A 144,179-nucleotide genomic window follows, 5' to 3' on the forward strand; every position below is an offset into this window, starting at 1 on the left:
TCCCTAAGCCACCCGTGGGTGTACCTGAAAGAGCATCACCCCCCTGATTGCGGCTTGAACTGTGGTGGCTCTGTTGTCAGCTTTGGCTTAGTGTGGCAGAGGGGGTGGGGGAGAATTAGCATGTGTTGTTTTGTGTGACAGAAAAGTAACAACAAACTTCATTCAAAATTCTGTCACTTTAATACTGCCTTGTTATATTAAAGCCCTTTTCAGACATAGATTATGTAACAATCCTTGCTTCCTTTATTTGTTGAAGTGATGGGTTTTGTCCTTCAGAAACAGATGTCTTTTAAGTTAATGTTCAGACATGACAGGACATTTATGGAAAAGGCCACAATGCTTGTGCACCTGTTTTCATTTTGCACTTGCAAATTACTTGGAAAAATTATGATATGAAGGAAAAGAGATGTCTACTGTTCTATTAGCCACTAAAAAAAAGTTAATCTAAATATAAAAGTGGTTTCTTGTTGGAAAAGGAGGTCTGAAGTCAAAGTTAAGCATTGAAATACAGTATACAAGTACATACATACAAATACAATCTGTATGTTGCTGTGGTTTATTAATCTGATAAGGTAGAAACAATTTATTTTAATTTCTTTGTTTTTATTTAACTTTCTGCTGCTGTGGCCTCTATGTTAACATGAGGACATTCAATTCAGGCTTGTGCCAAACTGAAAGTGTTACAGAAATGTAAATAAGTCCGACCTAGTAACATTTCTGTTGTGACATTTTCTGTAAATGTGACTCATTCATTTAATCAGACATGAGGCTGTTATATTGCCATCACATTTACTTAACAAGGTGAATGTTTGAAAGAGGCTTATGATACAGAATAAGACTACTTTCTCATGATAATCTATCAAATCTAACTTTTTGGTCTTTTCACTTTCAGTTTTGAGACTCACATTACTCCCCACTGAACATAGTTTATAGTGTTGGAGTAAGATGGTGCAAACAACACTAAAAAGTTTTCCCTTTGGATAAGAAGTAGGGTACATTACATCAGAGTATCCTTGCCAAATTAAAGCATCAATCCCAGTGATTACATTATGTGCTACCTTCTTTGCCAGTAACTAAATTTCAAATGGAGTTGGGCAATATATTCACTCACTTCAAGAGAGAACAGTGTATACTGGGGAACACAGGTGAAAAATAAACAACAGGTAATAGCAGGTTTTTTTTTTTTTGCCAAAGTTATATTGGAAAATATTGGGAAGTGTTCCAAATTCAGCATTTTTTCATATGCTGTTTGTTGTTTGTTTCATATGCTGAATGATTAATTACTTCATGCTGATTGATCACAACAGTGAGGGAGGAGGGAGGAGCTGCAGAGAGGAGGGAGGGAGGGGAGCGAGAAGTACCGACTGATATAAAAACTTTATTGATCATGAATCCTGATGTTACTGTAAAGTATGGCTTCAACTCTACAGATTAAAATATCTGTCGCTGCAAAGACCAAACTGATAGACGCTCGTCTCTGCCACAAAATATTTGTCACTGTACTCTATTATTATAAATAATCATGAAGAGTCCAGACTCTGTCTCTCCTCCTCATCTCCTTGGTGTGTGTCGATGTGCAGTTTGCTGTCAGCTGTGGTCTAAAACATCATCACAAATGTAAACTGTCAGAGTGACACTGATGTAAATGATCCTGCTGCCTTAATATAACAACATGAATATCGTGCACCACTTCATCATTATATAGACTGAGCTGAATAAAGGTGAGGATTTTTCTCCTCATAGGACAATATTTTATTAAAGGAATAAACTATTATTAACAATAATATTACTAAGTAGATAAATAAATAAATGCATATCAATAGCGACCTTGTCCTAAATTACTGCTGGTTTTGTTTGAATTTTAAATCTGAAGCCTGCAGTTCACCATAGAAGCTTCAATTGACTTTTCCATTGAAGTTTTTAGTGTGTTTTGGCCTTAATCTTAAAGCAGCAGCAGGTCAATATGCTCATCTGTGCCTGATGGACTTGGGTTTGTCGATTGACAGCACTAATATATATATATATATATATATATATATATGTTGTTGTGTGTGTGTGTGTGTGTGTGTGTGTGTGTGTGTGTGTGTGTGTGTGTGTGTGTGTAGGTATACATATATGGCTTCATACTGTAGATTTGGATTGTTTGTATCCTCGACATTTGTGAACACAGTTGAACAGAACATTTATGAGTTGAGGAGTTACATGTGGGCATGGAACCTGGAGTAATTTGGAACAAATTGGTTGATAAATGGGAAAGGAGACACTTTGCTCCCTCTTTCTTTGTTTCTTTTTCCCCTCTCTCGCACTCTCATACACAACCCCACACACACCCTGGCTGACCTCTGTGTTTTGTCATCATCCATTAGTAATTAGGAGCTGTTTCCTGAGTGTGTATCCAGAGGCTTGCTGAATAAAGGCTTTAGAGGAAATAATAATAAATAATAATCAGGCTGAACCAATTAAGACTGATTACCCTCTGCATGATGTTGGGTGCTTACACACTGCACTGCTCTTATACACATTTACAGGTTTGTGCTGATATGTGAGTATCTATGCATACTTGCATATGCACAGATACACACACGCTGCTAGGTTTCTTCTTAAATGAAGCAAATTCCATGCTCTGATTCATAATGTTGCAGTAATTGGGAATCCCCTGAACATTTGACTCCTCAGAGGGGCTCAGACTGACTCACGCAGACCTGGTCTCTGCCTCTCAGGAAGGCTCTAAGCCCCTTTAAGCTCAAGTCTTAGCAGAAGACAAAAGCTGTGTGGCTTGGGGAGGATTAGTAATATTGGTGGAGAGGGTTGACATCCCAAAACGTGATTAAGTGTTTGGTAAGTGACTGAGGAGGACTCCTGAGACTCAAAGTAACGCACTGAAGACGTTGGGTCCTTTCTGATGTTAAATAAGGCTGGGAGATGCAGCTCAGTAGGGGAGGTGGGCTGACAGTAGGGAGGAAGAGGCAGAAGATGTCAATAAGGAAAGCTTGGCCTCTGACAAGGAAGATTTGGCTGCTTTTGTTTCTCTGTTGTCCTAAGGGTGGACACATGTTCACGCACATTTTTCGCATTTCACATTTTGTCCCGTCTTTGCAATAAATACATGCATTATTGATCAGAAAATGAGAATGCTCTGTCTGCCAAAGCAAGCCCTCATGATGGTATAACATATTTACAACAAACCTTTAAGGTGCTGGAAAGAATAATTTGTCAGATTTTTGTCAGATGGTATGCATCCCAAACAATGTTGTCCTGTAAGCCAACAAACCTCTTTCTTTTAGTGCACTTTCATTCATTTTAGTGGTTCCATTTAAACTGACATTTCCACTACTGAAATTCTGGCTGAGGCTTAACTTTTAAAATGGCTGCCTTTTTGAGAGCGAAATGCTAAACTTCCTCACAAAGGGATAATGTCCGATTAGGTATCAATTATAAGGACACTCTGGCCTCCATCATCAGGAATTAATGGACACCCTGCAGCCAATCAGAATCCAGTATTCACACAGACCATGGTATAAAGAAACTTAAGGGATATACTCAACCTAGTTGAATTTTATTATGTGTTTCATCTTTACTGCTAACTAGGCTAATTAACTAGCTATAAGCTAGTAATAATATAATATATATATATATAATATATAATATATATATATAATATAATAATATTTAGTTAACTTTTTAGGTAGTAAACAAACAATGTAACATTTTGTTAACTTTTTAGCTGGCTAGCAAAAAATGTAACATTTTGTTTTCGCATCCAATTTTAGGGAAACTGTCATTGTATAAAAAACAAACCACTGTATGTATAATATTTGAGATAAAGTTTACTCTCATGACAGGGATGATAGGTAACAGCACAGTACAACACAAAATAAACCACTGCACCTAATCTTTGCATGTATCACAATATCACAATGCAGTATTTTGAGAATCGATACCAATATCACAAAAATGTGATTTAGCAATATTCAAAATTTTGTTGTTTTTTTCACACCCCTAATTGTTACATGGTAACTCTTACATGGTACATATCCCATTGCCCTAAACATAAAAGCCATAAGTCTCCTATTTTAACTCTTATTTTCCTTATGTATGAACACAATCTTAACACATGTACACTGTCTTTTCCTATACCACAATGCACATATTTCTCCATATCTTCCCTGGCTCATTAAAGATTCATTCTGCTACCACCTCTATCGCTCTCTGTCTGTCTCTGTCAATGGGTTTTAATGGCGGGTAATTGTCATCTGTCAGTGGCCCGTGGGCCCGTCCCCAACGGCTGGTTTGTGACTGACACCCACAGCCACTCTTCTAAGAAGTGCCATATGGCTCCAGTTAACGCTGACATACAGGACTGTAACGCAGCCTCCTGGGAAGAAAGTGACAGGACTTGTGGATACTGTGTAATGTGTGTGAAAGAGAGTGAGAGCAAACACACAGTAACAGATTGGCTTTGAGAGATATCACTATCTGCATTAGATGAGGGGAGTGGCTCTGATTCGTTAACATGAAACGCTGATGAATCAGTGTTATTTTTTAATATTTTGGTAATAACTTACTGTGTTGGTGGAGTGAGGCTGGATATAATAATGATCTGATAACAGCAGGAATGACCCAGTACTGATGAAGAAATAATGGATAGAGCAGCATAGATGAAAGAAGTTGGAAAATTCTCTGATAAGGATCTTAAACTCCATACTTACTTCCAGATGGCAAGTAGCTGTAGATGAATTTGATAAAAAAGGATCTCTTCTCTTTGAGATTAATGTTTTTATACATGGTCCCTGACAAATAAATAAATGGAATGATTAAAAAAAATAAATGAAGATTTGCTCACTGCACAGATTTTTGTGCATCTTAGAACTCACCATATAAGCAAATAAGGTTGAGTCACAGAGATCAGAACTAGTTGTGTTTTCAGAAATCAAGAGTGCTGGCCACAATCAAACACAAACTGAAAAGCTGACCATCAGACAGTCTCTCCTGGAAGCTCTCCATTAGCACCTGGTGGCATGAAAACACTGCAGACCACTGACTGGTCATGTAACATGGGATGGCCAGCACAAACAGCATTTTTAAATAGACCACAAATTTTTATTCACTTAAAAAATGGCAGTCCACAACCACACTGTGATCTATTAACAAAGTATCAAGACTACCATCCCTTCATATCCTCTCTTGTAAGAGCAGAGTAGCTCCTTTCTGTGTGTAAAGAGAGTGATAGTGAGTGCAGCGGAGCAGAAGAAAAGCTGAGCGATTTAAGCTGCCAATCTGGCAGTAAATGTACAGTGCAGGTCACAGAGTTGGTGAATAAAAACTGTAGCTTCCAAAGACCAAAGCACCTTTTATGTATGTTGTTTCCCAACTGCTGTAATAGTGTTGCTATGATGATCAGCTCGACCAATGTTGAGGGAGTACTAGTGCAGGAAACTAGATATAAGTACCAAGCTGTATCATGTAGGGGAAATACAGCTATAGTGTTGCACTTGGTTGCTTATACGAAAAGTGAATTTGTTGTGTAAAGAATTAACAATGAGAGCTGGATTTTAAAAAAACCTGGCTCCCTTCTGTCCTCCCCACAGTTTACAGTACTGGTCACCATGTTAAGTAAGTGTGAATACTGGATTGTTGGTCACAGAACGTTATAGAAATGGTCAGACACAAACAGGAAAGGTGTCGGGGGAGGTGGGCTCTAAAGCTATTTGACCACCTGACAAGAAGTTTTGATGGAGCATAGTGGTCCCTCCAGTGCTTATGCTCCATGCAATGCTTACATGCTAATGTTTAGTTGGTGAAATATTAACTCTGTTCACCAGCTTAGTTTAGTGTGTTAGCATGCTAATTAGCCCCAAACAGAGAGTACAGCTGAGGCTGATGGAAATGTAAATTTAATTTTGCAGTATTGGTAAAAAAATTGGAAAAATTAAAATGTTGACCTCATAATAGCACTAGAAGAAAAGTCAGAGGCTCAACAAAGGTATTACAATTTATGCTGTGGGTAACATAAATGTTTGTACCAAATTACATGGCAATCCATCCATAGTTATTGAGATATTTCAGTCTGGACCAAATGACAGAGCAAGATTTCCCTCCCTAGCATGGCTAAAAATGTAAGGTCAGTGTTTGGGGCATAGACATTGGCTAGGATGAGTTAAGCAATAAACATTTCAGCAAGTCTTATGGTCCATTTTATGGTATTCGGGACAAACATGTAGTAGGGCCTAGTTTTTATTGCCCCTTTTTTAGTTGGAGCAGATGGAGGTACACAAGTAGAATGAATGACGGTTTATTCAGTTTATGTTAGCCTGAAGAGAGATGTTATTTTATTTATTTTTACATCCATTTCACTCAAAACCTATTTTTTGCAGAAGAGCTCAACCATTGCTGTATTTCTTCCTGTTGTGTGTCTCAGTAGAAGCTGAAGTCATATTACAATGAGGGGGTATGCCAAAATATCCAACTATAAGGTTAGTAATATCATATTATATATTATATTTTCCAAGTAAATGTAATGTATGTTAAACAAACCATTGACAGTTTGTTTGCCATCTTATCCACTTTGTTTAGCCTAGTTTAGCAGAAAAATGCAAGCAAGCTAGTCAATTTCTGACCCATCAGACATGTGTATGTTAAAATAACATTAATATTGGCTGCCTTCAATTAAGGTATTGCCAGTGAGTCAGTATTGTTCTAGCTCACTGAGTTAATGGCACATGGAATTGGAACTGAGCCATTATTAATAATGTTTTTACTTTTGACAGAGCTAGGAAAACCATTTCCCTCCGTCTTCCAGTCTTTGTGCGTAGCTAGACTAAACACACATTGAATTATCTCTATACTGGGTGCAAAAAGATTAAATTGATATCAAAACTAAATTAATCTGTTTGACTGATGGGTAATACAGCAAAAATATGTTTTCATGTTCATTTAAAGGTGTCCTCTTCAAAATGTAAGATTAGCTTATCCAAATACAAAATAGTATTTAGGTAAGCTAAAAACTACAAATGCGTGTGACTGTACAAAAAAACAATGCCATATAAAGTAACAGACATGAACATGGTTGATCGTGATTTATTCCACTCAAAGTATCTGAAGCTTTTAGTCACAGAAACTACTTTCTAAAGAACTAAGACATTTCCATTATGGTCTAAAGACCCACAGAAATTAGGCAAAACAGTCTGCTGACGTTTGAAAAAGTGAAAAGTTGTTTGAACACGTCATTTTTGTGCACAATTATTCCTGTGTTGAAGCACTGCAAACAAAAAACTATTTCACAGCTGCAGATTTTTAAAAATGATGACTGAAATAAAATTTTGTGAGTACTTGACCAGTCAAAGATGTTCGGCACAGCATGTTCCACAAGCACATTTCATGTTCTTTTGGAAAACACTTTACCCTGAGCAGGAGTTTTTGGAGGGTGAAATCATGTCCCTGGAACGTGGTCCCTGTGGTGAAAATGCTCCGGGGTCCTCCAAAGTTAAACTAGTCCCTGAGTGGGGAAAGTTCCTGCGGTGGAAACATAGCGAATGATATATAGCTAATTACATGAAGTACAATGATACAAATAAATTACACACTTAAAGTATTCTTTACTTGATTGGTAGGGGTTTGCTTACAATGTATGATTCACTGCATGCTGTTGTTACTCTTTCAGCAATAAAATTAGCAGCTCTTCACAGGCCTAAATTATTGCAATTGTATTACAGAAGAAACTCCAGTAAGAAGGACTGCAGACAGTGTCAGCCATTCCCATGGTTTACATTTTACAAGTGCTACTCCTGCACTCACTGATCATGTACTGGAAAAGTGTATATGAACTGTATATGTGAGAGAGAGTTCTGGCCGGAGTCATTTACCATTGGCTTTGTGTGATAAATACGACCTGTCTCTGCTACTCTGGGTTATGTGCCATTGAGGGATAGCGGCTGTGTTTTGTTACTGAGGAATGAGGCGGGAGAGCAGGCCTAGTAAATGACTTTAACCCTGGGAGAGAGTTGGGTTATCATTAACAGAGGAGCAACACCGTCGCGCTGCTGTCAGAGCTCTAACCCGTGACACAGACGAGACAAGGACATGAAATGTTGTGCTACAGTTACGACCTTGTGTCATTTTAGAGGGGCTGCGTCTTTGGCAGCTCACCTGTTTGGTTGGCTGGTTTTCTTATTTTTGTACGTTTTAGATTTATGTTCCTCGTATGTTCCATGAGTTTCAGAATGTCCATGACTGTGAGTGCAAGGAAACATGCTGACACACACACATGCACACAAACACGCTTCCCTAGTGGCTGTCAGTTTTAGTTTGTGAGTTCTTTTCCACTTCTATTTTTTTTTATTTAACTATCCTTTACTTGCTCCCTCATATCAGAGAATTTGTTCTGTAGCCGTTTGCCAAAGCTTTGTTTGATGCCATGAAAATCCTTTAAGTAAATCGTTCCTTATACAGTGAGGCTCAAATGATCCTGCAAAGTCCCGTCATTATTCCTTAAATCCACTCACAGTTAATAGATCTGGGTGACATGGACAAAATCAAATATCAAACTACTTTTGACCAAATACCTGAATATTGATATTTATGAATATTTTGACAATATTGTCAGGATGACCATTGGAAATATTATACATATTTTTTAATAAATAAGCATCGATAATGTTTATAGAATGACTAACTGGGTAAAGGAAAATAATAATCCAATCTTAACAAATACTGGTTGGATTGTCATTACATTTTATACAGGCAAGGGATGCACCCGGGCCTGAATATGTTATTTGAAAAATCACAAATAATTCTATGGAAACAGATATTTCTTATATCTGAATTTGCTTGTTATTATTAGGAAAAAGTCAGCTCCATGGTTACCTCAGCAGAGTTAAAATGGTTTCATCTGCCTTAATCAATCACTGATCTAATACACCAAGATTATTCTATTATATTTTATCTTCTACTTGTATATTATTGATATAGAGTTTCTATTTCCAATGCAAAACTGAATCTTCTGATTTATAAAACATTTTTTCAGTTTCTGATTTTTCAATATCCCTCAGTTAAAAGGGAGGTGCTGGTGGGCTTCAGGTAGTTCATAAAACTTAGTTTAGTCGAAAATTAAAAAAGAGACAGAGAGAGAGATGAAAAGTACAGTATGAAGACGTGGACATTTCATGATTAATTATATGCCAGTATTAATTCAGTTTGATACTTTGTATGCACAACAGTTCCATTGCCAATGAATATTAGGTTAGAAAATAAAACATTTGGCCGATTTGACTACCACCGTCAGATCAAAACTGTAATTTCTTTATGTAATAATGAAATGAGCCTCAGCTGTACTTTAGTTTTTATAATAATCGCTAGTGTAAATTAGATAATTATACCATAATAACATGCTAAATGAAGATGGTTAATGTGCTAAACATTATACCTGCAAAACATCAGCATGTTAGCATTTTCACTGTGAGCATATTAGCATGATAAATTTTGCATTTAGCTGTTTAGTGTCGCTGTCCCTACACGACTAAACAGCCACTATGGTTGCAGCCTTTTAGACTTGTTGAAACAAATTATGCATTTCTTTCTGCCACTGCATTGCAGAACTCCTGTCACCGTCAAAGAAGCCCTGCAGAACCTTCCTTTATCTCTGTATAACCCACCTGTCTTCATTTCACATAAACCTCTGTCATCGCAGCCGTCTTCTCTCCCTCCCATTGCTGTCTCTCTGTCCCCTTCCCCAATCAGTTTGTCAGTCCATCACTTTCTAAATAGGCCAAGGCAGCGCAGCATTGTTGTTGATTTCATACATGTCATACGACACAATTACGTTAATAGCTCCATGAATGGATTTCATGGAGAGCCGGTCGGATTTGTTTGGGAGGCAGTTTAGAGACACAAAGAGGCTGTCATCTCTGTTTGGCCATCAGCACTAAAGCTCTTATTAGCAGATGAGAGATTTGACAGTCCTGCTGCAAATGAAGTGATGATTTCTTTATAATGAGCACATTATAAAATTGTAAAAGATTAGTTCATAATCTTTCTTTGTTTCTTATTCTTGGTTCTTTTTTCTGCTAAAAATGTTCATTTACAAACTATATTTACAGTAAAAGATGGTAGATGGGTATATTAGACATTATTTTGGATTTAACACTCACAGCACCTGAGCGATTAGAGGAAAGCCAAGCCAACTCTCTGGAAAATAAGGGCTTCTGGCCGGCAGAAAATACAGAAAACACAGACAGCTGGTTTTGGGGTGTGGCCAGACTGGTGTGACATTTGAGTCCTCTGTGTAAGAACTGGAGTGACCCAGGACACTCTCTTCATCAGCCAACACATCCTTTGCAATTAGTGATTCTTTTATGATGCTGATGGTGTGGAAGCTCACTTTTTGCTTCACTGGTTTTGCCTCTGCTTCGCTGTGACCATCATAGCAATCATCAGTGCTGCTCTTCATTTGGCATTTAAATCACCATCATCTCAACCCTAGCTTCCACCTGTGCATTTTTTTTCATTGTCGCTCTCCAAGCATATGCTGTGGGGAGTGACAAGGTCGCTAGACGCCAAACATTATATCAGCCCCTTTTGGATGCTTAAATGCAGATTGTCTGTATGTGCAGATTTCTTATATTAAGGCAGGTGGATGTCAAACAAGACAAAGGCTAAAGTACTTTCAAGAATTTTGAAAGTATGACATAGACCTTTTTACAGTTTGTAAATAATGAGCAAACTTGGCAACAGAAGTATGGTGGACCGCAACAGCTTTGTCAGTGGGCGCTGCAAACACAAGCAGTCTTGATTGCGTCCTCAGTCCAGTCAACATAATTAATGGCTTGCAGGCATAGACACTGCAGTTTGTTCTGAAATACTTGTGATCCTGTTGGAATCCCGTACAGCTTGAGTTGACAAGTGGAATATTGATTCTGTCAACTGTACGAGCAACTACCAGACATTTTGGTGAGTTTGGTGCTGGTAAAATGTATAAATCAATGTTTTCACCCTGATAACTCTGGATGACCATTACTTCTATTGCTGAAATGCACACACCCCTTTTTGATGAGGTCAGCTGTAAAATTATCTACAAGAAAAGGATGATGGAAATGGCAAAATTCAACGAACCTTCCCTAATTCTGCAAAAAAAATTGTTGCATGTTCTGGTAGTGAACATTTAACTTGCATGACTGATCAGCTGTTTTTGCTCTGTGAGAAGAAAAACAAGACGCTTATTCTGCGGTTGGTGTTGACTGTCCCATGAAAGAATAACTTGACCATTTGCAAAACAATTCCTGAAGCCCTTTCTCCATTTTTCTCTCATAGATGGTCAAGGCAAGTGGATTTATTTCTTCTTATTATTTTTCTCGGTCTTGTTCTTGGTGGCAGAGGTAGCAATAGTATGCACATTTTTTACCCAAGTAGAAGTACAGATACATGTGTAGAAAAGACTCCAGCAAAAGCAGAAGTACTGATTCAACTTCTTTACTCGAGTAAAAGTGAAAAGTACAGACTCTGAAATGTAGCCCTCTGAAGAACATTTCTACTGCCTGTATGTGTGCATAGCTAACTGAATCTCATCTTTTTTCCACGGTCTACTCTCAATCTCTTGTTTGTTTCATCTTGTTAAGTTTTTTAAGTCATTTTTGTCTTGTCACATCTGTCGTGCGCGATATGCACTGGGAGTAGAAAGTACGATATTTGAAAAAAGATAGATAAAAAGATAGTTGTGTTAAAATGTTGTAAGGGGTAAAAGTGAAAAGTTGTAGGAAAAGTATGTTTTTCCATACCAGGTCCAGATCTGCTTTATATGAAAAATGTCCTGAGATAACTTTTGATATTATCTCTGTCTATTACTGATATGATTTGGTGCTATACAAATAAAACTAACATGACTTGACTGATGTTAGAAGAACGACAGGTAGAGTTTCATCTAAGATTAGTTTTATTCTTGTCTGTCAGTCTGGAGATGTCACTACTGCTCAGCCTGCTATCAGAGCTAAGAATTGCATTTCCAATCAACTTCCCAATAAACATGCAAAGTCAACAGGAGAGATTCTTCTTTATTTTACTTTATCAAAGTCAGAGCAGCACTGAATGTAGCTGAGACAGAGGCAGAGCCTCTTTGTGCTGTTGCCTGGCTAGCAGCCACCTCAGCAGCAGGCCTGCGAGTCAGGATGTTGCACACAGGGAGCCTGGAGTATTTGTGCTTTCATTGCCCAGCATGCCAACCAAAACTGAGTCACTGTGCTGCAGGGAGTTTCACCGCGGACTGTTAGTTTTTGTTGGATACTGTTGCTGACGCCGGTGCAGAGGAACTTCTGGTGTGTGCGACAGCGCAGGACTTGAAACTACATTTGTCAAAGATAAAGAAACAAGCTCTGCCAACAGGAAGAGGGCAGCTGACTTATGTAATGCTATTACTGTGTCTGAAATCTCTCCCTCATTCACTTACTAGTTCCTAAATGATAAGCACTCAACACATTATCAAGAGTATAATGTTATGAATTGTTAGTCTTTTGTGTAATGTCAAAAAATCTAATTTATAAAAGAGTATGTGAACCACATCTGGAATGGAGCCAGTACATATACAATAGGGATTTAACAGAACACATGCTTTTTGATTTTTCTTGTGTATAGGGTACATTTTCATCTGTTTCTTTTCAAAGAGTCAGAATAGGTACTGCAGGCAGCGGAAGTTCTCTTTCAGTGCTTAAGTGGTCACTGAAGTGGGGATATATTTAATGTATTATATAGACTACCAGTGGAGACATCTACATAATTAGCAATAAAATGTTCTTTTAATGGCTCTGAGCCTGAGGTTATATGTGAAAGTTCTTTCTCTTCCCTTCTCTCTCCGACCATAGCCCCTTTTTGCATTGGGCAAAAAAACACTAACACCCACAAACATCTGGCTTTTGTCTTCAATGGGAAAAGGTAAAATTGGCATTCATTTCTGGGTCAAATGACTCTGCAGTGGTCACAGGTATTTATCAGCTCCAGCTCCAGCCCTTTAATTCGAAGACAGCGAATACTTGCCGTCTATGTTGGTAATTTCTGTGACTCCTTTGCCCTTTTTCCAAAAAATTCTTGTCTTGACTTGACATTTTGCTTCAGTCTAGCACAGTGATTCCACTGGGTACAGCACACCTGCACCATCGTTTTGATCTGGCCTCCACACAGCTGCATGTCTCACTAGCACCGTTTCAGATGCATAAACAGCTGAACATTTTACCTGCTTGATTATGTTGACTTGCTCAGATTTTGTTAATTTGGTCCTCTTCCCTTGGTATTTGTACTTGTGCTTCTACGGGTTATGTACTTAAATAGTTTCTTTTCTGTTTGTCTTTATAATACAAGTGTGCACAAGGTCTTTTATGTTGAAAATTGATCAAATTCTCTATGGTTTTTCTGTGTCTGACTTCCGGCCCACTGGATCTGCTCTGTGCAGACTGACAAATGACAATTCATTGAAAAAAAAAGATTCAGTTAGAAGCTATAAAAGGATGAACACACAGAGACTTCTAAAAACACCTTCCTCTCTGCTCTCCTGCACAGAGACTTTCTGGCACACATCAGAAAAAATACAAGCGGCAAACTTGTCTACTGGCAGTGGGAAATGAGTCAATCACCTATTTTTAGCAAGTTTAGCCGTGTTTAAAAAAACCTGTATTTGCACGCTAATTTTGGTGTAAAACGGTTTCTCTCTCTCTGTCTAAAAATATATCTCCTATATGTCTACAAAAATGTTTCTGTACTTTCCTATATGTTTTTATAGTACAGTAAGTTCAAAGAGAAAGTTTTGAATCTGACGCACGTGTCTGTTTCATGTGGTTTAGTTACATTCCTCATATGTACAAACTTACCAGCCGCAAAAGCCAGTTCTGGTTCTGTGGTGGTGACTGTTGTGGTTTACAAGTGTGTGTGTGTGTGTGTGTGTGTGTGTGTGTGTGTCTGCAGCTGACAGGGTTTAGGGTCCTTCCTCCTTTGAGATCCTCTGTAATTACTCTATTGTCTCAAAGGCCAGATGCCCAAAGAGCCTTTCACCTCTCAGCATTAGCTCTGCTGGACCCAGCCGGGACCATGAACAGGAGAGCACCGCATTAAATTAGCGTGCCTGCATGTGTGTTAACCTTCAGCATGGTGATGTAGGGGATGTAGTGGAGAGCAAAACCATCTTTTCATGCTGTCAGATGCCTTCTCACACTGTGTACAGTACATACAGTGTAATGCAGAGTAGATGCAGATATACACAGTGCACCTCTTCTTTTTCAGTGAGCACTGGATATAGTCTCTTACCAGTGCATGTCATAAAAGTAAGCTGTACAGAGAGACAGAATATTTTGGAAAGGGAAGCACAGCTTAAGTATCACTGAATTTTGCTTCCTTAATGCTAAATCCCCACTGAAGGTCATGCTAAAAAAACTTGAGTATTTTTCAGTCCCGCTGTGTGTCTCAATGAAGCTCATGACAAAATGATCTTTTAATCATTTGTCTCTCCTTTTCTGAGCATCTGACTTTAATGACTGGCCATGTTGGAAGATGATGATGGGGCTATCCAGATTATAAAGGAGAAATCTGTAATATATCTACTGTAATAAATGATAAAATGACCATGATAAGTTACCAGAGATCAAGAAACATGTTAAACTGAAATACTTGCTTCTCTGAGATCAACGCTGATCAGCTTACAGTGCAACACGTCTTCATACCTGCACAACAGAGTAGAACGATTCACAGTCACTTAACCGACACATGCGACACTGGTGATGAGTACCAGCAGTGACAGGTCTACCAGACCTTACGTGACATTATACAAATGGATTACATTGTAAAACGATGGTTAGGTTTAGGCACAAAAAATACTAAGGTAGGTTTTAGAAAAGATCATACTCAGGGTTAAAATAACAAAGTTGCATATGTCACGTTACAGAAGTGATGTCCATAACAACTTACTCAACTTTAAATAACTCTCTGTTTACTTTATGCTCCATACAGGACTTGAGCCCTGATCTCCTGGGTGAAAAGTCCTGTGCTTGTTTGAGGCTGAATAGGATTTCTGCAAATTAATATACAGCCTACGCCTCCAACACAGTATTTGGACTGCTGTTCTCATTTTTGCATCCGCAGTTGCTGCAACATATTGTTCCTTTAAACTTTTGACCTTAGAGTACGGACCAACCAATTTTCTTCATAATAGGGAGGAGAAGGAAAATTGTTTTCAATCACTGTGTCAAGAAAAATTAGGGAGATAAAAAAATAACAAGCTTTTATTTGACTCACAAATACAGCTGTACTATATAAAGTTTTCACAAATATGTCTTTATGACAAATTGTTCCAGCAAATCATTTAAAGGTTAGAGGGCCCTTGACTCAGGGCACAGACAATACGCTGTCAGTAGCCCTGATATTTACCACTACGTCACATGTGATAATTTGATGATAATTAGCACTCTTATTTTACATTTTCCATGTAATGAACAGTTGGAAAACTATATCTCATGCAGAGCCCTACTTAACTCAAGTAGCTACAAGAAATATCTCTATATCAACAATGGACCAGATGACTATCTTTATGTGAAAGGGGTTTCTTATAGTGATGAATCCACACAGAATTATCGCCCAACTCTGCAGTTTCCCACAGCTCTATAGAACTTTACAGCTTTTCACAACTTCAAGATGTTTCATTCTTGAATCAAGTATCAGAACCAGTGTGTAGTGTTTTGCAAGAAGTGTGTTGCAGAATGGCAAACAAAGTGTAAGGCAGAAACAGTGTACTTTTGATGCCTTTGTGTAAGGTATGGTTACAGTTTGATGGTTTTGTCTTAGCATTCAGTTTCAGCGTGTAAGCAATGGGCAAAAACTGCATTACTTTCAAAATGAGTGATGACCGAAGAGAAATATGACTTCTCTCTGAAAAAATACTCAAGACTAACCATCAGTCTTTGAAACTGAGCTGCATTAAATTGAGAGAGAAAATAAAGTGGATGAATGAGTAGAAAGGGGAAACTATAAATGAATTAGATTGGCTTACAATTTGAGTAAAACCTGAACACAAAGAGACAGTGCAGAAGGATGAAGACTCTCTCTGTCTGTGCGTGTGTGTGTGTGTGTGTGTGCGTGTGTGCGTGCGTGCGTGCGTGCGTGCGTGTGTGTGTGTGTGTGTGTGGTGGTCAGAGGTGGCGTTAGATGAAATGCTTGCCTCTCTGGTGACCCCACTCCCATCCGTCATGGTAGGTAAACAGACCTCTGTCACCAGCTGACACTCCACCAGGACCCTGATCGCCTCAATGTGCCAAGTTACGGGTGGGCTTCTGTGGATAGGAAGATCAAGGACACACACACACACATGCACACACATACAGACAACTAGCATTAATAACTTTATTTCTGTTACTACTTTGATTTTTCACACATGCAGAAATTCAGGTGGAGAAATAAAACAAACCTTCAATTCCCTGTATCACACACACACACACACACACACACACACACACACACACACACACACACACACACACACAATGAGAGATAAACATACACATTTCCTCCTTATTGTGGGGTCAATGTGGGGTGTGAGGTGCCTGGCAGTTTGTTGTCACCCAACAGTGATGGGGTCTTCTACCACCTGGCTTAGATTAGCACCAAAGCCAGATGTGTCTTTTCTGCAACACACACACACACTCACACAGAGCAGACATGCATGAGAGTGCATGCTGCAGAAAAAGGGGTGGCAGTAATGAAGTTGAGCTCAGCAGCCAGAGAGCAGTCCGGGGCGTGACATGCATGATTGAATGAGCGAAGCATCTGCTCTCCTTCCTGGCCTCCTGCAATAACAAAACCTGATTTGAAAATCCACTGCCTAAGGCCCCGGTTCATGCTTCATATGTAGCTCAATGTACAGGGGTGCAATACCTCGTTCATGCTTCCAGTGCTTGGCTGCAAACTTCCAACACATCAGTGATAAATGTAGGGACATTACTAGATGGTACATTGAGAAAAAAATCCCTTGTTCCAGCTCCTTTCTGGGTTTATTTATCCAACATGGATAAAACAATCGCACCTCAAGGTCCATTTAGTTGCTGTTTTTAAACTTTCAGTCATACCCATGGGCTCCAGCAACAGACCTATGGCAGGTTCACATCTAAAGGTCTGGTTCCTGAATCAAACCAGTGCGATATGATATGATACATGGTTTTAGTTTTCCAACTGATTCACTTTTTGTTCACAAAGGCAAAACTCAAACAGGCCATTCATTGTAAGCGGGTAAAAAAAAACAACAACAACAAACAGGCCAAAATCTAACTGAATATTGTACATCATGTAGCACCATCAGGTTCTGTTCATGTTGCTGTTGATCTGGAGCACAAATCAACAGACTTTGGAGGACTGTGGATATGAATGCCTCGTAACATAGCTGGTATTAAATAATAAATAATAATAATAAAATGTATTTTTCACAGTTTACTTGCCAGTGATCTGAGACCATCCCTTCAAAGTGGACCCGGGACTTGTTGTTTGGTCGGGATCAGAGTTCAGGTCTGACTTTGACACCAATCCAAATGAACTGCACCAACAGGGTAAAAGTTTGGTTCAAGTGGACTAAATAATGATGGTTTGAACCAGCCCTGAATTTGATCAGTTGTCACTGAAATATAAATGTTCAAATTTCTTTCCTTTTTTCTTGAGGACTTTCCATCCAAAGTGTTTTTCATATAATGTAAAAATCTGCTGACAAAGACAGTCTAACATAAGTGAAAGTTCCAGAGCAGCATTTAAATGGGATGAGCAATGCAAATACAATCCCAAAGAGCTATTTTCTGGTGCTCAAAATTATTTTTGTTTTTGCTGTACTGCTATGAAGAAAAAAATGGTGGATGAAAAGCAATCAATTATAGCTGCCAGGGAAAAGTGCGGAAGAGGTCACTTGTATGTAAACCTACAAAAGTTTTAACATCGCTCTCTGACAGTTTCTTGGCAAGGACAGGTTGATTCCACCAAGCATGGCAGGTCCGCACCATGGTTCTGATCAGTCCTCCGCACGGCTGCAAGCCCCACCAGTGGGGTTGATTTGGTTGATTACGGCCTCCTTCCTTGCTCTTTGTGCTTGTACTGGAGGATAAGCAGGCTACGTGGTTAAAGTCTGCACCGGGTCTTTTATTTTGAAAATTAACCAGATTCTCCATGCCTTTTCTCTGCCTTCCTGGCCATTCGATCTGCTCTGTGCTAATTGACGCAGCATCTGTCAAAAATAGACTCGGCGCATATTTGAAGTGGCGCGGACATGCCAGGGCGCTGCTGTAGGGAATCACAAGCGTTGTGTAGAATGGCAGCGATTAGCTATGACTGACATGGTGCAACAGTAATGTGACACAGTCGTGCCTGGTGGAATTTAAGGGTAAGTCTCCACTAGTTGGCTGGCAACTGGTCTCAACTAAGAAATCGTCCAACAAATAAACCACTCCTATAAAAGTGTTCACTGTCATTTTTATACTTCTGTTTTTTGTACAGATTCAATAGATTCAGAGTCAATAGGTGTGTTTCCCAAATGTCAAACCATAGAATACACAGGTAGCTAAATGGTTACAGTGCCACATAAATCAAGTAATAAAGGTAAAAAATGTTCAAAAAACATAATCCTTAAAAAACAGTCGAATTATGCCCTTAAATGTGAATGCAGTCTTTGTTGTCAGTTTGTGAGAGGAAGGGATTTCTCCATATTTAAAGCAGCGTATCACACAGACCAAACAAAGGGAAATCAGGTTCCATGCATATTTTCAGTATTTGCATTTGATGTTGCATGTGGTCACATAGTCAAATGATGAAGAAGAAAGAAAGATTTATGTGTGTGTGTGTCTCTGTGTGTGTGTGTGTGTGTGTGTGTGTGTTCCAACCCCCATCCTGCCACCTTTCAGTCAGCCTGCATGTGTTTATTTACACCAAAGTGAGGACACCACCTTCCAATGAGTGACTTGGACCTGACAAATGCTTGAATAAATATACGGACAATAAGAGAAGGAAGTGCAGTGGTGAATGGTGCAGAGAGGAAACACACCAAATCCAACAAACTGTGAAATAAAGGTTACTGTGGTGCTTGCAGTTCATCTATAATCATATTTTTACTGGAATGCTCATGTAGTTTGTAAAAGTCAAACTGTTAATCTGCTTTATGTGTTTCCTGATACACGTTTACTCATTCCAAAGTAAAGACAAATGGCTATGATGTCATGCTGCTTAATATTTTCATAGTGGAAATAGAAATATAAATGGCTGACATACCTCTTGTGTAACAGTCACTTGGCTGTACATTACTCACAAGAAAAAGCTGATTTCATATTCTATTCTCCACAGAAATGATAGTGTAATCTCATGTATTTTCTTTTTAAATTAATGAGCTATATATTATGCTTTCAAAGCAACTTTTCCAACAGTTAAGATGAGATAAAATTTTAATGACCCCTCTGGGGAAAGTGGGTCACTGCAGCAACAAAGAGAAGGTTATACCGTCTACCAGGGGAGAACAAATACATATTTCCATTGTTCCTACAACGCTTTGGTAGGATAAGCACTACTTTACTTTTTGCTTTTGCATGTGCATCTTCTCGGGGGTGGATCGTACCAGGCTCACGCACCAGCCCAACTTTACCCCAGATACAATCTCGCGTCAGCTGGTTACCCGGTGGTTCAACAGCCCCACCTCTGCTCTCACACCAGCTTCAATGCTTGACTCGTTATCAGGCCATTAGTCCTCACTGATCTCCAAGAGCTTCTGTCTAAACCCCCCCACTGCCTCAATTCACCCTCCAATAAACATCCCACTGAGAGCAAGTGGAAGTCTGAGCAGGAGCTGGCCAGCTTTAGTTTTAGTTTTGTCTGTCTGTTTTGGGTTTTCAAAGGCTGAGTTTCAAAATATTTTTACATGATCATACAAGAGATGTATTCAGATCCTTTAATCCAGTAAAAGTATGAGCACAATGATGTAAAAAAAAATACTTCATTAGAAGAGAACTCAAAATCCCTCTTAATTTAATGTACAGAAACATTATCAACAACATGTATTAAAAAAAAAAATACAGTTATTAGTTTTGTCCAGTGGTTTGCAACCTTGGGTTCAGGCCCCTTGGGGGTCTTAAAGCAATTCATGAGAGATGGAAGAGGAAAAACAAAGTTACATTCTATAATTTTTGACCTGCATGTGTTGCATACTGCAATTAATTTTTTTGCTGTCCATTTTTTTATGCAAATGAAATGATCTTTAGTATAATTTTTCCCAACTGGAGCTCAGTAATGTAATGTTAGTTTTTCATGTTTCTCTCCTGCGACTGGATGATTGGATCAAACAAAGTGTATCTGGGAAATTAAATGTTAACTCACTGAGAATGAAAGAGTGTTAGTTGATTTAGGAATTGAAGGGAAAATAATGGATTCATGGACCACTTTTAAATAAAATACTTTTAAATCTTTGGAGTCTTTGGTCCGAGTTGAGATGCAAGTCTTTTTTGATTTTGTCAAGTCGAGTCATATATCATCACATTTGTGACCTGAGTCTGACTCGAGCCCAAGTCACATGACTCAAGCCTCATACCTCTGTAATCCTAGGTTGGGAACCACTGGTTTAATTGGTAACAGTCTGTTATGTTTTATGAGTTTATCAAATGTTTTTAATGTAAAACTTTAATCTATAAAGTAACTAGTAGCTATAGCTGTCAGATAGTTTAAAAGTAAAATTAAAATATTTGAATATAGTGGAGCAAAATTATTAAGTAGCATACAACAGAAATACTCAAGTAAAGTATTAGTATACTAAAAATCACATTCAGTCAGTCTGTGGTTCAGTAAAGTGTCAGTTTAATAGCCTAATTTCACTCAATAAACATCCTCCAATTAGTCAAGTGTAGTTGTTGGGATCGTAACCCTGGGAGATGCAAATTAAACCTCATGTGTAGCACAGGAAGACAAAGAAACAACTAACAGTGCCTGTCTAAGACAAGAAGGACCGTCAAAGAGTAGTGAAGAGTAGCAGGATGGACCAACAGGCTCCATCTCACCTATCCACCCCCATACGAACACACTGCACTGCTGTCATTATCAGCACATGAAGAGGGGATGGGAGGTCTGGGAAAGGGAGGACAGGGTGATAAAGTACTGAGATCTTGTTGACAGGTAGTTGCCCAATGGGCCAGACTGTGTCCAACAGCCCTGCCAGAGAACTCATGTTGACGTGCCTTGTTCTTTGAAGAGACAGCCAGGTTCCTGAGTCATGGTCGTTGGTGTAGGAAGTAAATGAGCATTTCTTATGATACCATGGTTGTGTTAAAGGAAGTTCTTGACATGTTGTGATGTACCGCATTGTCTTCTTTTCGACGATTCAGCAATACAGCACTCAGAGCAAGGAAATTACATGACATGCAATTTCCCAATTGTCAAAAGTAGACAAAACTGGGATAAATGTCATAGGAAAACATAACCATATGGAGCTATAACTCTCATCTGTGACGCAAGCTCCAAACATCTGCTGTGAAACCTTTGATGTTGTAATGATTCAAGCCAGTGAGGAGACTAGTAGAATTAGCACATGTGCTAAAACCTTAACATAGGTATAGGTATTATTTCTTCAACAAGGCTGCCGCTTGGCTGAAACATTGCTTCATCATTCAGTAATTTCTGCACTGCTGCACACAATCGCACATTTTTAAAAACGAACTGACTCGTTTATTTGCTGTGTCTCAGTGCTGAGCGACCTTGAGGGTACGGTTGGTTGGTTTCTGCCCTGGCGATGACGGTTGGAGGCGCTCTGTGGGCCGCGGTGCTGAAACCCAATAGGGGCTCCATATTAGTGGGCACTGAGTGAAACAGTCAACAGCAGTGTTTCAGGGAAGCAGTGGAGCTTTAACACCTACTGTAACGCCCTGCCCTGCTTCCTGCTCTGGATTACATCTAGGCTTACAGTATATAGGACATGCACACATACACACTCACACACACACACACACACACATACATACAGGCACATACGTAAATGCTGAGACTGTCTCTTAGTTTTGCTCCCCCATTTCACCTCTTCTTGCACCTTTCCCTCCCATTTGCATTCACATTGGGGATATTTCAAACCGCTGTATTTCACCTACTCATGTACACACACACACAAACTTGGGTTACTATATTCATGAGGACCAGTCACTGATATAATGCATTCCATATCCCCTTACTCTAACCCAGTGGCTTACAAACTGTGGAATGACATGTCAAGATTATTCAAATAAAATAATTATTCAAATTTCTCACTCAGTTTCACTGAGTTGTTGTTATATTCAGGGGTTTATAATAAATAAATTGGCTGAGAAATGTAAATGTTATAGTACATTTTATACAAAAAAAATGCTGCTCCCCCATTTACATGGATTGGTTCACAGGCCCATCTTGACCTAACAACATATTGTAGCAATAGCCCAAAGCCGCCAATGCTGCATCTACATATATACATATACACACACACACACATATATATATATATATATATATATATATACATATATATATACATACATATATATGTATCTGTGCTTGCTGACTGAAATGCAACTCTGGAGTAGTAGTAGTGTGGACACTAGGTGTAAAAGTAGCTAAATTTATGCACTTTAAAATGAAAACATATGTAGTACATATGTAGCAGTGAGGTTGTAGACTTAACCCTCAAACAGCTCTGTAAATTTGTGGGGTGCCCACATAGTTGGTCGGACCTCACAAGTATATTGGGCTCCCACACACACACAAATATGCCACGACATCCAAGCTATTTCCTATCTCACTTTATGTGTACTTGTTATAATCTGTTATAAGTGTCATGTTAATGGATAAACAGCAAAACACCTAAAGCACTGAGTATTAATGATACAAAGCACACCATTCAGAACAGCTGTGATAGGCCTTCACACAGACACACACACACACACACACACACACACACACACACACACACACACACACACACACACACACACACACACACACATCACATGCATCCTTTTGTTACATATTAGGGAACTGGTAATGGAAACACCCCCTCCTATGAGTGCTGGCCTCATTTTAGTAATTACCGTGTGGAAGGTGTAATGGAAGCTTACCCCCCTGAGCAACACACACACACTTTCAAACAGTCATATCCAACCACTGTCTGTATTTCCCCTGTTCATCTCCAATGTTACATGTACAATGTTGGTGAAATTCCTCCTCTAGCTGCTAACCCTATCATGCAAACCCTTATTTTCACTAATATTCAGCTTGAATTTATCAGTTGCTCATCCTATCATTGTCATCAGTCATTATATCATTGTCATTGTGATGGGGGGTGGGAGGCCATGAATTTTTCTCTACTTCTGAGGGGGAGCACGCCAGAAAAAGTTTGGGAACCACTGTCCTACCCCTTAAAAACAAGTCTTAACCCTCATACAGCCCTTTGAACATGTGGGGTTGAACATTTTGGCCCCCACAAAGCTGGTCAGACCCCACTGGCATGGTGACCTTACAGATTTTGGACCCTACAGTTATGGGTAAACCAGCCAACAAACACTCACTCACACACACACACACACACACACACACACACACACACACACACACACACACACACACACACACACACACACACAGACACATATACCATCTGTCTAATAGCCAGTCCTATCTGTTATCAGCATGTTGTGGCCTGTCATACCTGCCTGTCGTCTGCAGCCTGTGTCCCAGAATGCTGCCAGATAAGCCTGAGTGCATCTGTACCCCAGTCAAGCAGCAGTGTGTGCTTTTTGGATCTCACACTCATCCACTTTCAAGGGGTTCCCACGTTTTGCTGGGTTAATCTCGCTCCCATAAGTTGTAACTCAACCAACTGGTCAGCTATTAGACCGACTGATCACACTCGTCGTATGGATGAGAACATGGCCACATGCCTCTAAATACAAGCACAAACACACACTATAAGCAGTCACAGTGTAGAAATAGTTGTAGCAGTGAGACAAGATGCTCACTAAACCATGACATCAATTCAGTGCAGTGTTTGATGGCATAACTGAGCATGAAATAAGGCCTGACAATTCAAACAGCTACTTGTTATAGGGCATGATGCACACTGATTTTTTGTAGCATGGTTTTTGATGTCGGGTCTGTTTTACTGAAGCACAGCAAGGAGTCAGTTTTAAACAAGGAGACAGCATGCAAGGTCATATAGCAATGACAGACTGATACAACAATGTACTGAGGTTGACTAAACAGTGCCAGGAACGCAGGAGCCCAACAAAGTTAAAAAAAAATAACAGAAGCTTAAAGGGGCAGTTCACCCCTAAATCAAAAATACATAATATATACATAATACATACAATAATTATCCCCATGGCCTGTAGTGCTATTTGTCTATTGGGGGGGGCGGGTTATGGTGAGTTGCAGAGTTTTTGAGATACTGGCCATAGATTTGACTAGATTTGTAATTCAAAATATTGACACTAGAGCCATCCCATGTTTGCTTATAGTTTGAATAAATGTTGGACGTTAGTTCTAACAATGTTGTAACAGATTGCATGTTCCAGTGTGATCCTTCACAGTGTACCTACTCAGGAACAAGGACTGGCAGTAACTTGAGCCCAGGAACCAAAACTTGATGTAGATTCCTACTGTGAAATTTCTCAAGAAAGTTCTGCAAAAGTTCCTGTTTTGGAAAAAGGCTAGAGGCAGTAGCTGAATCCTGACCTTTCCACTCTGAAGTCTGAAATCATTTAGCCTGTTGTTACCACAGAATTGTTACCATGAGTCCAAGAGCCATTTGAGGAGTCAGGACCCTTACCTTTGTCTTTATCAAAGGCTCAAGGGTCATTATTTGGTCCCTCTGCCATACTTGGTTGCCCCAAAAGGTCCCTGCGCTGGAGGTAGTCTGGTGACCTATGAGCTATTGGGGTACAACTGAAGGGGCCAGTGTATTCTGTCAGAAATGCTTGTTGACTGATCAAAATGCCTCAAAAACTCCCTTGTTCATCCTTTTCCGGCATCTGTTTGGGTGAACTGTGTTCAGTCATTTCCAAACCCAAAATCCAATATTCACACCTACTTCATGCTGCGATTGGCCAGCAACCATGGCGTGTTGCATTTGCATTACCAGGTATAATGTGCCAAGCTGCATAGAGTCTCGCCTGGGATGGACCCTCTCCAGAATAGGGCCACAGTGAACTGTGATGACCCCTTCTGTCAAAGAGCAACATGATAAGTGTTTCTTTCATGTCTGAAAATAGACAGAAAATAAACAGAAATGAACGAAAGAGACTTTTGCAACTTTGTCACTAAGTTTAGTTCCTGAGCCTCCTTCCAGTTGTTCTCTATACCTGGAATTATTTGGTCCAAAAAGGATAATCGTGTACTAGGGTGTCACATTATCCAGCAGTGCAACATGAAAAGTAGCCTCTCTTTAACCCAAACCATAATGCATACAGACACACACACACACACACACACACACACACACACACACACACACACACACACACACACAAATCTAGAGCAAACAAGAGGGGGACTGGAAGACATAGTGGTGCTTGGAGGTGGGTGGCACTCCTCAGCGACTCTCAGTAATAAAAGTCGAGCACGATTTGAAAAGGCCCTATTGTGGCTTCATTCTGTTTTTCCACGAGGGTAGCATTCCTCCCAAATTGGACAAAAGAATTTTAATGGGGCGGCTAATGGACTGTGATTAGATAGGAGGAGAGGGAGAGAGAGAAGGAGAGAGAGAGAGAGAGAAATAGGTGGGATGTGTTGGGAGTGGGCAGGATGGGGGGCTAAATGCTGCGATGGGGGGGGATTTGAGTTTCATCCATCCAGAGAGAGGGGGCGATGGGCCAGGAGATTACCCCATTTACCTGCAACCTTTGAGGGGGAACTGGAGAGGTGGACAGGGGGTTTTATTGCGGAGGTAAGGTTGCGAAGGGGACACAGGGGACTCCACTCCAAAGGTATATCTGTACATATAGTGGTGGGATGGATGGAAGCCCACCTGCTTTTAGCTGTAAGTGGATTCAGCGTGGCTCAAGTGGCTTAATGCAGGCTTACTCACTGTTGTACAAAGAGACACTGCAGGACCAGGCGGCAAGGATGCTAAAAATAGGACTGGGGTGATGATATACCTTTTTGCCAAAATCTGAAGATAAATTATAAAATGATGAACAGATTGCCAAAATGAACTTTAATGTAAAATGCTGCTACTTCTACTTTCACCGCAACTTAGTACAACACTGAAATTTTGAGGTTTGTGGTGAAGAAAATGTCATTTTTGGAAAAAAAAAAAACAAACACCAATCTGTGTTAGTATCAACTCAGAATTAAGTAGCTACTTGACCAATTAAATGTCATTATAAAAATATGTTTGGTTTTCTCAGTGATGTAAGTCTCATGAGTTGTTAATGCAGTGCTCTGTGACTGTGGTCCTGAGAAAGGTCAAGGGTCTCTTCTGAGGTGAAAGGAGAAGGCTGGTATCTCTTTATCATCCACCTGTCTGAGCTGAGACAAACAGGAGCTTGTCAATTATTAGCCAGCTACTGTTGACTCTTTATCCATTCAGAGTAAGTGTAGAAGGTGCTGGAAATCAGATTATATTGTGAGTTTTTGCTGCTTGCAGTTAATGCTAATGCAACGTTAGTGGCGTGACTCCAGGGATGGCAATGTCAGGAGGTTGGACAGTCCACCACTTTGGTGCAAACCGAAATGTCTGAGTACCTGTGGGATCAGTCCATTCTCTTTAATGTGCATACAAATAACACAACTTGACACTGAAGTTGCTTGCAATGCTAAAGTCCAGTGTTAAACTATGAATCTGCTCTCCATAGCGGGAAGAACTGGTACAGCACCTGCATGCAAAATTGGACTTTGGCTTATACGTGTTCATCTGGTTGGATGGATTGTCAGATGTTGATGATAAACAACAATGAATGCTGACCCACCATGATTTTCACCTTTGTAGTTTTGAGTGGAATATTTCAACAACTATTGGATGAATTGCTATGAAATTTGGTACAAACAGTACCATTTGTAATAATTTAGGTGATCCCACAAGTTTCATCAGCTCAAAATTTAATTTTTGTCTAATTCTTTGGTTTATGACTAAATACCTGAAAACCTAAACAAATTACCATCAGTCTGTGTTTTATGTCAAGTGCTATTTTGTAAATGTTAGTATGTTGTGCTAACATTTATTGTTTCCAAAATGTTCTACATTGAATTACGGTTATATCCTAAAAAGATGGACTCCGTAAAAACAAGTGGAAACCTCTGTGGCTAACATGTTAACAACCTGGTTGTGGTCTCTCTCATGACAGCTGTACAGGGTAAGAATTTTTATTTAAGTCAGCACTTAAAATTATATTAAGGATTATATCTGCATTAATTACAGGTGTGTCAGCTTTGAATAATAGTTAGGTACAGATGGCATTCAGCCACCTCATCTCAACTTACGCTTCACCTCTTTGCCTATTTTTGCATTAGCTGGGAGTTGGCAGATTCAGGCAGTGCCAAAATGGAGCCACACACACTATGAACTACAAAACGGCTCTTCAGAAACCTGTGGATGATGTCATGGAGTCTCCATTTCTGTTGCTTTAATCAAGCACTTTCTATCATTTCACAGCCACAGCTGCAACTTGTTTTACACACCTGAAATTCTGATGCATTAGATTACAACTTCTGACTGCAAAAGAACAAAAACATCCTATGCTGTGTGTGGTCACTGTGTGTTTGTTGCTAATAACAAGAGAAGACCAAAACGTTGTTAACAAATAGACTACCAGTGATTGTCAGTGTGTGGGATTTTTTGGTTCTTTCACACAACAAATACACCAGTCAACAAATGTTAGCGATCATCTTGAAATAAAATCTCTCCTCACTTCCTCTTTATTTCTTCAAGCCAGTCATACCAGATAGTGTGAGCACCGTTTCAAAGTATTTTTCTTTCAATAACCCATTTCTGTTCCAAATGTATGGATCTCTCCTCCATGATCTACTTCATCACATCTTGGCAGTCTCTCTTTCTCAAGACTGAAATGCCTTGAAATACGTTCTGACTTCACAAGTGCACACACAGCACAGACAAATGTACAAACACACACACTACTCTTAGCTTCATTCCTATGCAGATAAGCCTTCTTGCCACACACACACATACATATACATGCTGTCATTCTTTTCCAAATTGGATAGAGACACTGCCATTCGATATTTACATAAGTAATAACAGGCGGCTGCTCCAGGGGCCAGTAGCTCCTATCTCACCGCACAGGATGGGTAATTGCTATTTTGGCACTGAGGTGCTACCTGTGTATGTGCTTAAGTGTGACTGTGTGTGTATGTGTGCCAGGAGGGATCATCTGAATAAGAATCAAAGTAAAAGTGATGAATTTATTAGGGATTTGTGCATGCATGTGTGTAAGTGTGCACTTTCTGACAGAATAAACCTCTACTTCTTCTTCTTTCTCCCTTTTTAGTTGCAGCACATGTCTTGCTGAAGGTTTGTGTTAGTGCGGGTCCAGTGGGAGACAGCAAGCTGCATTTGTAGCCCACAGCTCCTCAGCTTGATATTTGGTGTTGGGCTGGCGCAGTTTGTTATCAGCACATATTGTCCCATGCTGCAAGTGTGCTGCTGTGTGTTTTAGATGGTTGGTGTGACTCCCTCCCTCACTTGTTCATTCTCCTTCTCTCCCCATCTGTGTGTGTTTGAATATGCTTATTTCAGGCAAATATGTGGGCAGCTGTCAGTTTCTCTGGATGACTGTTTCTCTGTGAATATGTTTATTTTGAATGAGTTTGTTTTTGTCTTTGCATGTGTTTTTGAGCATGGACTGTGCTTCACCGTGTGTCCATGCTTATTGTGTGTATGTGTGTGCTCTTGTACTTCTATCCTGAGACAACCTTTTTTATTTGAACACTAACAGGCATTTTTAAGAAAATTTCATTTCATTTCTTCTCATCTCCCCTCTCTACTTTTTTCAAGGAATTAACTTAAGATTTATATTTAGGGTTAAAAGCCATGTCAGATGATTAATGCAGCTAATAGAAGGTCTTCACAGGTATACCAAATCAAACTGTGTTGTGTGTATGTGTGTGACTGCGTGTGTGTGTGTGTAATCCTCAGTGCTCTCGACAGCTCGACAGCTCTCTCCTCCTCTGTGCAACTCAATAAGCTCTCGCTGCTGTCACTGTGCAGCGGTGGGACGCCATAGCAACCAGCCCACCTTTAGGTGATTACCATGCTCAGCCCTACCTCACCCACCTCCTCCATCAACAACACCCATGGTGAAAATACAGCCTGCCCCCGGAGAGAAGGAGAAGAAAGAGGAGGAGGAAAGGGAGGGGAGAAGGATAGGAAAAGAATAGCTGGTCGAAACAAAATATTTTACCTTAGCATCTCTGCATCTCTGTACAAGATTAGATAGGTTCCTGCACTGTGGGCTGTGCTGATATCTTGTCAGATTGTCAGATTTAGTGATTCTTCCACTTCCACTGGATAATAGGGAGCATAAATGGTGTTCAATTGTGTGAGTTAGACACCCTCGCTGAACTTGGGTAAAGTATGTTGATAAGTGGAAGTGGAATTTCATTTAGCTATCCCTAAAGATTAATACTGTTTTTACACCAAAACTAGCAAATATATGCAGGTTTTTTAAGCATGCCTAAACCTGCAAATAGGCAAACAGAAGAAGGAGAAAATGAAACAAAAACAACATACAACTAGATCTAAAAGTGTGGGGTATAAATTATACTATCCCTGTAAAAAATTAGGCCCCTTTGTCCAGGGAACAAGAGACGCTCTGACTTGGGATCTCATTGGGATCAATTTGATGCATGGTAACATGAGACTGGCAGCGCAGCATGACAAAATGAATGTCATGGAGCAGAAACGCAAAGTTTTACATCAGACTGATGAAGAAACTGTATTTAATGTGGGTGATTCACATCTGGCTGATACACAATAAACTAAGTAAAGTCACTTTCAGAGGATCGTATTGGTGCAGGGACTGTACTGCCAAATACAACCACCTCTGGCCGGTCATAAGCAGCTTGGGTGCAGCTTTTGTCTTTAATAAACATAAAAAAGCTGAAATGTGTAACTGTTTTACACTGTACTGCCCTTTGCAACAGGTTGATAGCAAAGATGTGTTTGAAAGATGGTTCTACATCTGAATTGTCCAATCTTACTGCTGTGACATGGCTATTTTGTACCAGTGCAGTCGTCATTTTCCGTATGTTTATAAGATAGCAAATAAACTTGTGCCTGTCTGTGCACACATGGGTCTAAAAATGAAGGTGTGGCCAGGCATGTTTGGTAACTTTTGCATGGCTCATTGTAGTCAAAACCATGCATTTAGCTGAGACGCACACACGTTTTGAACATGTTTTTACTAATAAAGAACAAGAAATTATTATTGTAATCATAAAGTCCAATAAATCTCATTAGTGCTCATGGGATTGGATCACAGCTGTCAGACCATCTTTAACAGTTTTAACAATTGGTGCGTTTGTGTGTGTTTACTGGGATCCAGGAAACAAAAATTAAATAATTATGATCTATAAAATTCAAACTGAACCAGACATTATATCTGACCACAAGACTGGCCCTACATGAGGAGAAAAAGGTATGTTCTGTCAGAGCCTGATGCTGGTTTTATTTACCTGTTGGATAATCTGTGCATGAGAACATCTGTCTCCTTGCTTGAAAATCTTTTCTCTGTTTCCTCCTGGTAATTCTGCCATTAGGCTGCCAACACTTAGCAAGGCTCCGGGTGCACCTGGTTTTTAAAGGTAATGAGAGCTGACTATCTGATTTTTATTTATTTTATGTTACATCCAAAACACACCCAGGAATTAATCAAAGCACTTGCGGGCCCCCATGGCACACGATGGCAAAGGTGGATTTGGACACGCCTTGAATAAATTAAAACCCTTGCTCACTGAACCATGTGCTTTAGATTGCCAAAGATAGGGCCCACGGTGTGAAATGCATCTTGTATTTGTGCTAGCTCTTAACAGTCTTTACTGCCAACCAGGACAGAGAGCACCCCAAAAAACTTTGGTCCACCTCAAATGGATGGTCTTGGACTGCTGTTAAATCAACTCTGGAGAGGTACAAGTTGAACTTATCACAGAAGCGTACCAATGCATGTGTCATTTCATTGGTTAAAAGACATCATGACGAGTGACAAATGCCTGCATTATTAAATGATTTACACGCACAATATGCAAACACTGTTGCTAGGGATCTTGCTCACACTAAAACAATAACAAAAGATGTAGTGTGATGACATTGTAAAATGGCATGGGATCATGGGAATTTTCTTCACTTTGAAACAACCACCATAACTAAAGCAGAAATCATGTTCTTGGATGAGGCAGTATCAACGTTTTATTCACATAACGTTTAGTCACGTATACTGACTTCCTTCCTCACTCTCTGACATATCCAACATATCCCATGTTTTCCTGGAAGTTGCAACCACTTGCATGGAATGCATTGTTACCTTGAAAAAATTATGTATCTCTGTGTTTGAAGATTGTCAGAATCATTTAGGATTATGTAAGTACACAGCTCATAAAATATATAGCTCATGTCTCATGTTTTTAGACATTTTAATCTGAAGAGGCCAGATATTGTAGCGTTAATATCCACTGTACACTGTCTTCTAATGTCTGCTCATATGGACTCCTGATCACCATCATCATGAAGAAAATCTGTCAGTGCTCCATGATGTATGATATACTGGGAGAGATTGGGTTGTTTTTACTTGCCAATTGTATGACCAATAATCAAATGACATTTCCACCACATGGCATGTGTTTACAATTTGTGGATCGTTTGAGTTTTGCCTTTGTGAATGCAAACTGTAACATCCCCTGATTGGTTCAGTTCAGTAACTGGATCACAACAATTATATTAAGGAAACGCAGTTCTTCACATAGCACCTTTCATTTGTACTTCTTTGTCTAAGAGTAGCAGCTGAAGGGCCAAATGCTCATTGTGTGCTGATAAACTCCCACTACCTTCTGTGCCTTGGCTTGATTCTCACTAAGTAAGGAGATGACATCAGTCGGAACACAAACTCCATCACCAACTCACACCGTCAAGTTCGATGGTTCAGCCAAGTGTCAGTTTGTGTGTGACTGTGATGCTTGTGTCTACATCTGTGCTTTGTGAGTTGTAAACTCCCAATTAGAACAATATCTCACACTGACAGAGGGACTGTCTGTACATGACTTTAACTAATGCAATATGACTGAAATGTATGCATGTTTAAGTGCATAAATAATCCATGTGCACTCTTAGATATAAGGGGTCTAAAAAGGTTCTTCCTGAGGGGCTTAGTTTCTACCTGAAATATTTTGCTTCTGAAGAACCCTTTTCTGAAGAAACAGTTCATCAAGGATACTTTGTAAGACTAAAGGTTCCACTAAGAACCCTTTTCATCAAAGAACCCTTTAGGGCATAAAGAGTTCTTCAAGAATTGTTGAAATTGTTGGAGAACTCTTTCGTTAAGGGTTATTTTTACCTTAATGAAAAAGGGTTTTTGGAAGAAAACCCTGGGTAGGTTCTAGACAAATCCCATGCAATATTAAAGGGTTCTTAGGTAGAAATCTTTGGGTAGTTGCTAGTTAAATCCCTTGGGATATAAAAGGGTTTTCAGTAGAACCCCTGGATGGGTTCTAGATAAAAACACCCTTGGACAGTTACAGGGTTCTTGGAAAGAAAAACCTATGGTTTTGATAGAACCCCCCAGGAGGGTTCTGGGTGGAACCAGTACACCATAGATGGGCTCTCTATAGAACCTCTTATAGGGAGTTTTGTGTGAAACCTTTTTCAGATGGTTCTAGGTATGACCCTTTGTGTTGGATTCTAAGTAGAACTCTCTGAAAGGGTTCCAAGTGAAACCTTTATAAAAGGGTCCACCAACGACCAAAAAGGTTTTGTCTATGGAGAAAATCCAAAGAACTCTATGGTTCTATTTGGTACCTTTATTTTTAAGAGTGTACATTCACATATGCATTTGTACACATGCACACACACCATTACTAACATACCATACGGCTTAAGGTAATGTCCCTCATAGAGGTATATATGCCCCCTATATCCTGTACATGTATACAGTTGCTGTCACTGCACCACCTCCTTTCTTTCACTAAGTATGATGATTAGGCGGTGCTCCGAAGCGCCTGACACCACGCCATAAAATAACTTAGAGACACCTTAAATCATCTCCCCTGGAGTGCTTATTCCCTTTTGCGGCTGCCAAATGTCTTTCGCGTGTAATCTTTTACATAAAAATTCTAAAGCTGCCTAGAGTTGGAGCTGATTTGTAGCTTGTGTTGATGCTTTAAGCGTTGAGTGACTGTGCCGACACAGACATCTAAATGCATCTAACGGCAGCAGCCTAATCTGGCAGCCAGATGAGAGTTTGCTGGATCGTTACCCAGCCCCCTAACAACCAAAAATGATGCTTCTACAGCAAAACAATAGGATAAGTGGGTTTTCATGGGGTTACAAAGAATAATTTGTGACTTTGATGCAACTTTGCTACCTTTACGCCTCATAAAACAAGACATGGCAACTTGTAAATCATACACCTTAGTCACAGTCGAAGAAATAAAGGTTTCCATTAAATGCAGAGTTCAGTTGCACTTTCTTTTCATTTCTATCAGACTTGCCAGAGAAAGGCATGTAACCTCAATATGTCTTGATCAGGGAAGTTATATTACAGTGTGGCATTAGAGAACCTCTCTGTGTGAGTGCATACCTCCTGCTGTCAAGTCTCAAACCAGTGGCATTTCCCAGAACAACAACTCACGACTGGAAAATGAAGGGTGGTAAACAACAGGGTAGACACAACAACGGTCCGCTTTGAAACCCTCAGGTAATTCTGAAATGACACAAAGGGTCTCTTGCCGCTCGGTTGCTTTTCCACAACCACAGAGAGAGCTTGTGCCCGCTGAGCTCGACTGCCGGACCTGCCGTGATTCTTATTGACTAACACACTGCCATCAGGAGGTAGAGCCGGGTGGCAGGGGCATCAATAGGTCAGATAACAGCCAGCGACGTGGCATGGGGCATTGGGCCTGAGGATGGATGCTACATCATGGACGGATGGAGGAGGCCTTCAAAGTTAACACGGCTATGCTGCAGAATGTTACTTTTGTGAGTGGTGGTGATCTTTTTTACTTTTTATTCAGTTGTATCACACTGGCAGAAATTTGCTTTGTGGTGTCAAATCATAGCCTTAATTATAACCATAAGACACAGCAGGCCTGTCAAGCTTTGCATACTCAGAATGTAAAGAGTTTGGAGGGTAATGTATTATTTAATAGGTTACATACAGTGTTGTGCATGAATGTGCTAAAAGAGAACATGCTCATGTTTTTGGTGAGCAGCGAATTTAACATATGTGTTTTATGAGAGCTGGCATGCCTGCCTAGCATGGCTGGAGCAAATGGCAATTCAGCAGCTACTGGCACTGCTGAAGCCAGTTCAAATGAATATTAGGAGTTTTAAACACAAATGAGAAGACATCCTCTCATTTTAATGCATATTGTGCCCTGAAAAAAGCCAGCCACATTGGTTACAAATCTGAAACAGGTCAAACTACAGGTCAAGTTGAAGCATCTGATAAATCTTGGGAAATAACTGATTGAATGATGATCTCAAGAAAACATTAACAAAGAGTAGGAGCATGAGCCAACAGCTGCAAAAGTTCCTTCACGTTTTCTCCTGTAAAAGTAAAGCATATTGTTTGAAAATATGAATATTAAAGTATGAATCTAACTGTGTTGCCTGTTTTTCTATGCCAAGCATCCAACCCAGTATTATACCTGTAGTGTAACACTAGGGCTGACACCCTTTACGGTGCAACACCTCAACAATGCTGCTTCTTTATTCTCATATCCTCTCCATGGATCATCAGCTGGTGAGAATAACTGCATGCAGCTTTAGTCATTAAGTCTTTTAGCATGGTGTGTAACCATCAAGTCCATATGTAAGGCCCCCTCACAATCTTTTGATTTTTAAAACATCTGAATCAGTTAAATCAGTTGAAAACAGTAAAGATTCAGTTGGAGTTTGCAACCAACTCACTGAGTTTTAGCTTCAGCATTAGCTTATTGCAGCTAGTGACTAATCTGCTAGTGATAGCCTCCAGTTCACTGGTAAATTTGCCACCATTATTATCACATCATTATCTGCTACGTGAGAACGGAAAGGTTGAGGTGTCGCAGCAGTAAGTAAGAGGGGTGTGGCCAAGTGAGATGTCAGCTGTGGTCTACCTGCTCAGATAACCATGCCTACATCAGTTTGTTCAGACATGTAACAGAAAGAGACTTTGGGCTGGAATCTGTAGTGTAAAATATATATTTTTTAACCTCTTTAAGTCCAAAAACCACAGGAAACCTGTGCATCTGATTGCCACCAAATGTGTACCCTCAGTCGAACTGATGGTGTTGCCTTGTCTTAATCCTGAAGACTGAGCAGGTTTGTAAATTGCTCTGGATGACAGCCCCTGCCAAGTACCTTACATTTAAATGTAAATGTAAATAGAAAAGTAAAGTCAGTGGTCAAGCAGTGGTTTGGTAGATAAACACAGACATGCATCAGTGAGTCAGAAATGATGTTTCATAAACGTTTCCAAAGGCCCTCCCGAGGAGATAAAGACCAAAACAATTAACAGACATTATGAGAGAAGTAACTGAAATAGTTGAGAAAAGAAATGCTGAAAAAAGATATAGAGTGTGTATTGAACAGGAGACTTAAATAAAGGATATAGAAATAAATTAATGCAATTGATAAAGAGTTTTGGAGATAATAATAGACACTGACTGACAGATTTATATATTTGAAACAGATCATAAGCAATAATGTTAAAATAATGGACTTTAAGTGAGTTGGCAGAAATATTGGGAGATTTATGTGACTGTGAAATGTCCTCAGGAGATTTGGATGATCACAGGCAAAGATAAAAATAAGTGCCTTTGTGTTGTAATACACAGAATAAGTGTGTATCGTGTGTGTGTTGGTGTGAGCAATATTTCCAGTCCAGTGGATTTTATCTCATCTCTGACATTCTGGGTGAGAGCTGCTCCCCTGCTGCTGCTTTGATCTCCTCTTTCCTTTCTGCTCTGGTCTCCTCCGACTCCCACTCGCTCTGACCTCCGGGGACTGTCTTCCTGAATGTGGGACCGAGGAACACCGCATGATGCTGGGGATCCGAAGGTGGTGGGCAGGGCCCCTAGCCTGGGGGGTCACAGGCCACCAGGAGGGACTTTAGGGGCTTTGGTTGAAACAATGGCCTAAATTGTATAAAGGAGGGGGAGAGTTGGAGGGTTGGAGGTTTTTTGCTTTGTTGACAATATATGTGTGGTGTACATGCTGAGGATATGTGAGAGATGAAGCATAGTGGTGATAATATGTGCTGATATTCAACTGGCAACTTTTATCTCCCAACTTGCTATGTTGCAGCGTTATCCAGCTAGTCTACACAGGCCTGATGTTTCTGTAATCAAGAGCACTGACAACTAACTTATCAGCATGCTGAAAGACCATAGATATAGACCCTTTTTGGGCCGACGTCATGATTACCTCACAGTGTTAGCTGGAATCAAAATAGTGAAAAAACTGGAGGCAAACATGAATCACCTCAGTCGTAGACCACATAACCAAGCTCAAATATCATCTTGATGTGTTGTTGGGTGCCAGAATCGAAGGAGTAATGGCTCATAATTGAACTTTATCACATACCAGCTGCCACTGCCAGTCAAAAAAAAAAAAATCCAAAACCCAAGACAAGTCAATAAGAAGAAATCTGGGAGATGCGTGTGAGCCGTGACAAATAAACAAAGAGAACTCACAAAATGTCAAGAAAGGAAATATTTTCACACCTACTTTCCTTATGAAACAGAAAAATACAACAAAGTTCTCTATTCTATTTTACAGAGCTGAAACGAGCTTTAACTGCCTTGTTAACTAAAACACACTTCATTTAGACTCAACAAACAAAAACGCCTATCACTGATGCAAAAATTGGACAGAGTCCTCCTTCCCTCATCCTGCCAGAGTCTTGCATGTTTTGTCCTGTTTGGCTTGGAACACGGTCCACCTGTCAAGTGCAAGCTTGATCCAGATAGTCCAGTCTCTGAGCCCAGTTGGATCTTCGTCAGGTTGAAATTAGAATGGTTACCACACCTATATGCTGTGTATACTACTGGGTTGATCTGCTCAGGTATGGATAACCATTCAAATATTGTATATGATAAAAAAAAATAAAAAACACACCATGCATCATATTTTTCTTGTTTCAATACTATACTGCAGTCATCAAGAATCTGTATCCACAATACGTATGTCTATATTTATAAAATCTAAAGTTTTATTTCATAGTCTGGAATTAGTCCACTTGGTGTCATAGTGTGGAGGTGAAAGTGTGAAAACTCTTCACCATGACTGTTAACTATAATATCATAATGAACTGATCTAATTAATGTAGCTGACTACTAATAGCAATCAATGTTTGTTAGGCTGCTGTGGGGAAAAATGACTTTTTTCTTTTTTCTCTAGCCATGCCAGTCCTATTTGAAAATTGTTCAATTTTTTTAATGGAAATAAAGGTGCAAGGTGATCAAGTGCATCAAAGGTCCACATACTAAATATGACACATCCCTTTCAAAAGAGGCCAGAAGTTAAAGTACGAGCTATTGCAGTGGAGTGGTTCCTTTTTGCTGGATGACATAAAGTGTATGTTTTGTAAAATCTAGTGCTATTTCAGTATTTTCCAGACAACTTTTCCTAAAGGCTCATTTAAGCCCACTTTACATTCAAAAATAGATGTGTCCATTTCAAACAAAGTAACCATCACTACACCTATACTTTCATCCTTTACATTAGCTTGGATGTTAGGCAACAGCCTTCAACAGAGGGCACTGCTCAGAGTCAAAAGTTACCACAAAGAAGAAAAAAAAAAGGTTGTAATGATGTACCTCTTGAGAAGAGGCAAATGCAGAGGCAGCACTGTGGATGGCAGTGGTCTGTGAGGCCATTAAATCCATCATGACATTATGACAGAAGAGTATTCTTTTCACTAACTAATGGACAATGTACGTTATTTCTATTGGAGGAAGATTTTTAAAACTTCTTTGTCTTGTCCTGTGGTCGTTTCTTGCTTGAACTATTGGCTACAGTGCCATACTGCCCAAGTTCCAGTGGTACTGCTCCATATCGGAAAGCCTTCAGGAAACGTGCACAAATATGGATGAAATGAACACAGTATATGGACAGAAGGCCCCGTTCGTATCCATATGCGTATCAAACATTGAGCATTTCAGCCTAAATTTGCTTGGAAAAGGTTCTGAACAAAAAAAAGGTTTTCGAACTTTTGGATTGATGTGATCCCCATAGGGTGAAGTACACATGTTCATTAACATTTCATATGTTCACTAATATTTCATAGTTACTGTAGTTAGAATATGGTTGATGATAATCTATGTTTGTGTTGTTTCTTGTTTTTGTCTGTTAGTCTCATTGTTTGTATGTTTGTTTAGGTTTACTATGTATTATGTACCATTCTTTTTAAAGGAACATTAAGAGTGTAATCTATCTTAAGTGAAAATAAAATGTTTGAAAGACAGGAAGGGGTTCTGAAAAAAAGACTTCAGACAGGATTTAAAAGACTGACACCCTGAATGAAACAGTCCAGCATGTTAGAGCATTTATCAAAGTTTTTTTTTTTTTTTTTATCAAAGACGACAGGAGTCCCAAATATACGCAAATCGGTCTACAACGCAAGTTTGTGTGAGTTTATTTGAGTGAGATCGTGTGAGTGCTTGTGTCTGCTCAAACAAAGGATTTGGAGTCGGTGTGCATGATTGGCACACAATGCAGATGTGTGGGCAGCAGATGCCATCTGGAGAAAGCGGAGTGGGCTGGTAGAGGAAGGGATGGGAGGGGGGGTTTCTCCACCACATCCCCCCCTAGAAAAAAAGCCGGTGGTTTGACAGGAAGATAAAGGAAACGATCAGAGTGTAATCAATCAAAAACACTGTGACACAAATAAAAGAAGACGAGAGACAAAACCCACCCACTCGCACCCTGTCCCGACCACCATCATGGTCCGTCATAGTCAGTCCGACGTTTTTGCCATTGGTTGAAAAGATCAAAAGCAGCCCGCTTCAGGTGCCCCCTGGCTTTTTAAGGTTGCCAGGCTTGTTGTCAGGAGAGAAAACACGGGAAGTGCCTGTCATCTAGGGATGCAGTTTTGGACAATCGATGGTTGGGGGTAAATTGGCCAATTTCGGTAGAGCACCAGGTGCTTTGTCTGCTTCATTACGCTGGTCGAGATACTTCCACAGGTCAGACCACAACCCCTCAAAGGCACGGTATTCCATCCCGGGAGACTCTCACATACACCTCTCCATCTATTCCTAAATCAGCCTCATTCTTTCTGACCTGACAAAATTTCCTTGAGCAATCCAAGATCAGAACTCCACAGTTGAATTCTCAGTGTTTTTTATACATAAAAACACTTTATTCTCTCTTTCTTTGAGTGGCATCTGCGAGGGAAAACAAAGCCACACTATGTCTGGAGAAGCATGAGACAAAGGCAGGTCTATTCGCAGTGAGATCACTCCGATGAGAAACTCCTAGATGTTTCCTTGTATGGGCAGAAATAAATATATTGTAGCCAAGTCTTGGAAGTCTGAGGTTGGTGTGACAGCTACAGTACAGAAAAGCATGGGAACTAGGGTGCATGGGATCTGCCAAACGTGGATGCTAGAGGCTACAGACAATATTTCCACACAAAGACACATTCATTTATGTATGACACTGTAATGGGATGAGAGGGAAAACAAGGGTAATTCAGACACCTGCTGAGTGTGAGCAAAACTTGTGATAGCCTGCTCTGTCTCTCAATCACAAAAAAGGTTATTGAAGACAAATGAAGCAGCCTGAATTCAACATGCGTGTGGTTTCATTTAAATTTTAAGGCATGTACATTTGACATAACAGAAATAACAGTATTGAGATACTTTTTAGATTCATGTGATGGAAATCTGTTTTGAAAGGATCAGCAGCTCCACAGATAATTGGGATCCAAAGACTTGTCCAAGGAGGACAAGTAGCAGGAGCTCAAATAATCGAGGCCCCGTTTGGGCTTCACGTGTAAAATGTACTGTATAATGATTACAAGAAATGCAAACTGACCACAAAGGAACACAATGACTACAAGGTAGTTCTGGGCAGTATATGAAAATTATATCACATCGTGATATGAGACTAGATATTGTGATAAATTTTGGATATCCTTATTTTGTGATATGGCTTTAGTATTGTCTGTTCTTGGTTTACAGTAAAGTGATGTAATTTCCTGAACTTACCTGACTGTTCTAGCTGTTCTGTTATTTGCCTTTTCCCACCCTTTATCTCCACATTACTGTTGATTATGTATCACAAAATCTCATTGGTTTAATATTTTGTGAAAGCACCAGTAGTCATCCCTACATTATTGTCACAATATTGAGATATTTGGTCAAAAATATTGTGATATTTACTTATTTTACCATCCCAGCTGTTTCCACCCCTTGGAGTACACGACATGTTGCCCGTCAAGACCTACATGATCAATAATTATCGATATGGACTGATATGAAACTTCCCTATCATGATATTTCAGCTATATTGCCCAGGCCTACTACAAGGAGGCACAAAATGACCAAAAGTGATGCAAAGTGACTTAAAATAAGCAAAACAACACAAAAACAACACAAAATAACCACAATGAGATAAGAAGTAACTACAGAGAGACAAAAACAACTACAGAGACAGAAAATGACCACAAATAGATGCAAAATGGCTACAAAAAGGTGAAACAGGGGCACAAAATGGCCACAGATTCACAAGAGGGACGGAAAACGAGGGTTGTGGTATGGAAACCTATCTGTAGTCAGTGGCTGCAGTGTGTGGTGATGCAGAACGCCCTAACCTGCCCACATAGTGACAATCTCCTCTGCAGATCTTTGAAAGGTTGCCTGCCTGCCGCTGCGACGGGCACATCTCATGGGAGCAATAGAAGACCTGTGTAGGAGGATATAAAAGAGTGAGAGTGCCCTGGGCAAAAGCCCCAAACCTGGACACAGCTGGCTTTTCTAAAACATGAACAATGCAGCCTTTGTTTGAAGAAAAACTGCAGAAGTAACATCAATTCCTCTGCAACTCCACAGGAGCAGGTTTGCTCTGTAACCTGCACCGACGGATCTGTGCACATTCCTTCATAAATACCCTTAAAGCCTTGATAATATTAGAATAATAGCAAGTGACAATAATCCAATACAAGCTCGCCACCGATCACAAAACGGCCATTGTCAATTTCTCAAAGTGCAATTCCATGTAATGTGAGGGAGGTCATGCTCATGCTTGTTCTTTAATCCAATTTTGGAGGCAGAACAGGCGTCAATATGTCCGCTAGGTGGCGACCTTGGTCTGATGCGGCTCACCTTGGACAGCGCTGCGCTTGACTGGAGCCAGACTACATGCAGGATCAGCACAGTGTGACTGCTGAGGAGCACAGAGGACAAAAACTGACGCATTGCATTTACGCATATAAATATATAGTGGAGAAGCCGTTTTTTATCCCAAATTTAAAGTTAAGGAAGCAGTGACGGAAGCAGACTTTAGCTCCTAAACAAACTCTGTGCTCTTTGAGTTTTGGGCAACCCACACTCTCACTTCTCATTCATTCTCACTGTTGACTAACAGGAGATTTCCCCCCGCAGTTTATTTGTGTAATGTCAACCGGTGACTCAGAGTCCCAGTGAGTTTTACATCGCCTTTGTACCTGCATGGTAAATGTCGTGGAGCAGTGCCACTTTACACTGTCACCGTCTCCTGTGTCCTCCGCGAAATGGAAGAGTGAGTTGTTTGTGGGGTTTGCAGGAGAAGGGGGGTAGTTAATGATTATTTGCCCCCCTTCCACTACGTTTTCCTATATGGACTGACGGGCTCCGCGTCAGAGCGCACAGAGTAGACCCGCCTCCTGGCTGAGTGGTGCGCTCGCTGCGTCTCTCTCCCCTGTCCGCTTCAGATCCATATTCCACTGGGAAAGAGAGAGAGAGGGAGAGAGGGGGAGTGTGTGTGTGAGAGAGAGAGCAGGACCTGGGAGAAGAAGAGCAACGAGAGAAAAAGAGGAGAGAGAAAAACGGAACACAAATGGCACTCATGGCAGGGATTTTGTTCACGGCCACCTTTCTTGTTTTTGGGATTTCTACGTTTGTTTCACCGGCTCGGATATACCCCCCAAATGAAGGTAAGGTTGTTAGCAGAAAAGAACTGCCGCGGACTTGTGACTTCATCCCCGCTCCGTCTCCGTATCTCTGTGTGTGCGTTTGCGCTGCGGAGCCTCACTTCGTGGTCCCTACTTGCGAGTGCATGGAGCCGCGATGAGTTAAATGGTGGAAAACGGCGACGGTCACCTTTACGCAGCGACTTTTGCGGGTGAACAAAACTGGAACGAGAAGAAGTAGCTGTCCAAATGCGCAGTGGCTGCTCGGGCTTGGATCGTGCCAGCTGCCGAAAGCCTGCACGGGATCAGGAATACTTGTAGCCCCGATACGCGCTGATCTCTCTTTTGGGAGAGAAGGTCAAGCCGATGTCTGCTAAAAAAAACAGTTAAATGACGCGTAGGACATGTCTTGTAGAACAGAAATTAAGTGCATTTACGAGTCAGTGGCAGACTCGCAAATCAGGCACACGTCCGACTGGCCAAGCAGCTCTTTATTTATCAATTTCAGTCCCGTTCGCAGTGATCGCTGTCACTGCTCCTGCTCCTGCTGTGTTTTGGTGGAGAGTGACAGGAAAACCCATTTGAAAGTGAATTTACACGCAAAATTAAAGAATAGTTGCGAGGTACTGTTAATAAAAAGTACTTCGGTTGTGCTATACCAAATACAGGTTCACTGAAAAGCGACCAAACATGAAGCTGCAACATGTTTAAATTGAGCTCGGTTTGTCCAGGAGCACGGAAGGTTTCGTGTCTGGAGTTGTCTGCTCGGGGTCCCGCGGCGCAGTGCCTATCCAGTTTCAAAATCTTGGGCCCAGAACAGGTTATAACCCACTTAACAGTGCAAACATTAATAAACACAGGTTCATGGAATCTGTCTCTTACAAGTTTTTATTTGTGCCTTGCACCGCAGAGAAAACGTGTTTGAAAGTCCACAATGATGCATCACGGACTCAGTAGTTTAAATATGAAACAAATGCTTCAGATTTAAAATACATCAGTCTGAATTTTAGCTAATAATTTATACTGTGGACTTACATAACGGGATTATTTATTAATTACACAGAGCAAATTGATAAATCGTTTTAGTTATACTGAATTCAAACAACATTAAAAACAGACACCACCAAATTCACTTAAACATATTCTTAATTAATGCTCCATAGGTATAATGTTTTGAATTTTCTCGAGAGAATTATGTTTGAGACAGACTGTCTAGTTTTCTGTGAGAGCCATTTAAAATGCGTTTTGGTCTTCAACCACCAAGTTTATGCAGACGGCTCTTTAATTGATTCCGATCACATCAAACGTGCTCAAAGTCGATGCTGAGCAAAACGAAAAACAATGATTTTAAAGACACTGGGGAAATACATTTGTCATTTGTAGAAAATCCTGTTCTTAACGAAAATCAATCAAAACGATCACGCCTGAAGCACAGCAGGGAAATACGCCTAACAAAACATTTCCAAGTTTGTAATTTGTAAGACCTGATGGCCTTTTTTGTTCTCCCTCTGTTCTGATATTCATCATGAGGATATTTTTCTACCTGATAAATCGCTTCAACAGTTTATGCTATTCATTAAGCCTCGTTTTTCGGAAAAAAAATAGGAAACTAGATCTAAGTGGATTATACATGCCAGTGCTGATGTTGTATGGACGCACTGAGACTGCATGCTCACTTCTCCCATTCTTGTTTTCCAGTCACGTTATTGGACTCCAGATCCGTACAGGGGGAGCTGGGATGGGTCGCCAACCCGACAGAAGGAGGGGTGAGTACTGCAAAGAAGTGTCCCCTTGTTAGGACGCATGGTCCCCTATTGAGCAAAAATGGAGAGATAATATCCATTATTGGCAGGGGCTCTGGAGTGGACCGCCAAATAGATACACAGCCCTCTTTGATAAGATCCTATCCTGGTGAGCCCTTTATGGGAATATCTTTGTTGATGATTTATTGTGCAGCTGTCTGCACTGTAGGGATATTAAACTCGGGTTGAGGCTCAAGGCATCATTTCCAGTATCTTACCCTAAAATAAAGTAGAATTTGCCATTATGTTGTGTTCAGAGACCCCTCTGGAACTCCCTCCAGGGCCCCATGGGGTCCCTAGAATCCACTTTGAGAACCGTCGGTCTATAGGCACCCCCCTCATACACCCCCAGCCCCTGCTCCCCTTTCTCCTCGCTTCCCCTCTCTCTAACCACTCTGTAATGGTCAGATGCAGGGGCCGATACTGCAGCGGGCGTCAGGTTTCCTGAATAGATGGCGGATTGAATCGGTCTTTGTGGAGAAACTTTATATCCCTTTCCACCATTGAGTCGCAGAGAGCTAGAGAGAGGAACTTGGCAGCTGAGAGAGGGTCCTCTGGAATGGATGAATAAAGGGGGAAAGTGCAGAGGGGTTCGGCTCTTGCCGCAGGATGACTGGATCTCGCTATGAAATGATGGGGAATAGGGTCGACCGAATGCATGATCCCTCAGTCTAATTGGTAAATCTACAGTGGCTCTGATAAGACAAAGAATAAGGGCTGCAGTTGGGCCTATAGTGGCTGCAGTCTGCCGCGGGCTTTAGAGGGAAAATGTAAGGTACATACCATGCCGTAACAAGTCTCAATGTGATCATTTAGAAAATCGTGTTTGCAGGGTTCACCATTAATGTTTCTTTCACTTGCCTGGTTGGGTAAGTGGGTTAGAAATCTTCTTGCCTAAAGTCACTTTTTACTTGATCCTGTACAAAGTGTCAGAGTTAAATATGATAATAAACAAAGAAAAGTGTGATATTGTTTCTTTTTAAATTTATATTTTAGAGGCTGACAACACCATTTTCTGCCATTTTGCGTGAAAAGTTACTTTAGCAATTCATCAAAAAAATACTCAATCAAGAGAATTGAAAGATAGTAATGAAAATAGCTCAATAGTTTGATTTCACCAATTGAGTCGCCAGATTAATTTGCCCACACAGCATTTTACTTACACCAGGCAAGTGGGAAATTCTCATTGTTGAGCCCTGATTTGAGTGCCAAATCTTTTGTAGTCAGTGCTGATGTAAATTAATAACAAATAACAGTACTTTGTCAGTCAGAGGTCACTTACAGGTCTAGGTCGTATGGCTTACAAATAATATCTCAATATTTTTACATTATTAAGCAAAATAAATCTATCTAATATATATCTTGTATACATTTTCTCTAAAATGACATACTGTAATTTTTGAAATAGTCAAATTATTATAACCCTATAGCAGGGCTGGATGATATAGACAGAATCAAATATGACAATATTTTTGAACAAATACTTTTGACAATTTTGATATTGTAGGAATGACTATTGGTGCCTTCACAAAATATTAGCACAATGAGATTTTTGATGAATAATCATCAGAAATGTGTTATATAATGATTAAGTGGGTAAAAGAAAATGATATAACAGTCTGTTAAGTTCAGTAAATACACCTCTTTACTGTAATACGGCCTTTAAAACCAGGGAAGACTTGTGCTGTATCATGATATCTAGTCTAATATCACAACCTTGATATAATATCGGGATATTACTGGGAATGAGTAACTTCATTTTTTTCTATGTGATGATGAGCACAAACAAGCCTTTTAGTGTTTTATGAAAATTAATACAAATTAACAACAATCATGTCAACTAATGAATATGAACCCGAGGGAGCAGAATTTCACCACGTGCAGCTGTTGCAGGCTCTGCTCGTCAGCTTTTCTCATTGAACTTGGCCCAGAGCTGCGCTCAGGTCCTTCCCTCGACCATTTTATCACAAACAAGTGATTGACAGGGTCCTGGCAGCCACAGCAAGCCTGCATTCACCCTCTCATTACGACCAATTGGCCTTATTCTCCCTCTTCCCTGCTATCGGGGAAAGGTGCGGCCCTATCTCAGCGCCGCCTGATTTCCACAACAAAAGGGGGGCTGGAAGAAGAGAGTGGCACGAAATGAACGGCGGGGAATGATAGACATTTTCTCAAATCATACAGGCGCAGCTATGTTTAGCATTATCCCACCCTCCTCCAGGGATATAAGGCTTTAAACCAGATTGTTTATGATAAGGCATCAAATCAAATCTGGCAGCATATAACCCTTATCTTCCACTGTCCCATTATGATTTTTTTTTTTTTTGCACAGGTTTCTAAATGTTTGGAGCTACGGCAGCCAAAGGCCTCTCTGCTCTTGTTTACAGCCCGGCTCAGTCAAAGACTCTATTTAAAACACACGGTGAAAAACTTAGGGGAACACACGCTTTGAGCCTCTCAAGACGTGCTCGTATTTGCTCAACGGTGATCTGTGGAGAGAGGGGAACTTTATCATAAGTAAAACAAACATTCCCTCTCGGCAAAAATAAGCCAGTCCGCGCTGGATAACGTAATCCATGCGCCCCACATCAGCCTCCCCCGATCTCCTCTGAGTTCATACTAACAACAGTGGTGAACATGTGTGCCTCTGTCTCCCAGTCCCCATCATGTATGCTGATGTAAAGCAGGCAAACATTAGATCATTAGCACTGATTCAGAGACCTTTAGTTTTTGCATTCACATAATCCTCTGTTTTCATTCTTTTGCCATACAGGTCTCTCAGTGTGTGTTTGTGAGTGACTGTGTGTGTGTGTGTGTGTGTGTGTGTGTGTGTGTGTGCGTGTGTGAAGAGGATTTTGTATACCACTCCCAAGTAATTGAACTGTAGGCATTACTGAGAAATAGAACTAATTACAAATTTCCTTTCTCACAGTTGAGGAGAAGCCATGAATATTAATATCTTTATGATTCTATATTAGGACCTAACAAGTCTATTAGGTGCCATTCATAAAATATGCATTAAGTTTAGCCATCAATTAATTGCTCTGCTGGGACTCAAATATTGACTAATCTTTCTCGCATGCGCTTTTGCACAGTATCTCTCATTCTTGGCACAGGCTCTCAGTCATGTGTGATATTTACATTTTAAGTAGAAGAGCATTTAGTTTTGATGTATTTCTGGTGTTCTTGACCTTTAAAAAGTCTGCTTTGACATGTTATAGCATTTTCTCTTTGTACTGATTATTCTTCAATTATTAAGACCATGGAGTGAAGTGTTGCTGGGTTTTTTGCTGATCACATGAATGTTACTTCAGGTCTACTGTGCTTATTCCATCTTGTTCAAGGCTTGTTGCATGGTTGAAATTCAGTCTCATAGAAAATCCAGGATGCAGGTCTTTGTCAAAAACAGTCCGAAGCACACTGTAGGGTTTGTGCAAACTTAAAATGTGTTTATTTTACATGCCAATATGTATTTATACTGACCAACGCATTTTATTTGCACAAACCCTAAAGTAGTGGTTTTCAAATTGGGGTACAGGGACCAACAGAGGTCCTTGTGTGGGTTGTAGGGAGTTCCTAGAAAAGGGAGAAATAAAATATTTTAACTTTTATCACATTTTTGGGATGTTGGAACAAGGGAAGAATAACGCTAGGTATTTTATTTGTAAGTTATAGTGATCTTATTTTAATCATTGGCTGAGCATGAAGACCTGACTATCTCCTAGGGCTGCAAGTACTGATTATGTTCTTGTAAATCAATCATTTTCTTGATAAATCAATTTACTATTTAGTCTGTAAAATGTCAAAAATTTGTAATCACTGTCAATCAGTGTTTCCCCAAGCCTGATATGAGATCCTAAAATGTCTTGTTTTGTCCACAACCCAAAGATTTTCTCACAGAGAAGTAAAGAAACCAGAAAATATCCACATTTCAGAAACTGGAATCTGATCATTTGGATTTTTTTTTAATTAAAAAATGACTCAAAACAACTAACAACTAATTGATTAATGATTGCAGGTATATAATCTTAAAAACTAAAAATGAAAAAAAAATAAATAAATACCCAGAGGACATTTCATAAGACAAACTCCTCACAAATGGGGGTGTTTGTGGTCTAATGTGCATCTATTGAAACAGTTTGCCCCACAGTGTGCACTGGACAGTTTCTGAAGAAGATTTTTGGATTTTTTAATTGAGACCATATGTGACCCATGCAATGAGCCATTCATGAGATGCAATAATTCTGAAACTATAGTTTGTAATTCATTTGCAGACTGCAACTCAGTTTTATGAAAATCCTTTTAACACTTTGAATATTGTGTCCTTTCCACAGTGGGAGGAAGTGAGTATAATGGATGAAAAGAACATTCCCATACGGACGTACCAGGTGTGTAATGTCATGGAGCCAAACCAGAACAACTGGCTCCGCACTGACTGGATCCCGCGAGGCGGTGCCCAGCGTGTCTATATTGAGATCAAGTTCACCCTCCGAGACTGCAACAGCCTCCCTGGGGTCATGGGAACCTGCAAGGAAACCTTCAATCTTTACTACTACGAGTCCAACAATGACAAGGAGCGCTACATCCGTGAGAACCAGTTTGGCAAGATTGATACCATCGCTGCAGATGAGAGCTTCACTCAGGTGGACATCGGCGATCGCATCATGAAGCTGAACACAGAGGTCCGGGATGTGGGGGCCTTGACCCGTAAGGGCTTCTATTTGGCCTTTCAGGATGTTGGGGCGTGCATTGCGCTTGTGTCTGTCAGGGTCTTCTACAAGAAATGCCCTTTAGCGGTGCGTAACTTGGCCCAGTTTCCCGATACCATCACTGGAGCTGACACGTCCTCTCTTGTGGAGGTTCGTGGCTCGTGCGTGGATAATTCAGAGGAGAAGGAGGTTCCCAAGATGTACTGTGGGGCTGACGGAGAGTGGCTGGTGCCCATTGGGAATTGCCTGTGTAACCCTGGATACGAGGAGCGCAATGCAGAATGTCAAGGTAAAGGACTGACATTTGTCTTGTGTTTTTCAGAGCTGAGTCTTTCTCTATTTATAAATAACTCTACCTGCAAACCATGCCTCCTACCTTTTAAATTTTGCCCCAATATCTTGCTCTGTCTCTTTGTCTTTATCCCCCATGTTTCGTTCTCTTTGTCCTTCCCTTGATTCATCCACCTTGTACTCTGTTGGATATTTTTTTCTCCTCACTATCCCGCTCTTTACAGGCTTCTTTCCAGTGTCTGGATGGGTGATAGAAGCAATGATGATTGTAAATGGAGTAATTAGCGGGCCCACAGGGAGGTGTTGTACAATGGGATGCATCCCAGGAGAACTGGTGACACTGGTGAGAGGAGGGTAGAGCTCCAACTGGTTCGCACCACTGCTGTGTCTTTCAGCCCCACCTGCTCTTTTTCTTACTCCCAATGGAGGCCAAAAACTGGGAAAAAGAGATAGACAGCTTCAGAGGAAGGGAAGGAGAGAGAAAGAGTTTTATCATTCCAAGCAGGTATGAGAGGAGTGAAAACACACAGCTGTGAGATGGGATTGAAATAGTGCTATTTGGTAAGGGGGAATAGCCCTTCGTAGATGATTATTCTAGCCTCAGCTCACTGTGATCCTATACCAGGTAGTTTGATGAGGTTTTAAGGTCAGTGCAGAGCATCTCCTTCCACATTTTTAAAAATCAAGAGCATTATAGAGTGAGTTCAAAAGATTGCCTAGAAATGCTCGTTAGAAAAAACAGGCCAACAGATCTTTCGGAATTTTTGCCCTCAGATGTTTCCAGCTCAGGCTTTTCTGAGGAATGGCATTTTTGATAGACTCTACCGTACTTTATCTTGCTTGTTTTGCACACAGTAGATTAGAGTTTATGGTATGCAGCAGTGCATTGTGGATAGCATCTAGTTGTGCTCAGCAGCTGTTTTGTGGATCACATGCAGCATTCTGCCAAGCCAAGGCGCAGTTGTCAGCTGGCCAGACAAGTGGATGCCAATTCTGCCACGATGGTTTATTGGTGTATACCCCACCAGCCACCCACCACCATCACACACAAAAAGCACTGAGCCAGAGCAGTAAAGGGTCATAGGCTGGGCACGGGTGATTAACAGGGGGACGGACCACTACACCTCTCCTAATTTATGAGGGAGCCTTTATCTTGGTGGACTAATTGCTCGACAGGCGGGTCTGGTGATTTAGGGGTGCCACTGGCTGCTTGGGGGTGGGGAGGCAAAGGGGTACAAGTAGCCACAGATGGGTTGGTGTGTGTTTTCGTGTGTGTATTTGTCCAAAAAAGTATCAGAATTCCCTTGGAATGTTGCCCATCTCCCCTGTTGCTGGGTTCAGATGGCTTCGGCCAGGTTTCTGTCCCCAGGGTTGGCTTCAAAGAAGCACTGAGAGATGGAGATTTGAGGGAGGGGGGCCAGAAAGTAGTTAGTTACAGACTTTAGGTAAAGCTCCCCTGGATTGGCTTTCTATTATGCTATTTACTATAACGACCTCTCTTATTTCAGATCAGAATGAGAAGCCTGATCTCATACTGTGTATCATAACTTTCATTTTCCTAGACCATTGAAACAGACTCCTTATCTCTCCTCTCTAATTTCAGTTGAGATAAATAGCTGTTACTCTCCAAAGAAGGCAACAAAGGATTTGGAAACCTTGATTTTATATGACTAATGCAGTCTGGTAGAGTGTGCCAGCCTCTGAGCTGGCAGTATTGCTTTTTAAGCCAATATATCCATTTAGCTCACATATCACTGCATCTGCTATAGTGTGTTTAACTTAACACTGCCAATACGTCCACTCCATTCACTCATAGCTTTAAATACACAGTTTAAAGAGTTTCTTCACATTTCACTTCCAGTTGGAAACTGGATAACATGCATTGGATTTGATGCTGCATGGCTGCTTGAGGCGTCAGTGCAGGTCAGCTCCAGTGACTGAAGGGTTAAAAGGTGCTGGCCACTGTCAGTCTTCAAGTGCGCTGATGAGCTGGTTAATATTCCCAATGTGACAGGCTGTATGGGAGAGGAGCTCCTCTACTATATGACCATGTTAACCAAAGGACGTTGACAGGAGTTGGTTTGGGGGAGGGCAGGTGGATATTAACGCAGAGTTGTGCGGTAAGTTGTGTATGTGTTAATAGTTTAATTTTACAAAGTTTGAACAAGTGTGTGAGAGTGTGTCAACCTTTGCTTACACTATGTGGCTTGATTTGGTCTAAAACCTTTCTTTATAAAGGTTTTCTATAGTGCACACAAGCTCAATTGTGTGTGTGTGAGTGTGTGTGTGTTTGCATACTTGTGTGTCTGTGCTTGTCTTGTGTTCGTGCGGGGTTACAAGGGCACCTTGGCCCCTGGTTCCCAGCCCAGGATGAATGGGCTCTCCTCCATCATTGTTCAGGGCAGCAGCGGAGCCGACTGAGGTTGGCCATGTTCGGGGGGAAAGAAGGAGAGGGAGGGGGATGATGGGGCACGTAGGAGTTGTATTCTCCACCCCTGGCAGAGGTCAGAGGTCGTCCCCTTCTGCATCCATCTTACTGCTTCGTCTGACAGCGTTGTGGATCCAGGATTGATTAAGACGTCAGGGTTTTGACAGCTGTAGCGGGGGTGTTTGCCTGTGTGTCTGTGCTTGAGGTGGGCCAAGGGTGGCCAGGGTGTACACCCAGGGCCAAGGCAAGAGGGGCAACCGGGGCACTGAGGGCCAAGGGGCCCCCTGATCTGAGAAGAGGGGACTCTGTCTGTTTGCATTTGGGATCCTTTTCCCTGTTAACCACCTCCCCCCACATGCTCTGCTGGGGAAAGGGTCAGGGAGTCCCCTCGCTCCTCATCTGGTGAGGGGGTTCCTACTGTTGGAGGGGTGGGAGGGAGAGATTAGTGAGAACTACGTATGTCATTATGGGGAAATGATAATTACTAAGTGGTTTTTTTTTGTTGTTTTTTTTTTGCTTTTCAGAGAAACAACATGTGCTCTGGCAGCAGTTTTGCCACTGCAGAGCAATAATGTGTGTGTTCAGGAAAATCAGCAAGTTGTGTGTGGCTATTTGCCTTCATGCTGCAGTTGTTGGTGTGTGTGTGTGTGTGTGTGTGTGTGTGTGTTTGTTGAGGATATAGCTTGGTCGAGGCGTGAAGGTGACAGACACTTTTGACACTGCAGAATGCTAGTTCATGGCTGAGCTGTTATCCGGCACCCCACAACCCAGCATCACCACCAAACGACAAAGAAACACTCACATTTCATGTGGACTTATTTTCCTCGATTTGTTCTGCTGCTATTTATTTAAAACAAAACACAAAATGTGTCTTTGCTTTTAGATAAATGCTGCATTAAAGGGTAACTTTGGTATTTTTCAACATTTTCCCATGTTTTTGTGACTAATGGGGACAACAATTTTTAAAATTGGTCCAGTATTGGTGGGGAGCACTGCAGCCAGTACAAGCAAAACTAATTTATAACATAATCGCTCTGCACTGTCAAAGTATGTACACACAATTTCTAGGTGGTTTGTTTAACCAAAAACAGCTGCCCTGTATCGCTGTCTCCAGACTCACCAGACTCCCTTTGAAAAACGTTTATTTTATCAATTTAAAGCATTATTCACATTTGACAGAAACAAAATAAAACTAATCAAATATCTCTTGGTTTGTCTTTCCACTGCTCTAACAATCACCTACTCTGTTTGGGTGCGAAATAGAAATAACAGACTTAAATTCACCCAAGTAGATGTAAAAATATTCTGGCTGTACATGCTGCTTCCCTCTGGTGCTTCTCTGATGTTTTGACCAAAACAGAGTTAGTGGTTGTTGGAGCTGTTTTTGGTGAGATTCTTTCTGTCAAGTTTGAATAAGTTACAGTTTTTCAGAGAGAGTCTGGTGAGCTTGGCAAGATTAATTAATCAGTTATTTTTGGTTAAACACAATGCATCTTACTCTTTAAATAAAATGCTCTATCTCTGTAATGACCCTTTTCACAATGTTGTCTGTGACTTAAAATAACAATGTGAGCCTGTCAGTGGCAAAAACAATCAGTTTTAGTGGACTTGCTTTGAAGGCGTGCTTTTGCCCATAAGGATTACTGGACCAAACTCAAAATTTGTTGTCCCCATTAGTCACTTAGACACAAAACATGGGAAAACAGGGTCCAGATTGAGCTATCTTTTAATGCAACCTTGAGAACAACAAAACATTTTACAAAAAAACTTTAAATGACCATTATCTTATTAAATGTTTCCTCAAAACCTGTTTGCATCTGTGTGTGTGGATTGTGGCTGAGAAGGCCTGATCATGGTGTCAGTGTGTAATTGGAGCGTTTTCTCACCTGAGACCCCCCTCGACTCTCTCCATTCCCAGCAGAATTTGCCGATTTGGAAATTCTCATTCATACTGGATTAAGAGGTTTTGGGGATGAAGTTCCTCTCTTACGCTCCACTCTTTGTGTGTGTGTGTATCTGGGTCTTGCATTCTCTCCCTCCCTCTGTTGACAGTGTTAAATATGCGCTTGGGAGCATCATTCTAAATTCACCACGTAATTCTATTTAGCCCGCCAGTCCCCGATGGCTTTAAATACACAGACTCAGTCCCTTGCTCTTCCTCTCCCTCTCCCTCCACTATTTTCCTCATCCTCCTCTTTTTTCCTCTCTTCTGCACGTAACAATAAACACAAGTATTTGCATCTTCTTCATGGCCAGTGCAGTGGCTTGCTTGGTTTTTTTTCTGTCCATGTCTTCTGTCTCCCCAATGCTCTGTTTCTTTAATGGCTTTTCATGAGCTTTTTTCTCTTTTCATATATTTCTTTCTCCTTGTATCTCCCTGCAGTTTTCCGCTAAGTTTCCTTTTGCAATTGTCATACTCTGTCTTTTTTATCCTCCCCTTCTCTTTTTCTCTCTCCGTCTCTCTGCTCCGGCCGTCGAGGTGGTTAGTGTTCGTCAGCCTGTCCCTGATGGCAGCAGCAGGAAGTGGGCTGAATAATGAGATTACCTTCACTGCAGCACACAGAACATCATCACCCGTCATTGTTCCCACAAACACACACGTAGGTGCACACATAGACACACGCACAAGTGTAGTTCGTGTATGTGCACACAAACCTGAATAATAAAAATCCAGACACATGCAGGGAAGGCTGTCTTAGGTAACAAGAACCAATAAGTGCATGTATGCACCCACGCATATAGCCATGCATGCACAATCAAGGCACGCACACGTGTAAAAAGGGGGCATGTTAAGTAATAGACTCAAGTACACAAACACAATCATAAATATGTATAGCAGACGTTCACATACACACACACAGGCTTCAGACTCTGTTAGCACACACAGACCCACACTCGGAGCTGAGCAGAGCGCAGCAGAATGGAGGTGAATGTACTCATCACTCTCCCTGCCACCAGAGAGGCTCATTTTGTGCTGCTGAATAGAGACGAGGAATCTACTACCAACGGAGAGCAGCAAAGAACAACAGATACAGAAAGAGAGGACAAAATGTCTCATGAGCAATCCTCTGCCACCCTCCCTTTCCTGCTGAAATAATTGCTTTAAGCAATTTTTTTTATATTCCGTTTGTCTTTAGATCCTCAAATGATGAAAAAAGTCCCCTCAACACACACACACAGAGTCCCCCCTGGAGGGATGTGGGGAGGGGCGGAGTGGTAATTCAGCCGTCATTAGCAGAGGTGCTGAAATGTTTTTCCTGCTCGGGCTGCCGTCCTGCCTCAGTGTTTGTTCCCCTCGCAGTTCTCAACACTCATCACCCCTCTCTCTTTCTCCTCGCGGTGCCCTGCGTAGGGCAGGAAGCCACCAGCAGCAGAGCATGACCCAAGGCTGAAGGCCGTACAGAGCACAGTATGCCACAAATATCCATCTTAAAGTCATTTATATGCTATTGAGTTTTAAAAGCTCATTTTTTCCTATGAGAATCATGTTCCTTTTAAGAATTCTCTGGAGCAATGTGCTTTAGTTTGCGTAATTTCAAGGAACTGACACTGGTTTTTAGAAAGTGCCAGAGGCTTGTCAAACTTCATTAGAAATAAGTCGAATTATCCAGCCGCAGTTGTTTTGTGGAAAATAAGATTTCACGACTGGATATGATAATATGTGGAGATGAAAACTTTTCATACACTGCCCAATAAATGCTTCCACATACTGTGTAAAGCAAATAGGGTGCTATATGGCTCATAGCATGGTGCTCCAGTAAATATGTTTATATGTATGTTATGCAAGAAACCGTTAGTGGCCTGAGATCATTACACTTGTTCCGAATGGAGTTAAATTGTGTTATTTAAATCCTTACAATAGACTGATACACATTGTGAATTTTCTGAAATACATTTTCATAATAAAAGCTGAATTTTGTTTTTCAAAATGAGAACAAAAATCCGGCTGTGTCTCAACTCCACTTACAAATCACCTTTTGACTGAGTATTTTAAAGGGACAATTCACTCCAAATTCAAAAATATATATTTTCCTCTTACCTGCAGTGCTGTTATCCATCTGGATAGTTTTGGTGTGAGTTTTGGAGATATTAGCTGTAGAGATGTCAGCCTTGTAGTGTTCAAAGTGCCAAAAAAAGTCTCTTTCCATAAATCACAACCCAGTTACTCAAGATAATCTACATACTTTTTTGTGTGCAGTTTTGTATAGGAACGATTTTTTACACAACAAGGTCTGTGCCATCTAGTCCCACTATCAAGACATGGCAGACAGCTCTACAGCTGATCTGCAAAACTTGGTAACACCTAAACAATGTAGATGGATAAACAGCACTACAGGTAAGAACACTCAGCACAAATGGAGGAGCTCTTGGGCTGAAAAAAAACCCCCAACAAATTGTGGAGAGTGGTGAGACATTTATTTTCTCCATCTTGGAGAAAATCAGTAAAATGAAATACTAAATCTGTCAAAATATTTTGTTTGGCTTCCAAATTTAAAACTTGTCAGTCTTCCACACTTGCAGTTTGACTGCCATCCATTTCTGCATGCCAGATACAAGAAATAAATTAATTTCATATACTATTGTTGTCCAATGAAAAGATGTATCTCCAACATGTCAACCGTTAATGAGAAAACAGCTCTTTTTTTTTTTTTTTTTTTTTTTTTTAGCTTTGTGCCAATGTAATTTTCAGATTTACTGCTTTAAACAAATTTTCAACCCATATAGGAAACCTTTGTCCTTCAGTTTGTGTTAAAGTTGCTGCAAGGAGTTTTTTAACTGGTCATGAAAGAATTCATTACTGATGCCTCTACATGACCTACATAAGCAAGCAAGATCACTGGGTCTGATTTTCCTTGAAATCAGATGAAACAAGCCTGTGTTTACATTTTCCCAGGCAAAGTTACAGTGAGTAGTGTGTTAACCAGTTAAAAAGAAACAGGAGGGGATTTTTATTAAATTATTTAATTTCTGATACTATGGTTTGTGGGTATATTTTTCTTCTACAGTAACCTCCAAAATCAACAAAGTATGAAAGTTCTTTGTAGTAGCTTTAAGAATTGTAAAGAAAAAAATGGTAAGGTTGCCATTGGACGACGAGGATGCACTACTTTCTAAGCAGCACACAATGCTGATTAGTGCACACTGGATACCTAATAGCCCACTATTGTAATAGGTAATGTGGAGTGCTTAATGTGGACAGCTTACATGATCTGTTCAGATGGATGCTGTTATGGTGTTACTAACATGGCTGTCAGTTGGCATCAGGAACATATAGCTGTGGACGTGTCAAAAAGGGGGTTTTAAAGGATGATAAAAAATTTCTCTGTCTCTCTCCTCTCCTCTCCTCTCTCATCTCTTTTTGAAAAGCATCCTCTCTTTGAAGCCCGCGATGGGAAGAGGGAGCGATTAAAGCAGTCAGCAAGCAAATTAGCATGTCAAAAGGCCCTGAATCAATACCCCAGCTCTCTACCAACACAACCCTGCAGTCCTTTCACCCCCCCTCCCTCCATCTCTCCGTCCCTGCTGTTCCCCCATTCCTCCGGCTGTTTCCCTTCTTCTCCCTCCATTTTCTCCTGCACTCCTGCACACTCTCCCTCTTGCACTCTTGCCCCCTCTTTCTCCAACGCTCACTTTAAATTTTTCAGCCCCCTCTTCCTCCAAAAAAAACCCTGTTTTCTCCCTCAACTGACAGATGAGTAGAAGAGAGAAGGGGCAGAGTTTGTAAAGAGAGATGGACGGATGTATAGGCAGAGAAAGACGGATAGAGGGAGAAGTGGACAGCGATCAAGTGGGCATGGGTGGACTGTTTCAGAGAGAGGTTATGAAAGAGAAAGAGGGCCTCTGCCACCGTCTTTGTGCTGAAAGAGGAGAAGAGACCTCTCTCGCCAAGGAGAGTGGAGGAGATGGAGATGAGGAGGCAGGGAGGGAGGTAGAGAGAGAAAAAGAGACAAAAAACATGGGGGGGAAGTGAAGTGGAAAGAGATTTAGTTCCAGTCTGGCAACCGTGCTTTTTCTACACTTCATCCGTCGGTTCACCATTGCACGGAAATCCCTTTGATCTGGAGCAATGTGTTACTGATCGCGAGGACTCTGTGTGTGTGGAGAGTATGTGTGTGTCCAAACTATTATCTGTCCTATATTTATTCTGTGCGTCTGTTGCGCCTGCCATATCACATGCTGTATCATAAACCTCTATTAATGTTCCAATCGCGTTGTGCGATCTAGGCCCCGGAGACAAAGCAGGCCTGCAGCTCTTCAGACGGACGGCCAACTCTGCCTCCGCATGTGACAATGGGAGGCTGATTGCAAACACCTTGAAAATGTTCTATCTCTCCCTCTCCCTTTCTCCCACTGATCTCTATCTTAAGCTCCCTCCATCCTGGTGGAGCGATAGTAGGTGGTCTTTTCTTCTCCTTCGTCGTCATCCTTTTTCTCAGGGGGCGCAGGGTTCAGTGGCCAAATCAAAGGCTGCTCCGTGGCAATCAGTTAGGGGTTATGACAAAAAGCCTTGCAATAAAGGGCTGCTCTGTAATCTGATGTGCCCTGAGACTGGACACAGTGCCCATTTTAATGAGCTAAGATCCCCCTTTTCTAATCACGGTGGTGGAGGAAATGGCACACTGGCTCATTCTCCCTGGAAAAACACACATACACACAGTTGCGAATGTGTGATTTTTATGTAGGAACAAGAATGACAAATTCAGGCAGGATGCTGCAAGGACATCTGTCCGTGCACTAGAGTTGCTAAGTGGGAGGAAGAAATTTTTGGTTAGTGCTGTTCATTACCTACATAGACTATGTTAGATGAGTTTGGAACACTTCCAAGGCTTGAATGGCCATAAAATTCTCAGATGAATCATCACCACAAAAGATGATCAGCTGCATTAGAAAATAGCTGATTTGTTGATTAAGAATTGAAGGCGCAAGCCACTGTACATAAAAACATATATAGAGAAGTCAACTACGACTTCCAAGGTGCATTTAGGTAAGAAACAACCAATCACAGAGCTTAAAAATCTGTCACATGCTACTGATGGTGAGCTAAATCTAAAGTTTTTGCTTTGTAGAAACTTGAAAATATGTTCAGCAGCTTAAATGAGTTTTGCTGTCAGTGTTGAATGAGTCATACGATTGTTGCTACTGCTCTGATACTGTGTTCTATTTGCCTTGGAAGTGGAAGGTTGGAGCTGGGAATGACTTCAAACCCGAGCTGACCTCATTCTATTACTACAAGTCAGAAAACAAAGATGGAGGCCTCAAAGAAAACCTTTGCTGTGCTTGCTGTTTCGCTCTTGCGCAGTATTTTGTGCTTACAAGTCCTACAGAGTTCCAGTTTATATTTTCTCACTGGGAACTCGAAAACTTTGGTTTCCTGGTTTTAAATGGAGTGCACCTTGACTGTAACTCTGAGTAGCTTCCTCTCTACAGCAACAATGGCTGGGGCTCATGGAAATTTTAGTATTCAGACCTATCCTCAAAGCCATCCTAAGGCCAAAACTTAAACCTACAGTATTGTTCAAATATGAAGGTGCTTGTAAGCAGTTTTTGTTATTAGGCTATTTCTCCCTGCTTGCAGTCTTTATGCTGACCTTAGTTGAGCTAACCAGCTGCTGGCTTCAGCTGCGTATTCATACAGAAATGAGAGTAATATCAAACTAACTCTAGATAAAAAATCATATCAGCGCATTCCCCAAAATGCTGAAATATTTCCCTAACAGGAGTATTTGAAATGGGAATTAACAGCGGGAACTGCTTGGCAACTCCTTCTGCAATTTTAAACTCTTAACACGCATAAGTGCACCTCTCCCAGGTTTCAGCCCAGAACTTTGAGATCAGGTGGCTGACCTCTTGCTGTGAATACATGTGTATGCACACGGGCATGCAAACTACATGTCTAACAACCACTCCATGGGGTTGCCTGTGAGGTGTAACCTCTCTGTGGGAGAGCTAAAATGTAATTTGGGCATGTGGAGGTCTCGCAGCTCCAGGGATCCGAAGCTGCAGATCTCCAGCCAAAAGCAGAGGTGTGTCCATGCTAGGGCACGTCCCCCCTGATCCGCAGTGAGCTGTCAAATGCTGAGGAGAAGGAGAGGAAGAAAAAAAAGACGTGATCCTTGAAGGCTCACACCATGGAGGAATGTGAGGGGAAGAAGAAAGAGGAGAGAGAAAACAGAGAAAGACAGATAGGATAGAGATTGAGAGAAAAGGAAGTGACTGAAATGAAACGGTGCATAGATATCCAAGTAGAGCGTGAATGTGTGTGACAGAGGGAGTGTGTGTGTGTGTAGAGTAAAGGAGAGAGGAAGATGAATTGACTCCTGTCTAGCGGGCCTGATAAACGGCTGGAGATGTGAAAGGTGAAGTGGGGGGTTATGGGTACAGACGGTGATCGCTCTTTGAACAAGCCTAGTGTGGTCGTGTCATGACCTTTGGCAGCTGCAGTTGATATTGCTGACAGTATCACTACCTGTGTGTATTGGTGGGTTGTTTCACCTGACTTTGAAATGTTGGAATTACTTTCTACTGAAATGGTAGTGACTATGAAAACTGTTGCTATCATACTCTATCACAGGAGAAATAGTTTTGAGAACTGACATTTTACACAATTTAAATGGCAAAATGAGCTATGTGTTGGGTGCAATCATCAATAGATTATGTTTGGTGTGTAAAGATATAATAATAGCAGTGTTAAATGACCAGTGTGTAGGACTTAAGATCTATAAAGTTGATACAGTGTTAGTATAAAAAATATACCATGGCAATTTGCGATTTGTGTAGCTTGAGATAGACAGGGGAGAAGTGAGGGACCTTCGCTGCATCCTGGCGTTTCCCAGAATATTGTGAATAAGCCAGAGTTTTTTTCCCCCTATATCAGAAAGGTAATATTTGGAGCCAGACCTTTCTCCAGTGCTGACACAGTGTTGTGGAGATAGGTCTGGCTATGCAAGACCAGAAGACCGTTTTAAAGGTGTAGGAGAGTCTGGTCCCAAGACTTGTAAAAAATGTGAAATGCTGTGTTTAGTTTGTCCATTCTGGGCTACTGTAGCAACATGGCAGTGCAACATGGCAAGCTCCATGAAAGAGTACCCACTCCCTCTGTAGATATAAACAGCTCCTTCTAAGGTAACAAGAATATAACAAATTGTATTTTAAATGACTATACACAAATGAAACCACACTTATATTTAATTTCTGCCATATTTTGCCAATAGATCTCAGTAATTGCACACAGTGAACCTTTAGGCAAGAGAACAAAGGAAGTCATGAACACATTTTTGGCAGGTCTGCAGGGCATTGGGTGCTGCCAAGAACGGAGCATCACACTAAGTGGTGAAAGAAACCATAAAGATAAGCAGAGATAACTGAAAAGGCACGAAGAGAGCAGTAGACATACTTGGAGTGAAAGAAGGCGAGGAGTCCAAGAAATACAAAACATAACCCAGAAACTCGACTCTGGCCCTCTTCCAGTAGTGCCCACACACTTTACTTCAAAGCTCGCTGTGCATTTGAATCTCGCAGCCCTTTGTTTGCCTCTTCCTATCATCGCTGTGCCTGTGTGTCTGTCCTCACATCAAAGCTAAAGGCTAAAACGTTACACATTAGCAGAGTAACCCTGTCTAAGCAACAGCCATTAACCCCAGGCTCCTGTTACACACCCTGTAGCCCCCCTGCAAGGCCAGGTTCAACTAGCCTGGGGTTAGGGAGGGCAATGCATGCACCCAGTGGCAAAGTTTGTGGACACACATATGCTGTTAGCTTAGGAATGCACACACACATCATGCAGAGCCATACCATACGAACAGGAGCTGACACAGTTTCAAGTGGAGCGGGTATCACTTCCATGACAGCAGTGACCTCGATGCTGTTTTGAGAGAGAGGAGAGTAAGGGAGAGGAGGGGAAAGTGGTCTGGAGAGAGTGAGGCCTGAGTGACACCAGGAGAGGTCAAAGGTCAAAGCAGTGACAGCCACAGTGGAGACCAGCAGACCGTCGTTGGGCTGACATGAGCTGTTGAAGAGCTAGTGACCCGGGAAAGTTTTTATGTACCCTGACTGAGCGCACACACAAACACACCTACACAGAGCATATAACTGCACGTCTTCACACACACAATGCAGCGACACGATGGTGTGCGCGCTTTTCTCAGGGACACACACCCCTCATGCACACACACATGCACAATAGAAGGTGCTTTGAGGCCCCAGACAGGCTGTCGTCTGGGAGCTACAAGTAGATTACCTAAACAAACAACCTAAAAATACCTTCCTTTTCACTCAGAAGTTGACCCTCCCCAACCCCTCGTTATAACCCACCAAGCTGCTTCTGAGAAACCGACAAGGTTGATGTTAAACTCGCCCCTGAGACCGCAGACAACTAGGTAATTAAAGTTTTTGGACGCGTGTTTCTGCGCACTTAAGTGTTGACACATGTGTGTTCACTCTGAGTGTGTGAGCTGTATTTGAATGTGCTCTACTGATTTTATTTACTACGGGGATGTTCTGTAGTAGAGCCACGAAAACTCAGTTTCGCCAGCTTTTAATGTTAATATAAATATTTAATGTGGTAAATAGGTCTGTCCTCTTTTATTCCAGTGCTACAGATTAAATAAGGCATAATCTTCCATGCAACTGATTTTCATTTTGGGTTGTTTGTCTTGTAAAAAAAATACCCAACTGTAGGTTGTAGCTGTTTACTTATTTTGTTTCTGTAATTATCTGGATATTAGGTAGATATCTGATATGGAAGTAAAGGTTTATTTTCACTTTGAGGTTAAATGTGATACGCCTTTGTTGTAATGACATCATACTCCAACCATTTTCTAGTATCACTGTTGACACCTGAAGTCACACACCTGTGGAAAGCAGGTCAGAAAGGGTGGAAACACTGAGAGGTGTCGTGGAGCTGGAAAATACACATCTAAATTTATCTTGAGTAATTGGGTCATGATTTCTGTTTTTCAAGTTTTTATTTTTGGGACTGAACTGTCCCTTTGAATTGAGAAACAGTTTATGTATACTTAATCAACCAGATGGGAATTAGAAAATGATGATATTGATGATTTAATGTACTTTATTTTTTAAAATTTGTCTTGTAAATATGATAGCCACTTGTTAATAACATTTAAGCTACAATACTGTATATCTCATTGTCACTATAATCACTTTATTGAATCACAAAATTCATGATATTTTTGTCCACGCAGCTATAGAATGAGTATGGCGTATTCCATACAAGCATGAATAAAAGCACAATTAGTACATATTAACGTGACAAAACTATTGTATTGCAAATGTTGCATTGTGGGGGATTTCAGTGATTTGTTATGTATTGGTGCTACAGAGCAACACGTGGTTTACACTTGTTTACACAATTGGATATGAGGCCCCATTGAGACGGCTTCCTTATCGCTTCCTCTTCACCTATTCTTGGTGTGTGTTTCTGTGTATTTTCCTCACACATCCTCCCTTTTCCTGCCCCATCCTCTTTGACTCACTGTGAGTAGAATAGTTTAGCTCTCCTAATTGTTTAGCGGTGTGTGCCGATGTGAGTGTCCCCTTGCACAACAACATTAGCATATCCTCCCACCTCCCAACTCTCTGTCTCTTTTTTTTATAATTGAATTGAAATGCAGCTCTTTTCATTGTAAACAATGTCAGGAAAGTATGGTAGATACACCGCCTGCTTACACACACACACAAACAGACGCACACACATGTCCAGCATGAGACTCTGGGCCCATAGAGACCTTGGGGAAATTGGACCAAGACAATACCTTGACTCAGTTTGTTTACCTCCCATCGTCCCTGCTGTGGGCTGCCCTGCATACACAAAGCCCATTGGGTGGATGCGTGTGTGTCTTTGTGTGTGTTTTCATGCATGCATGGTATTGCAAAGTGCATCTGCGTATTCCAGGGGGCCTTTGAAGGGCTTTGTGTATATACCTGAGAGTGTGCAGAGGTTTGTAAGCCACTGTTTATGTATATATATCTCTCTATCTTGGTTGCCTTGAATTATAGTCCATTACCCACCTGCTGTGCAAATCTTATATCACAAAAGGTCCCTTTGGATTGGCGCTGTGCCTAGCTTTGGGTGGTGTCACCCTCGCAGACCTGGCATGGGTGCAAAAGTGGAATCTGAGTGGCCCCCACCCAGCGTGGCCAAGTCAAACAGTGTTTCACCAAACAAAGATGGATCTGTTTGCTGCCTGTACCTGCCCCTGCTCTGACCGTGTCTATAGCTTTCTCATCCTTTTCCTTTACATTCGCCTTCAGTACCCCGGCCTCATTTTTTAAAGGAGTGGTCCTGTCCATTCTGAGATGGCTGGGCGGAATACTTTAGATTTTTGCGATATACCCATTGTACGAATATTCCTTCTTAAGGCCGGGCTGGAGGAATTTGGGGGGAAGTTGAGGCCTACGTGTCAATAAGAACGCAGGGACCTTGGTCTGCAGGAAGTCTTCAGAACAATATTTCAATTTGTTCAGTTGTGCATTCCAAACTGTAACAATGTAGGTGGCACCACAGTGCACTCTCACTCTGTATCAGAGCAGGAAATGGCTTGTTAGGCTTGTATGTTAACAGAAACCTTGTTATCAGGATAAAAACAGTTTTAGAGAGGTTTTATATACTATAACTCAATATTACCTTTATTTCTCCCTTGCTCTACTTATAGGGTTGATCCAACCGATACTGATACCAGTATCAGAAAATGCCTCAGATACTGCCAAAAAATGCAGAGTCAGATGCACAATCTAATACTACTTAACCCTGAAAGGATGGCAAAGTCATGTTTTATGCCTGTCATTCTCTGTATGTATTTATCCATGTTTTACAAAGAACTTAACCCAAGCCAGACCATACAATTAAGGTGATCACATCACATCCATACAGAGTTAGGAATATACAGCTAATTAAGTGATTTCAGATCTGTACTTGGTATCAGCAAGTACTCCAAGTTTAAGTACTGGAATCAGTATCAGTGAGGAAAAATGGAATGTGAAATATGAAAATGGAATATTGGAACATCACTACTTCTGTTGTAATTTTTTGCATAGAAAATTCTGCAAATTAGCACATTTCAGGCAGCACTTTGGTATTGAATTTGGATCAGAATGGCATGAAATCTGCTTTTACAACATGTTTGCTCATCTGCTCTTTTGGCTGGTGCTCCCATTAAAAACTCTTTTAGAAAGGTTTTATACACTGTTTAACTGCATGGAGAGAAATCAGTTAAAGCTGTAAATTAGCACTGAGGTGCTGAATTTGGATCAAAATGGCAAGAAATTAGTATAAAGGGACAGTTTGTTCCCATAGAGCATTTTGATTGCATTCAAAATGTTACTGATTATTACCATTTTTTTTCCTCTCAGGCTCTGCTTTTGTTGTAAATTTTCTTTTTTACGACGTGTTTTGCTCATCTGCTCCTTTGGCTGCTGCTCCTATGTGTCAGGTACAGACATTTTAATTAGGGCAGTGTCGTGGGTGGCTCTTGCATGATGGATCGGTCCTGCTGAAAATTCAGTTATAAATCATCCAGCATTTGACAGACAAACTGCTGGCAAGACTCGCACCCCCTGGTATTGGCCATCGTTAGCAAAGCTGCAGTGATTGTCAGCAAGGTTGGCTTGTGTGTTATTAACATCGTTAGCCTTGCTGGCTTTTGTTCTTAGCCTTCATTAACACCAGTAAGGGTGTCGACCCAGATGTCACCTCCCGACTTTTTGGTTTTGCATTTTAAAGGATGGTACCACTAGTATGGGACCTTTTCACCCTGGGTCAAGGTCAAGATGTGTTACGAGTGTATGTCATCAATCACGGTGATCAGTTTCGGTGGCCGTGTGTCCCTCATTTATCACACTGATGGGTTTCGCTGGCCGTGTGGCTGCGTGTCGCCGTCAGGGCCGGAGGTAATTAATAACCCCCAGTGACGGAATTAATGAGTTAACCTGCTCCACTCTCCTGCTGTTCCAGTGACAGATGCTAACGGTCAGCAGCTAGTTATCCCTACTAATACATGAGTGGCTCAGGTGTATTGATGCAAATGGTCTTTTATTATCTGAATGCGTGTCTGTATATATACATCTGAGACTTTGAATGTTTTTTTTGTTTGTTTTAAATCCAGCTCAGGACTGCAGCCAGGAGGTACACAAAGCACTCTTGGAATAGTAATCCTTTCTAGCAGGAGTCTCACCTGTGCAACAAACTGCTTTCCATGGGGAGAAAAGGAGAAAAAAAGAGATAGAAGAGACACAAAGGCAGAGGGATATGTCAGAAAGGCAGGTTGAATAGAGATCCCTGGCTCCTCAAGGTGCAGGAGAAGGAGAGACTCTCCTTGCCCTGAGGTCCTGAAAGCTGATCGCTTCATTTTTTGAAAGACTGTCTTTGTGAGGACGCCTCTGACTGCTCCTCTGAAGAGCGCTCACTGTCTGTTATGACTAAAAAAGAGTGGCCGAGTTTTCATCACCCAAAGAAGATAAAGCGCTGCCTTGAAAGGAGGGAAAATGCTGTAGTTTGAACTTAATTCTCTTTTTTGATTATAAGAGAGGCAATTGTTCTGCCTGGGCAGGCCTAGTTATTGTGAGCCGTGTGCTGGGTGTTATATTCCTGGGGCTTTTGGATGGCTATTGTAGCGCAAGTTTACTCTCATGCTTTCAGTCCCCAGTGTGTTGGATACTTTGTTGTGTAGGCTGCAGAATAGCTTGCCTATCAGGCTTTGCATGCGGGTCACTCAAGGTGGGTTGCAGTGGGCGGGTGTGTGGGTAGATGTGGTTTTATTTGGCTGCGGTGTGGGGAGCATCCATGGCTGTTCAAAGCCTGGTGTGTAGGTTGTTGCCACTCAGAGGAAAACTTAGCCGGGTTTTAGCTGGCTCGTGTGTGGGTAGCTATCATTGTATCATTAGCTTTTGTGCACTCCTATTTTTTGCAGATGGCTGCGTCGACGGTTTTGTCTTGAACAGAAGTTCCCGTTTTCCCCTCCCCTCACGCAGCGCAGCCAATTCAGTCAGCAGAATCCTCAGCACACGGACAAAACTACTCATTAACTCCCACAACCCTCTCCCTCCACCCTTGTCGCCCCCTTTCCTCCAAACGTGCTTCAGCTTAGAGACAACAGGGATGGCGATGGGGCGGGGGAAAAGACTGACAAAAGGGGAAAAAAAGACTAAAGCCAGAGAGGAGGATTGAATGAGTGAAAGAGCTGCTGGGGGAGAAAAGGGGGAAGAATGCGATGTCCCGGTCTATGAGGGATTCCATTTTTTGCCTTTCCAGAATAGAACAGTAAGTCACCAGTCTCTTTGTCTGCCTTTGATCTCTCAGCTCAGGGATTTGGCACCTGACAAACCCCTCTCTGTCTGAAAGGAGGCCTGCCGAGAGAAAGCCTAGGAGAGTGGGACAGAGAGATAGAGGGCGAATGGGAGTGAGAAAAAATAATACAGGAGAGTTAGAGAGCAACGGGGTATAAAAAAGATGATGTGGAAAAACTGGGTTAGACTTTTGAGAGCTGTAAGAGAGGATATGATGAGGGCTTCTCAGCTCACATCCCATAAAAACTAAATACATGTGTGTTCATGTGTGTCTGTATTTGCGTCTGTGTGTGGGTTTGCCATGGCTGGCCCGGACAGTGATAAATCCAGCAAGTCTTAAGGGAGATTCCTCTCTGAAGCCACGGTCTCTTGGACCACCCACTACTGCGGTCTCTTCCTTCACACACACACCACTCGCACTCCTAATAGGAAGCAAATTCCCCAGCTTAACTTGGATATCGACTTCTCTTCTCCCTCGACTGTTCCTTTCTGCGGGGCAGTAGCTGCTATAAACAAGCCCTCGTATGTTGACATCAAATTTTCAAACACAATTTCTCAAATGCAGAGTTTCAGACCCCAGACTGAGATGCCAGAGCATGTCCACTGCAAACACGGATTTGGAGTTGTGCAAAGAATTCTGGGACAGCCTTTGGGGGACTCTGGGGTCAGCCTGGGACAGCTTAATAATTGATGAGCAAAAAACTCATCAACCGTGCACAGTTTGAGGTAGCCTGCTCTTAGACTGTGTCTCCGGCCCAAAGACTTTGAAGCATAGGACTCAATTAACTCTCCCTCCAGCTTTTTTGAAGGGCGCATCATCTCAAACAGCTGGTTGACCCCACTCTCAACTCTGGACACTTTCCTGGTCAGCGCACATGTAGAAACCCTAATAGCAACTTTGTGTTTTGTCACCTGAAACGGTCACAACCTCTTAAACAATGCCTACAAATCCCAATGTCCTTCTGTCTCCAGTGATGAGACTAGGCAGTGAAAGATTGCTTTCAAGATAGAGAGATAACACAAAGCGCCTCCCGAATAATCTCTCCACTTTTGGAAGAAAAGAAGCGGAGGCTTCACGCACCCCTGCAGGCTACAATCAAAGGGACCCTTAGCTTAGCGTTAGCGAGTGAAGCGGCAGGGATTTAGCCCTGATTGACTGAGTGGGAACGGGCAAAGAATGGCTCAGCAGGTAGCAGCTAGCCCGGCTCGGTTAACAGCACGCTACGCTAATCCAGCTGCTAAGAGTGGCTGTGGGGCAAAGAGCCTGACTTTATTACACCTCCAAGTAAGGGTTTCCCCAGTATTTTAGGGGGTTTGTGGATTTCCTCCACTATGTGTATGTGTGAGCATGTCGAGTGGTTGGTGGAATGTGTGTTTTTGTTGGAGGACGGACTTCCTTCTCGCTGTGGCGCATGTGGATAAGCACTGATTTGATTTCTTGTGTGGTGAACACATGTGGGAGTTTGTTTATCTGACTCTTCTTTTGTATGTATGATCTCCTGATGTATTTATGACTGTGGCATTGAAATCTATGCACTTTTAGATCTTGGTTGTGTGTGTGTTTTTGAAGCCAGCAAGAGTATACACTGTAGAAAATCAGACAGAAATTTAGTGGAATTAACTATTCTTTTCTGATTAACTTAACATAAATATACAAGCTTTACTTATTATTCAAATTATTTAAACTTAAAATTTCTAGTATTTTCAGGGCACTTTTGACTTTCTAACCATTATATTCAATATTCTAACTTTGAAGTCTTTAGATTTGAAATGTTGAGTTAAATGAATGAACAGTACAGTGATCAATCGACCCATTAAATTAAGTTTCTAAAGAAACATGATCAGCGCAATTGCTTTACTCCCAGCATTGTTTACGAATTGAAACTTTTAAGCATGTTTCTTACAATTTGAAGAAAATAAATATGATAAAAAATTGCTGTGTTTCTTTAAGACACTCATAACCCCTTACACTAAAATTTAATAAATTCACAGGGAGAAGCTTGACATATTATCTTCGTGGCAATGCTGGAACAAAGCAGCTCCAATAGAAGCTGCAGTTGTGATTTTTTTGTTCGAAATGAGGAAGTGACTCTTTAAACTTCCTCGCTTTGAGTGAATATTTTTTGGTTCAACTTGATATCTTAAGCTTATTAAACATGTTCTTTCAAGTACAACTGAATTAATATAAAAAACAAAACAAGTTTATTTTACTAGAGAAGTTCATTTGTTTTGAATAATTAAAAAAATACCACATCTTGTCTCTTCAAACATCTTAAGCTTTGATTAATATCAAGTTTATTTAACTATATTTATTTAACTTTATCTGACGAGATAAGTTTGTAAACTTGTGTTTTCAAATTCATTCACCTTGATTTTTAAGGCAGCCCAAACACTGACTTTTTTAAGGTTAAAACAAACACTTTATTTTTACAGTGTACGTGTGTATGTGTGTGTGTGCAGGGGGGATCGCTTTACCCCCGCAAACTAAAAGTGTGTAATTATCTGATTTATATTGGGTTTGAATTTACCCATCTGTCTCCAATGGGTCTTTTTGCATCATAACAAGACACACACACAAACACACACACACACACACACACACACACACACACACACACACACACACACACACACACACACACCGCCCACTCTCCAAAAACCCAAACCACGACCCTCCGGCCCCAATACCATTCGCCGCCCACTGCCAAGCACACGGCAGCCTCATTGATTGACAGGTTATTTGGTCCAATCGGTGTCGCGACTGTCTGCACCGCACCTCTCAGAGAATTGTTCTTTTGTCCTCCTCTTCTGGTTCAGCGCTCAGAGGGTGAAATATAACCCTGCTAGGCTTCCCTGGCCATTATAGAAACGGATAGATGAGGGAGAAACTCCTTGAAACACGAGCCCTCCAATCAAACTGTCACTCAAAAGAAAGGCGAGCACTGTCGCCAAAAGTAGGAAAAGTGTCACTTAGGTTACCAATTCAGGCTGAGGTGTGTGTGTAGGTGTGTGTGTGTGTGTGTGTGTGTGTGTGTGTGTGTGTGTGTGTGTGTGTGTGTGTGCATGTGTGCGTGTACGCTAGGCCCCACAGAGTGAAAACAGCCTTGTGAGAGTGACAGTGCTCCTGGTGTGCCAAGTGTGGTGGCATTTGTTTGTTAAATGGTCTGAAATGCCAACAGCTCTGGTTTCATTGTGGCTCCAGAGCTTGCCAATAGAGCATAGCTTAAATTTGTGAAAAAGAGAAGAGGTAGTTATTTGATCTTTTCTTTTTGTCAGTGGAAATCGCGCCCTTTACTTCCATTCTGTTGTTTTTGATAATAGAATGCAGGTTCGTGAGAAAGGAGACAGGGGAGAAAGCATTGAAGATAGAAAAAGAAGACAAAGGGAGGGAAAGACGTAGAAGCCTCTGGGTAACATATTGTTTTCTTGTTGCTGATTGGGGGGAAATGTGCAAGATCACAGAGTTCTCTTCTTCTCTTCCATTGGAAAACAATTACTTGATGTCAAGTGGAATGCTATGGAAACATCCCCTCACTACCAAAACCATAGACAGTCATCAACTTCAATTTCACTTACTCTTGATATACAGAGATTTTATCAGAGATGCAATGTTGGCTTGTCACTCTTGCAACCACTTTGGACTAAACCACTTTCCTGACAACAATATCTCAGTAACTTTGGGGTGGATTTTCTGTGCTATTTTGTATATTCATGGTCCTCAGAGGATGCATCCTAATGACTTTGGCAATTCAACAACTTTCCATCAGGCCTGAGCAAGTTTAACTTAGGCAGTGAAGTATTACAACCTTTTTGCTCACATCTAACCAAACCCTCCCTCCTTTGTGTCCTTGTTACCTTTCAGCCTGTAAGATTGGATACTACCGCGCTCTGGCCACTGATGGCTCCTGTTCCAAGTGTCCACTCCACAGCTACTCCGTCAGGGAGGGATCCACCTCCTGTGTCTGTGACAAGGGATACTTCCGCTCTGAAACGGACCCGGCGTCCATGCCCTGCACCCGTAAGTGTGCCCACATATAACGCACACAGTTATATTTGACCAGAAAGGTTGTGATTTACATTGATTGTTGACAGCTTATGATATCTTGCTAAGCATGCTGCTGTATGCTGTATTTCTAGCATAAAATTGTTAAAGAAAAGAACGCATATCGCATAAACAGAGTGATTGCTTTTGCCTATACATGGTCATGGATTCTGTGTGTGTGTGTGTCTCTCATGCAATTTCAACCTGAATCAGCTGCTCACACACAGAGACAGTCTTTGTGCACACACATAAAGCAGGCGGCTGCTGGTTTAATAGGTGTCTTTTGATTCCAGGTGGTACTTAGTGATCAGTCATGGTGACAGAGAACTAATGAGGGTATAAACCGCTGCATCCCACATTCATTCCTCCACAGAGAGGCTGCAAAACAGTCAAGGAGGGTGAGAACAATAGAAAGACAAATAGAGATAAAACGTTAGTGAAGAATTCAGGGAGGTGACAAAAAAGGTGGAAAAATAAGGGCTGCAGATGTATGCCGAGAACGAATAAGATGTTGTGATAGAGAAAAAAACGAGGTAGAGTGCCAAGGAGAAAGAAAATACAGGAATGCATCAGGCTGAGGAAAGTTCAGTTTTTTATTTCTCAATCTCAGCTTTGCTCCATCCAGCTGTGTGAGTCAACCGGTGGTGGATCTGGTCCTTCCAATCCTCCCCCCTGACTCACCATGTCTGTGATAACAAATATTGTTCACAGTCCTGCTGCCTAATGATACCTCTTCCTTTTTTTAGACCTCATTCTCTCTCTGAGTCACAAACCTGGAAGTTCATACTAGTAGAAATATACACAAACAGAGAACAAACAGAAAGCAGCCACATAACACACAAAGTCCTACACTCTCATTTCCCAGGAAAATAAGATAATTCATACTTCCATATGACAGACGTTTGTGTATGACTGAGTATGTGTCATAAAGCAGTTTTAACAACCAAAACATCTGTTAAGTTGCTTAGCTCATAGTTGGCCCGAATGATCTGTCAGGTTCCAGTGGATTCATCACTCAGCAGAGCACTTTATTAGATCAGACAAACAACCGAACCTCTCCTGCATCACACTTAACTGTCTAAGCAGCAACAAAACTGGACGGCTTCTAATTATTCCCCTGCTGTACAGTATCCGTGCAACATCATAAACAAAGTTCTATTGTGGCTTAATTTAATGATCAAGAATTGCTGAACTGTTAATGCTTTTCCACGTGTCACTAAACACTTAAAGCGTTACTTGGACCAGTAAATAGAAAAGCTTTTGTACTTTCTGCAGTCGTAACTCATTCGACTCATACATACTATTGTATGTAAACTGACAATTGAATGGAGCAAAATTGAAATATGTTTATGTGAAAATGTACCAGGAACACAATGGAACAGCAGCATTGTAGAGCTGTCATATAAGGGGTAATGTATAGTGAGCAGGTGAAATAAAGCACGACAGTGTAGTGGAGGAGTCCGACACAAAGTGGAGGGGTCTTGAATCACTCTGAAGGGGTTTATTTCATAAGAATGACCTGCTCACTGTACATTATCACACTTATTACATGGTTACCTATCAAAAAAAATCAAAAATTTGACACAAAATATCAATTCTTCTCCTATTTTCCCTGTTACATTAACTGCATTACAGTGTTAATACAAACTTAACACTTTTTCATCTCAAATTAGCCCACTATCATTTCAGTAGATAAATCTATTTCATATACATATTAAATTCATTATTTGTTATGTTCTTATGGCAATTCATAATGTATTTTTCAAAGTTTGGGTCCTGAGGACACACCAAATTTCTTTTTTGGGTCTCAGCTGAAAAAGTTTGAGAAACACCAAACTAAGGCATATCAACAGTGCAGCAGTTGCAAATTACACTGTCAAAGCCTAATTTTAACTGGGTTTTTCTGTTTGCATTTTCACCTGTTTTTAATATATAACACATTTTAACCAGGAGTCTCACTGATATTTAAAATCTATGTTACAGGACACATCACATATCACAAACTTGTTTAGGTTTAATACTTGTTTATTAATCTTGCTTTGTTTTAATAAATACTGATAAATCCCAAAATATTTTTTGTGAAAATAAAAACATGGGCCGTACCGTCTTCCTGTTTAATATAATAGCTAATATATTGAGTTACAGTTTTAATGAATAAGCTCGGAGCTCATCCCTATTGTCCCGTTAGTCAGCATGGCATTTGACTGTGGCTGCTGCAAGCAACAGCTGTCAAAGCTCATTACTTGGCTCGTTTTATTGGAGCCTGCTCTGCCGTCTCCACCACGTTCCTGACTGCGCAGTTAGAAACTGAACATTAGCCGGACTCTGTCAGTGACCTTTGCCCCGCCTCGTCAGCCGGTCAACATTTGATCTTTGAACTCTCACCCTGTCTGTCGTCTGCTGTTTTCTTTCCTTGTGCATTTTTTCTAACTTCTCACCCACATGTTAGAGCTCTGTAATTACAGCTGTCACTCACACATCCCTCCTCATCCACATTTTGTTTTCACTCTGCCCCTCATTCTCTCAAAACCCACTCAGAGTCACGAACAGAGGAGATGAAGGGGGAAAAAAAATCTCTTAAAGTCATTTCCCAGTTTGCCTCGCTGAAGGTCAGGCTGGGAAAGAGCCAGCATCTCTGGTAATTGGGGTGTGTGTGTGTGTGTGTGTGTATGTGTATGTATGGGTAATTGAAAACGCTTTTCCCCTCTCTTAGCTCGAGTCTAGCGATGCACGATGATGATTAAAACTGGATGTTGTGTAATCCCGTCATTGTGTGACTGTCTGTGTGGAGGCCTGTGACTCCTTCTGTATTTAATCTGTCAGTGCCTTTCTTGCATCCTTGGTCTTTTGCAGTAATTGTTCTTTTGATGGCCATTTAATGTGTGGTACATTTGATCGAAACACTTGTTTTTTCTAGACTAGAAACAAGATACAATCCAATCATTTGCCTCCCACACTTTGGATCAACCTGCCTGAGGAACCTGGCAGGATAAATTAGTTATAGTACTGTTTGAAAATAGATTCTTGTGGTTTATTTTTATGTTTCTTTTCTTGCTTTTGTGTTTCTTGGATTGCTACAGTATTTCTTGGTCTCTATTTTATCTCTCTTTTGTTCATGTTACTTACACGTCTTTGTAAACCACTTAATGCTTTGAAAATTTAAAACATTTTTTCTTTTCATTTTTCTTTGTGTGAAGATTGTGAAGCCTAACAAGATATTTTCTTATGGTCATATAGTTCACATAGTTTATAGACAGTTTTATTTTAAGTCATTACTTTGGCACACAGCACTGCATAATTTTTTAGATCAACCTGCCTGAGGAGGTGTTTTTTTTCTTTCTTTTTTTTTAACTGACTTTCTTTGCTGTAGGAGTTTTTTTTTTTTGCCCATTTTTTCTTTTGTTGTTGTTGTTTCTTTCTCTTCTTTTCAAAACACTTTTGTAGTCAGGCTTTGAATAATGACATTTTTCATGTCATTTTTCATTTTTCAGATTGTTAAGCCGCCTAAAATATTTTTATTATTTTGACATACAACACTGAATTATCTATCAGACTCAACAAGTAGAAAATAAAACATTTTGAAGCTCAATCAAAATATAAGTATATAGTTTAGTATAAAATATGAAAATATGTCCAGGGCAAATACATGTAAGTACATGTGGGTGAGTATAAATACACACATTCACTAACGGGCGGTAATGAGGACCAGTGACGGACACCCGTGGGAGCTGGTTGCTCCACCGCGTTCAGGTCAGAAGGAGGGGGTGTTCTCCATTTTGAGGTTTCTGTTGGCCCTTGATGTGTTTCTCAGATTTTCCCCAGTTTTCTTAGCGGCAGCTTGGTGGAGTAAGAGGGAGGGATAGAGTGAGGAATGAACGCAGATCGTGGAGGGCTCAAGGGGGCATTGAATGAATCCCAGCCGGATGGTAATAGTGGGGTCGATGTTCCGGCCAATTTAGGCTGCTCTCTACCTCGGCCCTGCGCGTCACTCGGCTAACAATTACTGATAGAAAGAGACAGAATGAGAGAGGGATGAAAGAAGGAGAGTGTGGACACATGCAGAGAGGAAAGATGGAGAGTGGGAGTGAAAATGAGAAAGACAGATTAAAGAAGGGAGAGGTGGAAGGAGAAGAGAAGAAAGAAATAAGGCTCTGAGCAAATTGCGAGGCCGTAAATGAACGGAAGAGGAAAGGAGGGAAAAAGAAATCACCAACTTTCTTCAGGAGAAACTTTCTGAGTCTCCCTCTGGATTCCACCCATAAGGAGTATGAATTTTAAGGCCATGTTGAGCAAACGTTGTACGAAGGTTGTGTGAGCATTGCGCTCCCGTCTCCCCCCGTCGTTCTCTCTCCCAGGATTAATTACCGGGTGTCAGTCACAGCCGACGGCTCTCCCACGCTCCCTTGCTCCCACCGGTGCGTTCTGGGAGAGCGACAGGTACAGCCAAAGGTAGTTTGTGTGTGTGTGTGTGTGTGTGGAATGCAGGGGGGAACATTGACATGTGGTGGAATGTGTTTAAGACTTTATACAGTCATAAAGTTATATCGTGTTGTTGCAACTCTTGCCATAGCAACAAACAAACAAAATAATATTCCTGAGGTAATAATACACACACTTGGTGACTCACATACTCAAATATCTTAGTATATCTTTGAGGACATTCCTGTCACATCAAATGATTAATTAAAATATATACACTTACTTGCTTTGTTGCCAAGAGCTAGATGCGAAGATCAATACTTTTAAAAATGCCAGATCAATGGTATGTTTTGTTGAGTTGTGTACTTATCCCAGATGTTTCCAGCAATGGTCAAACCCTGAGTAATTTGTAATTTATTCAAGATAATAATGTGTTTCCTTGATGTCTGTAGTTGATATAACCTCAAGGAAAACATAGCATATGTTAGATACATCAGAGAGTGAAGAAGGAAATTGGTGAACGTCATAAAACTTTAATAAATTGCCCAAGCTAGCCATCTCCTAGCTCATACTCGCACAAACACAAGAGTGTTATTGATCTTCTCATCTAATTCCTAACATGAAAGTGAGTATGCGTATTTCCCAAAATGTCAAACTAGTTTTAATTCCCTTAACCTCCATTATTGGTGTGTAAATAAGAAACAATATTCAAGAAATACACTTACTCACTTTTTTGCTGGGAACTACATGAGGAGATCAATAACACTCTCATGTTTGTATGTGACTATGAAGCTGGAGCCAGCAGAGGGTAAACTCGAGAAGAATGGGGAAATAGCTAGTCTGGCTCTGTCCAAAGGAAACAAAAATCCCCCTTCCAGCTTCTCTAAAGTTAATTAACACAGTATATATTCTGTTTTAAATTTGCTAAGTGGTAAGATGGTTAACTAAGCTAAGCTAAGCTAACCATCTCCTGGCTCCAGCTTCATAATTATTGTACAGACACAGTAGTGAGAGTGGTAGAGTGGTATTGATCCTCTCATCTAATTCCCAGCAAGTGTTTTAATAAATCATGTATTCAAGAAGAACACACACAACTCGGATAATAACTGTAAACATTAACATTGTCAATATTTTGATTTGCTTACAATCTTTATGCTTAAGCTAAGCTAGCTGCCCTCTGGTTCCGAATTCATTCATAGTTAGTTCACAGATTTGAGAGTGGCATTGATCAGGTGCGATTTCCAAAATGTTACACTGTTGCTTTAATGACAAATAACAAATGTCCTGAATGTGGAGGACTTATTCATCTTTTTATACTGAACAGAGGAACAAAAGGCGTTTCACATCTCAGACAATGACTGGCAATATTAATATTGCCTTTGTCCTGTTAGTTTATGACACCGTCCACAGACCAGATAACAGCCAAGTAATGACTTTATAGTGTAATTCAGAGAGCGCATTATTGGGTATTGAAAGGGTGTAGAGGTTAGTTGAACCTAGCACACAGACAAAGGCCCTATTATAATGATGGTTGGATGTAGGCACCTTAATTTAGAAACCCCATCTGTAACTTGTTCCCATTGTCTGAGAAGGGAACGGAGAGAATGAGGTGAAAGAGCGCGAGAGGAAAATTGGGTGAGGAGAAGAAAATGGGGGAAAGAGGATTGGTGGGGTGGGGGGTGGGGGGGGCAGTGCTTTATCATAGTTTTTAATGAGAATTTATTAATAGGTTTTCATCGAAGGCTGCGGTTGGTAAGGGGAAGTTAAGTGATGCTAATATTACCACAGTGTCTCCTGCATCCTTTCATCTCACTGTTTGTGCTTTTAGTGACCCTTCAGGTCATTTTCAGTCAACAGATACCCCTCCTCATCTGCCACCATCCAATTCTGTCCCTCTCTCCCTTCCATTCACTCATCCAGACCTGCTCCTTCCATACTAATCAGTGGCTTTCTGCTTCCTGGATGAACAGACGGTGTTTGTCTTCTCCTTCTGTCCTTCTCCATCTCCTTCCTCACAGCCCCTCAGTTGCTCATTCACCACTATCTGCCAGACTAATGCCGCACATACACTACGAGCGTCTTGTGGAGACGAATGCATCACGGGTAAAATTCTACTTCCACGTCTCCATTAATACAGCAACATTCGTGCACAAAAGAGCTCTTATTCCTCCTCGGGCGAGCACCACACACTCCCACACACACTGTCCCCTCTGCTGCTCTCTGTGTCTCTGTGAAATCACTCATTGCCACACTGCTCCTCCAAAAATAACACTGATAATTAATTTCCGTTGTGAAATGATTCGTCTGCGGACTGACTAGCTTTCATATTTCACCCTGCATCGATCCCCCTAGCCCGCTCGCGTGCGCTTCATTAGTCAGAGAGAGTGCGAGTGAGACAGGGAAAACAGAGACAGCGAGAGAGAATGAGAGAGGGAGAGTTAAGTCAATTACCGTCGCTTATGTTTGAAAGCAACGCAAAAAAACACATTAATTACAATAGAGCTGACATGTAAATTGGGATTGATGAGGAGGGGAGTTTGTGTCACATATCTGTGGAGCAGCTCCTCGTGTAAAACTACAACGGCTTTACATCAAAGCAGGAACTTAATAACAGGGTCCAAAGCAAACTTTGTCAAAAGTTATTGAGTGGGTGCCATAAAGCCCCACTGTTAGCAGCGGGCTCGGGCACTCTGCCACCTCCAGCTGATTCGACATATGAATGGGAAAGAAATCTGCTGGGCTATTGGATTTCAGTTAACGTGCTGAATTAACTGAGGTGAAATTGGATCCTCCCTCACTGTAATGGACAGGACATTAAAAAGAAATTCAAGAAGCCTCAGCTCTCAATAAAGGGACAGCCCAGTCAATTACATATTTACATTTTTGTTATATGTAATGTCTGGAAAGAATCAATTACTTACTACCCACTGGAGACAATATTCACAATCACCAATTTGTTATATTCTTTCTTTTTAAGTGCTTATGTGATCACAGAAGCAATGTCTCTCTTTCTATCCCATTTTTTAGTAACCACGGTAAATATTCATGCAACTCTGTGCTCGCTTAGCATTTGGCTTCTAACTGCTACTGGTAATAACATCAACTCTTTCTTCCTCTTCTCCAGGCCCTCCGTCGGCACCAGTCCACCTCATATCCAATGTGAACGAGACCTCTGTAAACCTGGAGTGGAGCCCGCCCCGCAGCTCAGGAGGGCGCCAGGACTTGACATACAACGTGGTGTGTAAGCGCTGTGGGCCTGACGGCCGGCGCTGTCAGGCCTGCGGTAATGGCATCCACTTCAGTCCCCAGCAGTTGAGCCTGAAGGGAACCAGGGTGTCCATCAATGAGCTGCAGGCCCACACCAACTACACCTTCGAGGTGTGGGCGGTGAATGGAGTGTCGTCTCAAAGCCCTGGGCCGGACCAGGCGGTATCTGTGACCGTCACCACCAACCAGGCCGGTAAGACAACCAATGGTGGATTGAGTGTTGAGAGGAAGTTGCTGCGGCAGATTTTGTGATAGCTGGCCAGAAGCCATTAGGACCAAGTGCTGCTTTAGTTAGCTAATATTTTTTGCTAGAATCCAATAGCTGGTCAGAAGTCTTACATCAAAGAAGGTTAAAGCCCTCCCATGAGTGTAGCATTGATTAGTTCAAGAATAAATAAGTGTTATGTCAATGTGACTGGAAGTGGACAACACTGATTGGCCCGATATATATTGACATGCCAATAACAATTATTATTTAACCCTTTTGAACATATCATGATGGATCCTAGTGATAGATACTACAAATGGTGTGTTTTATGTATGAATTTGGCTGTGCTGGGATCTACACAGCAGGCTAAGAATGGCTGAACAGAATGTGTGACAGAGAAAGCTTAGGAAAATGGGAATAACTAAATTTTAGTTTAGCCACCATTTTTAGATATCTGCAGCTGCAAACCTTTTTTCCCTAATTGTATAGTCAAGCCCAAAAATGACATGTAAAAACAGCCATTGCTTTCTCACATGAAGGAACCTTTCAGTTCCTTGAAAAGTAGTTCCTGGGACTAAAAGTTCTGGGTACACTGCAAATTTATCAAAAATCTTATTGTTTTGTTTTATAAGTCATACCTACAATATTGTTGCAATATTGCTAAAAACTGATATTGAGGCTGATTTAATCAAAAATATGATATTTGAGTTTGTCTATATTGCCCAGCCCTACTCAGTAACTGTTGTGGAGCTTTCGATTGTATCAAATGTTCATCCTCATCAGCTAGTTAACAAAATTTAGAACCCTCCTGAAGTTTACATGCTATTACAAGTTAGTTTCTTAACTGGTCTGTGTGAGCATGTAAAGAAAAGAGTGCAGAGAAGCTTTATAGTTGTGTGTGGGGTCTTATATTTGATGCAGAGCACATGTTACACTGAGCGCTTGAAGTACTTTTTAGGGGCAATCTGCATGTCAAAACATGTTTATTAAAGCTGTAAATAATTTGGGCAAAGGCTGGATGATTACTGAGGAGGATGATGGATTCTCCGCAGTGGGAAATGATTTTCTGCAATATTTCACTTGAGTTTTGCATAATTAGGCACAAGAAGCCTAGGCTGAAGATAGGGGCAACGTGCTATATTTAGCTCTCAAGCTAATGAATTAGATGCGTTATATTGATCTGTGGAGGCTTCATTACAAATGCTGCTGGATTGTGTGTGTGTGTGTGTGTGTGTATGTGTGTGTAATTATTCTAGTAGAATACACCCATGAATACGGCCTCTCCTCCAGAACTGGAGTAGAGCCCTCTAGCCTGGGGGGGCGTTCAAAGCCTCCTGTTGTTTTGTCATTTAGCCATTTTGTAACCGGTTGTTGTGCAAATGGATTTTACGACCCCGGCCCTTTCTCTTCATCCCTCCCTGCTCTCCTCCACTTATAGCCGATCATTACCTTGGTCTTCTTTACTGCTCTGCTCTTGGGTGGCAAGCTAAGTGCCTTTTTGTGTCGCTTTTTTATCACTAATTTCCATCCCTGGGAAAAGTGAATATCTTGAATAGGGCTGGGACTGGCAATTTAAGGGCACAGTGGCTTGATTTATCAGCTGGGGTCAGGAAGATAGAGATGAATGGATGTGCTGCCTGTGGGAGAGCTGCGAGTCCTGCCAGACAGGCATGTGGTGGAGCTGTAATGGAGCACACCCCGGAGTCTAGGCCGAGGGCTCGTAATAGCATGTCAGTATGGTCACACTGGTGAGCAGTTGCGCCAAAACTCCAAAGTGCAGAGTCTGACACATGGATTCATACAAAGACATAGTAACACACACACACACATTGATGTCCCCCTGAGGTTGCTCGAGGCTAATCTGCTGACTTCAAGTTGTAAGATATAGATGATGTTGCCTTTGGCTCGTCACTGGTGCATGTTTCACAACTGTTCCCCAGGATTAGTTATATGGAGCTTGCAGCTGGAAGCTCTATTATGGTGTGTAGTGTGTGTGTGTGTGTGTGTTTGCACATGTGCAGAACTGACTGCATGCTTGACTAAAAGTGAGAAAATGTGTTACGCAGAATGTTTGTACGCTCATGGATGGAGATGATCTACATTTGCCTCCCAAACAATGTCCTCTATGTGTCTCCGGGCATGCATGTCTCTCCTAATTTGTGTGCATGTGTGTGTGTGTGCGTGTTAAAGAGAATTGCTCCAGACTGATTGGATTTCTTCCTGCTAATGCTCGGTAGGGGCTTTGGAAGCTCTGGTTTCAGCCGCTGGTAATCCAGCCAGTCATCTGTGGCTGTCCCTCTCTCTGTATCGCCTCCCCTCATCCAGACACCGTGGATTACACATTTATTATGATAGATTTATTAGGATTTATAAGTGCTGTGGAAAAGACACCCCCGCCACCGCCTTTCCATAAAAGTTCAAATTTCGGCTAGGGAGGAAGAAGTGAGGTAGGCAGGTTGGAAGGAAGGAATGTTTATGTATTTTTGTGTGAGAGGAAAATGAATGAAGGCGCAGTGGAGAAAAATGCCAGGAGACAAAAATTAAGACATGAGTGTTGTTGATTGCATGAGCATGCATCTGTGACCAGGCATGTATTTGTGTGTGCGTACAGAGAGGTCAGATTCTGCGTCTCGCCATGAATAATTCCACTGTCATAAATCAGTTGGGATCTAACCCTTTCACCCAGGCTGCATGAGGAAAAGGAGGGTGGAGAGGGGGGATGTCCAAGCTTTGAACTGACCCCTGGCTGTAAATGGATGTTTTTCCCCCTTTATGGGACCAAGCACTTTGTGTGTGTATGTGTGTGTGTGTGTGTGTGTGTGTGTGTGTGTGTGTGTGTGTGTGTGTGTGTATGTGGGGGTGTGTGTATGAGAAAGAGTAAAAGAGAGAGTCAGAGAGAGAGGTGTTTATGTCTCGATACAAAATACTTGGCAGGCTTAGGTGACTAAACGTGAATTAGTGCATGAGAGAGAGTGTGTGTGGGCATGTCTGTCAACACACATGTGTGTGAGTTTCCATCTCTCTGGCAAACCGGACAGACGTACATGTGGAAATGTGTTCGGGGAGATGGAAGCAGGCTTTATAGGGAGGGGGGAAGATCTTGTAAGCGGGAGCCATTTTTTTGACACCCTGAAAAACGGCTCCCTCCTCGGCTATTTTTCCCTGGCAGCAGCAAAATCAGTGACTCCAATCTGGCAACCAGGCTCCAATCTGGCAACCACATGTGCACCGCGGCCCCTGTCTCTTTTAATGTCAAACTGTAATCGACCGCATATTCGCACAACTGCTCAAGCCGACCACAGCTGCTCCTTGCAACACAAATACTTGTGATGAACATGCTTACAAAGACAAACTCGCTCACTTCACAAACTGTGTTCCATGCAGAAGCAAAACCTCACAAACGCAGTCTCAAAATTAACTTTTTAGTCAGCGTCCCATAGCCGTTCAGAATTTTACATTCAACTGTTCCTGACTTGGTCAGCCAATCTGCTAGGTGTTCTCTGCACTTATATACATGAATTCAAAATCATAATAAAATTATTTATGTTTGATCATGAAATGCATCACTGTAAACTGCAGTGCAAGCCTGTTTCTGATTGGTGATGGAAATTTAGGGGGCTTTCACATTAGTGACCTGAGCCTGGATCTAAGTACATTTGACCCCAAAGTCCAGTTCGTTTCATTAGTGTGAACACTGTGCACCATACTCAGGCATGTTTCATTGATCTGTGCTTGGGTCCACTTCAAAAGGTGATACAGTTCATGCGTACTTGGGTGTGGTTCATATTAGATGTGAATAAGGAAGTGGAATACTATCTTGTGATTGGCAGGCTTTTCTACACAACAGCAACAACATAAACAAATGTTGTGTAGTTGATGATGCAATTGTTCTGTACAGAACAACATAACTAATGTTGCTGCTGATTTGGCAGGGGAAAAGTGAAATCACCCTTACATACACTCACTTTGAACATATCTCACCATAAACACAATTGTACTTTAAACACCATGACCATTAAAAAAAAAAAGAAAAAATTCTCACCTGAATGTGAGACAGGTGCACTGGAGGAAGATGCTATGTAAAGTCAAGTGCTGGTGCCAACTCATATTTTTATATGTATATAATTCTGTGTATATATTCCACAACACACAAATGTGATCATTTCATTTACTGTCCCAGATTTGTCCTAGACACCATACATTTGTGCCAGGTGCCATTTTTATTGTCCCTGGGACAACTGAACATCCTTAATTTCAAGCGCTGCACAACAATCTGCAAAGAGCTAAGGCAAAACCTCCACTATTGTCTTGGGAGAATGATTTTTTTTAACCAAACCAAACCCAGAACTCTATTAGCCTCTGCCAGGATTTTACTCATTATAATGTATGCATAGGTGGTATGATTGAGTTTTGTGCTGTGTGTGTGAGATAATGGGGCTAGGTGTATGTTTTACCACGTGAATTTCGATCTTTCTGTTTGTAATGAGCTCCTTTGTGTTGCTGTGTGTGTGTGTGTGTGTGTGTGTGTGTAAATGTTGCCGGCTGTGAAAGAGTTTTTTTGGAGCGCGCAATTCCAAAATGAGATCTGAATATTCATTGTATCTAACACTTATTATTCCACCAGCATTTTAGCCTACGCGTTCAGGAGGCAGTAAGAAATTACAGATCTGCCCCACATATTTATCATCTACAGAGGTGCCAGCTTGTCTAGCATGGTCTGCCCGAGTCGCAGCCTTGGGTTAAACTTTTCTCTATTCAGGATAGACATGTCAACTTTACTCTTGCATCAGCTACGTGGTTTTACTGTATTTTCACACTCATCTGTGTATCAGTTTGCTCATAAAACATTCCTCTGACTACTTTATCCTTAATTAATTATAAAACTTGGCCTTGATGGATCACCTTTTGGGCTGTTTTTATCCTTGCCGTCTCACGTAGGGAACCTCAGAAGGGAGCACTTACAAAATCACTCATCTTTATCCTCACATTAGTCGAGGGAAAAATAAAAATGCAACAAGAGGAGGCAACACGATTAAATTGCCATATCTGTCATCTTTGGAGGAAAGATGGATGTGTGGATTACCTTGGGGGAATGAAGGCCAGTGACCCCTGAGGGGTTTCTCTCCGAGCTAGAGCGTCCTCGGTCAGCCCCAGGAGGGCCTTCAAATTGGCTCTCACTGCCAGGTAAGATTGATCGGAGGGATACAAATGGCCGCCATCTAATTGTTTAACGGAGACGCAACACATTAGGCCAACAGGATTACACAACCTTGGGTTAATCTATTTACCAAGAGATGTCTGCAATCCCATCCCTCTCCATCTCCATCTCAACCCCCACCAGTCACAAACCCCTCCGCCCCCCTCCTGCCGCTTCTTCACCCTGCTGAAACTCAATCCGAGGCTAGTGCTTGAATTCCTGGCCTGTTTGAACTCAATCCCCAGCTAAAAGCAGGGTTTTGTTAGCATTAGCTTGAAGGCTAGGCTCCCTGGAGCCCTTGGTCAAAGTGATGAGAATGTATATAATGTCATAGATAATCCAATCATAATCGGTGGACCGCGAACCCCTCATTAATCATCCCACTGTAATTTTTTAAAAGGCAGATGGTCTGGATAGAGTAAGGTTACAGTATCACTGGAGGGCAGAGGTCAAAGATTCACTTGTTTTAAGAGCAGACGCCACAATGAAACGCTACCTGGGCATCAGTGTTTGTGTGTGTGTGTGTGTGTGCGTGCGCATGAGCATGGTGCTTTGTTGTGGCTCTGTGGAGAACAGATAATTGAGGTTGTTTGTTTGCTGAGGGCACTTGTGTGAATATGAGAGGGGTTTGGGTTCCTACGGGAACTTTGCAGATACTAGAACCCCCTAAGTAGGGTTGGGCGATGTCTACCAAACTGACATGTCCACAGTGTAATGACTCGCCACGGTCACCACTGCCTCCCAGTTCTGTCCTGATGGCAACCTCTGACTGTCTCACTCAGCTTGTGAAGCTCTCCAGTGATGGGAGCAGGCAGAATAAGGGTTACAGTCCCAAACGTACACATACACAGACCTCATAGACAACTGCAGACCTCATAGACACCTATTAGTTCTGTTTATACTACTTTCTGGAACCTGTTTTAGGGACTTATTCCAAAGATGTGCAGCAGATCAGTGTCTGTCAAGGTCACAATAAGTGGGGGGTACATGGATATAGATCCTACATGGACAACCTCTGATGATGAAATTTACATTACAGAGATGCAACTCTTACATCCAAGCAAGCATTCAATCTGTGCCAGGTTTAAAAGTGTGTTTGTCTCTGCACCACTTGTCTGTCACTTAGTTGTGTTCAGCCTATGGAGCTTGAAACAAGGTTAGCCATCTAGCTGTACTGAGCAGGCTAAGCTAAGAAAACAAGAGCATACAACAAGAGGACGCAGAAAAGAAACACTGCTGCCACTAATGTAACCAAGTCTCTTGAATTTACTTAACTGAGCAGGTTTAATAAGAAAATAAAAAACAGACATGGAGTCGTAACACACTGGCCAACAGCAACAACTTTTTATTTTCTCTCCCACGTGTCAAATACATAATAAAATTCCTTCCTTACAAAAACCCTGAAGGGACACACTACCTCAAATAAAGGCAGCGTTTAAATCATGATATTGTGGTGGAGGGCTCAGTGCTAGATGACCGCGATCGGCCTGATAGCATCGTCCATTGGTCCAACTGTACGAACAGTACTGGAGATGTGTGTGCATGTTGGTGTCCTCTGTCTTTTTGGACCTGAGTTGTGTTTGTTCCTTGGTCTTTCACTTCACCTGTACCACCATACTGTATATCTTGCTGTCTGCTCAGAACTCAATCTCTACAAGAGTGTTTCTCTGTTTATTTACAACACTCTGTCTCCTACGCCTATGGGTTTCTCTTTGTAGCATCAAGAGTGTGTATGACCCAATTTTAGTGTTGTCACACTCCCCGAAGATAGAGGTTTGATTTGTACAGCGGTGACACACTGGAGGGAGGGGACGAGTGTAAGCCATTATCTGTGCTTTAACCTTCACATGTTAAAGGCGTCTGAATGCAGATAGTACGACTGCTTGAAATATGGCCTCATTATCAGCTGCAGCAGAAAGGGCTTGAGATAAGATCGCTCACTGGAGCTTTAATGAAAACCAATTGATTTGCTCTCTTGAAGACAAAAAAAGCAAAGGCGTTGAGCTCATTTCGAGCTCTCTGAGGCGGACTTTGTAGTGTGAGGTTTCCCAGGGTGACCTGGGTATCTGCAGAAAATGAAGTTAGACATTATTTTGCCAGCTTGTAGGAAAAGTGGCTGAGACGTTAGCGTCAGCCGAGGGGAAATTGGATCAGTTTTATTGATGCCAACCATTAGTTCAGAAATAGAGTATTGCCATACACTCTAGCTTTGGCAATTCAACGAGGCTGTGTGGTCATGCAGCTCTGTAACACCTCAGATTTTGAATGCAAGCCAAGTTCAAAGACAAATGGAAGTGATTGCCTTGTGGCCTGGCACACTGTTTGACTTTCCCAGCAGGAGCAAAGTGTGAGGGATTTAGGAGAGCAACACAAAGGAGACTTGGTGTCTACAAGGCTGAAAATATCATGGAGGACTGGGCAAAAGTACAGGAATAAAAATGTTTTTCTTCTTTTTTTCTTTCTTGCTTTGATCATCTCTCTAGCTCCCTCGCCAGTGACTTCCATCCAGGCGAAGGATATCACAAGACACACCATCTCACTGGCCTGGCAGCCACCAGATAGAGCCAATGGGGTCATCCTGGAGTATGAGGTCAAGTACTACGAGAAGGTGAGGAGTCCCATGGGAGATGTAGTTTCTGCTGATGAAATAATCTCCAGATTAGCAATATTTTTCAACAGAATGTAAGAAAATCACATCTGATTGTTTTATCTGATTGTTTTCTCTTCGACATCCTCAGGACCAAAACGAAAGAAGCTACAGAATCATAAAAACGTCATCAAGGAACACTGACATCAAGGGTCTCACCCCCCTCACTTCCTACGTGTTCCATGTGCGCGCTCGCACGGCGGCTGGCTACGGGGAATTTAGCGGCCCGTTCGAGTTCATGACCAATTCCGGTGAGTTCTGCAACGCTGCTCCTGCTCAGTTTGTTTTGATGACATCAGTGCACTGCAGAGGCGGAGATGCTTTGATGCCAGCTCTGTCACGCCCATCTCTGCAAAATCCTGCGATGATAGCATCTTTTACAAGTGTGTCTCTTTGATTGTAGAGTCATTAATCAAAATAACTGTCATCTATAAAAGATAAATCATATTGTGCTCTAGCACCTGACTGGCAACTTGAGTAGCTTCCATTATTCATGTTGCAGTGAGCCTCAGTGGAAATGCCAGCCAGGGTTCAACCCATATGAGTTTTTAAAGGATGATACAGTTTCTAATATTTTTAGTTGAAAGCGGCTGATAGATACTTTTTGCTCCTCGTTAGAAGCCTTAAATGTTATTTTAAAGCCAGAACTTAGTATTCAGCATTTCCCTCAGACTGTATAACTCTAACTCTAAGATAATAACAGTAACAGCTCCCCTACGTGGGTGGACTCTGATCAAAATTTCAAATTAGCCTCTGAAACCCCACTGACCCACCAGTGGGTCAGTGATTACAGACTCATGTAGTGCAGCCAAAGGTTGTTGAAACCCACAGAACTTAATTTTGAATTCTAGTGCAGATCCCAAAGTTTCCAAATATTTCCACTTGGTACAATGGAGCACACCATTAAAAAAAACACAGAATCTTGGGACAGGCTGATTCAAATTATTCATAACAATGTCACTCAGCTTGGAACTCAACATGATTCTCTCAACCTTAAATTGACTCAGGCGGGGTTGCATGAGGTACTATGCCTTGTCAGTGTATTTTGTACGGTAGGTAGTTGTCCACATGCATGTCAACAGCTTCCAAACATTTTTGGAATTGGGATTTTGTACCTTAAGTGTTGTATTTTAAGGGGATACAATACGTTTTACTGCTGACCCTGACCAGAACAGTACATGCTTAGCTTCCATGCTGGTACTCCTCTCTGCTTCTCCAAACTGGAGGCACGTCAGGTGGCATCTACTGTTGGTAATACACTTAGTATGGATACCTCATACAACCGCACTTCAAATAATCCAAACTATTTATTTCAAGTTAAGGAGTTGGAATTAATTCATGTGAAGAGCCTAAACATATTCATTAGTTCAATAATTGTATGTAATTAAACAAAACTAAGCTTCAATTTGAACTTTTTCTGAATATATCAGATTTCCTGTAGTAAATATCACTTGTGCTGTATGATGTTAACTGTTTATGGGAGAGTCTGACACAGCGGCTTGCAGAGACGCACTGTGGGCCCAGATGTCCCCTTTGTAATGCAGATGGGGACAGCAGCGCATGATAATGACATGGTCAAGCACACATCCTAATGAGCCATCATTGTCTTTCAGTGGTATAGGAATAGAGCCATGGTGGGGAGGGGGTTGCTGTCAATGACAAACACAGAATGTACACTGGCTCTTTTCATGTGCACTGACTTGATCGGGCGCAATGATATTGACTTTGCTCTTTGTCTCTGTCCATCCTTCTTCCCCTTCTCCTTTATTCTCCCCCATATTTCCTCTCCTTTTCCTCAGTCCCAGCTCCCATCATTGGAGATGGGGCTAACTCTACGGTGTTGCTGGTGTCAGTGGTGGGCAGCGTGGTCCTCCTCATCATTCTCATCAGTGCTTTCGTCATCAGCCGAAGGTGAGCTTTGTCCCTCTGTTGCTTCTGCTTTCTGTCTCTCCCTCTTTCCTCCAGGATGAGGGATGTCTTGCTTAGCACTGGGAAAAGTAGCTGTCAGGAGGTGGATGTCACTTGAAAACACACACATTCACACACATTCACACACACGCTGAGCCAGACAGCTAGTGCAACTGGCTCACATTGGATGAGTGATGACTCGCCACACCGGAGACGTGATTGACAGCTCCGACAGCTGAAGAGATGCAATCAGCGACCCCTCGCTCCCTGTCCTCTGCATCCATCCCCGCTCCTTGCATCCCTCTCTCGCTCTATCTCTCAGCTTGTGGCTGTAATCCCGCCTGCTAGTTATTTTCTCCCGCTGACCGCTGCAAAGAGAATGAAAGAGAGAGAGGAGGGAAAAAAAGAGAAAGTGGCAGAGGAATAGGAAGGTGGACAATGAGATAAGCGGGCAATGAAAAGTAGGAGATAGAATACAGAGCGAGAGGGAGACAGAGAGGCATCAGGTGGATTTGCAGTGACCCAATCTCAGGGTGTTAACCAGCGAGCAGGACAAAGCACCGTCACACAGATGGGATTACATGCAGATGGGGCTGCCTCACCTCAGGGTGTTAACCACAGTCCCCCGTGTGTGTGTGTGTGTGTGTGTGTGTGTGTGTGAATGTTGGGGGTGTGTGCACATCCTTATTTAAAAAAAGTATTGCTTTCATGTGTGTGGTGGCACTGAGGAAAGGCGAATGTTAATGGCTTGTGTGTGTATGTTCCTTTTATGGCGTGTGTTGATCCCTTTATGTGTGAGTGTGCTTCTTTATATGGAAACCAAATCATTGTTTGCATGTGTGTATTGGTGGTGAGGATGATGGGGAGTGAAGGGGGCTGCTGATTGTGTGTGTATGCCCGTGTGTGTGTTTGCGTGATTGCCTCTTTCCCAGCCAAGCAGGTGGTTGTCTCTGCCTTTTTATATGCATGTGACGGCCACTGTCATTGTGCTGCCGCGGCCATCCTGTGATTGTGGGGAGGGACTGTAATCACGTAGCCGTTTACCATCATTACACAACCATAGAGGAGGACAATGTCTCACACATCTGGTCATTTCCACCACTGACCCGACACATCAATATAAGCACAGGTGTCAGCCCGCCTGAGGGATTGGGAGGGATTTAAGTGCATCTTCCCCAAGATTGATTTGCTGCTATATGCTCAGTGCCCTTCACAAACCTTCAGAGCTGAGGGATACTTCTGACTTAAAGTAGTAATGCCACAAAGTAAAAATACCCCATTACAAGTAAACAATTGCCTTAAAAGAAAAATATTCTCAAAGTATCAAAAGTAAAAGTACTCATTATGCTACTCTGTATTATATTTTTTGATTATTATAATTAGTATTACTAGTGCACTAAAATGTAAACATCAATTTAATTTTGAAGCTGGTCAAGGAGGAGCCAATTTAAACTAATGTTTTAGGGTTTCTGCAAGTCCTTAAAAGGTCTTCAGAAATCTAAAATCCAGTAATCTAGATATTTGCTTTAAAATAGATTAAATATAATTTAGTCAGATCTTTAGATCTACTGGATTTAACCTCAATCACACTTTTAAATGTGTTTTGGGAAAAAAAGTGAAATTCTGTTTTTACATTTCAGTTTTTATTCTCGGTTAAACCAGTGAGTATAACATGTTAAGTGGTAAGTGTTAGAGGTTTGGACAGACTCAGGCTAGCTGAATCCCCCAGTGTTCAGTCTAGAGGTACTGCTTCTTATCCTTCCTTACAGACAAACATGTGAGTGGTATCAATCCTGTCATGTAACACTAGGTAAAGAAGATAATAATCATATTTCCCAAATTGTTGAACTACTTTTAAAGCTTTAATCCTCATAACTAAGAGCTAAAAGTTAAAGCAGGGTTGGCTTGTAACTGATTACATTACTAATTACAAACATTGCCATGTAATTTGTACTGAATAACTGACTACATTTCAAAGTAATCTGATCCAACCCTGAATAAGAGCAAAAACAAAAGCAAAACCTAATCTAAAAATCACATTAGGTAGCTTCAAAAGAGTTTATGTATTTATAATGAGTGCCCTTTAATAAATAATTAATATCAAACAAGAATATTAATTTCTCATCAGCAATCAGTGATTGTTTGGCCACTTCACTTAATTTAATTAGAGTTCAGAGTTTTGGTTTTAATTAGGTTTACGAAATTGACACTCGTGTTCCATTATTATCATCATTATTATTATTATTACCATATTTTTTTCAGTTTAACATGAGATACAGGTGCTTCGCTTTTTACTCTGACATCTTCTCCCTGACATTTGAAACTTGAAATACTGCATGTGCTGCTGTCACTGCGACTGACCGTCCTGATGTTTGTGCCCCCAGAAGGAGTAAGTACAGCAAGGCCAAGCAGGACTCCGACGAAGAGAAACACTTACATCAAGGTAACACTCCACCTACACACTCTGTAATTGAAAAACATTAGCGCTGTCCAGTGTGCTCATGTGAATGCACTCTAAACCGCAAATGAAGCCCATAAAATGGAGGGAAAACAACAAACTATTTTGAAGTTAACGTACTTGCATCCTAACATGCTCCAAACACCTCATTATCAAGTCATCAGCATTGTTATTTGTGTGCCACAAGAATTTCAAGTTAATGAGCTCCATCTTCATTGGAGTCAGCCATAGTGACATGAAAAGCAGTGGAGTTAGAGTGTGAAGCGAGCTATGGAGACAAGGAGGAGGAGGAGGAGGAGGAGGAGGAGGAGGAGGAGGAGGAGAGGTTCCACAGAGGAAGGCGGTGTAGCCTGCAGCATGATGGAAATAAAGAACAGATGGAGTGTAGTTGCCGGAATGAATTAACCTTCACTTTTCACTCCCTTATTTCTTTTCTTTCTTTCTTTTTTTTTTTTGCTTCCTTCCTTCCTTTCTTTCCAAACGCCTTTCCTCAGGAGTGAGGATATATGTTGACCCCTTTACCTATGAGGACCCGAACCAAGCAGTCCGGGAGTTCGCCAAAGAGATCGACGCCTCCTGTATCAAGATTGAGAAAGTTATTGGCATCGGTGAGAAGCTTTTGTTTTTCCATTTCCAACCGTTTTTAAATCAATTATTGTAAGTGCAGTGTTACAGGGAGTAACATACTTTGGATAAAAGCATCCACCTAATGGAATAATAGTATATTTGGTATTCATTTTATGCAGATATTCTGCTGCCAGCATATCTTTCTCAGTGATTCACATTTGTGTGTGCTCTCATGGGCAGTCCTTGAGAATAAAAAACTCAGGACAATAACAGTTGGTCTGTTTCTAGAGAGGTCAATGAGTAAAAAAAATTAAAGAAAGCAGGGGAGGCTAAATATGTTGTCCGAGCTATTCCTGTGGCCAGAGAAAAGTCATCCAATGACAAAATAATAAAGAGAAAGAATCAATATCCATTTCCCCTCTCTCTCTGCTCCAGTGGCTGAGGGGAGGAGGGGAGTGAAGGATTAGAGACCCTGATCAATGTTTAAAGCGAACCCCCTCTAACTTGCACATGCACAAACACACACACACACACCATCGCCCGCTCCCTTCATGATGTGATTTATAGTACCGTGCAGTGAGAGTGCTTGTGTATCATCATTCCACATTTTTCAACTTTGCCGTTTCTGTTTTTTTTTTTTTTTTTTTTTTTTTGTTTAAGGAGAGTTCGGTGAGGTCTGCAGCGGCCGCCTGAAGATGCCAGGCAAGAGGGAGATCTGTGTGGCCATCAAGACGCTGAAGGCCGGCTACACCGACAAGCAAAGGAGGGACTTCCTGTCCGAGGCCAGCATCATGGGCCAGTTCGACCACCCCAACATCATTCACCTGGAGGGCGTGGTCACCAAATGTATGTCAAGCATGTGATTTTGTTTACTTTTTACATACAGAAAGATGCAGGATGAAAATTGTTCGTCTGAATGATTTGGTTCAGAGTAACACTTTACAATAACCATCATTAATAAAGGGTAAATTGATAGTTAAACTTTACGTAATAGTTATTTTACCGTTAACAAGCATTCAATAATGCTTATACATGCATGTTATACAAACAATTGTAAAGTTTTATAAATATCAGTTGCAACTTCAGAATAACCATCCAGTTTTGCACTTGCAGGGCTCCATGGTCAAGTTAGCAATAATAAATATGTAATGTCCATGTAGACTTTAAAAATACAGACAACAAAACTAATTGTGTAGGTTTAGGAAACAAAACTACTTCCTTATTTTTGCAGTAAGGGTTAGGGTTACAACTTTAAAATAGCCATCCAGATAATCTTTATAGACTGTTTATGAAGTTACTATTAACCTTTACCAAAGTATTAAATATCTGGTCCCAGATGGTAACTCTATGTAATAATTTCTTGTAGGTTTATAAATCATTTTGTAATCATTGCAAATACTTAAAAGCACATTGTGCAACATCTGGTGTGTAGCCCCCAACCAACAGAATTCACATTCACCGTCTCTTTCCTCTGCAGAAAAAGTTTTACACACATTGACACACAAAGGCGGCACAGACTGCTTCAGCTATGTTGTACACAAAATCTGGCATTGTATGGAAATGTTGACAGGTTCATTTATGATTTAGAATCTAACTGCTGTGAAACAATGAGAAAATAACATTTAATTTCTCTCATTCACTGCTTTGTTCTCACTATCGGTGCTCACTCTCCAAATTCACAGTCTATGTCCCCTGCCCTCCCTCTTGTTCATTGTTCGTTCATAAAATGGTGTGTTTATAAACAATGTTGCTTCCTGTTGTGTGCAGCAATAAACTGTTAGTTTACTAATTTATTCAGAATGTCTTTATCGTCTCTTATCAGCTATGATACAACATCTAATTTATAAATAATTATTTAAATGACACAAACTAATGATAAAATAATAGTAATACTATTAATTAATTAAATATAATCAACTATCAATTTATCATTTATTAATGATGTTTTTTTTATAAAGTGTTACTTTCTTTCTTTTATTATTCAAGAACCTTCAAGTATTTGGAGAAATTAAATTGGTAGAGGAGAGCGCAATAATACTCAGCTCACATGCACACACACACACACACACACACACACACACACACACACACACACACACACACACACACACACACACACACACACACACAATCCCATTTACACACACAATTACTATAATATTATAATAACACAGAAAGGACATTTATTTCTGCTGTCCCCTTTCTCCCTTAAAAAAAAAAGTAACAATAAATCATTACAAACCATGTCTGCGGTTTTGGGGTGACTTTGGAGAAGGGTGAGCACAGGGACAATCCAATCTTTACTAGCCGAAGGTGTGTGTGTGTTTTAATGCTCACATACCTGCAACATCTAAACATATACAAGCCCTTATTTTGCATTTGTCCCAGAATACCTGTATTTGCACACAAATTATGTTTGGGTGTTATCTGGATGTCCCATCCGGTATCCCACCCGGGTGTCCCCAGGTGGGCTTTGTCCAGATGGACAGGGGTCCAGCATTGGTGGGGAGGGGGGAGTTGGAGTTAAAGGTGGCTGGGCAGTTGGGAGGGGGTCTAATGGGTCCAGGAACAGGCCCTGTAGCGCGGCACAAGGCTCATTAATCATGGTGTCAGCTGTAAATGTGTTTGGGGTTAGGGAGTGATACCCTATCCCTTCTCTATCTGCTGCTGCATGGCCACAAAACACTGGCCAAAACTCCCCTCCCTCTGCCCTTGGCACTCTCTCCTCTCTGTCTCTCTGTTTCTCCCCACCTTTTACACCTTCCCCGGGTGCTATTTGTTAGGCTAGATGTGTTTGTGTGTGTGTGTGTGTGTGTGTGTGTGTAAATGTCTTGTCAGCACATGTCGGCGTACCTTTGATTGCATGCATGTGTGCATGAGTGTTACCATAGCTGATGGCCAGACTCGGCTTGGGTTAGATGGATGAAGTGCCTTAATGTGTCGTGACACAACAGACTGGCCCTATCTGTGCTAGATAACACTGTCTCTCACACTTTTGGACACACACACACACAGAAAGATGCACACAGGCACACTTTTAGCCCAGTCGGAGCTGAAAGTGAACAGCAGCGCTGGCAGAATTGCTTATCACCTATCACACCTCTCACCGTGGGGAATGACCTCTCGGACCTCACAGAAACGGAGCGAGAAAGACAGAGGAGAGGAGGACTGGTGGACAGGAGGAAGGGAGAGAAATCGCACAGACAAGGTGCAAATAGAGACGCAGGGGAAAGAGACAGGAAGGCGGTTAGGAGCTGATGGATTAGAGGAAAGACAGAGAACAACAGTGGGCACGACAGAGGGAGAAAGCAGAGGGTGGTGGGACTACTGAAGCGGAGGCTGAGACAGAAAGAGACGGAGCGAGACAGAGATGAGGGAGAAGCAGATGAGCTCCGTGGCGGTGACAGGAGCCGACATGAAAGGAGGGTGAGCCAAAGCGAGAAGATCATCCTATAACTCCCACTCCACCTCCTTCCACTCTGTACTTTTGAGAGCTTGACACAAGGTTTGGGCAAATTAGTCCTTTACACTTGAGTGTGTCAGTGGAATCTATTAAAAATCCATTATTTGAATTGCACTCCCCTCTCCATTACAATCAAGTTAAAAGGAATTCTCAATCTGGCCTCAGTTTGCTGGCATGTCCAACAGAGCCAATTAAGCCTTATTAATTATGGAGGAACTCCAAATAGGCACTGAAATACATAAATGTGCAAAAATCTCTTGCTGAAGACAGTTGGCTGCAGTCCACCATCTTGAAGCCTGTATACACTTAATGTTTCTATCATGCTAGTGTGTAATTAAAATCTCGCCTCCATTAGAGCTTGAAATCAGACGTGATGTGTTTAACAGCTGATTTACATAAAGTAAGAGCGTGCTAATTTAAAAAAAGACCTGCATTTAAAAGCCAGATCTTTGTCTGCTGCAAAGACCAGGGCCTCTGGAGATCATTTGCCCAACATTCCCCCAATATTGATCCCTCATAATTCATACAGTTCATAACTAATCATTTCAAAACTTTTGAGCTTTGAACTTTAACTCTTAAGTTTTGAAATACACTAAACAAACTATTATCTTTTGTTAAGATAATTTGCTTTTCGTCTTTACATAAACATGAAACTTTGAATTTTAGAACCCCCCAAAAATGTGTATTTCACAAATTTTTCACAGTGAGCTGTGAACCTGATTTTTCATTATTCAGGTGTTAACTACTAAACAACTAGAAATATTAAATTATTAACCAATAAACCATAACCATTATCACCTCAATGAGTTTAACAAGGTCAACAAGTTTTGAAATACACATTTTTGGCGTCTTATAAAACGTAAAGATTCAAGTTAATTAAAAGAAGTAGGTAAGTTATCTCAACAAAACACTAGTAGTTGGTAAAACTTTTTCAAAATGTTTGAGTTGGGCTCAAATCTCAGAAATCCATTGAAGTAAGTTGCCTTGAAATTTTAGTTTTCTCAACTTTTTGGTTTTTACAGTGCTGTTGCATTTTTCCTCTTCTCCTGTTTTGTTGGCAGGTGATAATCGGCCCTCTAGCGGGGCCCTTGCCCAGAGTTCATTGCCAAAGGCAGCAGGGCGTATTCAGTAAACAAGGAATTAGCATGCAAATAGGAAGGGAGGAAGAGGGCGGGGCTGGGAAGGCGAGAGTTTAAGGTCGCAGGTCAGACGCTCCTCAGACTTGATTGGGGAGCTGTCAATCAGCAGCGGCCCCAGGGCAGAGGCGTGCAACAAAGGGAACAAAGATGGCTGACAAAGAGAACCCCAGCTCTCCCCCAAGTTTAACTCCACTTCCTCTTTTTGGGGCATCGCCGGAGCGCCCCGTAATTAATGGAGTGCCAATCACGCGGCGGGTAAGGCGGTGACTGACGGCCTCTTGGCATGGTGAGAGGCCTGCTGTGGAGTGGAGGAACGGCACCTTCAAGACCTCAGCTGCCAACTGCTCGGCTGGCTCGCTGCTGCTGCTTCAGGCATTCTGCTGGAGCGCACGAGATATTTCACACGGCGTCCCCTCGTGGCATCAGGTTCAAGTCAGCACTTTTCTCAGACACAATAAACTTGTGTCCACCTTAACTGTGCCACATGAAATGGAACGCAGAGAACAGCGCGGTTCTAGCAGGAATTCGTGGCAGCACTTTTGGGCATGTGTTGTTGCCATGGCTGGTTAGGCACCAGCTTGCTGCCATTTTGGGACAAAAACAAGCCACCTCCCCTCCCTCCTTTCCTTTCCTTTCCTTTTTTTCTCCTCTCTCACTCTTTAACTCTCCTCCTCTCCTCATGCCTGCTATCCCCCCTCATCCCTGAGAGACAAAGACAGACAGAGACCCACCAGGGAATGTCCACCCTCCCTGCCGCCTGCCCCGTCTCAGATAAAGACGCAGGCGCTCCCCCAAGAGAGATGGAGAGGGGAAGACAGAGGGATGGGGTGAGAAAGGCCAGAGAGGAGTGGCAGGGATCGAGGGAAGGAGGAGAAAAGGGGAGGTAGCAAGAGAGTGACAGATGTGTGGAAAGTTGGCAGAGGAGAAAGAGGGCAAAGGGACAGTGAGTGACATAAATAGCAAGTCAGAGGGATGCTGAGTGGCTGACTGTGATGATACTTTGGATAATGCATCCAACGTCAGTTTATATTTGCATAAACACAAGATGGTGTGTGTGTGTGTGTGTGTGTAGTAGTGTTTTGTTTCAGTGGAGATGCCTTTGCATGTGCAGGGAAAGAAGCGGGACGTCAGGGCAACCGTAACACTGAGCTAATTAAATCACTACGGGACAGAGATGGATGGCCTAACACACACTCACACACACACACACGCATTCCCTCGAGAACCCCCCTGCTGTGTCGGGCTGTGATGTGCATCGTTTACCTCCATAATCATCTGCCTTTCATTCTCTCACTCCTTCTTTTTTCTCTCCCTCTCTCTAGGTAAGCCAGTGATGATTATCACAGAGTACATGGAAAACGGATCGTTGGATGCATTCCTGAGGGTCAGTCATGCGTTTCTGTCTGCACACTTGTGCATGTGTGTGTGTGTGCGATACGACTGTGGCGTGCTGATCCCATCTTATCTGTGTAATGTCATCCCCCGAAATTACAAGCATTTGTTCACAAACATTCGCCCTAATCTCCATCCTCTCCTTGATCGACTTACTGTTTTTCCGACAGGGAGGTTGGCGCAGGTCTCACCTCCGTGTTCCCAGGGATCACTACACTTTTGGTTTTCAGTGATGCTTAACAAAAGAAGCTTTGAGGCTTTTATTGAGGTTTTCAAATGAAGATGCTTAGGATTAGAGCAAACGGAAGAAAATTAAAAATGTGGTACTTGAAAAGTTGTGCTGTCTTGGCCTAAATTATGCAGCACAAGTAACTTTGTAAATTCACAGTGTGTTATAAACCATTTATTAGATTTTTATATACTAAGTGTATTGAGTGACTTAATAGAAAATGATGATTGCCACTGCAATAAAGGTAAAGTGTTCTCAGTTGACTGTAAACACGTTCCAATTGTAACATTTGCACGCATTCCACCTTTATTTTTGTGATTAATTTACTGTGAATAATTTGTGTATGTCTTTTTGTTTTTATTGGTAGCATAAACGGAACTTAAACTTGCATCTCATAATACAACCTTGTACTGTTCTCGTCTTTCTGCAGAAGAATGACGGTCGCTTCACAGTGATCCAGTTGGTCGGCATCCTGCGTGGCATTGCGTCGGGCATGAAGTACCTGTCAGACATGAGTTACGTTCACCGTGACCTAGCGGCTCGCAACATCTTGGTCAACAGCAACTTGGTGTGCAAGGTGTCCGACTTTGGCATGTCCCGAGTGTTGGAGGACGACCCCGAGGCTGCGTACACCACCAGGGTGAGTGTGGGTGCGTGTGTGTGTGTGTGACTGAGTCAGTGGTCCGTCTTTGTGTCACCTTACTTGTCGGCTTTGTCAGCTTTCATTAATCAGCCCATCTTTCACTTACAGGGGGGGAAGATCCCCATCCGCTGGACGGCCCCCGAGGCCATCGCTTACAGGAAGTTCACCTCCGCCAGCGATGTGTGGAGCTACGGCATTGTCATGTGGGAGGTGATGTCATATGGCGAGCGACCATACTGGGACATGAGTAACCAAGATGTAAGTGTGAAGAAATGTAATTATATTCAGACAATCATAAATAACATGCAGCTTGAATTAGGAGGAATATTAGAGCTCAAACAATAATTCCCAGATGCATGTGTACTGTCAAACATTTTTAAAAGATACTTCATCATCTTAACTTGATTATATAATCAAATTACCTGCAGGGGTGATAAAACACCGGCAGTATATTCCCCTTTCTCATTACAGACTGAATTCACATTTCTTCTTCCACTAATGATGATAAAGAATTTAATTTGTGCATAACCAAATGTCTTGCGTAGGTGCCTAAAGTTAGGTAATTAAAAATTAAGCTATGGATATAAAATTACAGTGGAAAAAATGACATAGCTGTAATCAAACTGCCCACAGTTTTTATTTCAGTTCAACTCTCTCCAGGCAAAGTGACTTACAACAGCATTGATGTACTGTCTAGGTGATCAAGGCAATTGATGAGGGCTATCGGCTGCCCCCGCCCATGGACTGCCCCGTGGCACTCCACCAGCTCATGCTGGACTGCTGGCAGAGAGAGCGGGCCGACAGGCCAAAATTTGGACAGATCGTCAACATGCTGGACAAGCTGATCCGCAACCCCAACACTCTGAAGAGGACTGGGGGAGAGACCACTGTCAGGTGAGAGACCAGGATGGGAAATAGATATGGTGTTAAAGGGTCTTACCTATAACCATCCAATTTGTAACAGAATAACTTTTTGTCAAAGAAATGGTCCATATAAAAGCTGTTAACAGCTCAGCAAGACATAACTAGAGTTGTGATTGTGACAAGCTCTGGACATGTGGTGCATTTTCTGAGAATTCTGGGAAAATAATAGTTTGGATTATTTGAGGTGGGGCTGTATGAGATACTTATCAATATAGAGTCCGTGCATTACCTCAAGTAACTGGCCATCAATAAATCTATAGCAGTTTAAGTGCATGCCATAGTTAGAATATTTTCACTACTTTACCTTGCTCTAAGACAAATGTTTCCTACTGGACATCACCGTAATGTAATTTATAATGTGAATGTGTTATGAGGCAATCTGCTGCTTGACCTGTTGGGTTGTGTCATTGTGTGATTTTGGTGAATCCAAGTTAACTCCTTAAAATACAGAAATCACACAATAACATGGAAAGCTAACAGATCGCGGTAACAGTCAACCTGCAGGTACAATGTTCTGTGAGGTGAAATATTTGGCTTATATAAGTGTGGTTTCCCGTCAGAAAATGTCTGATGTAAACCGGTGAAAATATTCTTAGTATAGCGTACACTTAAACTGATAGTGCCTGATATTTTTAGGTGTCTAGAATAGATTGTCCACAGCAGCACATAGCCCAGCTTCCCACAGCAGGACTCCTCTCCTCTTTTCAAAACTTTGGCTTACTGACTGCCATCTGCAACACATATCAATAAGTACCTCATACAACCACACTTTAAATAATCTGAACTATAGCTTTAATGTCACATTTGTTTAGATAGGATTATGTTATTCAGGAATATGACTAATTATGCATGGTTATTTCACATACTCTTGCATTAATTATATTCTACTACTGCAGACTAAGCTAAAAATTACACTTCTGGCTCAATCGCTGAATGCTCCTGCTGTCTTGTTTACAAAAGTGTAGGAAAGTTGTGGTATTTCACATTAACTTCACAGTGGCAGCCTGTAGATATGTTCTGTTAAAAAGCTAATGTACATAACACACATATGCAGCCTATTTACTGCACAATGCAGTATGTACACATTATTCCACATCAACACACATGCACTCACACCCTTCTGTTCTCTTGCTGGTGTTTACATTCACCATTAAACATTATCTACCGGCAACGTGTGCCTCTTTTCAGCACAAACACCCTCCATAATGGATTTCTCTGCAAACTAGCATTAATGGTGCTGTACACTCAGGAATGTAGTCGCTCTAACGGGGCGAGAGAATTACGATGTAACGCCGAGTTAAAAACAAACATGACCCTACAGCTCCGACTCCATTACTCTGGAGCGGCTAAACGTGTTAAGAATGACCTATGCGTGTTTACAGACTCGACGCAGGCCAGCGGGAGTCTGTTTGAGTTTAACGAGTGTGTGAGTGCACGCGAGAGAGGGTCGCACGTACGCTCACACACTCACCTAATGGGACACAGTGAGAGCAAGGAGGGAGTCCTTGTGAAGTAATTAGCAGAGCTGATTCCTATAAATGCAGCTTTTACAGTTACAAGAGGGAAAGGGAAAGTAGTGTGTGTGTGTGTGTAAAAAAGGATCCCTACACATAATCTTTTCCACCTCCTGAGTAGATATGACTTATTAAAGAGTCTGACATTCTGTTCTCACAGTTCAGCTCATCATCCTTTTTTTTAAAAAGGATGATAAAGAAAGATAGGGTGTGTGAGAGTCACCAGAGTGGAACGAGACCGGCACCGACTCAGACTCACCAGTCCCGTGTAAATGTTTCATGGCTGACGGTGCTGCTGCAGCCCTCAACAGACATGAAGGATGGGAAAAAAGGGAGAACAAGAAGTGAAAAAGAGCTACTGATGAATATCTGAATGTGAGGAGAAGGGCCTCCACTGTGCGGTAAAATTCACTGAAGTGTACCCAGGTTTGTGTGTTTTCTGTAAAAAAAAGTCTTAACTAACTGTGTCGGTCACACCCAGGAGAAACCGTGTTTGACTTGGCTCGGGTTTCAGGTAGGACCTGCAAAACAGGGACACAGAACAGAGCTCGAACCTGACAGAGCTGCTGAGTCCATCAGGGAGGAGAAGCTAGAGAGAAATGTAGCATGGAACATTTTACAGTTTGTGGGTAGCTCTCTGTCATCGCACAAAGTGTGTGTGTCATGGCCATCTGACACTACAGCATCGTAGTAAGGAATCAGGGAAACTCTAATTCCCACAGTGCTGCTGTTTCTGTAGTTGTCATGAATCAGTGGTGGTCCAGACTGTGGAAGAAAGTGGATCATTACCTTTAAAGTCAGAAGCACTTAAACAGGATGTAACTTTTATCGTCTGTTCGCACAGATAGTTGCACACATGGTGGCTGTGCATTAAAGCTTATGTGCAGGACTAAAATACAGAACCAAACTTGAGGCAACATAAAAAATCTGTAGGACTTAAGTTCATGAAATTAATTCTCCATATTTCTCTCCTCCATCCACTAGGCCTAACACCACCCTGTTGGAGCCAGGGAGCCCCGAGGCGTCCTCAGCCGTGGGCACGGTGGAGGACTGGCTGCAGGCCATCGGCATGGAGAGATATAGCGACAACTTCACCGCCGCCGGCTACACTACTCCAGAGGCTGTGGTCCACATGACACAAGAGTGAGTACGGAGGGGAGAAATGAATCAGTCTGGTTTCTTCAACTAACAGCAAATGGGATTTTTCCATTGAACTTTGGATGAGTGCAGAAAATAAGTGCTGTGGTGAACAAAAGTTTATGATACTTACATGTTTTGTTCAGCAAGATAGTTTTCACAAATGAACACCACTTTTATGCTTTTTTGAAGTGTAAATGTAGTCACCAGAAGTAAAAAGCTAACATTCTGCTATGTCCCTGACAATCTCTAGTCTTATTTAGCCACTTTAGCAACCACTTTTTTTAAAGACATGTAAAAGCTTCAAACTTTGAGAGTGTATTTACTGAAGTATTTCAAATTGTAGAACAAAATGTGAAAATCTCTGAAACGTGTTGACCACAGACCTGATTTAAGGCATCTAACCAAAAAACCCATTCAAAGAACCCACTGCCATTGAAATGAGGGAACCGGAAGTGCTAATGTGCTAATTGCTATTTTATGTCTGCAACTCATTCCTGCAGCACTGTATTCATTCTTGAATAATGATGTTGTTAAACCCTTCAAAAATCAATATTCTTGATTATTCTGTCTGTTTGCTAAATATGAAACTACATTCTGCAGCTGGTTAGCTTAGCTTAACATAAAAACTGGAAACAGGCAGAGACAACTGGCCTGGCTCTGTCCAAAGGTAAATAATTAGCTCAGCAACAATCTTAAATTAGACAAATGAACATGTTTTATCTCATTTGTATATTTCATCCACAAACAGAAATATGTTCAAAATGACAAGTGGTGATTTTTCAGAGTTAAGGGCCATACATAGCTCTAGTGCAGGTACCAGATGTGCCCTGTCTGCTAGATCTGCTTCAGATCCTGTATTTACAGGTGACAGATGTGACAGACACATTGTGACTGGCTGTATGTTGGAAAGTACAGACACTGATGCAAACAAATAGAACTCATGGCATGAAGCTTATATTTGAAATAGCTGAGAAATTGATTTTATGCAGATAACATTCTTTAGTTAGCTACTTAACATTAGCTAACGTTAGAGAAAAAAAAATAATACCAAACTCTTGATCAGTATATTCAAAATATTAACAAAGAATGAATGGTACAAGATTACAAGTGATGTTTAATTTTAGTAAGTATAAGCTTTCATTTAGTAAATGACAAGTAATCAAAATGAGAAAATAAGTTTTAAATTTTGTTCTTAACATGGCCAAAACCATGGCTCCTTTCTGACATACAGCCAATCATGTCGTACCTATGCAGCATGTAGCTAGCTGTTTACTTCTGCTTGAAATCTTTAGGCAAGATAAATAAATTTGCATTCAGACATGAGAGTGGTATCGATCTGCAAATCTAACTCTTAAGAAAATAAGTGCATTATCAAACTATTCCTGTGTAATTTGAGCAAAATCAATCTGTCTACATGTGTTAAATGTTTCTCAGTCTCTGTCAACTGTCTGTAGTATTTCCATTTTTCTCTTATTAAGATTACAGGATTAGGATTGCTGTGTTGGCAGGTTAAATTCCATATTCAGCAGTTAAACTGTCAGGCTGGTTTCCACTGGAAGGCTGTAAAATTCATCATGTGGATCAGGCCTACGTGTGTTTGTTATCGTTGTCCCCGGTCCTAAAAGGCCTCTTTCCCCCCATCCTTTTTCAGGGACATGGCTCGCATAGGCATCTCCTCGGCAGCACACCAGAACAAGATCCTGACCAGTGTCCAGGGAATGCTGTCCCAAATGCAACAGATGCAAGGCAGAATGGTTCCCGTCTGAGAGATTTAAACAAAGAAAAAGGAAAAGGAAGCAAAGCGACTTCGTTTCTTATGAAAAAAATAAATAAATAACAAAAAAGATTAAATATAAAAAAAAAAGACAAATAAACTATGAAGAAATAGTTTACCTCATCCATGCACTTTAAATTGGATCTAAAAGAAAAGAAGATGTTGATGAAGAAGAAAAAAAGTGGTGAAAATGGCACTTTTTTTAAAATCAGACCTTTACCTTGCCCTTTTTTTTGTTGTTTCGGAGAATGGGACGCTTCTGTCTGCAGCATTTATGGATAGATGGAGGGACGGCTGGAAAAGTGCTTCCGAGAGGCCAATCTGGAGTGCCTTTAATGGTCTGGAAGGAGAAGTGAGGGGAGGGGGGGATCGTACCTTTCTCCTCTTTTTGGGCAGAGTGTTGTTTCTGGAACTTTCTTTCTGGAATAATCCGCAGAGCAGATTTTTTTGATTTCCTGTGACTATGTTTATTGTACATGAATTGTTTCTGTGGGACTCGCAGGCTGCCCCGGCCACCATTGTTCTCTCTCAGCTGGATCTGTTTGATATCTGACAGACAAAATGGAGGATCCTGACCGTCGTGTATAAACAGTGAATCTCAGAGAGGTTGAGGGTTGGATTCCGAGGGGAGACGCTGGTGCAGGGAGGGCTTATTTTGAGGAGCTTTTTGTGTTTTTTGCTCTGTTCTGGCCTTGTTTTTCTCCCAGAACGCTGTATTTTGTTGCCCTCAGGACGTTGCTGAGAATGTCTTTGATCTTCCAGAGGAGCCTTCCCACTCCCCTGTCTTCCCAAAAATGCCCTCTGACACCCCAGATAAACACACAATTTGGATTCTTCCATTCAGCTCCCCATCTGAATCAAAACCCCAGCCTCCCGCTACTGCAGGACCCACTGTCTCTTCCTCTCCACTTTTGATGGACAGCTGTTTGCACCCTTTAAATTGGCTTATATTGGACGCAAGAGTGAAGGAATTCATTGGCCGGATTTATGTGGACTAAAGGATGCAACGAAGGCAGTATGGATGCAGAATGAACCAGAATCATCAGCATCATCATGGCCAAGAAAATACGCAGAGGATTACTGAAACCGTCATCAAGGTGAGGATCAATAGTATTTTATTTTAGACTCAGCACATAAAAGACTTATTAAAATAAAACAAATAAAGATATTGGATTAAACCTCCTGTTATTATTGCTTCTATTATCAACTATGTGTAGCCACAGAGTGCCTCAAAGATTCATTAGACCCCCTCCTCCGTCTCATCACCGGCCCCTCAGCTCCAGAAACTGTGTTAATTAACAAGCGGGTCGCGCCACCTCAGGCAGCCCAAGCAGATCAATAGCCACCGGTCTGTGATCAGTCTGCGGGCCTGATGCCGCTGGCATGTTAATGAGAAGAATTAATCAGCCACTGACTCCCAGTCAGCCAAACAGAACCCACCGGAGCTTGGAAACACTTTCCAGGAAAGTGTGGAAGAAGGAGTTTTTGGGGGACACACCAATATGTTATCATGATAGCAGGAGAAGTCCAGTCTCATTTTGATTAATTTCTGAGAACAAGTCAACTGATATTCTGGGGCTGATACTGGCCTGGCACAGCTATATCACTCTAGTATATTGGTATCAGCATATATGTTGTCTAATATGTGCCCATATATAACCTTTTTATTGCAGAACATAATTTTTATTATTTTTATCTTTTAGCTATATAGGCAGCATTTAATGTGTATTTGATCCTTTTGCTGAATTTAGATGTATTACATATGTATATGTGTTTATATATAGTAATTTATAATTGACAACAAAATTACAAAATTCTGCCTTTACTGCCTGATATCATTTTCATTCAGTAGTGTTAATTGTTAAACTATAAACTTTGTCACATGAGTTAACCACTTTTTAGGGATCATTACAAAAATATGTGTTCATGTTTATATTATGTATTCATTATATCAATATTTTTTTTTCACTAATATTGGTATCAGCATCAACTTAGACCATCACTTAAATGTAGCTGATACTACATATTGTTCTTTCTTTTTGGTTCATCAGGATTTCTATTTAAGATTTAATTTATGTGCACAAATTAGTACATTCTCTTTAAGTTTTTGCTTACTCAGCAAGTTCAGGACTGATCTCAACTATTTATAATATGTTGAATTTATGTGTTTGCATTGATTTATTTAATTCATTTTAATACACTTCACATGCCCTGCAACAAATCCTACTCTTTATATATATATATATATATATATATATATATATATATATATATATATATATATATATATATATATGTATTTTATTATAATGTTCAGTTTTTTGTTGTTTGAGAGTCTCAACTTTAATTTTATTGTCATTTTAAAGGCTTTAGTTTGTGATACTCTTGAATAGTGCTGAAATAAATAATTATTTTCATTAATTAGTCTCATTAATTTTTAATCATTTTATCTAAAAATGTCTGAAAAACAGGGCTAGTTTCATTATTGAGTAATCTGCAGATCATTCTTACAATTAACAATTAATCATTTAGTTAAAAGATCTCAAAATATGTGAAAAATGCTCCCAGAGCCCAATGTGATGTCTACAGCAAGATTCTTTTGTTGGTCCAGGTAGTCCAAAACCCAAAGACTCTTTATTTACTTTCACAATGAAAAAGAAAAACAGCAAATACTCATATCCATTTAAGAAATTGGAACCAGCAAATGTTTGACCTATTTTGCTTGAAAAATGACAATTGATTAATTATCAAAATAACTGGCAACAAGTTTTCTTTTGATTGACAAATTGTTGCAGCTCTAACGAAAATAGTGATAAATCCCCATTATAGTTTTGCAGAACCATGGTGATGCTTTACAATCACTTGTTTTATCTGACCAACAGTCCCAAACCCAAAGATAATCAATTCATAATTATGATCTAATGATATGATAAAGTAAAGCATAAAATTCTCACATTTAAGACGCTAACACCAGCAGATGCTTGGCATTTTTGCTTGAAAAATGACTGACACAAATTCAAAATACAGATTAATTTCTAGTAGATCAACTAACTGATCTTTGGACTAATTGTTGTAGCTCTTTGTAAAACTTTTTAATTAACATAAAAAAAACTGCGCAGTATGAAGCAGTCATTCTTTCAGAATAAGAGCATGTGCTTCATGCAGTACCGTATAAACTATGCCGTTCAAGGCTTATAATAATAAATACCAAAAGCTCATGTGCTATAATTAATCAATAATCCTGCATGAGGGGTGTTGAAGACTTTACAAATGATTTATTTCAGTTGGCATTAGAATAAAGCATGCTGCGGTCGCACTGGCTGTTGAATCTATACATACAGAATTCAGCTAATATACAAGCTAGTTAAAAGTCTATTGCTGTGCTTTTGATGTTTGCCAATAAGTCAAGGGCATGTTTCACATATTATGTACACACAACAGCATGTGGTGCACACAAGTTAATACATCGCTGCCACAAAATCCATATTTTCCCCCCGTAGGGCGGCCGCTCACAGTCTCTGGATGCTCCGGCTTTGGCATTCGATTTTGTTTAGCAGATGAGTCGAATGTTCCATCGGGCTGAAGCTGGAGAGCGGCGTTGTTAGTCGGGACAGGATGCCAAGCAGAAATTGTTTATATTCAAAACCACCATGTCTGATGCAGCCTCTCTGTACCTCCCCCCTTTTCTTTCTCCACAGCTGCTGCCGTCCATCAGAAACAGGATCCTGGCCTTTGCTTGCCACGACCAGAATTCTTCCTCCTCTTTGTCTTCCTCCTCCTGCTTTCCCTTCCTCTCCTTGGAGTCCTCCACGACACCAAGATGACAAATCCATCCCCAAGCGACTGGGACGTCAGCCGTCACAACACTTCAGCTAGACAAACTAGCCACCGCGTGCTTGTGGCCACCCCAGCGAAGTACTGGAATTACTATGAATGATTTAACAGCATAAAAAAGAGACAATAAGAAGAATGTAATATAATCGAGAAGCCCTGCTCCAGCGGATAATGTACTTTTATTTTGAAAGTTTGTTTTATTTTGTGATTATTTTTTGTTTTTGTTTTTTGTATTATTTTGTTCTGTTTGCATGTAAAGTAACAAACGTTTGAATTGAGCGTGCGAATGCGATGACGTGTGTGCACGGGTGTCTGTGAGTGTGTGTGTGTGTGTGTGTGTGTGTGTGTAGCTGTATGAGTGACAACGTCTTTGAAGTACTATCAGTAATTGTGTGTGTTTTCATGCCACTGTGGTGGAAGAGGAGGAGATAACAGAGATGTATTGTTTTTGACATGAAAAAAAGAAAAACCCTGGACTTTATGTTGCTTTTGTGGCATCTAAAAAAAACAATGTAAGGTGTGTCGCTCCCATCGTGCGAACTCTTCTCAGCAACAGCATTTATTAAACAGCTTTCTGGAATGCAACCTATTTCTGCATTTGGCAGCAACAGCGGCTTGCAAATGGACACACGGAGACACAGACAAGTGTGACTAAAAGCCTCCTGTGCATAGAAACACACCGAACACAGATGAGAGTTTGGACTCTTCGAGCTCATGACAAGCGGCATGAGCTCTCCATGTGGAAATGGAAGCAGTTTAAAACGACGCACCTGTATACAACAAAGGATCAGTGAAGCGAGGAAAAGGTGATGAAGAAGGGAAAACTGTTGGTTATTTTTGATTTTTTTCCAGAGCACATCATACAGCTACAGGTTTAACCCAATGGACTATATTCATTTTGTTCCTTTATCTCTTTAAACTATACTTATGTGAATGTTTTGGAACTCGTAAGTGACGCTTCATATACTACAAGAACACCTCCGTCCTTAATACAGCTCTACTGCTCTTTCCTTTTTTGGCAATGCGTTGATCTTTTGGGTTTTTATCTATCGAAAAAGGACCTGTTTGGAAATATGCAAGACATGTTGGGAAGGAGAGGGAAACCAGAATGTACTGTAAAATACTTTTTTCCTTTACTTAAATGTTGGACGATTTGAAAAAAGAAGAAAAAAATTAACAAAACGCAAGAGTTAATGTTTGTCATTGTATGCCTTCCGATGCCATATGATCTAGCCATGTAGATCTAACATTCTCTCAATCTTTTTTTGTACTTTTTTTGACATGATCATGTTTTTGTTTTTTTTTGGCCTTGTTTTTTTTTTATTTTGTTTTTGTCAAGGAGCTCTAGGTACATGTAACTTATGTCATTTATTTATGTCCTTTTATATCTAGTTTGTAAAATAATAGCCTAAAGTGAAGAAAATAAAGGGGTGCCAAAGTGCATTCTTAATAAAGTAGAAACTGTATGACGATCTCCCTGCCTCTGATTCATACACACACACACACTGTGTCTGTCTGTGCCTGGTTGCATAAAACCATATAGGCTAAGGTTTCCTTTAAATTTTAATTTAAGGCTGCTAAAAACTGAGTGGCACAAAGTCACCATAAGAATTTCTAACAACTAACAACTTGTTAAAGAGTATAGTTTGGCATTAGCACTATCTATTAGCCAAACATTAACACCAGTCTGTCTCATAGATTAACATCAGCTTTTGTTGAAACTCACCAGATATTTGTCTCCTTTCGTGCTGTCACATTAATATTGTCAATATTTCTTCATACTTCATACTTCTGTTTCACAGCAAGATTTCAGGCATTGATTTCAACAGTTAGCTTAATTCTTGCCACATCTTCTGCTTGTATTTGTTATGGCTGCTTGGTTGAATTTAGTTGAGATTATTTGCTTGTGTTCTTCATATTCTTCAAAGCAAAGAACATTCTCATCTTCTTGTTATTTTTTTTTTATTTTCTCTTTGTTGTCCATTTTGGAGAAGCTAGCCAACACTGGCTAACTAGCTTTCGTTAAACTAGCTATTAACTGAATAATGCTGAGCACAGTGTAACATAGCCAACATGAGGTGATTTATGCAACCACTGTCATCATTTATTGCCATCATTATGTCTGTAGAGGGGAGCTGATTACTAAACTATCATGCATTGATTACTGCATTTATATGGCGCATACAATGGACGGATTACATAATAGAAGGAAGAGGCCAAGGTAGTCCATCAGTTAGTTGCTTGGTTCCATTTTTGCTTTCTATTTTTTACCCAAACACACACAAAAAATAAAGGCCGTTGTGTTGGCAGTTTGTCTCCACCACAGCACATGCTCAGCAGATATCATGACTCTGGACTCCAAGACTTGGCCCTGAACTTCTGTCAGTCCTTGAAGCAGCAGCGAGCACCGCTCACTTGGCATATGTGTGTGGATGTGTGTGTGTGTTTAATCAGAACAACATCTGCTTCCTGCACTCATTTCCAGCAGCGATAAACCGCTGATTGTCCTGAGTCTTTGATAAGGGCCCGGGAGAGAGGGGAGAAGAAGGGGGGGGAGTAGAAAGGACAGTTTTAGAAACGGAGCTCAGGCGAACGTGGAGCCAAATGGCGTTTTACACATTTCCTGAGAAATCACCAGCACAAGGCATGCATACATTAAAGCTCTGAAGTTTGCAGTGGGAGATATTTATCGGCCTCAAAGGGAAACTGTGCCTCCTTCACAGATTGTTGGCAAGCTTAGAGGAGGAAGACGAAAGAAGATTAGCAAGGCTGAGTTTGATCAATTTACCCCAAACTGAGAGCATTTGTTTTTTAAGATTTTGGACAACTTGTTATGGTATTTGAATCTTCAAAAAAACACAGACTTGATTAAATAATGCATGTATGAAGCATTCACGTATAAAGACTTTGATAAAGGTCATGTGGGCCTGTCCCATTGGCTGATTTACTGTATTCATTAGTCTAGACTCTAGAGTGACCTGAAAAGTTCGTTCTTCACATTCACCTTGGAAAGAGTAGTTTGAACCATGAATGTACAAAATCTTATGCCAATCCATCTTGTTGATGTCAAGGTGCTAGAGGTCAAGTCAGAGGGTCACCAAAATACTCAAAGGATCTTGAATATCTTTGGCAAATTTTACAGCAATCCATCCCAAACTAAGATGGTTACGATATTTCATTCTGAACCACAAATGTGTTGCTAAAAGACAAGTCAGAGGACCACCATGTTGTTAGGATTCGTCATCTGGGGACCGTGCATGGCTGTATTAAATTTTTCAAACAAGTTCCATCTTGAATATATTCCAGTTTGAACCAAAGTAGTCATCCGACCCGCGAACCAACACCAACATAGCCATTATTAGATGCACGCTCCTAGCATGGCAAAATAGAAGAAAAGGATGTTATGCTGAGAGAAACAGATGGAGAGTAGCAGGACAAAGAAAAGTGCTAAATTCAGCCCTGACTGTAAGCAAAAAGGAGGACATGAAAAGGCAAAGTGAGAGGAAGAAACTCAGACAGCAAAAGTTTGGGAGTGCAGGTCACACGGAAAGGAAAAGCTGGCTGTCTGCTAGACTTGGCAAACCAAAGTAAGCCGAGTCATGTTGAAAGTTCAGGTGGTGACCATTATTTGGCTGGAATGATGCCTCTCTCTCAACAAAATCAGCACAATCCAACACCTCTCTTAGTGAAGCCTCTGTTTTTACCTTGACTTCTCAGGGAGACGGCCCAAGAAACTGGTCTCCCAGGTATTATAGCCTGTGATTGTTTTTACGGGTAGGAATGCAGTGCAGATGGTGGAAAAAGTCCATCCATTATTTGGATAATTGCTGAGTTTATCTTCCATTGCTCTAAATCTTAAGATCTACAATAAATTCCAAAGTAATACCTGTTCTTTATGCTAGTGTGGGATTGTAGGAATTACATCCATGTTGGACAATTGTACAACCAACATTTTACTTTCATTGTGAACATTGAGGCCTGACTTGACCTGACCTTTGTAGAACCTAACCAAAAAAAAGTTTCCACAGAAGATTAATGCACATTAAGGCTTGGCAATATGATTTCAATTAATTAGAATATTAGGGCTGCAGTATGCAACTCTGGAGAAAAATGGCTGATTATTGAGTCTCATGCCAAATCAAATATTATCAAATACTTACTTACTTTTTGTCTCCGATAACAGGCTAAATTTTTTAAAGTCTGAAAACAGAGCCAAGAGGAGGAGCAGAAGTCTAGTTTTCTCCACTCCACACAGACCACTTGAATCATATTATACTTTAATTTTATTGTGGAAATATTGCCTAGTGACCCCAAAAATAAATGACCAACTCCAGTTTTATGATACTTTTCCAGCGCAAAACTCCCATATACTATTATCAGAATATAATTATCAAAATATTTAATGCAAGGAACTGTTTGCCACGCTTGTGTATAACATGAAAGAACATACCACACATCTAAAACAAACCTTTTTTTTTTTTCAAATTAAGACTTCATTTGGACAAAAGAAATGTGTAAAAACAATGAAGCAATATTAATGCTTAGTCCAACTTACATAAAGACACAGCTGTCAAAATCACTTTGGTCAAAGACAGACAGGTCCAAGTCAAAGTAAGGCTCAGACTGAGTCAGTACCAGGTCAACTAATACTTTCCTATTCCAATAAACTGTAAAAGTCACTTAAGACAAAGCACTACTTTTTAAACAATCAGAACCAAGAAATCATCAGTGGTGCAGTATTAAGAACTGAAGTTGGCAGTGCACTGACTTTTTGTTTGTTTCTTTGTTTGGTCGATTGAAAATGTAGCACTGCTTATAAATATAATCTGGTCTAATCCTCTAAATCCAGGCAACCATGGGGTCCATGCTGCCATCAGGTGACACCACTGGAAAATGCAACAACTCCTAAACTTCCCTTTGCTTAATTGGTGAGACTAGACTGAGACTGAGTCAGCAATGTATAAATGCTTAAAATGTGTCACACATTCATTTATCAGACTAAAACACTTGAGTAGTTCCTGTAAACATCCAGCTGAATCATTGATTGTCTCAAGGAGAAGTTCAGCTGCTCTTAAAGTGCCAACATAATATTATTTATGACACAAGATCAGAAAGTAGCAACTCTAATCTAATCCAAGCTATTAAAAACTTTGGTTACGTTACTCTTTTTAGAGTATCTCAGACAAGTCCCCATGTGTCACGACCCTGTCTAAGGGAAAGCAACATGGCGGACAAAACAAAGGCGGTTAAACCAAATTTTATGTTTATTAGTAAATAAAAGGAAAAATGGCAATCAACGGAGTTTGGAGGGACTCCAAACTGCTCCTGCAGAGTCTGCTGGCTGACAGAGAGAGTGGAAGGATCAGAACGAGCCTTTTGCAGTACATGTTTCAGGTGCAACTGATTAGAGGGATGAATTGGTTAATTGGGAGCTTTCTGAAACAAAAAAAGAGAAGCCAAGTACAAAAAAAACCTACACTGATGGGTCTGTAGCACAGATCAGGGCCAAAAAACTTGACTGAAACATCCCTACTAACCACCCCTCAACCATAATTTCTTTGTCATAGACACAATCTCTCCATAGCCTTAACCATTCCATAGTTTACTTATGCACATAGAAGAAGAAGACATACTTTACATCTCAGCATTTTTCACTTCATTGCTAATGATACACACACAAACACAGGTAGACTGAAATACATGTATACACAGACACAGATGGGTCCCTCCAGACACAGATATACACAGATGCAATGGAGAAGTGTTAGAGTGATTGGGTTGCCAGATACAGTACATATAGTCAGGCACACAAAGCAATTAGGGGTTCAGTGCCCAGGAAGTAAACTGGCACCTGTTTATGCTACCAGTCCACACTCTGTACTGTGCTCCATGCTGGACTTGACTGCCCACCCTTCGGTTCCCAAGCCAAATCCTTGTGGAGTGTGGTAATGCCGCCACCCTTCAAAAAAAGGAATGGAAAAAGGCTGGCATTGAATGTGATCCAGGTAGCTGTAGTGTAATTGAATACTGATGTTCTTGCCTAGAATTAAAGAGAATGAAATTAATCATAGCAATAGATAAACTTTGATTAAACTTGTTTGTGTGCTCTTTTAGATCATCTTAAAAGTTGTCTCAGCTGTAATGTCTCAATCAAGCTTCAATTCAGTGAACCCTCTCACACTTACAGCCACACAAAGGGGCTAAAATGAAGACCAAGTCAAGAGATAACAGTCCTACTTGAGATCCACTTCTGCACACACACACACACACACACGCACACACACACACACACACACACACACACTTTTGTCAACCAAGCTAATTAAGAAACCTTTAGGTGAAGTGCCAGCCCTTCAAACTGGCTTAATCCCGTCAGCTCCATACTGTCACTGCAACCCTTTTCATCAGGTCACTTTGTTTCATAATTCAATGTCCTGATTCGAAAGATAAAACCCCTCCTGGCCTGTCCCCTAAGCCAATAACAATGGGCCGCCACCCTTCACACTGACATTATGATTACTCTGGCCTTTGTGGTGTCGTTCTTAAGTACATCCTTAAATCGACACAGTATTGTAATCCATAATCCAAATGCTTCAGTCTTAATCCCCAGCTGCTTCAGCCAAATCTGAGTTTTCTTTCCTTAACTCTCCAGGTGAATGGTTAGCATTTTTGTTGTGGTGAAGGACAATTTAAGAGGAAAACTGAGTGCTGTTATGACGTACGGGGAAACATCTGACAGGGGAAAAAAGAGAAAAGCTGGGGGAAGAAAACAACACGAGCTGAAAGCTTCAGTGGGAAAATAGCTGGCTAGAGCCTCTCAAACGTCTGAGCATATTGATCGAGAGGCTTCCAGCATAGAGTTGACCTTGTGTCTGGTCTGCGAGGTATTACTTCTAAGGACTACTGATGGACAACACATATGCAACTATACCCATCAAGGGCCTAAAAAGTGCCTATGTGGGAACGAAACAGGAGCAAATTCTGGCAGCATGACAGAATGTGTCTTAATTTAGCTGCGTTTGAATCTCGCAGTTCACAGTCAAACGCTGTCTGTGTAGTCGTCAAGTGCAGCTTTGGTTCAGCAAACACCAGAGGCAGAAACTATCGCAGACAAACACCCAACAACATGAAAAAGCACTTATGGGAGAGGCACCCTCTCTTGGATGCAACCCGGCCTAAAGGCAACTTTTTTTTTCCCCCAAGTGTCTCCTGTGAGTAATGGAAATGAACGGGAGACGAATGAGAAGCAGAGAACAAAACAAACATGGGGAAACAGAGCTCTGAGTCGGTGCGACAGAGAGAGAGAGCGAGAGAGAAGGGAGATAAAGGAGAGAGGAAAGTGAGTGAAGACTGATGGGTGACAACTTAAGAGACTAAGAGAGCTAAGAACGTGTTTGAGTCGGGAATTTTGCAAGTAATTGGCAGCGGACCTAAGAACATTTATTCAAGGCTTGAAAATAATAAAAATACATACCTAACAGATGTCTATTTGAGAAACTTCATTGAGAATTTACAAAGAAAGAAGAGGACATTTATGCTTTCTTTTACAAGGCCATCTTGGAGTCATAAAAGACAAAAGCAGCAGAAATGTCTCCATAGAGTTTTCGGTACTCAGATGTCTAGAATCTTCAAAATTTCTTTTCCCTCAATATTATTTTTAGCAGCATGGCTCTTTGGATGGCAGCGCATTTGGATTCAATTTTTACTGTATAGATTTTCAGGATTCTCCCCACCAACGCCCACAAGATGAACCCTACTGTCTTTGGTGATCTCTTGACTTTTCCTCCAGTGCCAAATCAGGTTAACATTTTTTGTTTTTTTATTGAAATATCCTGACAACTATTGGATGAATTGCACCAGAAATTGGAAACTGCATTGGTTGGTTGAGAAATTCATAGTCCACTGAGGGTGAATTTTAAAAACTTCTCTGACCTTTCATCCAATTCCATTGTCAAGACAAAATTTGTATGTAAACAGATGCTGCCAGGCAGTCTCTTTTCTCTTTGTATGCCTTTTGTTATTTTGCCATTTTGATCCATTAATTGGGCCAACAAGTATTTCTAAAAGGAGTAGAAATTAGAGCTTCTCTGCTGAGCTGTCATGAGTTGGCTGATAAGGCTAACTAACGTTTTACCTAGCTAGCAAACAATGTAAGGTTTTAACTTGTTTGCTTGAAAACATTACTTTCTAGCTAGCTAAGGACATACAGTTTGTGCCCCCTTTTTATACCACACTGATAGCGAATATTATTCATTTATTTATTTTAATTAAGGAAAGCAAGAATCTTCATACTGATTAAATTTTATTTACGTTCAGTTTACATCAATAAACTTGAATTTACTAAGTGGAGATTAGTTGTTAATTGTTCAACAGAGATACACTAAATTTTAAATCTGGATTTACTCATTTTAAACCTAATTTTGCTAAACTCTGATCAGAAATCTTTGATTACTTTAATCTTTGTTGTCGTGGACAGGAGATCTGGATGAAGTGGTGGAGAGGTTCATTCTGTTTATGAACTTGCTATTCAGCACCTCATAAAACATGTCTGTTTTCAAATATGTCAGGGACCTGAACATCTGTCTAAAGGTTAGGAGGACAAAACTGCAAGAAACATTTGCGGCAAAGCCAAACTATGCGCTGGTTTAACACACAACCAGTCGACGCATACTGCAGCTGCTTTTCTGGGAAAACAGAACGCATTGTTTGACAGTCAGTGATGAGTGCAGCAGACCTAAATTGGTATGTTTTCGCTCCAGGCTGCAGTCATCAAACCAACTACAAGAAGGGCCTTTGCAGCCTTTGCATCTCTCCCCACCTGCTTTATGCGGGAAACCGTCCCTCTCCAGGAGCATAATCCTCAGTGATTGTTGGTCTGTTGGGAGAACGTGGAGGTTTATCAGCCCCACCAGACTAATCTCACCTCCGGGCCAAAGGGTGCCGGCGGGTGGTCTGTTCCCAAAATGAAGGCGGCGGGAGGTCACCTACTTGACCACTCAATTGCTCCTTATCCAGATCCACTGGCCACAGTGCTGGCCCCTCCTGATAGGCTCACCTTTGACCTCACTGAACACACACATGCACACCACAGCCAAATCCACACACATATACACAAACATGCTAATCTCTAGAGCAAACCACTTTCCCCAGCCACCCGATCTCTTGTTTTGGACTCCTCTGTTCACAAGCTGGTGGGTTAAGAAGGGAAAGTGCATGTAGGAGTGGGTGATGTGGGATTTGGCTTCCATCTCTGCCAGCAAGATGAAGGTTAATCAAGTCAACCCCACACCCTCCTCTTCCTCCTCCTCCTCTGTGTCTGGACGATGGCCTGATGAAGGTCCAGCAGGCTATCAGCTCAAGCAGAAACCTGGTTATCACAGTGAAAGCAATGTTCAAAATCCTCTTGATAACTGTCTGATAGACTGACATGGACAGACAGCTGTGTATATATAGAGAGACAGAGAGAGAAAAGTGGAAAAGAGAAACGAAAAGAAACCTGTAGATGAAAGCAGGAGTTCGGAGACAGCCAGGTGATTCAATTCAAACTCTGCAATTGCCCCCAAACCCCCTTTCTAACCTTATTTTATTTTAAAAAGTTGAAACAAAAAAGTAAAAAAGAGGAATGATATAGCGAAAGAAAGAAAGAAAAGCCCCCTTGTAACACAACGGCCATCCATCATCTGCTGGTTTGAGCCCAATGGTGAGAAAAAGGAGTATAGATTAAAGGAGACAGAGAGCTCAGGCTCGGGGATTTTCTCTGTTCAGCGCAGCGTTGGCCTTTGGACCGTTGACAGCAATAAGATTCCTATCACTGCTCACATGTGGGCTACAACACATGAAAGCCAGCATACACGCACACAAACATGTGGACATATACATGTGCATGCACACTCGATCCACACAGTCTTAATCCTCTGTTTTCAGCAGGTCGGAGTATGGAATTAAAATAGCGCCCATGCCAGGGGATTTTCGTACAACATTTTGTGATAAGATCATGAATAGAGAAATACAGTATGAAACAGCTCAGCTTGTCTGTATGTAAGAGTTCTTTCATGGCTGGCATGTTTTTGTTAACAAGGGGTATGTGTTTGTGTGTGATATAAGATCATGTGATATAAGATAATGCAGTCTTGTATTTCACATTAAAAATGTATTACAACTGGTACAGTAAGACCAATACAAATTACAATACTCATAGGTTACTACTATTGGTTGTGTTGGGTCTTATTGTGCCATAAAACAATAAACTCATAATACACTGGCTGAATATACAATACATGCAACAAAAAACACAAATGACCTGTAGAAGAAAAACTGATTCAATAGGGCACAGGTTCTTATTTTTTTATTTTATTTTATTTATTTTTTTTTTAGCCACAAACCCCTTGGAACCCCACTGGTGTCACTTGGAATAATTTGATGTAGCCTATTTTTTTACACTTTGGTTATGTGAAAGGAAAATGTATTAGAGAGCTATTTAACATATATTAAAAATATTTACACCATGTCAACACAGAATGCCCAGAGTAAACTATAGATTGTCAGAAAAGAGTGTAATCTATGAACTATCTTAGATTCAAAAATCTAATTGAAAATATTATTCTTTGAACTGTAAAACCTTTTGTAAAATATAATATTAAATTAAATAAAGAAATACGCATTTTATATTGTGATAATTTAAAGAAGTGACTGTGACAACTTCATTCAAACATGGGACATGGATAAAAGCAGACAAAAAAATGAATAAATAAAATTTATATGATGAACTAAAATCATGAGCACAAATAAATTATACAAAAAATAAAAATTAAACCATGACACTTAATAAAAATGTTAATACTCATACTGCTAGTTGGGGAAATATTTTTGTGGCAGTGCAATGACCAGCGTAAGCAGCACCCCAACAGTTATGTACAGAAAATTTCAAGGTCAGGAAAAACTCATCTGTGTCGTATTTTGGTGTCGAGCACAAAGTGCACGGTGCACACATAGGAAGAGAGGTGCAAACAGCTGAGAGGTTAGTGAGGCAGCGCAAAGAGAGCTGTTGGTATCTTGGTGGAAATTGGATATAAGACTTTGTGCTGAGAATAGACATCCCAGAATCATGTCTGTTTCTGGTGCTATGTCAGCTCTGCAGCCAATCTGATGATATTTTTCTCTATCCATTGACCCATCCATCTATTTTCTATCTCTTATCTGGGGTTGGGTCAAGGTAGGCTGACTAGATCCCAACAAACCAAATGTGGGACAAAGATTATATTTGTGTGGGACATGTTACCAATCATCAGAGATCTAGTTTTTCACGTTCTCTCCCCACCTATCAAAGGTAGCAGCAAGCTAAACAAGGAATTTCCCAGCAACGCTTTCCAGCTCCTGGGTGATCCTGAGGTCTTCCCAGGACGGAATATGCTGGACATGTAGTCCTTTCAGCAAGTTCTGGGTCTACCTCAGGGTCTTCTCCTAGTTGGACATGCCTGGAAAACCTTTAAAAGAACTCAATCTGGAGGCATCATGATCAGAATCACTTCAGCTGGCTCCTGTTGATGCAATGGAGCAGCAGCTCTACTCTGAGCTCCCTCCAGACCCCAGAACTCCTCACCTTATTTAAGGTTGAACCCAGTCACCCTATAGGAGAAACTCATTTCGGTCGCTTTTTTCCATGATTACATACTTTCAGTCACGACCAGAGCTCACAACCACAGGTTTTGTGGTGATCTGTTAAATGCCCGTATTGCTATCAATGCACCAATATGCATGTCAATCTCAAGCTCCATTTTAACATCACTTGTGAGCAAGGCCCTGAGATACTTAAACTCCTTCGCTTGGGGCAGCGACTCAGTCCCAACCCAGAGGGAGCACTTCACCATTCTCCAGGAGTGAATCACAATCTCAGATTGGGAGGTGCTGATTTTCATCCTGGCTGCTTCTCCTTCAGCTGGAAAACACCCTAGTGCGTGCTGACTTTAAACAAGAGCAACAATAAAAAAAATAGCAAAACATAGATAAACAGAATTACTTAATCACTTTCTGGCCACTAGATTTGTTTGAATCTGAATAATAATAAATGTTAGTTAACATAGGGAGCTGCTGTAATCGGTCTGAACTGATCTGCAAACTGATATGAGTGATTTTTACTGTACTTGTTGTCCAAAGCTGTATGAAGAGCTTCTCCTTCGGTTATTAAATCCCTGCAGCCATCTGAAGGCAGCAGGACACATATGTTGATGAATCTGCGTACCACATGAGTATATTCAGATCAATCAAGTAGCATTTCTCTCATGAAACAATGCTGGCTGCCACTGCTGGTCGCCCTTAAGTGTTAACATTTTGCCTGAGGGAGACCAGTCTTGGATGAATCATCACCCATAGAGCATATCTTTTAATAGAGCCTTTAACATGGATACCTCTCCACTGTAATGGAGTCTGGTTTCTTTCATGCACTCCAGTGTCCTCCAGCAATCCAATAACATGCAGGTTACATTAACCAGAGACTCTAAATAACTCATATTACTACAAGTATTATAACTGCTGAACTCTTGAGGGTGTTTCCATGTCTGCTGCATGATGTACGTGTTGTAACTCATTGAAAGTTTGTGATTTAATAAATTGGCATTTCCTGTAATGTTCCTTACATTTTTCTCCTGATTAGAAACCAACACAAATGACTCAACTAGAGATAACAGAGTGATATAATCTGATGTGGAGCAGGAGTGTGTTTTTCAGAAATAACAAACCTCAGCATGCGTCCTTTGGACAGTGAAAATTGAGCGCTTAATAAAGCTGTGTAATAAGCAGGACTGGGAGCGGGCTGCATATTTATTTGCAGCTCTTTCATCCAGCCTCTCTCAGCTTGCTTCCTTACATCCTATTTAAAGACATCATTCAATTTCTAAACTCCAACCTCCCACTGCCAGGGCTCCTCTAACCCCCTTGGAGTGAGGGATTCTGGGGCTAGGCTGGGGTTCTTCACCCATACACGACCCCATCGACTGAGCCGCTCTCCACTGGCTAAATGATTGATACTAGCCTTTACTAACTAGACTCCTGAGTCCAAAAACAACTAAGGCTGACCGGCCGGTCTGCTGCAGCGTGTGTGTATGTGTGTGTGCATGTATAATCAGCCCAGGAGACTCTGTAAAAATATGTGTGCAGGAATGAGGCAGAGTGTGTTTGTGTATGTTTGTGAGAAAATGTGCTTGCGGGTATAAAAGTTTAAAATAGCAAACCTTTTGAGTCGTTAAGGTGTGTATATTGGGGGAAGTGCGTGTTTGTGTGTTTCCAGTGAGCGCGTGTTTGTGTAAGGCTTAGCTCAGCATTGCTTTTTCAGCTTTGTGTTTGCCCTCAAATCCCGACAGTACATGTGCATTACATGAGCTCTTTGGTGTGGGAATATGTGTGTGTGTGTGTGTATGTGTGTGTTTTTGCGTATAATTTTCACTGGTTGACTTAATTTCAGTGGGACCACACAGCATGTAGTGATGGAGTCAGGGCTTGGTCATAATAAGGTTACAGTTAAGGCTAATTGAATGAAGAGCTTCATGCTTTGGTTCAGCGGTTAGCCTGCTAACGCTTTTTGAACCCATGACACCAATCGAACAGTCCATTAAGTTGCTATAAAGGGACACTAGAGTCACACAACAAGTAAAAACAGAGATTTACCTGGAAATTTAAGGGCACAAATTATTTGTAGTGATGGAATATCCTGAAAGCCACTATTCCCTTAAGATTTAAAGTTTGATTATCAGAAATATACCTTTTATTTTCAGCTCAGCTTTGTATCCGGTCTTTGTTAACCCTGAAGCTCAGTACCTATTAATAACTATTATTGCCGTATCTCTACCATCATTACTGCAGGTCAATGGACCTATCTAGGGAACTTATGGCTAGACGATCACCATGGTAACCAAAGTCTTGCCTCTTATTAATTGGCAATTAAACTGGGTCAAGAAACCTTTCTTAACAAATCACTGAGGTCCAATAAATTCCCTTTTCGTCCAACCACTACGCTCAGTCTCATGGGTATTTGTGATATTTCTAAAAGAACAGAGGTGTGTGAGGTGTGAGGACGAGGTTCGGACAAGGTGAAAATTCTGAGGAAGGGTTCGAGAGAGAAAAGAAAGATGGAGGGGAAAAGTATAAATTGGAATTTTACCCAACCACAACCACCTCTCTCTCTCTCTCACACACACACACATATACAAACACATGGTAACCCAGCTGTGTGTGATCCTTCATTACAGAGGAGAGATTAACTAGAGGATGCCGCTAATTAATAGAAGTCAAAAACAGCATCACACTCTCTGATATGTAACTGCTTTTCTACTTCAAACAGAGGCACAAGCACTCATATTCACACACACACACACACAAACACAAGCACATACTTAATACTCTGTGGGCTGTTGCAGCAGCTATGTGGTATAATGTACTTTAGCAAAAATAGGCTACACCTTACAAGTTGGTTACAATGTAAATTTGAAGGGATAGTTTACATCATACAATATTTATCCAAAATCAGTGTACAACAGGTATGGTCAACACTCCATCAGTCTGCAGCCTGCTGCTGTCTTTTCTGATTATGATAAACCGTAAAACTATTGACGGCTTATTGATTAAGTTTATATATTTCCAAGTAGAGTTGTCTGTGGAATCACAGGGCATACCTACCACATGATACATCCCTTCATCTAAGTGAGTTTATGCACTAAAAATATAAAATTACTTGGATATGATGAGGAAATCATCTCTGGGAGGGCTTGGACTCTTCTCTATATTTCTGTTGTCATGTGAAAATCTTGTAGCTGGGGGTTCTGGTGCTTGTCAGGTTTTTACTTCATTTGAAGGATCGCTTGTTTCCTCTGAGGGTCAAGAACAGTCTATGACCCTCAAGCTGATGAAACACTTTCCAAGAACACGTTGGATTCACTTGACTTAAACAAGCATGGTTTGCTTTAGTTGTCGAAAACATGACTTTTGAAGATTTTTCATCCAGAAATACACTTGCATATACATCAATTAATCAGTCTGATGAATTTTATGCTAAAATGTTTTTTTTTTTCCCCACTGCTTTGTATTTCCCTTCACCTCCCTCACCCACAACGCTCTCCTCCCCGCAACCTCTGGTTATTCTCTCTCTCTCTGTCTCTAGTCTAAATAAAGTGTCTGCAGGGTAACTCAGTCCCTGAAACAGTGGAGATTAACGTGTCCATTGGGGACAACAGTGAGTAGAGGGAGGGAGAGAAGAAGAAAGTGTGCTCACTGTGTGGAATTCAGTTCACTTAAAAATAGACCCCTGGCTTTTCTCTCAGCATTTTTAGTTGAGGGGCACGACATCCTTCTCCTGTGGTTTAACAACTATTACTGTACCTTAACAATCAAACTGTCAATTGCTAATTTTTTGTAGACAACAAGTCTTGATCAGCAAACATATTTTGAAGTTTCTGGTATCCATGATATCATGGATGCATAGTACTAACCAATAGATGTATCATTTTTAACCAACAGTGGATATTATCCTGGTCTGATGGTCTAATCTAGAAACACACATAAAACCATCACACCACTATGGTCATATTTCTTTCCTTACATACTCATTGACACGATCACACTTAAGCATTAAGCTGCCGTACATAATGACATCTTCCTGAGGTGTTAAAATGGAACTTCAATAAGATTGGATGGGGTGGAGGGAGAGGTTGTTACCTCCAAGCCAAACACTCTCAGCCATCCGAGGAAATCAAACAGGCGGCCTGACAGACAATCCTCCAATTTATTTGGCTCACAGCGTGCTACCGGTGGAAGGCAAAGCTAAAATGGAAACTCAGTAACTGACCTTTAATGTAATACGGCGCCGATGGCTCACCAAAGAAAGCCTCTGGAGTAGCGGCCGCTGTGTGACTCTGGGCGTGTGTGTGTGTGTGTGTAAGAAAGTGTGTGTGTGATGAGTTATGACCAGCTCACATGTCGGCATTTGGGAAGTTGAGAGCCAAAGCCAGGTGGATTAGGACAACTCGCCTCTGTGAGAATGCTCAGAATGGGTTTAAGAAACTAGGTATGTGTGTGTGTGTGTGTGTGTGTGTGTGTGTGTGTGTGTGTGTAAAACAGAACAGAAATACACAGCAGAGGCAGAAGGCATAAAAATGCCGCTTTAAACAAAGGAAAGCAAAATAAAGAAAGCAAACCACTGGCACTGCACGGAAAAGTAAAACATGAAAAATATAAAATGTGACTCAATTATATTGAGAGAAACCTACCCAGAAAAAAAGAAACAGAGGCTCAGTGGAATGAGGCCTGGTTTGAGGCCCTTCATTGGCAGGTCATGACCCTTCTGACCTCCAAAACAGGTGTGTCAGCAGGGTCTTACAGAGTCCCATTGTGTGGCGAAAAACAAATGATACTTACAAACACTCCTTCAATGTCAGAGGTCGAGACAGGAGGAAATGGTGAAGTAAAATAAGTTGTCTGTACTCATAGGAAGAAAGATTGAAATAAAATATACTGCAGACTGTAGACTGGACAACATTTCCTTTTGCCTCTAAAATGTAAAAAAAATATTCAGAAAACTGTAATTTGAGTCAAAATGCTTCTTTGCTGCAAATCTGGTTGAGAAATCCATTATTATCCTTTTAAATTTCAACCGACCCTTTGTACATTTCCATATTCCTATTCATCAATAAAATAAATGCAGTAGTATAATACTAACAAAGTACTAGGTAAGTGAGAAAACAGTAAAAAGTTTGGTAATAAAAGCAACATCACTTCAAACATAGACTGTACAAATGTTTCTGTGATCTTGAAAAGGAACTATTCAAATTATTTAAATGGGCAAAAGCCTTGGTTTCACCACAGGGAGATTCATTTGTGCATCCTCTTCATATACTACTACTACTACTACTACTACTACTACTAAAAGTAATAATAATAGGACTAATAATAATAATGATAATAATAATAATAATGATAATAATAATGAACATTATATATAGAGCACCTTTCTTAACAATTCTACAAAGTGCTTTACAAAAGAAAATAAAACCAGACAAGCTAGGTAAAATAGAAATAAAAGCCAAGGAACAGGAGGGAGTAAAAACAATAAACCAGGTGGGAACTTTATTTAATAGTAATGAAAAAGATACAAAAACACATACTAACTATTTCTAAAAAGCTGGTTTGTGAAGATGAACAGTGGTCAATGAACAGCATCAACAGAGGTCAACGAAGAGAAAATGTCATAGAACAATATACTAGACAAGATGATGTCTGAGTGCTTTTGTTCAACAGTTATTAGTGTCTTTAGCACAACTTTCAGCCTTTGTTGTAATCCAGAGAATGTACTGTTGTTACAATCCATTACATCAGTTTCTTCCCTTTCAGAAGAGACACTCCACTTTCATAGTGACAGAAAGAAAAAAAAAAAAAGCTCCAGTCAATGCTTGTTCCCTTCTTTTTCCTTTCAGGCAATGAATAGAATTTACTTATTCATCTGTTTATCCGTTCGAAGCGACACATGAATACATTCATCAAAGCCACCCTAATCCTGTGTTTTGCTCACATGTGTTTTTGTAAGCGCGAGTGATGTTGCATTGGTAAACATTATTATCCCAGGACGAGGTGTAAAGTGACAGCGAGACGCAGACAGACAGAGAAAGAGAGGGAGAGAGAGATGAGGGAACTGCTGAGGGGAGATATCATTTGTGTCAGTTGAAGTGAACACCTATCGATTTACATCCAGCGCTCCTCTGCGTGCCACAATGAGACCTCATGTATAATTCATGCAGGACCTATGAAGGAGCCATAAATACAGTCACTCTGCTCGTCAGCATAGCACACTCTCAGCACTTATGGTCACCCAACACGGATAGTTAGCAGAGGAAGCAATAAGATGCTGGAGGAAGAGAGGATGCACTTGAAGCAAAGATTGGGATGATATAACGTTCTTGCTCTGCCTCCACCAGGTTGTATACATTCAGATTCAGCACAAATGCCTGCTTTGCACTATGTGCGAGTGTGATCTGCCCTTTAATAAAGCTCCCATGAAGCCAAAATCAATGTTTAAGTGTTTTTATCACATATGTATTGTGCTGTGTCAACTATATGCCAATATCTGGCCCAGCAATGACAAATCAAGTCATTTTGTAGGTTTCCTTGGTTAGCCTATTCTTAATGGTATCTCAGAATTTATCCTTTTCTGGAAATCTTGAGGGTATACACATATATATTTACATCCAATTGAAATCTCCACTAGATCGTTGATATTAAGGAGTATATATTCATAAACTGTACAAAAGCGATACTTTATGACATCAAGCTCTGATTTTGGTGTAAGTGTGTCATATTTTACGGAGAAAATATTTTTTTGTTTTCCCTCTGATTTCTTCCAGTTGCTTAGCTTCAACTCTGTTATTTAATTTCAGAGTTTCTGTTTGCCAAAGTGGCTAATCATGACTGCTGGCTGGCTTTCAAATGGAACCAGGCTCAGCAGCAGTTAGCAGGCTAGCTAGTTCTAGACTGGGATGAATGCAGCATCTAAGGATGACAAGGAACTTGGTCGTTTAGGATGTTTCTTGATGGAGAGATAACTTTACTCAGTAAGTTAGCTTACTGTTAACTGCTGCCACCTCGGTTATCCATTACACTGTTTTGGGGTGCCAGCAGCCAAACCCAGCAAGAAAACCACCTCAGCACTCAGCTCTCAGTCTAGGAAGACTTACCTCATAAGACTGTCCTCCTTCTCATCCTACTACTGGCTACTGTAAATGCCAATCAATGTCCGCAACAGGTCCCTACCTAGCTGCCTGTTTTTACAGAAAACATATAATATGTGTAAGCAATAAGCACTCCAGTAGCTGTTTCGTGGGAACTTTAATAAAGGTGTACCAGCAGGAGGTCCTTAATGACTGCTACACATCTTTTGTTTTGAGAATCATGGGGCCTTCTTCAACCCAGCCGCCCCTGCTTCTGACGATCCAGAGGATTTACATCTCACTCCCCGCCATAAAAAACAGCCCCTCGCCTTTCATACCCTCCACCCCGCCTTTACGATGTGGAGTGGAAAGGGTGCCTGAGTTATGGGCTTTGTTTGGGACAGAAGAAAAATAAAAATGCTATACAGCCGCAGCATGTCAGAGATGCTGTCAAAGAGGATTGTCTGCCTCACATGTGTGCTGAATTTAGAGGCGACTGACTGGGTATGAGGTGGTGGTTGTACCCTCAACTGTGTATTTGCAGTGGATGCTGTTGCACGTGTGTGGTTTTCATCAAACCATCATTACATCCAATTAGATCACAGAATAAATCAAGCAAGTGCAGCACATGCACACAACACTGAATCAAATATTTGAGCTGAAAATCATCAACAACTTTACTGGAGAGGGAAACGCAGAAGATGGAGTTACCAAACCTGAAGCGAGGCTGCTTGTGCACTTTTGGGAAAGAGCAAAGTATGAACCAAGGATTCTGCTTTCAACACAATACACACTGTGTTTGCCTCTGTAGTGGTGGAATGGGTGCTATCTAATGACTTGAAATACACACTGCTTCATTTGTCAAAAGAGCGCATTGCCCTTACACACTTCACTAAATCTCCACACTGCTGAGGTCGTCACCTCACGATGGCCATCCCTCTCTCGTCATCTATCTCCTCACGCTCTGCGACTCCCCCCCTCGAAGTGTACCTTCTCACACACACACAGAATAGAACAAACCTTTATTTGAGCCCGGCTCCTCTCCACCATAAAGCACCAAACGGCTGCTCTGTCCTTGAACGTAAACGTATTAAGGAGACAGACGAGGCGCAGGAGGAGGAGGAGGAGAGTGAAGGCAGGAGAAGGAAAACAAGGTAAAAGAAAGGGCTTTTTCATACTGACAGTCAGCTTAATGAAAAAGCAGTTAGGGCTCGTATATCTGCTGAACCCAAGGTTCAACCTCCCTCTCTTTCCCTGGTAAGAACCACTCGGCCGATGTGAGGTGCATCGTGCCAGGCAGGGCCAAGCTGAGAGAGGGTCAGGTTCAGCTGAGGAGAGCTAAGCCAGCTTGGTTGGGGTCGATCAGGTCTGGGAAGGGTTACATCAGGCTAATGAGAGCTGGGCCAGGCTGAGGGAGGGTCAGGGAGGGGCTTGGGGAAGGCAATGTCGGCCTTGAGTGCAGCGCAGTCGGGCACATCAATCCACACCGGCAGACAGGAAGGACGGGACATCAGTCACCGGAGCTGAAAACTGCAGAATGCAGCACAACGAACACAGTTACACACATGCACAGTCATGCACACAAATACTCCCTTCTTCTTCTTCTCTTTCTTCCTCTGCAGCTTCAGATCTCTGCCAATTCTACTCCCTCTAACACTCAGCCCTTCCAGTAACTGATGCACCGCAAAGTAAAAGCCATAATGACTAATTAGCAGCTAACGAATACATCAAGGAGGTCACTAGCAGTGAACTACACATACAAGTTATAAACCTTTTAATTCAGCGCTCCTACTGGGTGATTTAATCGCTTGATACGTTGGGCTTTCCTCTCTGCTCCCAAGTGAATGATGGAGTCAGTAATGTTCAACAGCACGCGAAACGGCCTACATGGCTGCCATGTTGACGTGCATGTGATGAGCTACAGATGAACTGGGCCAAGGGTATCTGCTGCAGTCAGATGAAAAGCCGTCCTGTACACAAGGGAGCCTCTATCCACAGAAGAGCAAACTAATTTCTAGTCCAAGAAAGTTATCACTGTGTGCAAGGGAAACTGAGACAGAGGAGGCTTTAGATATAAAGCAAAGAGGTTCAATCAATAAAGTGTGGTGTTTGTTTGAGGGTGGGAAGGGCTTAATGAGTGGCTTGAGGGGTAATTAACTCATGCAGCAACCATTCTCAACATATAATGCAGTACATCTGAATGTACAATACTTCTCTTTGGCCTTCAAACCCCAAGGCTTGAATCCATTACATCAGTGCAGGATATCTCAAAAGTATTTGAACACAAAAGACAAGGCTGTGCTAAACTAACTGGTCAAGGAGCTTTGAGGCATCTTCTGATCATTAAGGTAAATAAAAAATGCTAAGACTGAGGGGAAGGGGTGCATAGGATTTTTCCCCTTTCAATGGCCTTGAAAGCCACTCTCTATAAAAAGCATACCATTTGCACACAACAGTGAACAGAAGCAGAGTGGATGGTAGCAGACAGGTATGTCTGGAATGTTCTGAGAAATAAACTCTGAGAAATAAATTATATCTTTTTTATTCATTCTCAACATCTTCCCACTCTTTCTTTTCCTTTCCCTTATGGGGCAGAGTACCCAAATTACAAAACAATTTTCTTATTTACCTCAAGTTTAATCCATTTTTTGGATTTCTTTGCCCACGTTTTGAGATATCCATCTTTGAAAGATCTGCTTCTACTTCAGTGAAATAAGACTGAATGTAACATCATTTGCAGTGCCCAAGGCATTGACAAAATTACTTTAGACACGTTCAGAACTTTCCTCCAGAATTGTCCCCAATACTAACCCAAAAGTATCAGGTTTATGGACAAGTTTGGGCTGTTTTGTTTTGTTTGATTGGTCTTAGTCATTTTCAAATGAAATTTATACTTTATACTTTTCTTACTCTGACATTCATCTGTATCCATGTTTGTTTGGAAGAAATAAACCACTGTTGGGTTATGCTTTTTTTCAAATTTGACAGTATGTGAATATTGTTCTTTCAGGAAAAACACAGTATCAGCCATTCCAACAATAACCCAAAACATTTAAATGTTTTAGTGACAAAGATCTCTACGGGTGGTCTGACAGGAACAATGGAGGACTCCTGTGTCCTGGCTCCGGGCTTTATTGGAGTTTTTGACCTGCTGGTAGTACTATGGAGCAACTGCTTGTATTCTCGCTCTTTATGCTGTCACCTGATGAAGATGGGTTCACAGTGAAGTGTCTTGAAAGCCTGTTGCATCTCATAAAATTACTTTATTGGCACAGCATGGTCATGTTAGACATTAAAACAAATAAACTGACACATTTTGGCATCAAGACCTCTGTCAGGGACTCAAAAAACAGCAAAACTTTCTGCTCTGACAATAAAGGCAAATAGATTGTCTTGGAATTTAAAAAGAAATTTTGATATATTTTGTTGTCTGATTTGGAGGAAAGGTTCATCGGGGATGGTTCTAAACACGACTGGGTTCTGACATCAGGTCTCTGTGGAGTTCTACTCCCTGTGATTCCAGATAATCCACTGAACACCCCGTCAACATGTTTCATAGCTATTTCTATGGTAGTAAGTCTTGTCACTGAAACACACTGAACCAATTCTCCTCTTCCTCTTTTTTTCAGATTTTTCAGAGACGGCTATCTAAACACATCTGACACTAGATACCACTAACGGAAAGAGACAATGTAGGGATTTCTTGTGTAATTTGGTCATTTTTACTAATACTTTTCCTCTGCTTTTCTCTCTCTGCTCTGCCTCTTTACTTCTGTTTATGCACTGAGAATGTTAGCAATGAGTTTTCCATGCAGACTCTTGCATAGCAATCCATTTAATAAACACTGAATTTCAGCCCAGGCCTTTGCCCCATATGTGAGTTATGAAAACGTAGGAGTGTAATAAATGTAAGTGCACAATAATAAACATTGAGTACATGTGTGGGTTTATGCTCTGCTACTGACCCCGAAACCTGAATGTGTGATAAGACGTAATGAATTTCTCTGGCCTGACATAAAACATAGCATCGACTCAGTATTTACCCTGCAGTGGAATGCCAGATACATGGAGCCACTCTCTCTTTCTGAGGCTGCTGCTTATATCGGATGACTGCCATCTCACACCAACACCAACACACACACACACACACACACACACACACACACACACACACACACACACACACACACACACACACACACAGCAATAAGAGCTTTTAAATTCATCACATTTTATTTATAATCTTTACAAGGCTATTAAACTGAGGACAAGGTGTCTGGGTATGTGTGTGCACATAGGGGTGTGTTTTTGCACTGTACATACAGTGTATGCCTGTGACTTTGCTTCCCTCTCTGGAAAGATTTCTTTCCAACATTATCTCTCTGCCTTTCTGTATGCTATTGTCTCTAAATCAATTCGCTTGTGAACCGACCTTCAGAACTAACTGTATGTACTTTTTCCCTGGTGCCAGGATTGATAACTGGATTAGAGGCTCAATAATAAGTACACAATGGCTTTCTTTGATAAGAGGAACGCAGTCGGAATGGGAGGCTGAGAGGGGAAACTGTGCCTCATAGAAACCACTGTGGATTACTAAATAAAAGAGCCATAAAACATAGCCCTTTGGCTCTCGCAGAGGAAAGCTTATGCTAACACACAGCGGTAATGATTTTAATATCTGCATTTAGAGCGAGAGACCACACGCTGTAAATTTCAAATGCACCTAGTGCTGTGAGATACAGCCCTCCACTACCCTGTGACTGCTTTTTCACGTCTGCCTTGCACTGCCTTCCATCACCTCCCTTCTGGGGCTTTTCCTTCACTTTTTGTGGGAAAAACATGCCGAATCAGCTCCTGTGTTTTTCTTTACTTACACAGGAGCAGATCTTTTTATTATTTATTTTTCTGGAGCAAAATAAGAATTTCTTCATTGCAATGCAGTCAGGAAAAGCTGACCTTTTCTTCTTTGGACCAGTTTTAAAAACATTAGTTGCGTAAAGTCCTAAAATTAAATTTTCTGTTACTGTATTAATGTCTCCAATGACATGTTTTTTTCCCTTCTTTTCTGATCAGGAGCAGGCCTGCGAAAATTAATCTATTTAATTCTTGAACACACAAGAAGAACAAATCTTGGAAATTATGGGTCCACTTTGGAGGCCACGCAGGCATCTGGCAAGTCACATCAAACGCTCCTCAAGTGGTCCAAATGTTTTGTTCCAAGCGGCATTCTATTAGCCTACAAGTTTGCCAGAATATGATAAGAAGTGAAATCACGAATGTAAGAACAGTGCCTCTGCTCTCTGCCCTCTATCTTCTGTCTCTGCATCTGTTCACTGTTAGCAAGATAATCATTTCAGTACCCTCCCTCCCACTTCATGCTAAAATCTTAGCCAATGTTGTTCCTATCCAACTGTCCAGGAAATTTTAGTTCCACTGGCAGGTTTTCTAGCAATAAAAGACATATTCACATGAAAATATAACCATTTAGTTATTAGTTAACACTACAATATTGTTCATCTGTCAGCATTTTATGATTTATACTTATCTGCACACCATCCGAAGCCAAAATTATACTACAAATTAAAATAATATCTTGCATTGCATTTTTTGAACATTTTCTATTGCACCTATAAACCATTTTAGAAACATCATGGTTGCCTTTCACCATTATAATACTGTGAACAATATACAATGTATGTATAGGCTCATATAAAAATAATCCCTTTCAATCATCACTTATGACCTTTATGTGTGCGGTGGCGTCTGTATCTGCAAAGACAACTTGCTCTCTGTTGGATTTTCTTATTTCCTCATTATTTTGCTGTATACAGGACACTTCACCAACCCAAAGCGTCTGTATTTGATGACAAAACTGACAAATTCTGCATATTTTAAAATTAGAAATTAGACATGTATTGGTCCGTGCAGATATGCTTTTGCAATTCAGTATATTCAATGAAGAAAGTCTCCTGATAAAGACTGAAAAATGGTTGAAAGCCAGTGCATGGACACGGAATACTATTTCCAAGGTCAAGAATAAATTTTCACCCTCAACATTTGATTATAATTTCAGTCAGAAATTCTTCCAAAACTATGTGTGTGTCCCCTTAAAGGTGCATTGCGTGATTCTGGAGAAAGATGTTTGATTGTTGAGTCTCATTCCAAGGATGTCCAGCACTTTGGGAATGACACTCAAAAGCCAACTATCTCACAAATTTGTGACTGGCCAAAGTCTCCCCTCATGGGCTAGATTTTCTAAAGCCTGAAAACCAAAGGTGGAACAGAAGTCCAGTTTTCCATTTGCAGACCACTCAAATGACAATTCATGCTTAAGGGTTATAATGAAACTTGTGCCCAATGATGGCGAACGTAAACTACTTTCCCCAGCTTTAACTTATTATATTCAATTATTCTGTTACTGTATAACTTCCCATTTCCCTCCCTTTACCTCTGTCCACCGATGCATCCACTCATACACATGCAAACCCACTTCCCTTCATACACGCAAAACCACTAACAAACACACACAGTCATACACACAGCACGGTCGTCCTCTGGCTATATCTGTCAGTAGTGGTTTATGGTGGGAGCCAGGCACTTCATTAGTGGACAGCTGCTGCTGCTGCTGCACCTCCTTCCATACCTTCACGTTCTCCATCTCTCCATCCTCTCAGCTGCCCTCACCCTGAACCTGTCCTGAGGGGAAGATAGCAGGGAACGAGGGAGGAAAGAGGAGAAGAGAGGGGGAGGGAAGGAGCCTGAACTCCGAACATGTTCAGATTGTTACACTTGTATCAAGAGACAGAGTGTGTGTGTGTATGTGTGTGTAGAGGAGGTGGGGGGGACATTCCCTTTTTATCTGTGTGGGCGAAGGTCCATTGAAGTATGATGATAAACTATCTGTTCTTTCTCTGCATTTTATATACTGTACTGATCACAGTGCAAGTTCAAACTAAGTCTTGTCACCAACCTGTCATTTCTTCAGAGCAACACACACACACACACAAGAAAGGACAGAGACAGAAGCCACTAGTATCTGAAAGATACTTGCAGAAACAGAGAAATAAACATGAACTTTGTGATATGAAACATTATATCAGCCTAGTATCATGTTTGCAGCTACATACATCTGAGAAAACACTTATCTGTCCCATCTTGCGTATCTTTTTCACCACTGGAATAAATCCAAGCTGTTCTGCTCTGAGAGCCTTTCACCGAAATCCTCCCCTGAAGGGCCGGCATCAATCCCAGCTCCTCTTTCATGTCTAATCGACTTTTACAAGCTCTGTCCCTCATAGGCCGACTTTTACAACCTTTGCTCCTGATTGGCCGGATGACTGAGTGTCACCGAGTGGCACAGGTGCAAAACATTACTCTCCTAATAAGAGCCAATTACAAACAGGTGTGTCAGCGGCAGCGCAGGCAGGAAAGGTGACTTTCTGAGAAGGAAGCGAGCAGCTTCTGAGGCAGGGGAGTCGTTACATGACTGAACACACGAGGGGGTGTTTCATGAAGCGAACTCACTCATTTTAATAAGTTCTGCTCGTTTCAGTTTTACAAAGCAAGGTTGGGCGGGCGCCAGTTCAATTACAACTGTTACTCCTGCTTTCATCCAAATGAGGTCAGGGGCAGATTTAAGGTGGCTGAGCCGGACTGAGTCACTCAGCTGTTACTGCAACTCAACATCATGTTTGAGGAATTAAAGGCTATTAATCATTCCTGTCAGCTGATTAAGTCAGCAGCATTTTAGATATGCTTTCTTCTTTCATTTGTGAAAATCTTTGATAAAAGGTATAAGTTTTTTTTGCCACTTTATCTGTCACTCACACAGCTTCAAGTTCATACATACAAGCATACAAGGAGCAGTGGGCAGCCATATCCCTTTCTCTTTCCAGCTTGTCATATAACCCTCGGTGTCTCATACTGAAGCACAAGGTACCCTTCGGTGGCTGTATGAGATGCTAACAGGAAGCCTTTTTAAAACATGGTTAAGGTGAAATAGTCAGTTGGATTAGGTATAGGCAGCAAAACTACATGGTTAGCTTTAAAAAATCATGTTTCTGCTCACGTGGAAGATTATCATGTCCTCAGGAGTCCTCAGCAGCCGACTGGATTCAACTGCTCATCTCGCTCTTCACCCGACTAGCTTTGGCAAAGAGTTTGATCTGATAAGTTGAAGAAAGGTTGTTTCATCCAGTCACCTATATATAGGTATTTGAAAATGCCTGCCCTTTTCCAAAACCTTTGTAAGGACGACTTCCGAGACGGTACTGTGTAATACAACATCTGCCGTTTTAGGTTACCCTACACTCTCTATCTACGTTTTCTGTCTGTCTCCGGTTCAAAACATAGTCAGGCACAAAAAATGAATTATTAATATTATTAAAAATGATCATGTATTATCATGTATGTCACATGACATAAGTGTAGCCAGTCGCAAGACAAAAGTAACATGATGTAAGTCACTTGACACACATAATGTTATGTACCTTAAAACCTAACGGTATAATATGCAATGTATTCCTAAAAACAATGTATAGACTCATATAAACATAGTCCCTTTTGATCATCAAGACTCACTAGCAGTGTTTGGTGTTGGTTGCATACACATAGACTCTGCCCTCTACCTGTATTTCCTTATTTTCTCATTATTTTGCTGTGCTCAGGACACTTTACCGAGCCAAAACTTCAGTATTTGGTATCCTGGGAATGAGACTCAACAATGATCTTTCTAGGTTGTTTATGAACCTCTCAGACAAATCCTTCTGATTCTACCTAGAAGGAAACATTTTGGTTTCAGATGGGACACAAACCCCATCATTCTCTGGGTGAACATCCTGTGTTTATTTGATCCATCCGTCCATGCCACCTCCTCCATACATGGACTTTCCTGCTTTTTATTCTGTGTCACCTGACACAGATGGATTTACATTGAAGTAATTTGAAAACCTGGTATATTTCATACAGCCGCTGAGAGGTAGCTTGTGAGTCATGGCAAATGTCAGTATCTGACTTGGGAACAAGAACAGGCTGGCAAAAAATGTGCATCACCCAAGTACTAACTCTAGTTCTAAGCAGGTGAATTTAACCTGACATTCTTGTGACGTTTCATGTGTTCTATTTTTCAGTTGTAGTTTTTGTAATGCAAGACATTTGTGAAGTCAAATGAGTGTCTAATGTCCCTATATTTGAGTTAAAAAATGTCTATCTCGTTCCTTATTTTTTGTGGCTTGTGACATTTAAAAATGTTAATAGGCACCAGCGTTAATTTCAGCAACGAGTTAGATATTTGTTGCACTAACAGGCTTCATCTTAAATTTCAGTAACAGTTTTGTTGTTTGTTTCTGCCACAAATGTTAGCTATTTTCTCTCTCTTTAAAGGAGCCTTTACTGGCACAAACAGTCAACAAAAATGACACAATGGGAGAGAAATTAGGGGAAGATTCAACAAAGCTGGATGTGAACCAGGGTTGTGTGATTCCCCAATGTTAGCTGTTTTCACCTGTTAATAGAAGGAAAAGAATAACAAATTTATAGAATAAACATATTTAAATTGGACTGACACATACAAAAACATAGCAAAACTGCTAAACAATGCTTTTCCTATTAGCCTATGTTGCTATTAGATTACCTTTAACCACAGTGATAGTACACATTATGATGACCGAACTCTCACATCAATGCTTATAATGTTTACAGGATGTGAAAATTAAATATATATTATTGGCTCTAAATGGAATAACAATACACTGATTACAAATGTTTTATCAAAAGACTAAAATTAAATCAAACTCAGCTGTCAAGATGATTGTTGATAAACATACATCACATTTCCATCCAAATGTCACACAAAGTTTAAACTGAAGAATCAATTAATATTTCCACACTTAACTGTTTTGTGAATATTACAAGTTCAATGCATCAAGACAAACAGTGACAGAAAAAATAATCAAATATGACATTTCAGTTTGTTTCATTATTCATTTTATGAAGGTTAGAATGTCCTCATCAACACTTCTTTTTATCTCTAGTGGAGATGAAGCTTCAGTGACAAATAAGACAGATACTTCATTCATGCCATGATACATTCAATGGTTTCCATTGGCACGTTTTGTTTTTACCAAGACGCCAACTCTTCCACCTCAGACAAGCATAAAAACGTTTTATGTAATAACTGGACTTGTTTTTGAATTTCACAGTGTTTACACTCAAAGACAGGCTGGAGACATTGGCAGTCTTGCAGCCTAATCACCACAGATCGCTCCTTTTCAACAAATGCTGCATAAGTTTAAGCCTAATGTCTGAACTGATCTACAGTGTTAAACAACTGACTGTTTGCTGATTAGGATTTAATGCTTCTGCTGTTGTTGGTCTTAGAATATTTATGAAACGACATTATCAGTTCATTTGTTTTGCATTCATTAAGGACACAGTATGTGCTTCTGGCAGTTTGTGTCGCTGATGATTTGAATTATGTATTCTTGCTGCCTGCTTTTAAATTGTAGTAGCACATTACATCAGCATTAAACTGTAGTACAGAAAAAGAAAACTCAACTTTCATCAGTGGGTCTTCTTGCCCTCCGGAAGCTCTTTCTGGGCAGTTTCAACTGCCCTAACCCTAAATATCTAATGACCAAATGAACTTTCTCAAACAAAATCATGCAGAGGAAAGATCACAAACTATCAGTGAATGAATGAGGCCATGGATCTCTGCTGGAAATAAATTGAGAGTGAGTTGCAGTCCCAACTGAAGGGCTTTAAGTACCTTGGAATCTCGTTCACAAGTGATGGCAAAATGGAGCCTGAGATTGACAGGCGGATTGCTGCACCGTCAGCAATAATGTGGGCATTGTACCAGACCGTTGTGGTGAAGAGGGAGCTGAGCCAGACAGCAAACCTTTCAATATGCCAATCGATCTACGATCCAAACCTCATCCATGGTCATGAACTTTGGGTAGGGACAGAAGTAGTAGTGACAGTGAGGTTGCGGATACAAGCAGCCAAAATGAGTTTCCTCCTCTGGGCACAGTCCTGCCCATTGAATCCACTGGGCATGGTACGTAGGTTTCATGGTTTTGATCCATCCCTCCCACCATCAGTGTTTCAGAAGCATTTCAGCAGCAGAGCATTTTGCCCGCCTGATTATGTGTACTTGTTCAGATTTTGTTGATCTGATCCTCTTTCCTTGCTTTTTGTGCTTCTACCATGTATTAGCAGGTTACATAGTTCAATCGGTTCTTTTTTGTCTTTATGATCACAAGTCTGCACAGTCTTTTATTTTGAAAATTGACTCTACTTTTACTGTCTGTCTTCCTGCCTGCTCAATATCTGTCATAAATAGACTCTGCGCGTATTTGAGGCACTTTTGGGATGCCAAGGGACTGCTGGTAGAATCACTAGCACTGTGGTGAATGGCAGCGATCAGCTCTGGCTGACGTGGTGCAGCCATTACACGACACAGCCGTGCCTGGTGGATCTAGCTGCTAGAGTGAGGACCGCTGATATCTGGGGGGAGTCGGAGTAGAGTCGCAGCTCCTTCGCATCAAAAGGAGCCAGCTGAGGTGGTTCTGTCATCTGATTAGAATGCCTTTCCTGTTAGCCTTCCTCTGGAAGTAGTCCGGGCACATTCAACTGGGAGAAGACCCCAGGATAGACCCAGAACTCACTGCAGAGATTACATGTCTCATTTGGCCTGGCCTGAACACCCTGGGATCCCCCAGGAGGAGCTGGAAAGAGTTGCTGGGGAGAGGGATGTCTGGAATACCCTGCTTAGTCTGCTGCCACCGTGAACCAACCCCAGGTAAGTGGAAGAAGATGGATCGATGGATGGGTAGTTGGATGGAAGGATGGATAATGGTGAGTATTTGACTATTAAATAAAATAAAATTCACTATCAGAATTCTATCTAATTATTTTGCTCCAAAACAAGACCTGACTTCCTTAATGTCTTAAACTTCATGAGTGAAGTGTCTCAATTTAAAGATCCCACTATTCACACTCTAAAGATGTTTCCTGTTTTGTGTTCTGGGCAACACAAATTTGTTCTCTGTAAACAAGTTGGGAGAAGAGTTCTCTATAGGGATTCGAATGTCATTCAGATAAAGACCCCAACCAAACCCCCAACAGTGGGAAAACACCATCTTTATGCTGGTGCAACATGCAAAACAAGCATTTCTCACTCCTCTCTCTGTTCTCATCCATCCTTGCTGGTCTCTGTTAAGACTTAGGTAAGTCAGCGGCACAAAGAGATGTCAGTTATTGTGCACATTAAATATGCATTATTTCAACATGATCAATACATCCAAATGTCCTCTGCAACCGGTCCAAACCAGAACTATCTTTGTCTAAACTGGAAAATTGGTTGTAGTGGCCAAATTGTGTCAGTAAGCTGACAGAAATATGTACATTGTGTTCCTTTTAGCACTCCCAGCCCAGAATGAGACATTCACTGTTAAAGAGTGGGGAAAAAAGTGTTTATTTTAGTTTTGGACTGAATTCAGACATGACTTGAAATCCAGATGTAAATACACTCAAGATGTACCCAACATCTCATCAACCAAATCAGCAGTTGAGGAGACTGTTGATGCATTTCGTGTCATAAATGGAAATAAGCTTTGTCATGCGAATCTAACCAGGTGACAGGCGGCTTAGTAAGTATAACATCGTAGTCAGTAACAGATTGTCGGAATAATGCAATAATAAAGACAAGGTGTTTACTGGCACTTTTACAGCATGTAAATGTTAGGAGAGGAAAAGACATAAACAGTAATCTGTGTTTTGGCAAAGGAAAGAAAAATCCAATTTGACGATGTTGGAGGCAGATTAAAATGTCAGGTAAAAATGTAATTCAGTTTAACTAGACACTCTCCAGATACAGAGCAAGATGTGCATTCATGCCAGATAGAGAGAGGGCTGATTCTCAGGAAGGAAGTGTTCAGAATCAGGAGCAAGACTTCAGTCAATACACATATGTGAAGGCAGTATATAACAGTTTAAGAGCCATCATGCAGACAGAGAACGGAGTAGAAGTCTCACTAAAACCATTTTATTTTCCCAGAGTCTTGTCTTCAAGACTAAAGATGTCTGATTAGTGACACCAAAAGTAGCAGAGCTGTAACCAGAATTTACAAAATACTGAGGTCAATCTTTTTACCAGTTGTATTTTTGCTTATATATATATATATTTTATCTTATTTATTCAACTGCTCATTTATATTTTCAATAGATTATATTCCACAACTGTGGTTCTACAATTATTTATTTTTAAAAGCCTTCTCTAAAAGGCCAGGAATTTATTCCTAGGGGTAAAGTCAATCCCTTATCTATCTATTTACTTTTTCTTTGTGCTGAGCCAGTTGCCTAAACATACAAGCCTTTACATTGTCGGGTAACAGGGTAACTCGCTTCTGATTGCTAAACTATTGCTCAGGTCAATATAGCTGAATGTGCATTAATTGTGCATCATAAAAATTAATGCTGTTAAAACAAAATTTGCGTTAATGCATTATTAATGCTATTATCCATTAACTAACGCATTATTAACGTGTTACCTTTAACAGCCCTAGTTACTACAATAGGTTCCTGAGAGATGCAAGAGTTTGAGCCAAAGAAAGATGTAAGTACAACATTATTTATCACCAAGTATCTGATCTCAGTAAAAAAAATAAACTAAATGCGATTTTAAGCCTCTGTTGCATCAATAGTAAGTATTTTGACCCCACATCTTCTAATTTCTAAATATTCTAATTTTACAAGCTGTAGTATCTGATGACACGTTTCTGATTGATGAAATGATAAACTGAAGTGGGTACAATCAGGGAGCTGAGTCAAAAGCCAGAAAATGATAAGAAAACTTTTGTTATTTAGCACCGTAAAATCAAGTTAACTTGTTGGAAAATACAAGCATAGACTGGAATATGTAAAGAAACATAACGGATTGTTTAAAGGACCAGTGTGTAGGATTTAGTGCCTTCTTGCAGTGAGCCTGTAGGTTGTAAAAAAAAAAAAAGTGAAACTCTTTATCTAGGGCCAGTGTTTGATTTTTGGCTGACATGGTGGCCTCTGTTGTGGAAGAGAACCCCCGCTCTCTGTAGATATAAACAGCTCATTCTACACTATAAAAAAACTGTTTGTTTTAACTTAAAAAAAATAATGTCTGGGCTGCCTTAAAGTGTTTAAGCTTTCTGAATTTCACTCAAAGAACTTACAGCTGCAGCTTCACCTGTTGGAGCTCAAAAGTTTTCAGGTTACAGGAGCAGGTTTAAAAGTTCTGAAGTGTTCTAAAATAAATACATTTAAGTTTAATTAATTTGAATGAGTTTCAATGAGTGAGAAAAGATAAAATGATACCACTAAATTACTGTGTGATTTTTTAAAGTTAAGGAAACAAAGACAATTCTAATTTTCAGGTGATTACACACCAATGAAAACATACTTGTGAATATTATATTTACCTTCTGCAATTTTCTGCAGATAAATCTTTAATTTTTTTGGTCTGGACCCTTAAGGCTAGTCCTCAATCCCACATTCAGGTTTAGCACAGAACACTTTTCCCCCCAAAAATCCTCTTCTGAACATATTTCATGCAGCAGAGGGTTAAGTCAGGTCAGTGATGTTTACATAGCATATATAATTTTGTTTGACTTGCACTGATGTGGAAATCATGACAACCAACTCCATCATAACGTGTTATTTGTTAGATTGGTATGCTCTTTTAAACACAAGAAAGAGAATTTACATTTCTAAATTTTTTGGGTTGTTTTTTCTTTACTAAACTCATTCGTCCTACTACACCTTTGTCAAGTCAGCATGTGCCTTTAAAATCTTGACTTGTGATTCATGCTTATTTAAGAGAAACTCAAACCTGACCATTACTTAATTAGTTAGGTAAGAAACTGTAATTTATTATTCAGCAGATGTTAAATAGTTTTCTGCTTCAGTCTTTCAGTAAAGCTTGAGTGGAATCAAACAAACAGCAGAGTGACTCATTCGCTGACTAAGGCCTGCGGCTGTGTGAAGCATAAGCGGTTTTACAAGATTGATTAATTCTAATTCCTTCACCCTGATCCGACTGGCTTTTAACTCAGGTTTTACAGCAGATTCTTACAATGGTGAGTGATGTGAAAATGAAAGCTACAGAGGAGCGCGTGTGTGTGTATGCTGCTGTTTGTAAGGCCAGAGGAGGACGGTATGCCTTACACAAAGACCGTGCCAGAAACTTGTATAAACAGAGCAGCGGCCACAATGGCTCCCCTGCCAAACGCTGGGTTTCTCATCAACCTCAACCAACCACACACAAACACAAGTACATAAATACACAAACAAACACACAGGGATATGGAGACAAAGTGAGAATTCAATGCAAACAGGCACATAAACACATAAAAATATAGGCGGTCAAAAAAGATACACAAAAAAACAGAGAAAACGCACACAAACACAGGCGCAAACAAACTGACCTTGCGACTCACATCCCATTACATTACAGCTATGTGAGATTGAGCAGAAGCCAAGCAAATCACTGTCAGAGTGAATCCAAACTAAACATGAAACCGCATCTCTCTCGCTTTAACCTTCTGGATCCGGAAAAAAACACACACAAACATATACAGATCCAAATGTCAAAATGATCCAATCTATTTCCATTTTGCACATATTGATTTGGACAAAATGAACCACAAATACCACAACGCTAACAGGAGAGAGCAGGTCCTGCAGAGAGGACGGTTCAGAGTGAGAGATGTTGGGATTTCCCACATGAGAGGGGTGAAATACGAGGGTAGACTGAGGGAGGATGAGGAAGAGGGAGTTGTTTGGAGGCTGATATCCATCCAGCAAGTTCCTGGGACAGGAGAGAGGAGCAGGGAGTTGGAGACTGGCCTTCTTCCACCTTGACACACATCCAACTGCATCCTGGCTTGGAGATCAGAGTGAAAAGTAAGGTTGGAGGCCCACAGGCAGGGACTCAGGACTTTGTGAACATGGCCAATGTTGGGTCTATCTCTCTGGGCCTGACAGCTGGGAACAGTTGGGGTATTTGGGGGTGGAGGTGACGATAGTTCGGAGAGGGTCCATGTCCTACATTGTTAACTTTTACTCTCTGGGATTCTGGGGAGGGAGGACCACTGGCAAGTGTGTGTTTACACACGTGTGTGCATGGGGGCATGTGTGTATGCATAAGGTGTGTGAACACTTGTATTTGGATACTTTCCCAGCAAACTCTTTTGGATGTTCTGTACACAGTGCAAAAATATCAGAATGAAAGTTATAGGACCATTCTGATTTAATTAAAATGTGGGTCTTGTTAAATATTTTTAGCTATCTTTCCTAGCTTGGGAACCAGACAAATTTGTAGAGCTCACATTTTTCATTTACTCTGGGCCCACTTACATTCCACCTGCATTTGATTTGGTCATGCAAATTACAACTGTGTCTTTAACATGGAGTGAATTCTATACGATAATTGAAAGAGGACTGTCACTGGTCCAGATTTAGTCACAAGTGCCTCGTTTTGCTGCCCTGATTGGTAGCAGTTCTATCCAGTTGTGTCATGTCTGCAGGTCCATCCAACGTAATGCCTCAGGCTCCTGAAACTCAGATAAACCTGTCAAACTAGGCAGTGCTGATCAAATAAGAATCAAGATGCCTATATCTTGTCCGAAAATGTTTAAGAAATTTGTTTTAGAGTACTGCTTAGCTGTAATACAAGAAAGGTGGATCCAGAGGCTGACTTTTCATGTCCTGCTGGAACACAAATTTTGTTGCTCTGATTGGTTGTAGGTCTATCAAATTATGTCCAGAGGCAGTTTGGTCTGCATGCCTTGATAACACCCCTTGGAAATCAAAACTGAACAAAGTGGTTCCGGACTAATTCACATTTGAAGATGATTCTGCTGATGCCAGGGTACATCATTGCTGCTGATAATAATAAAACTATACTTACCAAAATAATAGCTGTCTGACAGGCCAAGCTTCAAACATTTAGATGACCAGACTGGTTGTAAACAATCCAGCACTTTAGCTAAATTATCACAGTTTTCCATTAGCCTTGTAGCACACTACTGTAATTGTAAAAAGGTGAAGGTCAGGTTTCTACTTAGAAATATTTACGTCTGAACTTTTTTTTTTTTTTTTTTTTTTTAGAAATTGCTGTCCTGCTACTGTGCTTTCATTTAAAGTGGTTCACCTTCTACATCATCTGTTGGTTTGGCAAAGATGTGAAGGCACAAAAAGATTCTCAAAAACTGGCCAGAAAACTGCTGGAGATTATGTTACCAAGTATGGAAGGCATACAACAATTAAGAAGGCAAACAATGTTGTGGGTGACCAGAGGCACCCCTCTCATCCTCATTTGAACTGTTGCCATCTGTGCAATGATATTGTGCCTCTCTATTCACTGAAAATAGATTGAGGTTTTCATTTGTTCTACAAGCCACTAAGTTTTCAAACAGGTAACTGGTCAAGGGAGGTCCAGCTGGTCTTGCCTGTCCTAATTCAGTACCGATTTGGGGCATGGTTGATTGCTGGGCCCCAGGGAGTGCTGTTTGCTGTGCCGTCAAAAACCGCTCATCTGATTGACTTCACACTCAACACTTCCCTCCCTGTGGGCTTCAGCAATACACCCACCAAGTGTAAAGCTGAACAGATGAACTGTTCTGGAGATATGTGTAGGACAGTCATACACACATACATACAGTGCCCCCGTGGCCAAATGGCACCAAGTTTGCCGTGATCACATATCTACCAATGTCAGAGAAAAGTGGCTGGAATAGAACAAGGTGTTTAGGAGATATGACATTTTTTTTCGTAATACAGGCCTAAGCCATGGCCACAGCTTTTGAAAAAAAAAAAGAAAAGAAAAAAGAGGGCCAGCAAAAGCAAAACAGTATGAAATAACAAA

At 41.0% G+C, this 144,179-nt stretch overlaps 1 protein-coding gene across 1 annotated transcript; it reads left to right on the forward strand.

Moving 5' to 3' along the window:
- Nucleotides 1–42,054: 42,054 nt before the first annotated feature.
- On the forward strand, nt 42,055–108,322 carry LOC146328166 (ephrin type-A receptor 4). The gene is made up of 18 exons (XM_084717034.1): nt 42,055–42,326; nt 44,001–44,068; nt 48,439–49,102; nt 70,695–70,850; nt 78,418–78,753; nt 86,449–86,573; nt 86,704–86,863; nt 88,412–88,523; nt 90,905–90,963; nt 91,473–91,586; nt 92,206–92,391; nt 97,470–97,531; nt 98,199–98,408; nt 98,520–98,669; nt 99,109–99,305; nt 101,834–101,992; nt 103,641–104,860; nt 107,462–108,322. Exons 1-17 carry the CDS (start codon nt 42,230–42,232, stop codon nt 103,753–103,755), a joined length of 2,970 nt encoding a protein of 989 aa, XP_084573160.1. The 5' UTR covers nt 42,055–42,229; the 3' UTR covers nt 103,756–104,860; nt 107,462–108,322.
- The last annotated feature ends 35,857 nt before the right edge of the window (nt 108,323–144,179 follow it).

The sequence above is a fragment of the Lutjanus erythropterus genome, chromosome 4, assembly GCF_056507025.1.
Source record: "Lutjanus erythropterus isolate fLutEry1 chromosome 4, fLutEry1.hap2, whole genome shotgun sequence".
NCBI lineage: Eukaryota > Metazoa > Chordata > Actinopteri > Lutjaniformes > Lutjanidae > Lutjanus > Lutjanus erythropterus.

Excerpts from the sequence above, each read along its gene's own strand:
- LOC146328166 (XM_084717034.1), top strand. The coding sequence starts at position 42,230 with ATGGCACTCATGGCAGGGATTTTGTTCACGGCCACCTTTCTTGTTTTT. Across the intron at positions 90,964-91,472 it reads AGAGAAACACTTACATCAAG|GAGTGAGGATATATGTTGAC; the intron begins GTAACACTCCAC and ends GCCTTTCCTCAG. Across the intron at positions 97,532-98,198 it reads CGTTGGATGCATTCCTGAGG|AAGAATGACGGTCGCTTCAC; the intron begins GTCAGTCATGCG and ends GTCTTTCTGCAG.